Source organism: Chionomys nivalis (assembly GCF_950005125.1).
Source record: "Chionomys nivalis chromosome 23 unlocalized genomic scaffold, mChiNiv1.1 SUPER_23_unloc_1, whole genome shotgun sequence".
NCBI classification, from domain to species: Eukaryota; Metazoa; Chordata; class Mammalia; order Rodentia; family Cricetidae; genus Chionomys; species Chionomys nivalis.
This window is the reverse complement of record NW_026646869.1, coordinates 651,285-791,343: the sequence shown is the minus strand read 5'-3', so window position 1 is coordinate 791,343 and position 140,059 is coordinate 651,285. Positions and strand designations below refer to the sequence as shown.

At 46.5% G+C, this 140,059-nt stretch overlaps 8 protein-coding genes and 4 non-coding genes across 16 annotated transcripts in view; 11 read left to right on the top strand and 1 right to left on the bottom strand.

The window, feature by feature from the left end:
* The window catches only part of LOC130869009 (uncharacterized), a 6,293-nt gene extending 3,463 nt beyond the window's left edge, over positions 1-2,830 (top strand). Inside the window, exons 4-5 of one of the 2 annotated variants that reach the window (XM_057761112.1) lie at positions 2,355-2,486; positions 2,763-2,830. In XM_057761112.1, coding sequence (XP_057617095.1) covers positions 2,355-2,486; positions 2,763-2,830 — 200 coding nt within the window. The remainder of the gene's footprint in view (positions 1-2,354; positions 2,487-2,762) is intronic. The other variant, XM_057761113.1, reaches the window with a different exon arrangement.
* A 3,141-nt stretch (positions 2,831-5,971) lies between these two features.
* On the top strand, positions 5,972-11,579 carry LOC130868981 (Friend virus susceptibility protein 1-like). 4 transcript variants are annotated; one of them, XM_057761066.1, is made up of 6 exons: positions 6,029-6,112; positions 6,493-6,671; positions 7,487-7,527; positions 9,021-9,057; positions 9,548-9,577; positions 9,876-11,579. In XM_057761066.1, the coding sequence occupies exon 6, from the start codon at positions 9,933-9,935 to the stop codon at positions 10,785-10,787; it is 855 nt and encodes a 284-aa protein (XP_057617049.1). In that variant the 5' UTR covers positions 6,029-6,112; positions 6,493-6,671; positions 7,487-7,527; positions 9,021-9,057; positions 9,548-9,577; positions 9,876-9,932; the 3' UTR covers positions 10,788-11,579. The 4 variants fall into 4 exon arrangements, with proteins under 4 accessions (XP_057617050.1, XP_057617052.1, XP_057617049.1 ...); XM_057761068.1 differs by having other exon boundaries at positions 9,018-9,057; XM_057761067.1 differs by lacking the exon at positions 6,493-6,671 and having other exon boundaries at positions 5,972-6,112.
* On the top strand, positions 7,323-7,415 carry LOC130869034 (small nucleolar RNA SNORD88). The gene has a single exon (XR_009056605.1). It is a non-coding gene; the product is annotated as a small nucleolar RNA SNORD88 (small nucleolar RNA).
* Positions 8,856-8,945, top strand: LOC130869032 (small nucleolar RNA SNORD88). The gene has a single exon (XR_009056603.1). It is a non-coding gene; the product is annotated as a small nucleolar RNA SNORD88 (small nucleolar RNA).
* On the top strand, positions 9,370-9,459 carry LOC130869033 (small nucleolar RNA SNORD88). The gene has a single exon (XR_009056604.1). It is a non-coding gene; the product is annotated as a small nucleolar RNA SNORD88 (small nucleolar RNA).
* LOC130869036 (small nucleolar RNA SNORD88) lies at positions 9,711-9,803 on the top strand. The gene has a single exon (XR_009056606.1). It is a non-coding gene; the product is annotated as a small nucleolar RNA SNORD88 (small nucleolar RNA).
* An 818-nt stretch (positions 11,580-12,397) lies between the features above and the next one.
* On the bottom strand, positions 12,398-16,673 carry Acp4 (acid phosphatase 4). Its single transcript, XM_057761065.1, has 11 exons — positions 16,563-16,673; positions 16,379-16,483; positions 16,215-16,301; positions 15,056-15,202; positions 14,430-14,528; positions 14,261-14,356; positions 13,479-13,611; positions 13,312-13,394; positions 12,920-13,047; positions 12,658-12,836; positions 12,398-12,579 (listed from the first exon to the last, which is right to left on the bottom strand). Exons 1-11 carry the CDS (start codon positions 16,671-16,673, stop codon positions 12,467-12,469), a joined length of 1,281 nt encoding a protein of 426 aa, XP_057617048.1. The 3' UTR covers positions 12,398-12,466.
* A 3,477-nt stretch (positions 16,674-20,150) lies between these two features.
* On the top strand, positions 20,151-28,654 carry Smim47 (small integral membrane protein 47). Its single transcript, XM_057760890.1, has 6 exons — positions 20,151-20,171; positions 20,253-20,312; positions 20,428-20,435; positions 23,115-23,394; positions 26,601-26,790; positions 27,761-28,654. Exons 1-6 carry the CDS (start codon positions 20,151-20,153, stop codon positions 27,982-27,984), a joined length of 783 nt encoding a protein of 260 aa, XP_057616873.1. The 3' UTR covers positions 27,985-28,654.
* An 11,529-nt stretch (positions 28,655-40,183) lies between these two features.
* Positions 40,184-69,104, top strand: LOC130868902 (E3 ubiquitin-protein ligase HERC2-like). The gene is made up of 13 exons (XM_057760903.1): positions 40,184-40,331; positions 40,843-40,935; positions 54,628-54,742; positions 57,487-57,624; positions 58,646-58,707; positions 59,701-59,888; positions 60,665-60,857; positions 63,042-63,225; positions 66,175-66,356; positions 66,762-66,909; positions 66,982-67,178; positions 67,492-67,722; positions 68,919-69,104. The coding sequence occupies exons 7-13, from the start codon at positions 60,714-60,716 to the stop codon at positions 68,988-68,990; spliced, it is 1,158 nt and encodes a 385-aa protein (XP_057616886.1). The 5' UTR covers positions 40,184-40,331; positions 40,843-40,935; positions 54,628-54,742; positions 57,487-57,624; positions 58,646-58,707; positions 59,701-59,888; positions 60,665-60,713; the 3' UTR covers positions 68,991-69,104.
* A 1,164-nt stretch (positions 69,105-70,268) lies between these two features.
* On the top strand, positions 70,269-93,720 carry LOC130868886 (E3 ubiquitin-protein ligase HERC2-like). Its single transcript, XM_057760889.1, is given in 17 exon segments — positions 70,269-70,461; positions 71,444-71,580; positions 72,775-72,873; positions 73,106-73,235; positions 76,087-76,277; positions 77,144-77,188; positions 77,278-77,367; positions 81,803-81,978; positions 83,183-83,294; positions 86,921-87,002; positions 87,100-87,243; positions 88,316-88,406; positions 88,676-88,853; positions 89,038-89,119; positions 89,207-89,378; positions 89,994-90,138; positions 93,496-93,720. Coding segments are annotated over 17 exon segments (2,292 nt in total).
* Positions 93,498-127,889, top strand: LOC130868901 (BOS complex subunit NOMO1-like). The gene is made up of 15 exons (XM_057760902.1): positions 93,498-93,720; positions 97,721-97,892; positions 99,519-99,705; positions 100,103-100,243; positions 102,083-102,274; positions 107,341-107,494; positions 111,962-112,095; positions 113,086-113,192; positions 115,474-115,546; positions 117,852-118,004; positions 118,450-118,587; positions 119,448-119,537; positions 122,002-122,107; positions 122,270-122,420; positions 127,784-127,889. The coding sequence occupies exons 2-15, from the start codon at positions 97,882-97,884 to the stop codon at positions 127,875-127,877; spliced, it is 1,731 nt and encodes a 576-aa protein (XP_057616885.1). The 5' UTR covers positions 93,498-93,720; positions 97,721-97,881; the 3' UTR covers positions 127,878-127,889.
* Positions 127,890-127,936: 47 nt separating this feature from the next.
* On the top strand, positions 127,937-130,483 carry LOC130868885 (melanoma-associated antigen D1-like; the record flags this gene model as incomplete). Its single annotated transcript, XM_057760888.1, is given in 3 exon segments — positions 127,937-128,840; positions 128,843-129,102; positions 129,104-130,483. Coding segments are annotated over 3 exon segments (2,337 nt in total), but the record flags the coding sequence as incomplete, so codon positions are not given.
* Positions 130,484-140,059: the final 9,576 nt, after the last annotated feature.

Genomic DNA, 140,059 nt, shown 5'->3' with positions numbered 1-140,059 from the left:
TTCTCAGTCCGCACTCTAACCTACCAGACAACTCCCAGCTCCATCACCTTCTTCTACCCCACCCAAGGACATGGCCCACCGGGTCTCATCTAGCACAGCCTGGACTCCACCTCTACACGCAGCTCCGTGTGTGGTTCCGCCCGCCTTCCCAACAGCATTTCCTTCAAACTACTTCATCTCTCCCGGTCATACTTCTCTCATATCTTGAGTGGGGATACATTTTTCTTTTTCTTTTTTTAAACTGGGTCTCAAGTAGCTGAGGCTGACCTTGATCGACATACATGCGCATACATGCGCAGTCAAGTATGTCCGGTATGTCCATGAACTCCTCCTGTTCCTACCTCCCCGGCACTGGGATAACAGGTGTGTGCTGGCACACTAAGTTTATGTGGCTCTGGAGATGGAACCCGGAGCTTTGTGCATGCTAGGTGAGCACTCTACCAGCTGAGACACGTCTCAGCCCACTGAGGATAAAATTTTCTGTCATGTGATGACGTAGTGAGTATTCAATTAGAAAACATTAACTCCATTATCTTTGTCACCGCACTGAGTCCCAAGGTTGGTGTGTCTGATCTTACGAGCTGGGCAAGTGTCCCTTTCCTCCCTCACCCCTCATTGCCCCTGGTCAAGGTCATATAAATAACTGAAAATCCCCTGGTAAAACTCCAGACAAGTTTCTAGGACCCATCTGAGGCACACGGGTTAGTGACACATCTAAGTCTCCAGACACATGCAAATGGGGTGCTCTCCGTGGTTTCCTTTCCAGGTCTGACATGCCGGCATGCAGGAGCCCGAGATGTGAGGATGGTGAGAGAGATGGAGGGTCAGCACTGGAAGCTAGCTTATTCACCCTTCCCAAACACTTCAAAACTGACATGTTGGTTGGAACATCTGTTTCCACACATGTGCCCAGACTGTGAAAGGTTGAGGGTATTTCAATTTGGCGACAACTGATGCTGTCCACAACTTCCAGTCATGTCACAAAACATTTGTGGAGAGGAACAGCACTGCTGAGAACAGAGAACATGCAACTCCTGTCTGCTGGTCGCTAGCAGGTGTCTGCTTTGTGGGGTAGCATGTGCTAAATCATCAATGTGTCTGTTTCTAGCTGGGCTGCCCAGGAATCCCAGCCACCTACCTGCTTCAGTCTCTCCCTTGCTGGGATGAAGGCATCACACCTCCAATGGTCTAAATGTAACTGTTGAGACTGGAAATATAGCTGGTTAAGAGCACCCAGTGTTCTTGCAGAAGACCAGAGTGCTGTTCCCAGAAGCCACACGGCAGATCACAACCACCTGTAATGCCCCCTCTAGGAGGAGCTGATGTCCTCTTCTGGTCCCTGAGGGCACTGCATCCAGCTGTGAACAACCCCCTCCCTACAAACATACCTATAATTAAAAAAGAAAATAAATCTTAAATATAATTGTTTCAATATAAGCCACAGTAGGTAGAGAAACCTCAGTTTAAAACAAGGCATTTCAGTCAGATAATTCTTTCCCGTCCTTTAACTAAATATAGGGCACTTCTTACATTATTTTCAATAACACACACACACAAATGCCCCGGTTCTGTTAAATCTGAAAAAGTGTTTTTTTTCCCTTTTCACAAAGTATCTTCATTTCCTGTCAATTCAAATTACCCAAAATGATCGAATTTTCTCTCTGTGGCCCCAGAATCCCAACACTAAAGAGCCAGTAGTCATGAGAATCATCCCAGTCCTCGAGGTTTTTCATGGGTCAGGATATAACCGATAACCACACACCTTCACGATGGCCCTCACAGATGGGTCGGTGGTTATGCCCACTGCACAGATGAGAATACTGAGGCTCAGGTCCATTAGAGGCTGCTCTAAGGGAAGGAGCAGAGACAGAGGCAAACGGAGGGCTGGAGGTGTAGCTCAGCTGGTAGAGCACTTGCCTAGAGTGCACGAAGTTCATCCTGAACTGCACACACCGAGTGTGCCGACACACATCTGAGACAGGAAGAGGTCCAGGTCACCTTCAGCTGCACAGGGAGTTTAAAGAAACCAGCACCAGGGCTGGAGAGATGGCTCAGAGGTTAAGAGCATTGCCTGCTCTTCCAAAGGTTCTGAGTTCAATTCCCAGTAACCACATGGTGGCTCACAACCATCTGTAATGGGGTCTGGTGCCCTCTTCTGGCCTGCAGGCATACACACAAACAGAATATTGTATACATATTAAAAATAATAAATATTAAAAAAAAAAGAAACCAGCACCATAGTGAGAGAGCCACAGCCATGTGACTGAGCCCACGGGGGTTCACACGTGGTCCTGGCTCAGCCATGTGACTGAGCCCATGGGGGGCTCACATGTGGTCCTGTCTATGCCACACAGGGGTCAGCATCATTCTGGGGGTCCTCTTCTACCTGATGCAAGCCCGAAAGTTCTTACAGGAAGGCATGACCTACATGCTGGGGAGAAGCTTCTACCTGGCCTGGATCAACGTCTTCTTCTTCTTCATGATTGGTCTGACTGGCGCGGGGGGCGGGGGGGGGGGGTGGCCTCAGTGGTGCAGATGATGGGCATGGTTAGGAGTGGCTCAGGTTGCACACTGGGCCAGGAAGGGTGGGACTTGACTTGGAGCCAGGGCTGGGCATTCCTGTAGGCTTGGGGTGGGGTGGAGACAACATGAGGGTGGAGTTGACGGTGGGATTAGGGATGGGGCAGGGGCTGAGGTAGGATTGTGTGGGGTACAGTGAGGGCTAGCCTACTGACCTCTGGGTCTTCTCTGCTCTTTCTCAGGTCTCTTCTCCTATCTGAACTACATGAACTTCTGGTCCATCCTGGCAGTCCAGGCCATATGGTCTTAGGACAGGACACTGAAAGGATATCAATGATGTACTCTCATGGCTGCCAGCCAGCTGACAAGCTGCCTCCATCCCTAAACTCATGAGTTATGTAACTTCTCGCTCCCCTCAACCCAGAGTAATAACTTATATTTTAAAGAAAAATATTTTCTGCCCAGAATATTTCATTACTTGACTGTGTGTGCTGAAGTACAACTGTCATATTTCTCCGCCCTACCTCATCCACTGTGGGCTACTCTTAAGGAGGGGGACAGAAAAGGGACTCGGGTAAACTATCAAAGGCCAGCAAAAAGACTGGGGTGAGGGTCCTGGGCATACACACGCTGCTTTTTTGTTTGTTTTTTTCAAGACAGGGTTTCTCTGTGTATCGCTGGTTGTCCTGGAACTCACTCTATAGACCAGTCTGGCCTAGAACTCGCAGAGATCTGCCTGGCTCTTCCTCCCGAGTGCTGGGATTAAGGGTATGCACCACCGCCAGATCTCTGTGAGTTCCAGGCCAGCCTGGTCTACAGAGCAAGTTCCAGGGCAGGCTCCAAAGCTACAGAGCAACCCTGTCTGGTGTGTGTGTGGTAGGGGGAGGTGTGCGCCACCACATGGTGCTTAATGTTTATTTGCTTACCCCACGTCTTAACTTCAACCTTTAGTTCTTTTGATTTCTGTTGTGGTTTTGTTTTTGAGACAGGATCTTACTATGTTGACCAGGCTGGCCTGGAACTCATAGAGATGGGCCTGCCTCTGCCACTTGAATGCTAGGATTAAAGGCGTGTCTCACTGTTGCATAGCTCCAACTTGTAGTTTTATAATTAATAGCTCACCTTTTCCGAGAAAACCCTATTCAAGTCCTCAGGTCACATCCCATCCCTTCCTGAAGTTTCTCCCCTACCCTACTCTTCTTCCCAATGCCCTCAATACAAGCTGCTCAGGGGAGGGTTTTGGGAGGGAGTTGTGGAGCCAACAGTCATCTGCAGAACAAGGAAGGGTTGACATCGAGTAAAAAACCCACCACCTGCCCTCTGTAGAGAATGAGGCCCCCTTTTCTTATTCTCATAGGCCTAGACACCGTCACTTACTAGCTCTGACTCACAGCAAGGCTGACTTGGAACTCAATTTCCTTGTATGTAGAGTAGAGGCAACGATCTACCACACAGGTCCAACCTTCGGACATCAGCACAGGACATTATCTACAAAGTTCACATCCAAGAACTGCACAAGCAAAGGGTTGGAGAGATGGCTTAGTAGTTAAGTGTTTGCTTGCTTTCCCAGAAGTTCAGTTACCAGCATCCATGTAGGGTGGCTCACAACAGCCTGTAACTCCAGTTCTAGGGGAATCTGTTGCCTCTTTTGGCCTCTGCAGGTACTGAGCCCACATATACACATATACCTCCCCCCAACATATGGACGGACACACACACACAAATAAAAATATATTTTAAAAAAGAGGGCTGGAGAGAATGGCTCAGTGGTTAAGAGCATTGCCTGCTCTTCCAAAGGTCCTGAGTTCAGTTCCCGGCAACCACATGGTGGCTCACAACCATCTGTAATGAGGTCTGGTGCCCTCTTCTGACCTGCAGACATACACACAAATATTGTATACAAAATAAATAAATAAATATTTAAAAAAAAAAAAAAAGAACTGCACAATTGAGTTATCAAAAAGTCACAAAGAGCTGGACAGATGACTAAGCTGTGAAGAGCACTTGCTTTTGCAGAGGACCAGGACTTGATTCCCAAAACTCACGTAGCAGCTCACAACTGCCCTTAACTCCAGTTTCAAGACTCTTCTGACCTCTGAGGGTACTAGGCATACTTCTGGTACACAGACACACATATAAATCTAAAATAAATACATTTTAGTTTCAAAATAATATAAACACTTCCTCATGTATTCCAGGCTGGTTTGAATTCAGAACCTAAGTTCTGAATCTCAGGATAGCATTACAGGTGGGCACAATCATGCCTGGTTTACATACTGCTGGGGTAGAAATCAACACTTCTTACAAAGCTGAGCAGGCACTCTACCATCTGAGCCACATCCCCAGCAAAGGTGCCCATTTTTAAATAAAGACGAGCTGCAACTACATGCCTTACACTAGATCTACAAAAGTGGTCAAATAAACACAATCCAATCCTGTGCAGAGGAACGCAAAGTATGTGCCCACAAGGAAACAGATGGGAGGAGAGGGGATCCATGCTATGAGGAAAAAGAAAGGTCTTATTTTTCTGTTGTTATAATAAAACACCCTGATAAAAGCAACATAATGGAAGGGTTCACAGTTAAGGTACAGTCCATCACATGGTGTAGGGGTGGGCCAAGGAGGCAGGCAGGAGCTTGAGGAGGCAGCTGGTCAGGAAGCAGAGGGATGCGAACACTTGTGCACAGCTCTCTCCATTTATACAGCCCATGGTCCCCCATTATGGGTGGGCCTTCCCATCAATTAACCTAACCAAGATAATCCGCACACAGGCAGATTATCTGGAGTTGAGGCAATTTGAGAGTTCTTTGCTAAAACGACAGATGAGCAACGGTGATTGGGGAAGGAGTGTAATGAGTCTTTCTCTGTCCCGCCATTCAGCTCCCAAATAATGACAAAGAGACATTATTAATTATAAAAGCTTGGCCTGTCCTGCCACTTGGCATCACCTCTCTCACATTTTGCACCTCCCAGGACTCAGCCCTCCTCCCTCAGACCCAGCAGCCCAGTCCCAGCCACCCTGTTTCAGGCACAGAGAACGCCCGCCACTCAGTCCTAGCGTCCCTGTTCCCCACTCAGCACAGAACACAGCCGCCTACGCCTCTAACTGCACCACGCCCGTGCTTCCCTACAAATCCGTCAGTCTGTGCCTGGTCCCGCCTCCCGCGCTGCGGTGGCGACCACTACTGGGCCGCCCTTTCCTCCGCCCTCCGCCGCGCTGGCGAGCCCGTGGCTTCCGCGCCTGGCCCCGCCTACCCCTAGGGGGCCTTTCTCGTCCCGCCCTCTTCGGGGGCTGCCTCAGAACTGCCTGTCGAGAGTGACGGAAGAGCTGTCCAGATATGTCCTCCAACATATCTTAAGTCGTAATCAGTAATGCTCCAGCGGCCACGGACACGCGAGCTTTCTTCCACCAGCAACGCGTGAGCCGAGCAAAGACTCCATTGAAGGCTCCCTCGGGGCAGAGCCTGAGACGCTAGGGGCGGGGCCTTACGGGCGCGGTGGGCGGGACTGACAGGCGGCGCGCGCTATAAAGTGGGACTCGCGGCCCCAGCGCGCGCTTGCAGGGAGCGCGTGGGACGTGACCTCCGTCTCGGTGAGTCTTCCCGAGGTTGGCCTCGGCGCCACGCGGGCTACGGTGCAGCTTTGCACACTTCCAGCGCGTGGCCTGAGGTCTCCGTGGCCCGGTCGTGGGCGTGCCTGTCGCGTGGACGGGCTCAAGGGTGCTGCTTGGGGCCGCGGGGGCGCTCGGGTTGGGGCCGGGGTGTCGGGATGCGGACACTTTCGGGGACGGTGCTTTCCGCCAGGTGCGTGGAGCTGGGGCTGCCTTCCTTTGTCTGCGCCTTAGCCGGGCTACGCCATTTCTGCTGCTCACGTCGCGGGTCTTGTCCGCCATCTTACCCGTTTTAGGTGACAGGGAGGGGGTGTGTGTGACATAGAATTTTCCTCCCAGTGACAGCCCCGTGCTACCTGCAGGTTCTCTCCGTGGGAAATCTCTACCACTGCCCCTCCCCCGTGAGGGATTTTGACATTTTTGTGCAACCTAGAACACGTAAGGGCTGGAGGAGGATGGGGTGTAGGGGCGGATACAAGATACGGAGTTACCAAGGCGGAAGTGAGTGCACGTGGAGGCCTGGATTGCTTCGGAGCAGCAGGTAGGAGTAGACAGGAGAAAGGAAGTCAGGCCTTTTTTCACCTGCAAGAATACTAATACTATGTTGGTCCTGATGGTGCAAGCATGTCATCCCAGCTACTCGAATTTCGAAAGTAAACTATATATTTCACCCAAAATATTTTAACCACACGTTCACCTCTCAAACAGCCTTTTTCTGCCTGCTGGTCAGTGCCATTATCACTCTTGATTAGACTCTTTCCTCCTGGGATCCCGCTGTTCTCTTTGTGTTCATTGCGACGGCATCTGCCACGTGCCTTTCTTAGGGTGGTTCAAATCTGGCTGAGTAGGGTCCTTGTTTATATCATTTATATCTTTAAAGTGTTTTGTGTTGGTTTTGTGTGTGTGTGGTTGGGGTTTTTTTGTTTTTTGTTGTTGTTGTTTTCTCCTCCACAGAACAATCATTTCTCCTACCAGGTACTTTGGAGGGATTTGTGTCTTTACAGGTTTTGGTTTTCAATGTTACTAGCAGTTACAGTCAAGACAGGAGCATCAGAGTCCTCTTCATGGTGTGGGTCCATAGGGAATCTATGGCCCTCTGTCACTGGGAAAGTTGGAGCAGCTAGTGGATTTTATGTTTATAGCTTGGCCACCATCCCTGAAGGCAAGTAGCCTTGACATTACAGAAGGTCTGAGGCTCCCATGATGTTTAGCACTGGGCTCCGATCATCCTTGAGGACACAGTGCCCCTCCAGGATCTTTGACACCTGGAGGGTCTGAGGGGCTCTGGTTTTGATGTTCTGCACCTATGGCCTTTCCCAACACATATACCCTCACCAAGTCCTTCCTGTATTACAGGTGTATCTTGAAGCCGAGTAACCATCCACCATCATCTCGTGGTGAGAACCTTCACTTTTTGGTCTGTCTACACATAAAAGAGTATACCTTTTCTCTTAGGTGACTTTCCATAGTTTGGATCAGTGATTATGGGGGTATAACATACTAAAACTCTCAGGAGATCCGTCAGCTAGTTAGTTCATAACTCCATACTGGCCTACCGGTCAGTGAGCCATCTCACATAAACTTGGGTGTTTTAGGTGGAGCAGACACATCAAGGGCTGGGTAAGGTGCAGAAAGGACCCAATTTTCAAACTCGGTAGAGGGAGCAAAATGGCTGTCAGCATAATCATCTGCCCACTGGATTTTGGACTGGATACAGTGTACTTTTAAGCATCCTGTAAGTCCTAGCAAATCATGTGTATATAAAAAAGGATTATGCTTTTTAGAAAAAGAACCTTGAATTTACATAGGAGTCATTATTAAAATAATAATCAGAAGACAGGAATGTGTGTTAATCTGGAAAAGAACAAGTTCTCAGCTCCAGGAGAATTTCTTGTTTCATGTTCCACTAAGTCAGAATGGAGCCAGCAAGACAGATGTGCTGTTGTCCATCCCACAACCATATGGGGTTTAGAAGCATCTCAAATAGGAGTTGCTGGGCTGGATTTTTCATTCTTAATTATGTGGCTACATCTTTGGACAGCTCATTTCTACACAAAATTTAGACTCAGACTAAAACTGTGAGTACTTGAGGCCCAGCAGAGCAGGATGACCACGAGTTCACAGCCAGCCTGGGCTGTTGGGTGGAGGAGAAGGCCACAGTATTTGAAGAAACTGAGTTCCCCAAATCCCACCAGGATCCTAGCAATACGCAGGTGGCATTTCTCCTCCACAGAATACTCCGGCAGCAAAGTCATTGCTTCCCCAAGTTGCAGTATGGAACAGTGATGCTGGCCTCAAGATCAGGCAGGTTGAAAAGTTGGTTTGGGGGAAGTGGGCCTACAGGAAAGGCAGGAACCATTGAGGCACACGTTCACCACATCCTGGGAAATTCAGACAGGCCTGAAACTGAGCCATGAGACCAGGACCAGCCTCTGTCTCCTTTGTCCCACATCCCCAAGGACAGAGTGTCAGTCTTTTTGCAGCAGAGCAGCTAGAAGGCACCAAGTAGGGTCAGGGTAGACAGTGAGGGATACTTATGGCACCTGCTTATAATCTCAGCGTTCCAGGTGGCTGGGGCAGGAGGATCCTCAGTTCAAATCCAGTCTGGGTTACATACAAAAATAATTAAGATGGACTATCGTAGTGTGTATCTGGAACCCTCTGCTTTGGGAGGTAGAGGCTACACTGTCTCCTTGACATCAGAGAGGGAGTGTGCATATTACCAGGACCCCTGTGATGTCCAGCACTGGGCTCTGACCACCCTGAGGACATAGTGCCCCCAGGGACCTTTGACACCCAGGGGTCTGAGGGGTCCTGGCTACAAAGGGAGTGGATGGGGAGTTGTGCTTTCATGCTTCTCACCTGCCTCTTTCCCCTCTCCTGCCAGCAGACGGGCAGTTCCTCCAGACAGCCAGGCTTCCCTTCAGGTAAGCAGAAGGGTTGTCTGAGGCAGGGTAAAGGTCTTATGACAGCAGGTACCGACAGCTCAGGTCAGACTCCGCTCGTGCTTTCTTAGCGCTGGAGACATTGTGCTGTAAGAAATGCTGTCGGGCCGGGCGGTGGTGGCGCACACCTTTAATCCCAGCACTCTGGAGGCAGAGGCAGGTGGATCTCTGGGAGTTCGAGACCAGCCTGGTCTACAAGAGCTAGTTCCAGGACAGGCTCCAAAACTACAGAGAAACCCTGTCTCGAAAAACCAAAAAAAAAAAAAAAAAAATGCTGTCGGTGTCTATGCTCAGGAACCCCTGTGATGTCCAGCACTGGGCTCTGATCACCCTGAGGACATGGAGCTCCCCAGGACCTTTGACACCTGTGGGTCTGAGGGGTCCTGACTCCAAGGAGGAGTGAATGGGGGGGCCGGTATCATGGTCTTCCTGCACCTTACCAACTTCCTTCCCCTCTCCTTCCTGCCTACAGGTGGTTCCTGCAGACAGCCTGCTTCCCCAGGTAAGAACAGCAGGGCTGTCTGGAATTGGGGTAGGGGTCTTAATTCTAATCACATGAGCTCCATTCAGACAATAGGAATGGGTATAGAAACCTGACCAGGTTGCTATGAGGCATCCTGTCATACTGCTCTTGGAAACTCCCATGATGTACAGCACTGGGCTCTGACCACCCTGATGACGTGGTGCAAGCCTCCGGGACCTTTGACATCTTGGGGTCTGAGGGGTTTCTGTTTTAGGGGGATGCTAGGTGGGAACTTGACCCTTCGTCACCATGACCATGCCCTGTATCTTTTTTGCAGCTCTGCAGCAACATTGCTTCTAGCCCCTTGCTGTCCTAGCCTTGAGGCTGTAGGGCCATGGCGGAGAGAGTGCTTGTACCCACCCAGATAGGGCGGGGGGACCGCTACTACACATACACGGAGCTGCTGGCTATCTCACGGCGTTTCAAGCAAAACCCCAATGAGCTCATGGTCACCTGGATCCTGCGGGTGTATGACCAGGGAGGCCCTGCCCTGTCCCTGAATTCCGGGGAGCTGGGGTTGCTGGGTGACCTCACACATGATGCCATCTTTAACTACCGCTGCAAGGCCCTGCGAGGGAGTGGCTGCCAGACGCTGCTGAGCTGGCTGCTGCAGGCCTGGCGCCAGCGCTGGGAATCCTCCCTGCATTTTGAGGCCACTGAACTGCCCTTTAGGCCTTGGACCACCATGGAGGAAGGCATCCAGCTGGTGCGTGAGCTGGGTATGATTGAGTGGATCTACCTTGACCCGGAAGGGCCTGTGGACCTGGCCCCAGAGGATGTGGCCTTCACTCAGGGCCTGCAGCGGCGCCTGCTCACAGCAGCACCCTCTGAGCTGCGGCTCTCGCTGGTCAGTCTGCTGGTTCGTGGCATGACAGTACTAGAGGCTGTCATGGAGATCCAGACCATTGCTGACGTGGGCCTGCTTTGGCGCCAGAGCCAGCCAGGCCGCACCAAGCTCATGCTGGGGCCCAACCCAACTCGAAAGGACCTCCTAAGCTGGCTGCTCAGCCACGGCGTGCCCCGGGAGCAAGTGGACAGGCAGCCTACTAAGGTACTCCTGGAACTGTACATCAAAGAAGCCAAGCGCAGTCGTGGCCACCCCAGCTATGGGCTGGCTGAGGAACAGCCCCCACCACCTCCCTACTCCGACCAGGCCTGTGGGGAAGAGCCACCTGTGAGGCACGACTAGACCTGGACTGACTTCGAGAGCACACTTGCACCCTAGGGTTGAAGGTGGGAAGGTTAATTTCACAGAGGCAGCTTGCAACCTAGGCCACTAGGAAAGAAACAGCTTGGCACGCACCTTTCCCACGTCTGTCCCTCCAGCACTTAGTGCCAAGTTCAGTGGTCCCCAAAGAGGGGTGTGCATGTCCCCAGCCACATAGTCCATGTGGAAAGTGAGCCACAGGTGGCCATTTGCTGTGAATCTAGGGTGCTTATGGCCCTGAAGTTAAACAAACCCCTTGGGTTGGAACCTAAGGTCATGCTGAGGTGGATGGCCACTTCAGGGTCCCCACCCCTCTGCCTCCACATGAGCCCCAAAGCACTACATACAGGCCATCTTGAATTTTTTACTTTTTCAATGCAACACTTACATAATATTTTAGGTAGAGGCCACACTTCATGGACTTTACTGGGTGTTTGACACTTTAGGGCCAGTCTCCCTGTTTTAAAGGCTCAACATTGTAAACTTTTCTAATGCAGCATTTTTACTTTATATTTTATTTTGAGCTTATGTGACACTTTGGCTTTGGGGAGAGGAGAGCCCCCTTTTGTAAAGACTTTGCTTTGGGGACCCTGTCCCCGTTTTCTTTTAACCATGCCTTTCCCTTTTGAAGCACCTTCCAGCTGGGTCTGGTGTCCCTGGCTGCACACATGGCCCCTGGCCAATGTAGGTCTGGATTTAGTGGAGGGGCGAGGTAGGCAGCCCTGGAGCTTCTGCCTTCGTGAGTTCCTATTAAATGGCTGGTTCATGGCCCTCTGTGGGGTGTGTTGTTTGACTTGGTCCCGGCGCAGGTAGGATCGGGGTGACGGCCTGGGTCCCGGGCAGGTGAGGCACAGGCTTGCTTGCCCTCCTCTGGCCTGTTTCCAGAGGATGCTCCAGCGGTCTGCTGAGGAAAGGTGGGCTGGTGGGGGCCAGTCACTGGCTGGCCTTAGCCCTCCCTACCTCTCCCTACCTTGAAGCCTGCATTTGGTTTGAGTTTATGTTGGTTCTTGTGAACCAGACCCTCTAGCTCAGGCTGTCCTGGGATTCCAGGGTATGCTCCTTAGCTTCCTCAGGACTTTGGGTCTTGTGCCTCCCCCAGATAGAAGCCTGGCCTCCTCTCAAGATGAGGAATACCCTTTGACTTTCCCCATGTCAGTTGTGGCAGTGGGTATACAAGACAATGGGTGTGGGGCTCTAAGTGATGCCAATGGCATGGTTGCTAGGCAGTAGGGAATGGGGTATGGGTACAGTCTCATCAACAGGTCCTTGAGGAACTTAGCCACTTCAGGGAGAACTTAGGTTAGTGATGGGTGAGGCTTTCAGAAGACACTGGTTACCTTAGTCAATACCCTGGGAAACCCCTATGTCCATCTGATTCATAATTGGGGTACTGGGTGACCCTGAGACAGCCCCATCTGTTCTGCCACCAGCTGTAATTGCTGGGAGTAGAGGTGCTTAAGAGCATTCCAGTCCTATGTGTTCTCAGGCTGTAGGCTCTCACCTGCACCCATGCTTACTGCTTGCACAGGGCCTGGGGCCCACCCAGCCTTCATCCCCACACGCGCGAGCACAGTAAGTGACAAGTCAGAGAAGCAGGTGAGCACACGTGTTGGGATCCAGTGTCAGCTGAAGGGGTGCTTTTGTGTCTATCCATTCCCCCCTCATACAGCCCCTCCCAGAGCCCTCAGGCAGCTGGGCCTCCAGGCCAGCAGGCCCAGCCCCAGGCTCAGCACAGCCAACACAGCCACAGCTCCAGCCAGCAGGGGCACCGTGGCTGCAGGAAGAACATGGGGGTTGTGAATCCCAGGCCTTGGGAATTCCCCACTCCCACCCCTGTGCAGAGGGCTGTCACCTGGGGGGCTGGTAGGCTCATAGGAACCATGGCAGGGGGCCCCGTGAGCTGGAGGCCTGGCTGGAGCAGTCAGTTGCTGGAAGCGCCCAAGTGGACAGGGGGCTGGGCACCCAGGGACCCTGAGCGGCAGGGGCGGGCGGGAAGTGTCATTTCGGTAGATGAGAGAGACGGTGACATTCCTGGAGGTGGAGAGGTCAGTAGCGTCACCCATTCCCCCCTGAGAGTCCATCCCACCCATTGCCAAGCCATCACCCATCCTCACTCTCCATCCTCGTCCTCAGGGTCTCTGGAGCTCCCCCGGAATTCAAAGGCCATGCAGGCAGCATAAGGCGGGGTGTTCCCATCGTAGAGGCCTAAGGCCCCCTGGAGGGCCAGCAGGGTGCTGTCGTGCTGCAGGTAATTCCATTGAGGGGGATGGATTAGGACCCCAGAAATAATTCCAGAGCACTCCTATCCACACACCATGAGCATTCTGTAATGATTGTCTAGACATGCAGACTGTGCCTGGGCAGTTCTGGTCAACAGTCTTGTCCTTCTGACCCCTCCTCCATCTTTACTGTTTCTAGTGATGCAGTCCCCTAAGACTACATGGTCTTACCACCACCACCCCTGCCACCCATGTAGCCGCAATGCCTGTCCTTCCCAAGGACTCACAGCTGAGTACATGACCATCTTGAGGGGCAACCCCAGGCGCTGGGCCCGGGAGAAATTGCTGAGGATGGCATCCAGCAGAATCCCTGATGGACAGGAGCAGAGTGCTTATATGCCCCCTCCCCACCTGAAGACCAGGTCCCCCCAGCCCCATGGGCCCCACACCTCACCCCCTGTCAGCTGGGCCTTTTCAGCTGCCCTGGGTGGGCCCACATGTGCCCTGATGTCCAGAGCTGAAATCTGTGACAGAGTCCTCAGGACGTCTGGGGAGGCCCAGGATGGAAGGGTGAGGCCATGGGCACGCTGAGAAGAGAGAAGGAGAGGGCCTGGAGAGGAAGTCCCCAGTCACACACCCATTTGTTTTGTATGTGCTTGTGTGCGATGCATGTGTGTGCCCACATGTGCATGCCCACATGTGCATATGTATGTGTATAGATTAGAGGTTACCTGAGATGTTTCTCAGGACTGGTCAACTTAATTTGAGGGTCTCACTGGCCTGGAACTCAACAAGGAGGCAAGGCTGGCTAGCCACTGAGCCCCAGGGATCCTCCTGTCAAGGCCTCAGTACCAGGATTTAGCTGTGAGCTGCTACATCCAGATTTTTCGTGTAGGTGCGGGCAGTCCAAACTCAAGCGCTTTACTGACAGCCAGTCCTGCAGACCCTGACCCTCATTCAAACCCCTCAAAGGTCAGCTCACCACAGTGTGGGCCGGAGTAAGTACCAGACCAGAGTCCTTACCAAGAGATGCCTTGGAATCTGACATTTGGGATTCTAGATGGAGTCAGTAAAATGGTACCAGGAAAGGGGGTGTATTATACTATGCCACCGTCTTCCCAGCCTGTCACCATGCAGAAGGGGAAGCCAGGGTGCACAGGACTAAGTCACTTGTCATAATGAGCAGCCAGTCACGTGCAGACCTGAAGTCCCCGCTGGGAGAGGAAGAGGACTCACCTGACAGATGAGTGTGTCTAAAACTTTCCATGCCCTGCGGAGTGGTTCTCCAACCAGTGACAACCCCGTGAAGTTGCCCAGGCGGGTCAGGAAGTCCTGGATGGAGATGCGGAGTTGGGTGAGCCCTGACCAACCCTTGTTTGACACCCAAGCCCACCACAGCACTCACCGTCCAGCCCTCCAGGGCCTCCTGGTAGTCAGCTGCCTCTGTGGACTCCCGCAGCAGCTCATGGTATCGAGGACAGCTGCGCATGGGAAACCTCAGCAACTGGGGGAGACTGAGGCTCAGAGAAGACAGCGGGAGTCTGGGGTCTCACAGTTGGCCATGCCTCTCTCCCAGCTTCCCCTGTATCCAGCTAAGCTGACCAGGGGTGGCAGTTTACCCCTCTGGACCCACCAGGGACAGTCTTACTAATAGCTGTTCTAGGCTTGGAAGCCCAGAAGTGGGTCCAGCTGGCTGGAAGCTGCCTCTGGCCCTTTCCAGCTCAGTGTTATGTTTTGCTTTCATCCCTTTTTGTACATGTGTGGTGCTGGTTATGGACAAGCCAGGCAATCCCTCTACCTCTAAACCACAGCCCCAGCTCCTCACTGGGAGGTTCTAGATGGGTGCTTTACCACTGAGCCACACCCGAGTCCCTCCTCATTGGGGGGTTCTAAGAGGAGGGTTCTGCCACTGACCCACATCCCAAGTCCTCTTGTTAAACTTTTCATTTTGACCAAGTGTCTCTAAGGTTCCCAGAATGACCTTGAACTCAAGATCCTTCTGTTTCTCCCATCAGATCCAGCCCCCCTGACCTTGTCCTCAGACACGGGCACTGTGTGCACTGGAATGGGCTTCCAGTCAGCCTCGGGACTTCCAGGGGCAGCCTCGGGGAACAGCCCGGCCAGGTTGGCCTGTGCACTCTCCAGTGTGCGGTCAAAGTCTGTGCTGCGGATGTACACCTGGGGTGGATCGGGGCGGTAGAAAGGTGCAGGTCGAGGGTCAGCAGTGTCCCAAATCAAAAGCTTCAAATTCGCTCAGGCATTGAGGGTCAAAACTCAAGTATCTGCCCTTAAACTTTGGAAGTTGGGATCACGGGTCAGAGATGGGTGACATGTTAGATTGTATGGGTCTACCGAGGTGTGGAGAGTTAAGGAAGATCAAGGGGCTTGGAAGTGAAAGGTCAAGATGTGGGAACTGAATAACAGCCCTTAGAGGAGTCAGAGTCAGGCCAGAGGGCAGAGGTCAAAGGCTGGAGGTGGAACTGGGGGTGTTGCTCAGTGATGGAGGACTTGCCGGGTATTGTCAGCCCCTAACATCCTTATCCAAAAAAAGTCTGGAATGTTGGGTGGAAAGTTCCATTTCAGGCCCCTTTCCCTGGGAGTTGCCTCAGTCCAGGCTCCGCCTCCAAGAAAACCTGCCAAACGGTGACCAGTCCCCAGGGAGGGTCAAGACCACTCCCATGGGCTATTTAAACTGTCCCCCCCCCCCCCAGAACGAACACATGGTCTCCCAGGTTGTCCGTTCCCCTTCTCCGTGTTTTCCCAGAGGGCCACCCGGGAGCACTGGCATCCATTAAACCTGGGCTTCTAATTTGGTTTGATTTGGTCTGATTTGGATTATGCATTGGCAGATAGGCTTGTTGGGCCAGGAAAAAAAAAAAAAAAAACAAGTATATATAGGCCTAGAACCCTCCCAAGAAACCCCACCTCCTAAGAAACATCAGGAAGGCAAAACAAGGACCAAAGACTGAATCAGGTTCAAAGGTCAGAAGGTCAGGATGGAATCGTTGGGAATCAAGACAAAGGTTGAGGTCGGGTCAGTGGTCACACTGTGTCGTAGTTTGAGGTCAGAGGTCAGTGTAGATTCCTTACTGACTCAAAAGCCCATGGGAGTGCAAGTCAGGCTGATAGAAACCAAAGAAAAGAGGTGAAGGCCAAAGGGGGGCTTTGGGGCTAAAGGTCAGCAAAGTACCTCTTCACGCCGGAACTCTGGGCTCAGGAAGGCCTTGTAACGCCTCCTCAGGAATCGGCCAAGCTCCAGCTGCTGGCGGATCCCCTCCTGGGAACAGAGACAGTCTCAGCAGACCGGCATCACCTGTCTCCCAGCCCTCTTCCTCACCCTCTCTCCCTCCTCACCTTGGTCAGCTGGCCCAGGCCTCGAGGCCACAAGGTGGAGGCAGCTTCCTTGTGTGGGTCTGTGGGGTAGGAGGCCAGTGGGGCCCGGTCGCCATGACGGAACACCTGGGGGGATGTTGGAGAACCAGGTCAGGGTTGGTCTGGGAGGTAGAGAGTGAGTCAGGTGGGGTGGGAGGGTGCGCACCAGAGCCACAAACAGCAGGGGCCCCTCCAGCAGGGTCTGGGGTGGTAGCAGCAGCAGCAGCAGCAGCAGCAAGGGTCCAGCGGTGTGGCACTGAGACCCAGGCTCGGCCATTTCCACAGAGAGCAGACGCTGAGCTCAGCCTCCGTCTGTGCTGTGGCCTCACCTGCTCATTAGCCTCAGACTCAGCCCCCTGCCAGCAGTGCAGGCCCCAGCATGCTCCCCAGCTCTGCTCCAGGCTAGGGAGTCCTGGGATTAACCTGGTTCATCTTCACAGACCCCCCAGGAGGTGTCCATATGACCGCCAGCATCCCTGCTGTGCTGATGGGGAAATTGAGGCACAGCCTGAGGAACCATCTAGGAAGTGGCAAGGCTGAGAGGTAGTTACAGGGAACCCCACCCCCACCCCTGCTTCCCCACGTCTCCCCATTCCTTTTCTAAAATGTTAGGAGTCTCTGAGGCCTCCTTGGACTTCTTGAAGATTCCAATTTCTTCCCACACCACATAAAAGTAGTTAAAACCAGTTTGTTGCACAATACCCAAGCCAGAAGCAGACAGACCAGGTTCAAATCTCACCATCACCAAGTTACTTTGTTCTGTGTGCCTTCATCGCCCAGCGCAGATGGGATGAGATCAAAGCACTTCAGAGAACCTGTTTGAGAAAGAAACTGTTGAGAAGTTGTGTTTGCGACCACACAACAAATGACCCCAAAATTCAGCAATTTGTGTTCATGTGTGTGCAGGAGTACATGCGTGTGGAGGCCAGATGTCAGGTGCCTCTCACTTACCCTGGAGCTGCTGATTCACTCTAGACTGAGCTCCAGGAATCCTCCTGTCTCGACCTCACAAGCTCTGGGATTACAGTTACAAGCCACTGTGCCAAGATCTTTAACACGGGTACTGGGGAGTAGAACTCAGAACCTTGTGCTTGCGAGGCCAGTGAGTCACCTCCCTGGCCCCAAGCTCAGTATCTTAAGGCAATGAGTTGTTATTGCTCATGGGTTTTATGGGTCAAGGATTGGGAAGGTTTAGCATAGAGAGAGTCTAGCTGTTTAATTTTTGAGATTTTTTTTTTTTTTTTTTTTGAAGTGGTGATTTGAGACAGGGTCTCACTATGTAGTTCTGGCTGTCCTAAAACTCAGTATGTAGACCAAACTCACAAATCTCTGCCTCTCAAGTGCTGAGATTAAAAGTGTGTATCAATCACTACATCAGGCCATGATTTTACTTATTTTTATTTTATATGCCTATATGTATATGCATGCATGCCCACAGGGGCCAGAAGAGGGCACTGGATCCTCTGGAACTGGAATTACAGATGGTCCCAAGGCACCCTGTGAGTTCTGGAAACTGAACCCAGGTCCTCTTGTTTAATACAGCTATCGCTTGACACAGGCTGAGCCAGTGCTGAATCGCGGGACTACATCTCTATCCACAACACCTAACTCCTTTTTTAAATGTTGTAGACAGAATTGTACTGCATTGCCCAGGTTGGCCTTGAACTTACTCTGCAGCCTGGACTGGCTAGAACTCGCAACACTCCAACTTCAGCTTCCCAAGTGCTCAGATAACAGCCAGCCTCAGAGAACCCATGATGCCCACCTGCTCTGGAGGTCCCAGGTCCACAGTTTGTGAGACTGGAAATCGCGGCATCCTCAGGCCACGCATCCACCACCAGCTAGGAAGGAGGACCACTGAATTCCATAATCTGGTGCCTCCTGCTTCTCTCTCTTTTTGAGTACATATGTGTGTTTATTCTTTTTCTTCATTGAAATGTATTACACTTGTGGGGTGGGGGACCCGTATGGCATAGCACATACACAGAGGTTAGAGGAGAGCTCGTCAGTTCTGTCCTTCTGCCCTGTGAGTTCTGGGAGTTGAACTCAGGCCATCAGACTTGTCAGCAGGCTACCCACTGAGCTATCTCGACAGCCCTTAATTATTTTATGTATTGGCTTATTCACTTAGCAACAGGATCTCATGTATCTCCGGCACCCTTGGACTCTCTATGCACCATGTAGCTGAAGGTGACTTTGAACTCCAATCCAGACAGAAAGAGCAACAGTGACCCAAGAAATCACTCCGAGTCCAGCATGATGAACCAGTGGGGTCACTCAGAGGATTGAGACTCAGAAGCAGCTGAGGGATGATGCAGGGAAGCTGTGTCACTAGGGTCCTCTGTGCAGGCACCTTGCAGGCGGCTGCACTTAGGACTGTTTTCCCTCCGGCTCCCAGCTACTGCTTATGTGACTTGTGAGTCCGCAAAGACACCTTGAACTTCGTGAGCCTCTTGAGCCTTCTTCCCACCCTGGACTAGAGAAGCACCTGCACCACAAACAGAAGTTTCTTCTGTGTGTAGAGGCCAGAGGTCATTGCCAAACGTCTTCCTTAGTCGCCTTTCACCTATTCTGATGGCTGTTACTGAGCCTGGAGCTCACTGATTTGGCTAGCAAGCACCAGGGATCTCCTGTCTCCACCTCTGCAGTGCTAAGGTAACAGTGCCACACCTGGCTTTTTATAGGAGTGCTAGGGAATTGAACCTATGTGATAGGTGCTTTACCCACTGGGTACCTCCCTTGCCCCTTATGGAGGATATGTTTTCTTTATAATGCAAACAAAAAATGGCTCAGACATCTTTTTTTTTATTTTTTTTATTTTTGGTTTGTTTCTTTCAGACACGGTTTTTCTGTGTAACAGTTCTGGCTGTCCTGGAACTCACTTTGTAGGCCAGGCTGCCTTGAACTCACAAAGATCTGCCTGCCTCTGCCTCCCAAGTGGTGGGATTAAAAGCATGCGCCACCACCCAGCTAGGGTCAGACATCTTTAAATGAGTCACCCGAGGTCATCCCACTACAGAGCTGGGATTCAAGCCCACACAGGACGTTTCCCACCCTATCCTTCCCTCCTTAGTGTCCAGGCGCGGGCATCACTGCAAAGGCCTGGGCCCCTCTGTGCACAGCAAGCAATATTTGTGAAGGTGACGGCAGTTCAACACGTGTTCATCTGTCCGCTCCTTTGTCTCTCTAGTATCCTGGGGAGCCTTTCTAAAGGCACAGAGCGCTGCGTGGTCAGAGTCAAAGTGCCTGGCTGTCTGTGGTCCAGACGTCAGGATTTGCCACTATTACCACCACGCTTCACACTACCATGATGCTCCGCCATCCTTACAAACTGGAGACCAAAATCTGGTCTAACCCCTGACATGAGGACCCCATGTTTCCTAGACCATTGAGCCTGTTCTCCACACCTCAGGCAATCTACTGCCTCAAGATACCAGAGTCACTCTGTTCCTCCCCTGCTGACAGCTCTCCCATCCCCAGCACACTCCAGGGAAGAAAAGAGAACTCAGTTCTGGACTCTCCAGTCTCTTAGGTCCTGATGCTGGATTTGGGTACCACACGTGACAGTCCATGCCCACATTCCCTTCTCCCCAGGCCCCAGTGTGAATGTCTCTTCTACCCAAAATGCCCTTCCCTGGTCACCATGGTCACCATTCTGGTCTCCCGGACAACCCCCTCCCATTCTTGAGGCCTCTTTCCTGTCTGACTCAGAGGCCTGGGGGAGGGAGGTCAAGTCGCTGTGTGGTTAGGACCCATGGCTATGAACTTGCAGGAAGTGAGGACAGGTGAAGGGAAAGGGAGGGGTGGGGACAGGGAGGGGAGGGAGCTAACTTCTGGCCTCTTCCTCCTCTCCCAGAATGTGACCTTGGCCATGGCCGTGTTCACCATCCTAGCCTCCATCTACTTCTTCAACAAGGTGAGGGGAAGGCGGAGTGCAGGAGGGTCTGTGTCTCATGTCTGTGCATTTGCCCTTGTAGCTTTTCTGTACCAAGTTGCCACGTGTCTCCATCACGCTTCTGTCTCTGCTCTAGGCTCAGCAGTGAGAAGGCACGTCTCCCCAGCCCACCAACCTGGCCTTGCAGCAGTGAGAAGCCATGGCTCCCCAGCCCACCAACCTGGCCTTGCAGCAGTGAGAAGCCATGGCTCCCCAGCCCACCAACCTGGCCTCTACCTGTTCTACCATCGCTCTGGCCTCTGAGATCTAATAAATGTAACAGCATCAGATCAAGGCTCCCTACTTCCTAAATCCTACTCCCCACAGGTCCAGGGACTGCATAATCAGCCAAAACCTCAGTAGGAAGAAGAAAAGTAGAGACCTGGCCCCTAGATCTGAGGGACAAGGCTGGGCCCTGGACCTCTGAGTCCGAGGGAGGAGGCTGGGCCCTGGACCTCTGAGTCCGAGGGAGGAGGCTGGGCCCTGGACCTCTGAGTCCGAGGGAGGAGGCTGGGCCCTGGACCTCTGAGTCCGAGGGAGGAGGCTGGGCCCTGGACCTCTGAGTCCGAGGGAGGAGGCTGGGCCCTGGACCTCTGTGTCCGAGGGAGGAGGCTGGGCCCTGGACCTCTGAGTCCGAGGGAGGAGGCTGGGCCCTGGACCTCTGAGTCCGAGGGAGGAGGCTGGGCCCTGGACCTCTGAGTCCGAGGGAGGAGGCTGGGCCCTGGACCTCTGAGTCCGAGGGAGGAGGCTGGGCCCTGGACCTCTGAGTCCGAGGGAGGAGGCTGGGCCCTGGACCTCTGTGTCCGAGGGAGGAGGCTGGGCCCTGGACCTCTGAGTCCGAGGGAGGAGGCTGGGCCCTGGACCTCTGAGTCCGAGGGAGGAGGCTGGGCCCTGGACCTCTGAGTCCGAGGGAGGAGGCTGGGCCCTGGACCTCTGTGTCCGAGGGAGGAGGCTGGGCCCTGGACCTCTGAGTCCGAGGGAGGAGGCTGGGCCCTGGACCTCTGAGTCTGAGGGAGGAGGCTGGGCCCTGGACCTCTGAGTCTGAGGGAGGAGGCTGGAGCTTGGAACCCTGGGTCTGAAGGAATAGGGCTGGATCCTGGACCCCTGGGTCTAAAGAGGAAGTTCTGGAAACTGAGGCAGGAGTGACAATGACCTGTGCTCTCTAGTTGGAGGACAGGGTCCAGCATCTGATCTGGGTTTTGGGAACTGAGCAGGAGTCTTTAAGGGCACATGGGTATCTGGAGGGCTTTTCAGCTCTGAGGGTGAGAGCACAGAGAATTTCCAGGGTCCGATTCTCTACCTGGAACCAAACTTGTTCAGGACTTAAAACTTATCACTTCTCGGGCTGGAGAGATGGCTCAGAGGTTAAGAGCATTGCCTGCTCTTCCAAAGGTCCTGAGTTCAATTCCCAGCAACCACATGGTGGCTCACAACCATCTGTAATGGGGTCTGGTGCCCTCTCCCGGCCTGCAGGCATACACACAGACAGAATATTGTATACATAATAAATAAAAAAAAAAAAAAAAAAAACTTATCACTTCTCTTTGAGGACTCCTGCCAGCCAAAGGTGGAAATCTGTTTAACAAGATCATGCTAAGGAGTACTGACTCTTCTCCTCTTTTCTTAGCAAACTCCTATTCAATGGTTACCACCAGCCATCAAATCCCTTTCTTATATGAGTGTTCAGAACCCCAAACAGGGGATCTGTTAGCCCACAATCTCCTTCCTGCCAGCTTCTCCAACCTCTCCAAGTAAATGCCCCGAGGAACACACCTGTCCAAGCAAATTCATTTCCACCCAGTGTCCGAGGCAGTGGCTTCTGAACACGGTATTCACTGGGTTTCAGGATAAGGACTAGAAATTTCCAATCACAAACAGATTTGTGCTTCTAGTTAGCTCAGATCCGTGCAATTTTAGTGACTTTCAAGCTCTTGGGACCAAGCGGAACTGGCGATTGCGCCCTCTGCTGACTAGAGCCTGTAACAGCACTCTGTCCTCAAATACAGTGACTGCAGAATCAGAAATAGCCGCATGGTGGCGATGTCGGACTATCGTCCCAGATTCTAATTGGCCTCACGCCTGGGCTCTCTCCTGGGCTCTACCCAAACCTCCACTACCTCCTGTCGGGTGGCCTGTCTCCAGCCTAAGACCATCCAGCACCTCCCCCACCAGGCACCTCTGCTATATCCTTAGCCCCATAACTCAAAAATGGTTGAGCAGCTACACCCCGTGGCTTTTCACACGCCATGCCCCACACGGAGCCCTTCACAACATCTATCCTGCACATCCTTCTCTGAAAGCATTCCTTCCTGCCTCACCCCCTCACCTCAATCCCCAGGTGGGCTTGACTGCCAGTGGTTTTTCAACAGTGTAACCAAGTCAACCTTTACTTCCTCCATATCCCTCCTCCCCCCAGGGCTTGACCGTTTCTGAGGTTTCTGTGTCCTCGGGGAGCTATCAACTTAGCATTTTCTCAACCGCAGTCCGGTGGAGATGGATGCGTCTCAGGTTGGCTGGGTGAAGAGCCACAGAGAGCTTCTTCCCACCCCCAACCCCCAGGCCTTCTATACGGGCTGTCACTAGAGTGTGATTGCCAAGTTTAGGGTAGATTTGCCCACCTCAACAATCCAGTCAAGCACGCCCTCACAGGAGTGCCCAACAGCTTGGGTTTTAGTTGATTCCAGATGTGGTCAAGGTGACAACCAGGAGTTGCCATCACAAGGTGAGACGCTCTGGCCCTAACACCCCTCACCCTGCACTCACCCCCTCCTCTCTGGCCCTCAGGAGATATTTCAAGCGTGTGGTGCTGGCAGCGCGCACTAAACGAGGGCACCTGGTTCTGAAGAGCTTCAAGGATACCCCGCTGGAGGGCTTAGAGCAGCTGCTGCCGGAACTGAAGGTGCGCACGCCCATTCTGCAGCGCGCCATGCTCAACCTGATGCTGGTGGTCTCGGGAGTTGTGTTCTTCGTCAATGTGGGCATGGTGATACTGTCTGACCTCAAGATGGCCACCTCTCTGCTGCTACTGCTCTTTGCTGCCTTCATGGGCCTGAGGGCCTCCAAGGTGAGCACCCTTGGGTCCCTGCTGCTTGAACTGCCCGGCCAGGCCCCCCAGTACTTTCCGTTATTCCACAACCTGCTCCTGGTGCCCGGTGCCCTTACATCCTCCTTACTTCATTCACCAGCACCCTTCACCCCAGACAGGGCTCCTACCCCCTGTGCCTCAGTTTAAGAGCAGAGCAAAGGTGTGTACTTCGGAGTCTGCCTGACTGGATCTGGATGTGGCTGCTGTCCCGCAGCTGTGCGGTCTTCAGTCAGTCGCTTGACTTCTCTCTGCACAGTGAGAATGGTGCCAGGGCCTGCTGGCGAAGGGTGGACGGGTTGGCAGGGATGGACAGAGATGGCAGGAGTCAGTGTGAGCCTGCCACAGTTCAGGAAGTACTGTCCAGGGTCCCTGCTGAGGTGATTATGGGTCCTACAATGGGACTCTTGTTTCCCACGTTTCCTTCCTGGAGGGCTACTGTGATCAGTAAGAGAGCCCCAAAAGATGGGTTTGGAAACTCAGGGTCTGGGCCAGGAAGTTGCATATTTAATAACCTTCCTTGCTGAGCTGCAGCGTGGAGTTCAGGGCCTCCTCAGAGAGGCGTTGCTCAGGATCTAGGATTCAAGAACCCAACTTGGGGGCTGGAGAGATGGCTCAGAGGTTAAGAGCACTGACTCTTCCAGAGGTCCTGAGTTCAATTCCCAGCAACCACAACCAGTAATGAGATCTGGTGCCCTCTTCTGGCCTGAAGGCATACATGCAGGAAGAACCCTGTATACATAATTAATAAGTAAGTCTTAAAGAAAAAAAAAAAAGAACCCAACTTGGGTTCTCCTTGCCATTGCATGCCCTGTTGGCTGAGATGGGTGGGAAGGGTGGCGTTTCTCAGTTCTTCCGGGTTACAGTGCGCCAGGAGTGCAGCTTGCTGTGAGCTCGGCATTCCGTCATCTACCTGCCAGCTCCTTAGTTCTCAAGTTGCTGTCAAATGATGGCCAGACCATCTGGGCCACAAGGGGAAGCAGGGAGAGGGGTGTGCAGCAGGGTTTTAGACAAGGCCCAGCGTGGCCAGGGTGGCCCATGGGCACACATCTAGGCTTCTCATCACGTTCACAGGGGACACAGGTTAAAAGCAGGGAGGAGCCAGGCGGTGGTGGTGCACACCTTTAATCCCTGCACTCAGGAGGCAGAGGCAGGTGGATTTCTGTGAGTTCGAGGCCAGCCTGGTCTACAGATTCCAAAGCTACAGAGATCTCAACCCTGTCTCAAAAAACAAAAAACCCAAACAGAGTGGAGCTGCAATGGAGGGGGTGACTGAGAGCAGGGGTCAGCCCAGTGAGGGCATTCCAGTGTTGTGGGGAGAAGACACTGTCACTCCTCAGCGGGCCTTAAAGGAGCGGAAGGGCCCAGTTTATCCAGTTCTGGTACTCTGATTACCCGTTTATTCATACTCCACTGGGCCCCAGCCGTGGCCTCCCACCAGAACTCCCAGCCATCTATCTCTGTCCCTAATTATTCATTCCTTCTGGGCTTTAGTGTCCCCGTGTCTGCTGTACCACAGGCCCCTGTCCTGGTCCTTTCCTGTCTCTACCTCTGTGGAACCTTATGCTCTCTGCCTGGCTTCTCAGCTCCTGCCTTGGAGCAGGATACAGACCCTTTGTCTCCACCTTGAGTCTATGGCCATCTGGGCCTGAAGCAATGGTTCTCACTGGCTGCTATGGCCAACATCTCCGAAATCTGCTCTTTGCAGGGCTACCATTCCTTCTCACTGTCTAGTGAGCGTACTGTTCAGCGAACCTCATGGTTGGTTACAATCCTTCAACACTCTAACCTGCACCCCAGTTCCTTCTCTTTGTGTGTTTGTGACACCTGACCTCTCCTGCTTCCCAAACTCTGCACCTTGTGTGCCGTCCCCTCCGGCTAACTATTCTCTCTCACTGGGCTGGCCACCCCTGTGCATTCCTTGTCCCTTGCCCAGAGGCCATCAACCCCGATGGGTCTCTGGAACCCTACCCTATGCTGCCTTTGCTGTGCAGAGCAGGACAGGAGCAACCCGGAGGTTGCAGAGAAGTGTAGGTCCCTCCAGCGGGGTGCAGGCTGTAGAGACGGGTGGGTGCATGGGTTGTAGGAGTGTAGGTCTCTCCAGTGGGGTGCAGACTGTAGAGACGGGTGGGCGCATGGGCTGTAGGAGCCTGAGGATTTATCTGCTCTCTGGACAGTGTTTTCTAAGAACAGACTGTGCGGTACTGCTCATTTGAAGAGCCAGGCTCTGAGGGGACAAGGGGCATGTGGGCACAGCAGCGTACAGGGAAGCTCAGAGCTGAGCAGGGGATGTGGAGATGAAGCCAGGGAGGAGGCAAGGAGCAGGATGGGCCAGAGACAGCCAAACTGGCCAGGAGGGATGAGGATGGTGGTAGGGTGTGGCCTGTGACACAGAGAAGGTGGGGTTACCGGAACGGGGACTGAGTAGTTGGGGAGCATGTGTGGTGTGCTCCGTTAGCCATGAGAGCTCTGCACTTCAGTCTTGGCCGGTGATCACAGGAGACCCAGCTCTTCCTTGCATGGTGGCCCTTAGCACAGATTCCTGCCTCTGTGGCAATGGACTCCAAGGCAGGGGTAGACTCGTTGGTATGCGCTCTTAGGAAGTCCATCCACACAGCCATGTTGTGAGGCCCCCAGCTGTGTCAGTTCAGGCTGAACTCTAGGGACAGGTGGGTATAGTAGCTCTGTCCTTACGCTGTCTGTCCCGTGTACTGACTTCCTGGGTCCTTGCAGCACCAACCTTGTAGTCAGACAGTGCTCTCGGGACCACTCTCAGTCAAGGGCTTGAAGCTGGTCGGGGATGGCAGAGGCAACACAAAGGCCCAGGATTACCTTGAGCTCTTCCATCCTGGCTAATGTGGCAGAGGGCTGGGAGGGTGGAGGGTCCAGGCTGTACCCAGTGTTCTGATTGTATCACAACACCCCAGTCTCTGTACTGGGTCACTATAAAGCAAATCTTAGACATGTCATCTGGGCTATGGAAGAACACTTGACAAGGATGTACTGGTATTGGAATTGCCTAGGCTAGAACTCATGTTTAATATCTTTGCACAAACCCATTAACATGTTGCCAGATAGCAAAGCCGTGGACCACTGGCAGCGGGGTGCATTTTGGCCTCAGCCCCAACGCAGGCTCCAGGGCACTCTGGTTTTGAGGAAGCCCTGTCTCTAAGCCTGTGTCCCCACAGGTGTTTGGGCAGCGTAGAAGTGCGCAGGCGCTGGAGCTGGCGCACGTGCTGTACTACCGCAGCACATCCAACAACTCGGAACTGCTCAGTGCCCTGGCGCTGCGCGCACAGGAGGAGCACATCAAGGAGGCCCTGCTGGCTCGCAGCTTTCTAGCCCGCTGCCCAGGGGGCGCCCAAGGCCTCCCTGAAGGTAAGCCCTCCCTGAAGCCTAGGTCCTCCTGCCGTTGCTAGGCCTCCCTATTACCTCCCAGGCCCTCCCCGCTGTCCCGTATGCCAACCCTTCGGTCCCCAACTCCTCCTTGCTGTCCCTCAAGCCCTCCTTTCTGTCCCTAGGCTCTCCCTGCTACCCCTGGGCCCTCCCTGCCCAGGTTCTCCTTAATGTCTCCTATGCCAATGCTGCTGTCCCAGGCCCTCCCCACTGTCCCTAGACCCTCCCCACTGTCCCTAGACCCTCCCCACTGTCCCCAGACCCTCCCCACTGTCCCCAGACCCTCCCCACTGTCCCCAGACCCTCCCCACTGTCCCCAGACCCTCCCCACTGTCCCTAGACCCTCCCCACTGTCCCTAGACCCTCCCCACTGTCCCTAGACCCTCCCCACTGTCCCTAGACCCTCCCCACTGTCCCTAGACCCTCCCCACTGTCCCCAGACCCTCCCCACTGTCCCCAGACCCTCCCCACTGTCCCCAGACCCTCCCCACTGTCCCCAGACCCTCCCCACTGTCCCCAGACCCTCCCCACTGTCCCTAGACCCTCCCCACTGTCCCTAGACCCTCCCCACTGTCCCTAGACCCTCCCCACTGTCCCCAGGCCCTCCCCACTGTCCCCAGACCCTCCCCACTGTCCCCAGGCCCTCCACACTGTTCCCAGACCCTCCCCACTGTCCCCAGACCCTCCCCACTGTCCCCAGGCCCTCCCCACTGTCCCCAGACCCTCCCCACTGTCCCCAGACCCTCCCCACTGTCCCCAGACCCTCCCCACTGTCCCCAGACCCTCCCCGCTGTCCCCAGGTCAACCCAGCTGTCCCCAGGTCAACCCAGCTGTTTGATCTCCATGCCAACCTGCTGGTCTTCGGCTTTCCCTGCTGTTCTCTATGCCAGCCATGTGACCTTCAGGCCCAGGTCTTGTCTAGCTCCAGCTTGAACATAGTCTTTCCCCGCAGAGACCTCCAAGTGGCTACAGTCTGAAGTGGAGAGCTGGCTTCTAGCCCAGTCCGGCTGTGATGTGGCCTTCAATGGATCTCGGGCCCTAGCCCACCTACAAGCCCTGACTCCCAGCTTGGGCTTGATCCCACCACCTGAGTTGCCACAACTTGACCCACGGGTCCTAGACACTCCAGAGGCCCCGCAGGCTGCTGCGCCCGGTGGTAGCTACCCCTCATCCTGACCACTTAACCATGTCCGGTACTGGCAGGGTGCCAAGCTCTGCCTCCTCCATAGCAAGGTGTCAATCGCGGCAACTGTATCTCCTGCCCGGACTCTTGGCTATGCACTTAAAGAGTAGTCAGTCAGGGCTGCTGGCAGTTGCTAAGCAGCCTCCTGAGGCCAGCCAATCAAAGTCATGTATCTCAGCTTGTATTTTATTTCTCGGCCCCGCCCCTGACGGGAACCTCACCCAGGCCGGGAGGAGGGGGCGGAGTTTGGGGAGATTTGACACAGCTGCTGGATTGCAGCTGCTGGAGTTGGCACTGTGAGCCCGGCCGGGCTGTGAAAGCTGTGCCTGGAGGCCCTGCTTCATCTTCCGTTTAGTCTGCACAGGACTGGTTGCCACACGCACCTGGGCGGGGCCCACTGCAGCTGGCAAGCCGTTTGGTCCTGGGCACCTCAACCACGGGCAGCCAATCAGAATTCCTGGAGGAATTCTGCGAATCCATGTGAGATGAGCCATCTGTTCTGCAGCTGATCCGTGCTGGTTGAAGGCAATGGGAACTGCCTGGCCCAAAGAAGACGGTGGGCCTGCAGCATTCCACCTCAAGATCACTCCAGCTCAGGCCCAACCAGCCCTTGCTGCAGAAGCCGCTTTGGTATGGGTCTCCCTACTGTGCACTATTTATGACTTTACCTTCTTCCAGAGGAATAAATAATGTTTAATAAATCTGGTCAGTGTGGCTGCAGGTGAAAGGGGTGGTCAGAATGCTGGAAAGAGGGTGTGGCGGGGTCCCAGATGGGGGTCTCAGAAGGCACTGGTGCCAGAGGAAAGCTTTGTTTGCAAGAGTCTGGACCTCAAGAAGACCGGGCGCGGCAGTGCAGACTGTTAAGCACACAGTGGGACCCAGCCTGAAGCAGGTGAAATCCTGGGAGGCCCAGCGGTACCCACTGCCTGAGTAGAGGGGGTGTTACATTGACTCTACAGTGGCCTGTGTGGGTGTGGGAAGAGCTGGGTTCTGGGAGGGAGGGGAGAACAGTCTGCAGTAAGAGACAACTCTTTCAGTGGTTGGGGCAGAGACAAGATGTGGAAGAGATCACCAGCTCAGAAGTGCGAGCAGCCTGGGTCCCTGAGAGAGGCCACACAACTGGAGCAGGGAGAGGGCTCTGAGACAGTTCTAATGCGGTCTTCAGAGAGGAACGCGGTCATCCTGATCTTACCTAGGTCAACTGCCCTCAGGAGGCTGGCTCCAGCTGGTGTCCCAGGGCAGAGAACCTGGGAGTTGAGCTCTGACTGAGACTGGAGAGGAGGGCTGCTGTTAGCGAGGGAGGGAGGAAGGGAGCCGAGCTAGGACCGTGGTCAAACAGATTTTATTCTCTAGACACACAGCATTCATTCACGTTTCCGCAGGTGGATGTAGATGATACCGCTGACCAGGGCGAGGGGGAAAGCCACCCAGGCCAGGGCGAAGCAGTAGCCGAAGCTGCCCCCGCGTGGGTACTTTTCCAGGATCTCCTCAGGGTGGATGGCGTAGATCAGTGCCCCAGAGAACACCGCTGCACCTGGGGAACGGGAGCACAGTGTGAGGCTGGCAGGGCGGCTGCACTGCCCTGGGCCCTCTGCAGTACGCCAGACCTCCACAGGCACCCAGCTGCTGCAGCGTGGCTTTGGGTCCCCAAATGCCCATCTGTGAAATAGGCCGTGGCAACCATCCATCCATGGGATTCTTCTTGAGTTTTTCCATGAACCAAACATACAAACATGAGTAGGTAACATGGGCGGAGTTTCCCAGGGAACCCAGGAAGATGTGTCCCAAACCACCATGATTAACTCAGCCCTTTGCACCTAGAGCCAAAAAATTAACAAAAAAAGAGCTGTGTGTTCAAATCTCAGTGACCTCTTCTTCATCCCCAGAACCCTTCAAGCCTCAAATTATTTGACCTTTAAAAAAAAAGTGTGTGTATGTGTGAATGGGGGGGGGCGGAGAGATGGCTCAGCGGTTAAGAGCACTGGCTGCTCTTCCAGATGTTCTGAGTTCAATTCCCAGCAACCACATGGAGACTCACAACCATGTGTAATGAGATCTGGTGCCCTCTTCTGGTCTGCAGGCAAACATGCAGACAGAACATTTATACATAATAAATAAACAAATCTTTAAAAAAAGTGGACCTTGACTTGATGGCCCACACCTGCACTCTCAGCTACCCAGGGGGAGGCGGGGAAGGACAACTCAAGCCCAGCCAGGACGACTTAGTGAGCCCCTTTTCCAAACAGAAAGAGGGTTGAGAGTGCATGCCTAGAATCCACCAGTGTGGAGCTTGTCTGGCATGCCAGAGACCTTTGTTACATCCCCAATATTGAATGAAGAGAAAACGTGAACTCCCTGAACAAGAAACAGCAGTTGGCGGATAGGTTTCAGAGCTTTCCTTTCGTGGTATCTCTTCTGTGCCTCCATTCCTGGAACCCAAATCATTTACCAAAACCTACTTCTCTAAAGTCCCAAGGCCTCCACGGCACCTCTTGAGAACTGGGGTCACTGAGGCTGTCCTTGGGGGAGGGCCTGGCGAGGTGGACTCCCATCCCCTGATCTCGGGGAAGTGCTTACTGGTGCAAAGCTGGCAGAGGCCAGTGGCATAGAAGAGCCCTCCTCTTCGCATGGTGTAGAGCTGGAACATGAAGAGGATGAAGGACAGGCAGCAGAGGACCAGAGAGAGCACCATGAGCACCTGCACTGCCTTCAGCCAGCCTGTAGGGGGAGACGCAGTGTGGTCACAGCCCACCCCCACTTCCCCGCTTGCTGGTCTCTGCCAGGCAAGCTTCAGGGGTGTATGTATCACAGGGATCACAGACCACACAAACCCTCCCTGATGAGCTCCATCCCCACCCTCACCTGCCACCCTTAGACATTTGGGAGGAGACAACTCCATGCCTTTAGAACTCTGGCCTTTTCTGCTCTCCCCAGCTGCAGGGAACGGCTCTCACAGGCACAACACCGCTCCATTTCCTTACAACTTTGGAAAGCCTTACCTTCTCAGCATTTAGGGAGCTTTCTCCCCATTTCTTAAGCCTGTAGCATGTGGCCTCCACCCTTTCTGATCCATCAGGACAGAGGCAGTGGCCTTTCCATCCAGACAGGTTCTGGTCTACAGAGCGAGTTCCAGGGCAGGCTCCAAAGCTACAGAGAAACCCTGACTCAAAAAACCTGAAACCAAACCAAAACAAATCAAAAACTCCAAACCCAAAACCAACCAAACAAAAACAGAAAGCAAGCAAGCTGGGCATCTCTCAGACTTAGAGCCTGTTGCCCACAGGATGTAGTGGGAGTGCCACCCACCTTCTCTCCTGCATGGATCTTCAGGGACACACCCTGCACAGGCAGCGGCAGCTCTGGTCAATGTCTGAGCCCAAAGTTCCGGAACTCAATCTGTCCCCGCGTAGGCCAGAGAGGCCGGGCTGCACAGGTAGACAGCCTCCAGGGAGCCTGGGTCGGGGAACAGGTTGGACACAGGTCAGAGGAGTTGTCCTAAGCTCTTTATGGGGCGTCTGCCCCTCAGAGCCTCAGTTTCCCACATCCCACACTACACCTTCATTTGGAAATCACTCCAGGTCATTCGAGCAGCATCTTGTTGGTAGGACAAGGTCTCAGTATATAGCCCAGGCTAGCTTCTAACATGCTACCTAGCCAAGACTAGCATCTAACTTTGCTGTAACCCAGACTAGCCTCCAAATCTCTATTTAGGATATATATATACTCCAACTCTCTATGTATAGCCTCTCAGAATAGCCTCTAACTTGTTATGTAGCTCATGCTAGGTTCCTGCTTGCTTTATATAGCCAAGATTGGCTTCTAACTTACTATATAGCCCAGGCTAGCCCCAATCTGCTATGTAGCCCAGGATAACTTCAAATTTTCTATCCAGAATAGCTTCTCACTATGTAGCTCAGAGTAGCCTTAACTCACTACACAGACCAGGCAGGCTCCCACCTAGCAGCGATCTTCCTGCCTCAACTTCCTAAGAGCTGAGATTTAGTTGTGAGCTGTTGTGCCCAGCTTGACGCCACGTCATTGACCTCGCTGCTCCGTTCCTGTGGCATTGTGCCATGAGAACCCTGGTCTGTCCTCGGCACCCGCAGCTGTCCTGGCTTGTCGCTAGTTAAGAAATCACTCTACCACCATTGTTGGCCCGGGTGATGGCCTCGCCCTGTCCTATGCCCCATTGCAGGGCTGGAGCATGGCTGTCACTTTCACGTCACAAAGCTGAGGGAACGCCCTTCCTGCTGCTGCAGTGACCTGTCCTGCTACAGCAGGAGGCTTCAGACTCTCCACTCTCGCGGTCACCCTGGCTGTCACTGCCCACAGGGACGCTGCTTCCTGGTAGGAAGGGGCAGGCATCCTCCCTCTCGTCACCTCTTTGGGGATGTGGGTGTAGTCCTGCACGCGCTCCACCGCCACCATGCTGTTCTCCAGATCTGTCCAGCTGCGGACCACCCACTGCAGGGTCTGTGTCACCTGGTTTGAGAAGACACCTCAGCTGGGCTCCTCTGGGTCTCATCAGGTCTTCCTGGCCAAGTGCCAGGGAAGGCAAAGAAAGAGGGACTGTAGGCACAGGGAGGTTGAGGACCTGGGCCCTCAGGGGTGGGACTGGGCTCTGGCCTATAGGACAGACAATGGAGCATGCAGGGGGCAGCACTGTCCCAGACAGGACCAGAGAAGGTGCCTGGCCTCTCCAGGACTCACATAAGACCTGGGTCTGTGGGTTCCATTCAGGCAGCTTCTACAGAGGGGCCAGGCCTTCCCTGATGTCCATCCCACTGAGCCTCTAAGTGCTTTGCTGGGGCCGATGAGCAGTTCCGTAGCTGGCCCTGCTCTCATTCCTCTCCCTCTTCTGGCTCACAGGGACAGCCTGCCACATGCCCCCCATGGCCTCTCTTGCTGCTGCTGGTTCTGCCCAGAGCACTTACTCTGAAGGAGATGACCTGTAATTTACGAAGATGCTCTTAGAGTAACACCTTCAACTGCTGCTGCTGCGCAGATGAGACAGAGTGTATGTGCACGCATGTGTACAAGAGTGTGCAAGATACAGGGTAAGACGGTGTGTGTAAGGGGAGAATTGTGTATAAGAGTGTGCAAGATACAGTGTAAGATGATGTGTGTAAGGAGAGAATTGTATGTATGTGCAAGACACAGTGTAAGATGGTGTGTGTAAGGAGAGAATTGTGTATAAGAGTGTGCAAGATACAGGGTAAGACAGTGTGTGTAAGGAGAGAATTTTATGTATGTGCAAGATACAGTGTAAGATGGTGTGTATAAGAGGAGAGAATTGTGTGTAAGAGTGTGTGAGTGTGTAGAGACTATGTGTAAGAGTGTATATGTGTGTAAGAGTGTGTATGTGTGTGTTTGTGGACACAGGCATTCTAACCCAGCACTGCATACTGTCAAGCACTAACAATAAACACCCCACTGGACACCTCTCAACATTCTGCCTGTCTCTCCTAACCAGAAGAGGTAGAGTGCTGGACCATTACTTGGATGGGCACACAGAGGGTCTTGAGCCACTTGCTTGAGGTCAAACAAGGTTCCCTAGTGCTGGGCAGTGGAGAACACTCCAGCAGGGCCCGTGTTGTAATTTGAGCGGCGGGGCTGCGTCCCCGGCACCCGGCCGCCCGCATGGCTAGCTTATGCCCCAAAATAATTAAACGGAAACTGCATTCTTTTGAACACTGCCTGGCCCATTAGTTTCAGCCTCTTACTGGCTAGCTCTCATGTTGATCTAACCCATTTCTAATATTCTGTGTAGCACCATGAGCTGGCTTACCAGGAAAGATCTTAACCTGTGTCTGTCTGGAGTGGGAGAATCATGGCGACTCCCTGACTCGGCTTCTTTCTCCCAGCCTTCTGTTCTGTTTACTCCACCCACCTAAGGGTTGGCCTATTAAATGGGCCTAGGCAGTTTCTTTATTAATTAACCAATGAAAGCAACAGATTAGAAAGAAATCACTCCCACATCAGGCCCATCTGTCTCTGTTCTGCCCACCTCCAGCAGGGGTGGATGCAGGAGTACCTGGAGGGCAGTTGAGACTGAGAATCCCACGAGGCCGGCACTCAGGTGAGCCTTGCTCAGCACAGCACACAGAGTGGCCACGAACACCAGGCCATTCCCCAGGAGCTCCAGGTTGGCAGCCAACCACCTGTGGAGGAAAGCAGGGCTCAGCAGGACGAGCAGGACCCCCTTCTCTGGTCATGGTAGACGCTCAGCACCCACTGGGGGCCCCACAATGGGACCTAACTGCTTTGCCCAGTCACCCAGCCGAGGGCCTGGCACATGTTGGGAGTTCCACAGAGCTTCCTGTTTTGGAGACGTCCTCTCCCTGGTGGGTGTTTGGCTACATGTACACGTGTGTGTGCAAGTCAGAGGTCAGTCTCAACTGTCATTTGTTGTTTTATCTTCGGCACAGTGGCTGCGCCTTAATCTTCTGCTAGTTCAGCCAGTTATTGTGTCCGTGCAGTTATGACCTGCTTCCCGGCAGCGGCCCGGCCACTCAGGCTGAGGCTGGTGGGAATTCTGTTCCCGTAGGCACCGGCTCTGCCTCTGCTAAAGGTAGCATTAACTAAATCTCTATCATCCTATTTATAAATAAATCTTGAGCTTCAAAGGCTGGGGCGAAAACCTGCTAGCTCAGAGAGGCTGAGTAGCAACTAGCTGACCTTTTCCCCTTGCTGATGTCTCCCAAAGAGAGACACCTTCTGCTCTGCCAAACAAAAAGGCTGCACCACTCCAAATCCCTCCCATTCTGTTGCATCTATCTCTTCTCGGTGCCCTCTGACCCTCTACGATTGCTTTCTGTTAACTAGCTGCTAACTCGGCTTCCTGATCCAAGGTTAACTTTATTTAATTAACACAAATACAAACTCGGGGTTCACAATGTGATCAAATGTCCCCTAATAGTCATTCCTCAGGTGTCATCCATCTTGAGGTTTTTCTTTTTTTTCTTTTTTTTTTTTTTTTGGTGTTTTTCGAGACAGGGTTTCTCTGTGGTTTTGGAGCCTGTCCTGGAACTAGCTCTTGTAGACCAGGCTGGTCTCGAACTCACAGAGATCCGCCTGCCTCCGCCTCCCAAGTGCTGGGATTAAAGGCGTGCGCCACCACCGCCCGGCTTTCTTTTTTTTTTTTGTGGCTGTCCTGGAACTCACTCTGTTGAATTCAGAGATCCTCCTGCCCCTGCCCCCGAGTCCTGGGATTAAAGGCACACCCACCAGGATCCAGCTCTTCCTTCCTGTTTTAAGACAAGGTCCCTCATTGGCTTAGAACTCATCAAAAGAGTTAGCTGGCTGCCCAGTGAGCCTCAGGGACCCACGTGCCTCCAACCCAAGCCCTCTCTCCCAAGTGCTGGGATGACAGGCTCATGCCACTACACCTGAGTTATTGGTAAGGTGAGTTCGAATGTGGGCTTGAGCCCACACCCTCTTACTTCAAAGGCAAGCTTGTTACTCATGAGCCGTCCCAGCCCTGGCCTGCCCCCTCGTGAGGTCAGCTCCAGCACTCTCTCCTGGGAGCCTGCCCTGACTGTGTCTTTTCCTCTCACATCCACTGACCTCCTGTCCCTGCTTCTCTCACCAGACAAATCATTTGATTTCACAGCTGTTGTCGCCATTAGGAGTCTTGGGCTCCATGGGGACAGAGATCTTGTTTTCTCTGTCTCCAGATTCAGTCCATAGCTCAGCGCGAAGAATGTGCTCAACAGTACATTCTGAACGGGTAGATCCAGCACGCACCTCTCACTGGGCCCTGCTGGGCTGGCGAGAAGGCTCAGCAGAAGGACTCGCCGCCAAGGCTGATGCCTGGGCATACCAACTCTGGGATCTGTGTGGGAGAAGGAGAAAACCCACTCCTACGGGTGTGACCACACGTGTGCTGTGGTGTTCACGTGTCCGTGCACAAACTGAGAATAATAAACAAACAAGTGTTTTTTAAAAGTTCCTGAGAAGAAAGGAAGGAGGGAGGAAGAAGGAAAGAGGGAGGAATGGAGGGAAGGAGAAAGGAAGGGAAGAAGGAAGGAGGGAGGAAGGAAAGGAAGGAGGGAAGGAGGGAGGAGAGGAGGAAGGAGGGAGGGAGGGAAGGAAGGAGAGAGGGAGGAGGGAGGGAAGGAAAGAGGGAGGAAGGGAGGAAGGAAAAGAAAGAAAGAATGAAAAAGAAAGAGGAGAAAATGGGGCAGTGAAAGAGGCCAAAGAGAGTGCCCTGGGGAGGGGTTGTAGCCTGGGTTCAGTTGTGATGAATGTGGCTGTCTGGAGGTTTGGGGCGGGTGATTGAGGCCATTAGCTGGCTAACTTCAGAGATACCTTCTTGGTAGGGAAGAGCTGTCCTCAGGCTACATCAAGGACCTGGGATGGCTGCTCCTAGAATGTCCTGAGCAGACATCTAAGGACAGGAGTGGGTGGAGTGGGAGCAGAGCTTTGCTCACTGACATAGGGTACCTTGGAGACAGCCCAGGAGTCCAAAGACCCAGCCACGCAGGGCTGCATGCTTCTGCCGTCCGTCCACGACCGGGTCATCAGCCCAGAGGCTCAGCCAGTAGCCCTGGCAGAAGGACGCCACTTGCTGGCAGAAGAAGAGAAACAGGGTGTAGGTGCACAGGGGTGTGCCCACCGCCTTCAGGTAGCTCAGGTACGTGGTGGTCTTCACCTGTGAGACACACAGAGGAGAGAATGAGTTGGGCCTAGTTCAACTCAAGTTCCCAAAGGCATCATTAGCAAAGCCTCACTGGGCATCTTTCTACAGACTCCTGCCTCAGGACCCTTCTGCTGTAGATCCATGTGAGCCGTAGCTACCGGCTGATCTGGGTGGTGAAGGAAGGACAGGTGAGGGATGCACACATGGGTTAAGGATGGGCTGTGGAAAAAGGTAAGGTGGTTTGGGAGAAGAGAAATGATAGTATGTCTTTCAGATTTGGGCTTCCCTAGACTGGAGTGTTGTCATAGAGACAAGGACCAGCTCCTACATACACTGGATCCTTCATCTTTAAAATGAGGCTGGAGGTGGTGGTGTACACCTTTAAGCCCAGTACTCGGGAGGCAGAGGCAGGTGGATCTCTGTGAGTTCGAGACCAGCCTGGTCTACAAGAGCTAGTTCCAGGACAGGCTCCAAAACCACAGAGAAACCCTGTCTCAAAAAAACCAAAAAAATAAAAAATAAAACAAAACAAAACAAGAGACTATAGCTCAGAGGTGAAGCAGTTGCTCAGAATCTGCAAAACTTGATTTCAGCAGTGATTCCCAGTTCCCTAACCCAGGGGCTACTCCACATTTTCTAGGATGGGACAGAGAATAACTTTTGTAAAGTTTTTTTTTTTTTTTTTTAAGATTTTATTTATTTATTATGTATACAACATTCTGCCTACATGTATGCCCGCATGCCAGAAGAGGGCACCAGATCTCATTACAGATGGTTTTGAGCCACCATGTGGTTGCTGGGAATTGAACTCAGGACCTCTGGAAGATCAGCCAGTGCTCTTAACCACTGAGCCATCTCTCCAGCCCCAACTTTTGTAAAGTTTGAGGGCCATTTGATGTCTGCCCCAATTTCCTAGCTCTGAAGTAGTCATAGATCATAGGCAGTGAATAGATGACTATGTCCCAATAAAACTTTATTTACAAAAACAAATAGGGGGCCAGCACTTAGCACATAGTTTTCTGATTCTGTGTGTTCAATAGCTTCAGATGCCTGTGTCCTGTGTGGGGACCATCTCAGCTTAGATACTTTGGTGAGGCAAAGAAAGGGGAAACAATCTGGCTAACATTACTCAGCAGGGCATTCTGCTCTCCTTTTGTCTCTGTTTTAATTTTTAAAATCAATTTCTCCTTAATAACGGAGCAGCTGCTATGTGTTTGGCTTTGAGCTGGGGCCTCCTTCACAACACCCTTTCTGTCCCTATTGTCCCTCATCATACTATCCCCAGGTCAGGGAGGCATTTGGACCCAGGGGCTCTTCACCTGCTCCCCTATTGGGGTGTGGACTCCTGCAGGGAAGCTGGCCACATCAGACTCCAGAGCACAGGCTTCCAGAACTTTCTGCAACCAGGGCAGGTCCAGCTCCCGCTTGAAGCACACATTCTCCACCACTGAGGTATTCTGGACCCAGGCCTCCTGGGGCACATAGGCCACGGAACCCTGAAACACGCTTCACAGTTGGTAGCTCATATGAGAGTAGGGGATTGGGTGCTCAGAGGGCAGGAGGCTTACAGTGGTTGACAGGACCTGGCCTGTGAGGGAAGATTATGAGGGATCTCTGAGGATACATCTCAGTGGCCAGGGCAGGGAGGAACAGGGTGTCTTACCTCAATGCTCACAGACCCTTCTACCTTCAACAGCTCCCCGAGCAGGGCAGACAGCAGGGAGGACTTCCCAGCCCCCACTGGGCCCACAACAGCCAGCAGACAGCCCTGGGGCACGGTGAGGTTGATCCTGACAACCCAGGGGAAATATAGCTCTGAAAGGTCAGCTTGGGTGTGTACAGAAGCAGGGAACCCCAAACACACCCGCCCCATCCTGCTGTTCAGGCCTGGGGAGACCATTAAGAGGATACACAGGGCCGTTCCTCCCCGATCCTCGTCTGAGTATCTGAACCATCTTCCCTCTCACACCTGAGCACGTCACGTGTACACTGTGCCTGCCACACAAGCACTTACAGACATGCCACAAACATTGGTGTACAGAGTCACATGCACAGGCAGTACACAGATGTAAGCGCATGCGTGTGCCCATGTGTACTACTGTATGCCTACCCACGCACACGCGCACATGCACACACAGAGAGGACATGATGTGATTGCTTGGCTGTAGTAGCCTTGCTCAGGCCTCTGCCTCTGCCTTGCCTGCTCCTGTCCACCCCCTGCTGTCAGCTACCACAGGCTGGAGTTCCTCCGTGCTTAGTTCTGCTAAACACCCTACAAGGCCCAGGGCAGTCCACAATGAGGAATTCTCAGCCCTAAATAACAACAGCGCAAGACTGAGAACCTGGGCATGCTCCTGCCTCGGGGTCTTTGTTCTTGGCCTTTTCACTGCTCAAGAAGCCTTCCCCTGACCTCTGGACCCTCAGCTGGGATGCCAGCCTTTCCATACTGTGGGCTTTGTCGCTTCCTGGGCCTCCCTCTGTCCCCAGCATCCAGGATAGAGTACATGGCAGGTGCATGCCCAGTGGACACTCGTGGGTGTGTGGTCAGAGGCAGAGAGAGATGGCCAGGTTTCCTTTCTCTTTGTGGGGGACAACAACCTTGGAATTGACGCAAGAGGCATAAAAGGAGGTCACAGCTGATGAGGCTGGGCCTCAGGCCTCATGTTAGCCAGGCGGGGAGCAGAGCAGTATATCGTGCCTGATGGGGGAGGCTCAGGTACACTTTTTCCCTCTGTAGGGCTGTAGCATGCAAGAACCCTTGCCTCGGGCCGGAGAGATGGCTCAGAGGTTAAGAGCTTTGCCTGCTATTCCAAAGGTCCTGAATTCAATTCCCAGCAACCACATGGTGGCTCACAACCATCTGTAATGGGGTCTGGTGCCGTCTTCTGGCCTGCAGGCATTCACACAGACAGAATATTGTATACATAATAAATAAATAAATACATGTATTTTTAAAAAGAACCCTTGCCTCTCTGCACAGAAACCCAGCCTAGTCTAGCCTAGCCTCCAGCCCCAGGTAAGACACCATTTCTCGGACGTCAAGAGCATTTTTTTTTTTTTTAAATAGCACATGGGAATAGGTTTACATTGTTTGCAAAGAAATTCTTTTTTTTTTTTTTTTAGGAAGAGCAATTATTTATTCATTTATTTTTTAATTTTATTTATTTCTTTTTTAATTAAAATTTCTGCCTCCTCCCCGTTTCCTATATCTCTCCCCCCTCCTCCCACATATTGCCCCAATAGCTTTTTCTTAAATTTTGTCCCCTGCCCAGAGGCTCGAATTTCGAAGTGCAGCGCACAGAGCCTCTCGGGTGTCGTCGCCTTGGAGACGGTCAACTCCTTTCGGGTCCGTAGGAGAAAGGGGAGGGTGCGAGCCAGTGTGCGCGCGCAGGAGTCCCGCCTCCCGGCGTCTGCGGTTGGCTGTCGCCCAGCGAAGGAAGCGGAAATGGAGGGGAGGGAGGGGCGGGCCGGGCTCCGCCGCGAGCCCATTGGCCGCGGCCGTCCCGTCGCCTCGCGCTATTGGGCGGGCGCCGTCGTGCGTCAGCCTGCGCTTCGGGCCGCAGACCGGACCGCTGGCTCGCTAGCGCCGGCCGGTTCCCGCAGGGAGGGTTCCCGCAGCCGGCTGGCGGAGCGGGCGGCGCCGCGTCTGGCCGAGCGCGGGCCGGAGCAGGGCGGAGCGGCGACGACGGGCGGCGCCAGGTCTGGGAGATCCGGGCGCGCGGGGCCCGGGAGCGCGGCGGGCGGAAGGCGGGCGTTGGCGCGGACGACAGGGCCTGTGCGCTTTGGGGGGCCGCGACCGCCTGGCTCTGCCTTGAGTGGTCAGGCGATGGTTGTAGATCTCTCTGCAGACGGGACTTTTGTTGATTCCCCACACCCGTGACTGCTGTAGGTAAAGCGGCTGATGCACCGTGGTGTCATCAGTCGTGGCCATAGTGAGTTTTCCTGGCGTGTGTGCGCGCGCCCCTTTGGGATTTAAGGAGTGGGGTGACATTGTGCGGTGGTCGCCTGTGACCACTCCAGGGCTGGCGACTCCACCTCTAATGGAAGGGCTCCTCCCGTTCTTGGTCCAGCTTTCCCTCTCGAGCTCTTGTCCCCCGCCTTCCTGCTCTCCTTTCCCCCTTTTTACCTTCTCTGTTTGCCGCGTTAAACTGCAGAACGGTGTAATAGTTTCATAAGCTATGGGTCTCCAACGTTTCTGTTTGACTTGCAGGCCCGACCACCGGGAGGAAACATGCCTTCTGAGTCCTTCTGTTTGGCTGCCCAGTCTCGACTTGATTCCAAATGGTTGAAGACAGATATCCAGGTGGGGTTGGCGTGTTGTGGTGTTCTTTGTGTGTCCCCGTCTCTATAAAGTTTTTGGTTAAGTAGAACATGTGAGTGGCTAGCAACTAGATGTTGTCTGAGGAGGGTTGTTTCTCATAACTTACAGTGTAACGTTCATTATGACTGTTGAGGTAGATGGATCTGGTCTGAGGAGGGTTATTTCTTATAACTTACAATGTAATGTTTATTATGACTGTTGAGGTAGATGGATCTGGTCTGAGGAGGGTTATTTCTTATAACTTACGATGTAACGTTTATTATGACTGTTGAGGTAGATGGATCTGGTCTGAGGAGAGTTATTTCTTATAACTTACAATGTAACGTTTATTATGACTGTTGAGGTAGATGGATCTGGTCTGAGGAGGGTTATTTCTTATAACTTACGATGTAATGTTTATTATGACTGTTGAGGTAGATGCTATGTGGTTATGTTTTAATTAAAGTCATTTGTAAGTGCAAGAAACTTGAGAGCTAGTTATGCAATTTTTCAATTTTTATCGGGAGTCTTTTTTTTTCTTAAGATAGGGTTTCATATTCCCAGGCTGGCCTTGAACTCTCCATGTAGGTGAGGATGACCTGAAATCCAATCCTTTTGCCTCCACCTCTGGACTGATAGCGTTTCAGACATGTGCCACCTTGTTGGGTTTCTGTGGTGCAGTTAGGCAAGAGCTTGACCAGCTGAATGCCATCCCAGCTCTTGCCAACACTCTTAGTCAAGACGTGGCTGTTGTCAGTTTGATTTTTCCTCTCTTATTTTTAGACAGGGTCTTTCTATGCACCTTACCGTGGCTGGCTGTCCCCTGCCTCCTGAGTGCTGGGATTAAAGGCATGTGCCACCTTGCCCACCAGTGTTTGTTTCTTCCCGATACTTTTGAGAAGATTGTTAGCTGTGTGGGGAAGCAGTGAAGTGATGTGTAGTAAGTTATCATTTTCTGCGATTTTGTGTTTCTGCTTCTGGAGAGATGAAAGTTTGGTTGAGCTATTGGTTTTACATAGATTACAGCTGTAATGAAGAGGAATGTTCAGATTTTTGCACCAGGAATATGAGAAGCAGAATGCTGGCCTGTGTCTGTAATGTTTAGTAAAGGAATTACAAGTGTCAGGAGATTATGAGATAAATGATCACAGTAAGAATTTTGGGGCTGATTATGAGCTACTTGCTGTTTATACATAGTGTAGAGGGGTACTTTTGGACCTCCGTTACCACAGACATGAAAACGTGTCTGAGAGCCGGGCGGTGGTGGCGCATGCCTTTAATCCCAGCACTTGGGAGGCAGAGGCAGGCGGATCTCTGTGAGTTCGAGACCAGCCTGGTCTACAAGAGCTAGTTCCAGGACAGGCTCCAAAACCACAGAGAAACCCTGTCTCGAAAAACCAAAAAAAAAAAAAAAAAAAAAAAAAAAAAGTGTCTGTGTCCTTTCCTCTTCGGGGGCTAACCACATTAAATAATTGTCAGACAACTCATTTTTATAATAGTTTTGCTTAGAGTTGATTATGTAGCATTCGTGACTGTAAGGTAGTGTGAGCAGCCTTTGATCATGGAGTTTTGTAATCAAGTTTATTGCCTCTTATTGATTTCCTAGTCCCTTCAAACACTGAATGTCAGTAGATAAGAGGTGTTGAGGACTGTTGCAGATGACAGGTGTGTTGAGGACTTTTGGAGATGACTGATGGACTGATGTAGATGACAGGTGTGTTGAGGACTGTTGCAGATGACAGGTGTGTTGAGGACTGTTGGAGATGACTGATGTAGATGACAGGTGAGTTGAGGACTGTTGGAGATGACTGATGTAGATGACAGGTGTGTTGAGGACTATTGTAGGTGACTGTTGCATATCACAAGTGTGTTGAGGACTGTTGCACATGACTGATGTAGATGATAGGTGTGTTGAGGACTGTTGTAGATGACTGTTGCAGATGACAGATGTGTTGAAGACTGTTGTACATGACTGTTGCAGGTGACAGGTGTATTGGGGACTGGTGGAGATGACAGGTGTGTTGAGGACTTTTGCAGATGACTGTTGTAGATGACAGGTGTGTTGAGGACTGGTGAAGATGACTGTTGTAGATGACAGGTGTGTTGAGGACTGTTGCAGATGACAGGTGTGTTGAGGACTGTTGTAGATGACAGGTGTGTTGATGACTGTTGTACATATGTGTTGCAGATGACAGACGTGTTGAAGACTGTTGTACATGACTGTTGCAGGTGACAGGTGTGTTGAGGACTGTTGCAGGTGACAGGTGTGTTGAGGATTGTTGTAGATGACTGTTGCAGATGACAGGTGTGTTGGGGATTGTTGTAGATGACTGTTGTAGATGACAGCTGTGTTGAGGACTGTTGCAGGTGACAGGTGTGTTGAGGACTGTTGTGGATGAAAGGTGTGTTGAGGACTGTTGCAGATGACAGGTGTGTTGAGGACTGTTGTAGATGACTGTTGCAGATGACAGGTGTGTTGAGGACTATTGCAGATGACAGGTGTGTTATTCATGGTGTGAAGATAGATAAAATTGAGCTAAGGAGACTTAAGTGGTTTGTTACTTACCCTTTGTTTGTTGTTTAAATACCTCTTTTTTGTTTAACTATTTGTGTCTGCTTTCTTTTGTCTTTTATAAGCAGGTTAGATAGGTGAGAAATAAGTGATTTCTTATGAAATATTGAGAGTCAGACAAACTTTAAAAAACTTTTAAATTTTATTTTCTCCTGTGTGTATATGACAGGTGTCATTGTGCTCGTGTGCAAGGGTACACATGTGCCACCCACATGTGTAGAGGTTAGAGGACAACCTCTGTCGGTCCTGAACGTCGATGGTGTTTGAGGCAGGGTCACTCTCATTTGCTGCTCTGTGTGGTCCAGGCCAGCTGGCCCATGTGCTTCCACAGAAATTCTCTCTGCCTCCTGTCTTCCTGTAGTATTGGATACCGAGATTACACACATGCTCTGCTGAGCTTGGCTTTTTATATAAGTTCCACAGACCTAAACTCAGGTTGTCAGGCTTCTTAACAATTGCTTTTTCTTGCTCAACCAACTCCTCACCCCAATACAAATTTGCTTTTTGTGATTGGTATACTTTGAGACACTCGTTGAGGTCAAGAAAATGTTTTAAGGGCTGGGGGTTTATAGCTCCGTGGTAGAGTGGATTCCCAGTGTGTTCAAAGCCCTGGTTTAGATTGTTATCAATGCAGAAAAACCAAAAACCTGAAACCATACCCAAAAAACCCACATCAAACAAAAACAGAGAATCTACTCCCTTTACCTAATGGGGTTGTGTTTCCCGCCTTAGTAATCAAACTGAATAACTGCCAAATGTGAGTTTAGTATTTTGATTCAAAACTAGCTTAATAATGCACTGATTGTCTCTGAAGAGTCAGATATATATAAAATAAATCACTAGTCATTCTTAGAGTACATATCACTTTATTTATTCAGTGGCATACTAGTATTTGACCCTTCTTAGACATTAAAAAAATTTTTTTTAAAGTCTTCCCATATCTCCCAAGAACAAGTGACTAGGTTTTGGTTACATGTCAGAGGGAAATGTGTTTGGTGATACAGATATGTAAATGGCTTGTGCACTTTCTCTATCATTGCTTACTAAATATGAGGGATTCAGACTGGACAATGGTGGCACAAACCTTTAATCCTAGTACTCTGGGGTGGGGGGGCAGAGACAGGTGGATCTTTGTGTTCGAGGTTAGCCTGGTCTACAGAGCTCCAGGACAGCCAGAGCTACACAAAGAAACCCTGTTTTGAAGAAAAGAAATATAAGGAATAAGAACAATAATAATTGTTCTTCTCTAAGGCTTAGACTCAGTGTCCCTTTTTGGGATCCTGGCAAACCCACATTGCACATACTCATCTTACGCTGGCCGACTTTGCCTTTTGTGTGGGAGGTGGAGTATGTGTTGTCTTCCTGGATTGGGTATTTCCTTATTTCCTCTTAGGCTTTTGTATTGACATACAGTTAATAAATAGTATTTGTGAAAGATATACGTATGTATTTATACGTGTAAATTTTAGCCAGTTCATTTTTATAAGCTTGTTTTGTTTGAAATACCCAAGAAATGTTAATAACTTTAGAAAGGAAATGCTTTTGAAGTATGAAAAATTTAACATGTGTATAATAACATAGAATCTTGGCATAGATACATTATTTTGGATATTACAACCAGCAGTTTTTAATATAGTGTCCATTGTAGGCCAAGAGCTCACATGGCTTTCACATACACACACACACACACACACACACACATACACACACTTATAGCATTGTGGGCTGGGGAAGTGGCTCAGAAAAGTCAGAGAAGAGCTTGCTGGGCAATTGTGAGGACCCAGCTCTGATTTCCACCACACACGGTGGCTGTGATGACCCTTTTGTCATCTCAGTGCTGAAAGGCCAAGGCAGAGTTCCCAAGACAAGCTCAGTAACTGGACTAGCTCAATGACAGGCGCTGGGTTCAAGGGAGGCTTTCTGTGTCAGGAAACAGGGATCGCTGATCTCAGCTTCTGGCCTCCAGACACATTTGTATGTGCATTTGCACACATCAGTCCACCCATGCATGCATATACATGCCAAGAAACTCTCCACACTTGAATGTTTAGCACTCTTAATTTTTATGTAGATTTATTGGGGCATTTAGTGTTCATTACTCTCGAAAAGGCAATATAATAAAAGGGTGAAATGTATGACCTTATTACTGTTTATCTGAGCTGATGGTAGTTTTTCAGTGAGCCAAAAAGAAAATTACTTACAGGACATAGTAGTACGTTATACTTTCAGACTTTTGTTTCTTAAAACTTTTTTCTTTTGTCACTCTTGATGGAAGACTAAGGTTATGTCTTTGAGCATGAGACTAGATAGAAATTTGTTGCTCTTTCTTACATAAGCTACTTACATTTTCTATTTAAGGATTCTTTGAAATGGCACATGAAATTGGATATGCCTGAAGCACTTTTTTTAACCTTTTCATTTTGAAAATAGTGATAGACTCAGAAAGTTGCCAACAACATAGTAAGATCAGTGTGTTCCCTTTAACCAGATGCTCCCAGCGTTATATTTTGTTTCACTGTGGTATACTATCAAAATCAGTAGTTTGCATCCTTCCCGTTCATATGCACAGTTCTGTGCCCTTCTGCCTTAGTGTCAGTTCATGGAGCTGTCACCACCCGAGTGGTGTTCTTGGTGCTACCCCTCTGTGTCACTTCCCTCACAATCTGAGCTCCAGCACTGAGAATCAATCTGGTCTATCAAGTTATCTTTAGATTATCGTATGGTGCGTGGTTTTTCTGAGGTCAGCTTTGTTAACTTAGCATAATGCCTTTAGAGTTTTTGTGTTAACCTGTAGTTAAATTCTGGATCACTTATTTATCTGTATTTGGCACATAGTCATCAATTCAAAATGATTAAGCTCAAAAGTGCACTTAAGAATTGAAGGTTGAGGCTGGGCGGTGGTGGCGCACGCCTTTAATCCCAGCACTCGGGAGGCAGAGGCAGGTGGATCTTTGTGAGTTCGAGACCAGCCTGGTCTACAAGAGCTAGTTCCAGGACAGGCTCCAAAAACCACAGAGAAACCCTGTCTCGAAAAACCAAAAAAAAAAAAAAAAAAAAAAAAAAAAAAAAAAAAAAAAAAAAAAAAAAAGAATTGAGGGCTGGAGAGATGGCTCAGAGGTTAAGAGCATTGCCTGCTCTTCCAAAGGTCCTGAGTTCAATTCCCAGCAACCACATGGTGGTTCACAACCATCTGTAATGAGGTCTGTTGCTCTCTTCTGGCCTGCAGACATACACACAGACAGAATCTTGTATACATAATAAATAAATAAATAAATAAATAAATATTTAAAAACAAAGAATTGAAGGTTGACTATAAATGATGTCATATTATGCTTAGACATGTCAGTAGATCCAAAGGTGTATGCACATGGACATCTGATGAGTGCTGCTCCTAGGTTGTGACTAACTGGCTGGTTGCTGATATGCTGACATAAAAGAGTATGGTGAATGTAGGGAATCTGATGTCTTTGGGATTCTCTTTCCCTGTATCTAAGTATAATCGCCTCAATAGAATAGTATTGTTAATAGACCTCCATAATGAAAGTTAGGGTTTGCTGTTTTTGTGTATGACATTTTGTTGGGTTTGAAGCATTGAGCAGAGTTATTGACTTGGGTGTTCCTATGCTGTTATTAAAAAGAATCTTCAAATACAAACTTGGCTCTGCTGTTCCAGTTTAAGGAACACATGCAAAAGACAGGGCTTCACTATCTGGCTCTTAGACTTCACACCTCACACATCCACAGAGGAGTGCATCCTCTCTCTCTGCAGGACCAAGACTTGACATTCACAGCCTCCACAGAGGAGTGCATCCTCTCTCTCTGCAGGACATAGATGTCACACTGCGCACATCTACAGGGGAGTGCATCCTCTCACACACAGGACCTAGACTTCACACTCACAACTTCCACAGAGGAGTGCATCCTCTCACTGTGAAACCTAGACTTCACACTGCACACATCCACACAGGAGTGCATCCTCTCTCTCACACAGGACCTAGACTTCACACTGCACACATCCACACAGGAGTGCATCCTTTCTCTCTGCAGGACCTAGATGCAAACTTGTGCTCCTCTCTCCTGCAGTGAGTTCCTGTTAACTACCTCCAAATTCTTCAGTTTTATGCAGTGTAAAGTAGTTGATAGTGATTTGCTATAATAACTTTTATAGATAGTGTGGCTTTTTATTGATGCTTTTGATTATATGCACTTTGTAGATCTTGTTAGTCATTTTTAAATTAAACATATTTCTATTTTTATCTGTGTGTCCTAGTGAGCTTATGCCAGGAGTGTACGGGTTCTCCCAGAGTGCATTTGGTCCCCAGGCTGGAGTTAGAGGCCGTTGTGCACTATCTGACATGGGTGTAGGGAACCAAACTCAGGGAAAAAGGACACAAACTGGTGGGACAGGCTTATAGCCCCGGCTTCTTGGGAAGCTGAGGTAGCAGGGTTGAAGTTCAAGTCCTTTCCCTGGGCATCTCAGTAAGGCACTACCTCAGAAATATCCAAGCGCTGTGGGGAGAAAAGGAAAGGCTGGGAAGACTGGAGGTGGAGATCTCAGTGGTAGGGTGGAGTGCTTGCCTCACGTGAGATCTGCCTGGACTTGAGTGAGTACCTCAGGAAGGTTTCTCCTGGCTCCTGAGGAATGAGTAGAAAAACGAAGTTCTTTGATATCACATGACTATAGATCTGCATAGAAATAGTGGCATGGTGTGGTCATGGGAAGCTCTGCCTGGACTCCTGTGTGTTTAGGGGATAGGAGCAAAGACTGGGAGAGCATCATACAGATAAAGTTCACACTGCCGTATTTTACATCACTCTATCGGGTCTTTCTTCTGAGACAGGGTTTCTCTGTGACTTTGGAACCTGTCCTGGAACGCATTCTGTAGGCCAGACTGGCCTCGAACTCACAGAGATCTGCCTATTTCTGCCTCCCTAGTGCTGGGATTAAAGGCGTGTGGCATCATCATCATCTAGCCTACTTGGGTTCTTTCTATAGAACCTTTAATGCTTTTTTCTGCTGAATCAGTCACCGATACCAACCTCTTGAATGATTCTGTCATTTGCATCAATCAGTTACTCTGGCTATAGGTTGGTGTATTTTTGCTAAAATGTGATTAAATGTTGAGCATTATAAATGTTATGCTAGATTTTGTTTTACATCTTTTTTTTTTTTTTTTTTTTTTTGGTTTTTCGAGACAGGGTTTCTCTGTGGTTTTGGAGCCTGTCCTGGAACTAGCTCTTGTAGACCAGGCTGGTCTCGAACTCACAGAGATCCGCCTGCCTCTGCCTCCCAAGTGCTGGGATTAAAGGCGTGCGCCACCACCGCCCGGCCTTTGTTTTACATCTTTATTTTTGAGGTTAATTTTATGTTTCCTAAGTTGACTTTATAAATTTTTTTTTTAAATATTTATTTATTTATTATGTATACAGTATTCTTCCTATGTGTATGCATGAAGACCAGAAGAGGCCACCAGACCTCACTACAGATGGTTGTGAGCCACCATGTGGTTGCTGGGAATTGAACTCAGGACCTTTGGAAGAGCAGGCAATGCTCTTAACCGCTGAGCCATCTCTCCAGCCCCGACTTTATAAATTTTTGATCCAACTGCCTCAGCCTTCTGAATGTCTGGGACAACAGGCATCTATTATAGTACCTGGCTGTGGATTTAATTTTAGCTTAGATTTTTTGAAAAAGGGATAAACAAAGGTTGGGGAGAATGGGGTTATGGTTAATGTACAATATGTATGTGTATGAAAATAAAAAATCTGAATGAGTTTTGCTTAGGCATATATGTCATTTGCCTCAGATCAGTTTTGGTTCCAAGCTCTGTCTTAGTGCTTAGTTAGGTTGGTCCATATAGCCTTTACTCTTAGATAATTTGTCTGAACCATTGCGGCTGGGCCCTTCCTAAGACTAGTGATGCTTGGCTGGGGGATGCTCTCTGTTGCACTTGGGTTGTGCTGCTTGAGGCCATGCTTCATGTCTATCTGTTGGCTATCGGTTCCTTCACATTGTGTTCCTCAAGACATCCAGCCCATGCCTTCCAAGAAAAGATGACTTGCCACGTACGCAGCTTCTGTCCCTTGCTCTCCTGGGGCGATGCCAACACATTTCGATCACACACAGGGACCTGATGACAGAACAAAAAACTTCCTGCCAAAGTCCAACATGGGAGCTCTGGCTCTATAGATTGGGGCTGACTCAAAGGCTGCTGCGTCGCTGTAGGCCCATCTCCCCAGTGGGGACTCGTGGACACTCACCCTGGAGCCTGATAGATGTGCCCGTCCCCTCTCTTGGTGTCTGTGCACTATGTCTATAGTCTCGAGGAGGGTCCTTGTAAATCTCGGTAGTTTCAAGGACCTTCTGAGACTTGTAAGTTAATTACTTCTCAGTTTTCTGAGCTTCCCCTCTTCCTTTCTGGGTGGAAGATTTCAGTTCTGAAAAACTGCTGCATAATTGTGGTGGTGGTCTGAATGAGCGACGCCCTTCATAGGCGTACGTATTTGAACACTTACTTGGTCCGCAGTTGGTTGCACTGTGTGAGATGAAGCTTTGCTGGAGAAGCGCTGCGCTGTGGGTGGGCTTTGTGACGTTCAGCCTCATCCTACTTCAGCTCTGTCTTCCTGCTCAGCTTCCTGCTCCCATGGCTTGCTCTCATGCTTCTCCTGCCATTATAGACTTCCTCTTTTTTTAAAAAAAAAAATTATTTATTTTTATTTTATGTGCATTGGTGGTTTGCCTGAATGTATGTCTATTTGAGGGTGTAAGTTCCCTGGAACTGGAGTTGTGAGTCACCATGTGGGTGCTGGGAATCGAATTCAGGACCTCTGGAAGAGCAGTCAGTGCTCTTTAACTGCTGAACCATCTCTCCAGCCCCATTATAGACCTTCTTTCCCAAGGCATAATAAGCTCTTCTGTAAGTCACTTTTGGGTCGCAGCAACAGAAAAGTAACATAACGATCCTACACCACCCCGGTGATTAAAGAATGGATTTGTTCCCTCCCTCCCTTCCTCTCCTTCCCTCCCTCCCTCCATCTTTCCCTTCCTTCCTTCCTTCCTTCCTTCCTTCCTTCCTTCCTTCCTTCCTTCCTTCCTTCCTTCCTTCCTTCCTTCCTTCCTTCCTCTCTCCCTCTTTTCTTTCCTTCCTTTCTTCCTTGTGAATGTAGCATCTGCTCTGGCTTAGTCTTTAACTATTGAAATGTTTCATCTTTTTTTGCTGTTTTCTGTTTTTGAAGCTAGCCGTCAGCTTTCTGTGTAGCTGAGGTTGATCTTGAACTTCTGATGTCCTGGTCGTACCTTCTGAGCGCTGGAACTGCAGGCATGCATCACCATACCTGATTTATGCAGTGTTGGGGATTGAACCTAGGGCCTCTTAAATACTAAGCAAGTGTTCTCCTAGCCCACATTTTTACAAATTCACTTTTGAATGCCAGTGTCTCAACAATCTAGACTGTATTCTAGAGCACTGATAGGTGATAGACTGATAGCCAGTCTGTGGCCGTCCTAAAGTGCAGTTGGGGCTGAACATAGTGCCCACTGTCTCTATTGGGATGTTGGCATTTCCTGTATCTATCTGAGATTTCCAGATTTAGCCTTCTCTCCTGGAACACTCTGCTGAGATCTAGGTTTATATTCATGGCATATTAGTAGGGAGAGCCGTTGATGGTGAGTAATTTATTCATTGAGAAAAGGTTCATTTTGACTAGGAGCTTTGAAGATTCCACTTCATGGCTGATTGACTTGATTGTTAGCTTTGAAGATTCCACTTCATGGCTGATTGACTTGATTGTTTTTTCTGTACATCATAGGGTAGCGTGTATAGCAAATTTGATCATCATATCAGCCAAGAAGCAGAAGGCAGACACATAGTTTGGGTTCCACAGTTTCCTGAGTCACTAACCAGATGCCCCAAGTAGGATCACTGTCCTAGTCAGGGTTCCTTTTGCTGTGATGAAGCACCTGGAAAAGCAAACTGGGGAGGGAAGGGTTTATTTGGCTTTCACTTTCATGTTGCCGTTCATCAATGAAGGAAGTCAGGACATTAATTCAGACAGGGCAGACCTGGAGGCAGGAGCTGATGCAGAGGCCGTGGAGGAGAGCTGCTTCCCATGGCTTGCTTAGTTGCTTTCTCAGAGAACCCAGGACCACCAGCCAAGGGGTGTCATCACCTTTAATGGGCCTTCCCCGTCAATCATCAATAAAGGCTTGCCGGCCTGCATCCTGATCTTATGGAGGCATTTTCTCAATTGGGTTCCTTCCTCTCAGATGACTTCAGCCTAGGTCAGTTGAGTGTGAACAAACACTCTAGTCCCTTTCTGTAATAGTAGCCCTCTGAGGACCAAGCTGCAACTGAACTTTGCGGGACACTTACCTAAACCGTAGCATTTGCGTAAATCTCTACAGTTAAAAGTGAACCAATTTTCATTCCTGTTTTTATTGTCTGTCTTTCCTAACTTCTCACACCCGATCTGAACACTGATCTGAACTTTCCTTGTCGTGGTTGATTGGCTCTTGGCTCTGACTCTTTTACTTTATGTTTTCATAGTTTCTTCCTCTTTCTCCCCCTTTAGACATGGAGGCTTGAAAGGCTCCTGGGTTCCCTTGAGATCCGAGCATGAAGGTTGGATGTAACTCCTGTAACATAGCACACCACCTGAGCCTCAGTACCTGGCCTCTTTGCCTGTAACCATGTGTGTGCACACACTCACACACATTCCTAAATTTAGCCTGCTCAGTCTATATAATGTTACTTCTGTGTTGTTTTCAGGGCTGACCACTTGGTACTGGGTAACTAATTGGTGTGCTCTGCCTGAGGAAGACTGTGTTCCACCTCAGCACTCCTTAGTTCCTGTAGCTCTTGTACAGGGTCGATGTCCTGTGGGCTTTTCCTTCCATGTTAGCATGTTTGTTGTTTTTGTTTGGCTCAAAAGGTATTTTTAAAAAAATAAACCTGGGTTATTTTGCGTGTTTCCAGTTACAGGTTTTGTTTTTGTATATTGTAACTTGAATTAAAAATAAATGTTTATTTTATCTGTATGGGTGTTTTGGCTGCAAGTATATTTATGCATTAACAGCAAGCGTGTGAACCACCATGTGGGTGCTGGGAATCCAACCCAGGTCCTCTGGAAGAGCAGCCAGTGTTCCTAAGTGCTGAGCCAATTCTCCTGAAACAGTTTATGTTTCACACTTAGAAGGAACACTCACTGCTTTTTATATTCTTTGCTTCCTCCATGTTCCATGAGTGTCTCCTCATACATAATCACTATGTCTTATTTTTGATTTATCTCTTCAGAGCATGTGTATGCATGTATGCCCCTACTCCCCTTTTGCATGTCACATGAAATTTAGTATAGTGATTATCCAAAGCAGTCTTGAGGGAAAAGAGCAATTCTGGAAGTTTCAATACTTAGTTCAAGTTATACTATATAGTGATAGTAAGACAGACACCATGATAATGCCACAAAGCCTGGCTGTTAGAGTGCAGCAAGGAGCCACACAGGTAGACACATAGCTAGAGCCGTCAGGTTTCCAGAACGATGCTGAAAGCTGTGACTCTACGGGGAGAAGGCTGAAACTTGTCCTCTGCCTTTTATCCTGTGTGAAAACCAGTGAAATGGACAAAGGCCTTACTGTGACACCAGAAACTTTGAAACTGCTAGTGGGAAATAGTGTGGAAATACTTGAAAACACAGACATAGAGATTATTATTTAAAATAGTACCTCAGTGGGGCTGGAGAGATGGCTCAGTGGTTACCCATTCCTGTACATAAAACCTGCCATTGTGACACATTCCTGTAATCACACAGGAAGATTAGAGCTGGAGGCTGGACTAGGATGCCTAGTAAGAGCCTGTTTAAAAAAACCAAACAAAAACCCAGATCCACTAATGAAAGTCAACATGGTGTACAGTGACATAATGTGCTCTTTCACTGTCCTGTTTTTGTTCTTTGATCTTTGACATGTTACTTGGTTTTAAGTAAAGTAAATAGTCCATTGTTTTGTTATTGAATAATTGAATAAAATAAGGGGAACCAGGGTTTTTTCTCCCTCTATATATAATTCTTTAAGACCCTGTTGCTGAAGACACTATACATTTTGCACACAGAACTTGAAGAAATTGAGCTAGAACTGACTTGAAAGCCCCTCTGTGAGGACTTACTCTTATTGTATCTGAAGATATATTGTAAGCTTCCAAGGGACAAAAGGAATCAGTAGTCCTACCCAGCCATCAGACCTGCAAAACACAGCTATCGCAGGCCCACTAAGATATCCCCTGTGGTGCAACAGTTGAACTTTGATTTTGGAGTAGCTACCAGCTGCCCAATTGTATTTGCAACCAGCTTAGTAGGCCATTCGTGCCCAGTACTGTAAACCTACTCAACTACCTGTGCCTGGAGTAAACTGATGTAATTTTTAACTGTATTCCAGTGCTATCCCTGTATCTACAGGTGAGTGTAGTTCTCACCCCTTATCAAGGAAGTTTCTTTGGTAGCAGACAGAGGCAATTACAGAAATTCACATCTGGTCAGACTACAGAGAGAAATAACCGTGATTGACACAACATAACACCCTCACCTAAGGCTAAAGGAACATCATGGAAGAGGGGGTGGAAAGGTTGTAAGAGCCAGAGGACCAGGGGCCTCCTATGAGATAGTTCTCCTAGATACAGAAGGGATGTTGTATCCATAACAATGCAGCAGTGGTGTTCTCTAAACAAGTCTCTACACAGTGTTAGCACCAGTGGATATGACAGTGTGGATGGGGAGATTTCACAAGGCCCCACCCCACATCAAGAGCTATGGGTAATCAATGCCTGCTGAGAGAATCAGTTTTCTTCAGTGCTGAAACCCCTGATAGGTTATCCGCTCCCAAGGTCAGTTCTAAACACATGAGCAACATTAAATTGACTTAGTAAGTAGTGTATATTTTATATATGTGTATAGATATGTGCAATATATGATATATGTAGATAGCAATAATTGCAGAAGAGGAGGTCATGAATTGAGAGGGGCACATGAGTTGGAGTAGATTGAGTACTCATAACATTTTCAAAAACAAAAAAATTAAAATAAAAAAGATTTATATGGATCTCTCTTTAAGTTTATCTTTTTGTATTTGCCAGCTCGCATTCACAAGAGATGGACTCTGTGGTCTGTGGAATGAAATGGTTAAAGATGGAGAAATTGTGTACACTGGGACAGAGTTAACCCAGGATCAAGAACTCCCTTCTAGGAAGGGTAAAAGCTTTTAATGAATACTTTTTTATTTTGTAAATATCATTGTAATTGCATTTTAAAGTAATATTTTAAAAATGTGTTTGTGCCTGTGTGTGCGTGCGTGTGTGTGTCTGTGCGCATGTTTGTGTGTGTGCATAGGTGCTATGGTGTGCATGTCGGGACAACTTGGGAGTTGGTTTTCTCTGCTGTGTGAGTCTTGTGGATTGGACTCAGATCGTCTGGTTTGGTGGTAAGTGCCTTTACATGCTGGACTATTTCCCCCTCCCCCTTTAAAAATTGCACTTATTTATTTGTGTGTGTAAATTGCGTTTTCCAGAGACTGTAATATGCTAGAAAAAGCATTTGAACTTTGATCTTGATACTTTGTTCTCCTTTTGATGATTTTTGTCTAGATGTTAGTTAATATGCCAAGCTGTCTGGAGTTTTTGTTTGTATTAACTAGTGTATAGCTTGTAGGAAGTCATGAATAGCTTCTCCTTTAAATTTTGAAACAGATCTTCCTACTAACTATAGATGTTGATTATTGTGAGATTGGGTGCAAATTATTCATGAGTAAACCTTTGTCAGGGAGGAGTAATCCTGTTGAAGCCTCTAGTGCTCAAAATTCACCACGACTCATGTGTTCTTGCTGTGCCTGGCCATTGAAATCAGCACCAACACTGAAAAAGGACATGGATGCCAGCACTTACTCCAGATTGTCTATCTGAAAAGCCTGGGTTGAGGCTCACTGCAGAGTCTGTTGAGTGTCATTCCCAGTATAAAGGCATTGGTACTGTTAGAATGTATGACTTTTCTCCCTGTGGAATGAATTGGTTACAGCTGACTGGAAAGTGTAGGAGGAAAACTATTACTAGGTTATGTTTTTGGTTACATCATCTATTAGAGTGAGCTCTGTTTCTTGTGTTTATGTGGAAGTTTCCATATACATGCAGACTCTCCCAAATGTATATACAGTGAGTGGATGCAAATTCATCCCCACAGTCTTTGGCACTGTGCCTGTTCGCCGTTTTCTCTCATCTGCCTTCCTCACATGCTTCCTGCATATTGTTACCTTGAGTTTTTTAATTTAAAAGTTTTCCTTTATTAGTGTGTGTTTGTGTGTGTGTGTGTGTTTATATTTGCAAGCAGGTGCACATGAGGAGGTCAGAGAATAACTGCAGGAATCAATTCTTTCCTTTCATCTTGACTTTTGAGGTAGGGTCTTGTTTCTGCTTCTCTGTGGCCCCAGGTTAACTGGCCCCAAAGCTGAAAGAAACAAATACGAAGCAAAATTTACTTTTTGTATGAAGCCTAGGGATTTGAGCTTGCTAGCAAACACTGTGGTCATGCTGGGCAGACACTCTGGGCTGTGCTACACTAGCCTACAAAACTTGTTTTCAGTAATAAGGCCTCTTAGTATTTAGGATATGGAGCAGTTAGGGTTGATGTACAGAAAACGTTAGCAGAACAGCATTTGAAGTTCAGCACACAGGATTTTGCAGAACTCTTAATTTTGTTTTCTTTGAAATTGGTCAACTTACTCCTCTTGGGCCTTCTCTTTTGAATCATTGGCAACTGTCTAGGACCTAGGCTCAGTGGTTTGAACAGAGACGCCTTGGGTATATGGTACAAACGCCCTTCAACAAATTGGCGCCCATGTGGCCAACTAAAATCCACTTAAAACCTGAGAGGGCTTGCAAAGGAATTCTAGACACTTTAAAAAACAAAGTTTAGTTAACAGAAAATTTGTGATTTGGTTGGTGTGAAACACAAACATATACTCTAAGATATAGTATATATGTATATATATGTAATTTATGTGATTATTTTAGTTAGAGCCTTTTATGACAGGACTTGTTGACATTTTAGGGCTAAGATTCATCCCATCTTCTCTTCACAGCCATGTGTGGGGTTTCAAGGCATGTATTACTGTTTGAGGCTTTACAGTGGCTTAAGGTGGTAGTTTTTTCAGCTTTTCTTTTGTGCCTCAATGCTCCTGAATTATATTTCAATGATAATGGTCCTTCGAATGCACTTATTATTGGTGTGTGTGTGTGTGTGTGTGTGTGTGTGCTCGTGCCATGGCAGGTATGTGGACATCAGAGGACAGTTACCACTTTTGTGTGGTTCTGGAATGGAACTCACATTGTCATCTCAGTGGTAGTGGTCTTTATGGCAGTGGTTCTCAGCTGGCAGTGGAGGAGAACATCGGACAGTTACAAAATGATTTTAGAGTTATCTCCCTAGTTCTTCCTGTGGTCGTCCAGCAGTTTTGAGCCACTGCATTAAAGCAGTTAGTGTGAAATCCAAATAGATAAATGCTAAAGACATTGAAATCTAGTAAGACACTGAAAAATGTTAAAGAAAGAACTTCATGCTTTAAAGAATTTGAAAATCCCTTATATTGTATTCTTTCATTATTGAGTAAACTATACTGAATCATTTGCAGTTTTTTTAAAAAAATAAAATATCGAGTTACTGATGTATGCTGTAACTTCCCATGTTTGGGTAGAACGTTTGTAGAGATTGGCAAGAAATGCTCCCCTGGCCTCCTATCTCTTTCCTTCTCTCCTTCCCTTCCTTCCTCCTATCCTTGTTTTGAGTCAGGGCCTCTCTCTGTAGCCCAGGCTGGCCTGGAACTTACTGTGTGGCCCAAGATGGTCCTGAACTCATGTGCTGGGGTTTATAGGCATGAGCCACCATGCCCAGATTGACTGTTGCATTTTGAAAACCAATTATGGACATAAACATTTTTAATTCTCCAGATGATGGTGCTGATACTCAGAATGGAACCAAGAAAGAAGATCTTACTGACAAAGAGAAGAAGGAGGAGGACGAGATGCCTGCACCCGTGTATAAAGTCAAATCAATCCTGGAGAGTTGGGTGTGGGGCAAGCAACCAGGTATTATACTTTCTGACATAAGTGGATCAGGTTTTTGTTTGTTAATGGAATTTTCTAAAATTAAAACCCATATTACAGTAAAATAATGTCTGATATAAAGTATAAGAATAAAATGTATCTGATAAAAATATAACCATTATAACTAATTTTTAAGCACACAGTTCATATTCTGGTACAAAAGTATTACCACCCATATCCATTAAACTGTCCTCTAGCCCTCCAGGCAGCTACACTTCATTCTTCAATAGTACTCCATATAAATAGGCTTAGTCTTTATTCTTCTTATCTAGTTTATTTTGCTTAGTATGTATTTAAATTTATCTATGATGTAGCCTTTCTGGTTTTTCAAGACAGGATTTCTCTGTGTAGCCCTGGCTGTCCTGGAACTCATTCTGTAGATCAGGTTAGCTTTGAGGTCAGAGATCTGCCTGCCTCTACTTTCCGGGTGCATGTTGTGACCTTTTAAAATGTTAAATAATATTTCACTGTTTGTGTGCCTACTTTGATTATGTTCTGCACTAGTTGGTAGACTGTTGGGGTGCTTCTCTCCACCCCTTTTTTGGTAATAATAACCTTTATTTAAAATAACTTTAATCTAGGAAACTCATTGATCCAGACCCTTCTGGATTTTAGTCTTCATTGAGAAGTCAGATATTATTCTATTGGGTCTGCTTTTATATATTTCTTGGACTTTTTCTCTTACAGCTTTTAATGTCCTTTCTTTTTTGTATATGTTTAGTGTTTTGGTTATTATGTGTCAGGGCAGTCTGTTTTCTTGTCCATTCTCTTTGGTTTTCTATATGTTTATTGGACCTTGATAGGGATCACCGTCTTTAGGTTGGGAAAAGTTTCTTCTGTGATTTTGTTGAAAATATTTTCTCTGCCTTTGATCTGAGTTTCTTCTCTTTCTATTATGTTTATTCGTAGATTTTGTCTTTACATAGTGTTCCAGACTTTCTAGATATTTTGTGCCTGAATTTTTTTGAATTTAACTTTTTTCTTTCCTTTTTCTTTTTACCAGGGTATTTATTTCTTTTATCTTGTCTTCAATGCCTGAGATTCTATCTTTCATCCACTCTGTTGGTAAGGCTTACCTCTGAGGTTTTTGTGTGACTTCCTAAATTTTTTAAATTTTAGTTTTACTTTCTTTTGGGTTTTTGAGTTGCTGCCAAGTGTGGCCATTGGGAGTCCTGGGTAGAATCTGTTCCTTGGTATTGGGGTCTGATATGAATGCCTGGAGATGAGCTAAAAGAGGACTGAGTGGGTCCACAAGAAGGAAAAAAGCTGGGTCTACCGTGAGGTTTGACATAGAGTAGAGTTAGAAAGGGTGACCAGGCCCCTTCATGTGGTCTGCTACAGGCTGGGATGAGACTGACGAACTTGCCATGGGGGGAAAGTTAAGATCACCTACTGGGTTCCCAGGCAATGGCGGCCAGTGAGTTCCCAGGTGAGAGTGTCCTTGGGTATTGGAGGCTGACACAAAGGATGAGGCTGGGTGAGAAAGGCTGGGTCCTGCCAGCATCTGCAGAGTTCCCGGGGAATGGAGAGGGAGGAAAGACACTTGCAGATGGTTTCCTGCAGGGTTGGGGGTGAGACTCCAGTATAAGTTCTTTAAACTTAGTGCTGATCAGTTCTTCTTGATCTTTGTGCTGTGTGTGTGTGTGTGTGTGTGTGTCTGTCTGTCTATCATGTGTGTCTCTGTGTGTCAGGATCCTTCTGTGTAGAACAGTCTGCTTTGAGCTCATGATCCTCTTTAGTGCTAGGATGATATGATGTCACCACATTTTCTGGTGTGTCTGTAAAAACATAGCACATTGGACGCTGGGAAGATGGCTCTGCTGTTGAAGGAGTACTTCCCCTGATGCTGAGAACCCGAGTTTAGTTAGTTCCCAGCACCCGTGTTTGCTGCTCTACAACTGCCTGTAACTCCAGCTCTATGGCACCTGCTGCCACTGTACCCACATGTGCAAACCCACGCTCAGACATGCAACTTACACATAAGTGCAATTTTTAAAATAGTAAAAGTAGGACATTGCGGCTAATTACAGGCTCAGCTGTTGTTCGGCATTCTGACAGGTCCTACTTGTGACAGTGTTGAGGAGGACATGAGTGCTTCTGCCCGAGGAGCCTCTGCTTCAGTGTTGGAGGAAACAAGGAAGGAAACCGCTCCTGTTCAGCTCCCTGTTTCAGGGCCAGAACTGGCTGCTATGATGAAGATTTGAACCAGGGTCATGAGAGGCGTGGACTGGAAGTGGGGTGACCAGGTACTCAGAGCTTTCATTAACATCTTAGCACATCTAACACCAAACAGTGGAAGTTGGAATAGGTGGCTATCTGAACTCAGGACTTACAAGATTAATAGGTGACTTATTGATTTCTGAGCAATAAAATAGAGGCAAAAGACATGAGGACAATATTTTCCTTCCCGTGATGTCACATAGATTTTCTCAGACACACTGCTAAGCATGGGTTTGGTCTCCGTATTCTTAGAAATTAAATTGTCTGAGATCAGGTAATGGCACCCTGTCAATACCTTTCTCTCTTGGGATACTTGACAGAATATTGCTAAAAGGCCTAGTGATTGAGGTCATTGGAAAGGCCACTTTGATTGCTGGGACACTCACTATGCTTTGTTCAGAGAATTCCTTAGTTGACAGAATTCTTTTCTTTAATAAAGGAACATGAGCTTGTGATTTCATGGCATTTAAAAATGATATGATTGCCAGGCAGTTGTGGTGCATGCCTTTAATTCCAGCACTTGTGAGGGAGAGGCAGGCAAATCTCTGTGTTCAGGACCAGCTTGGTCTACAGAGTGAGTTCCAGGACAGCCAGGGCAGTTACATAGAGAAACCCTGTCTTAATCCTCCCACCCCACCCCACACAAAGTAAAAACAATGATAGAATCTATACATTTTTTTAGTTATATTTGGGTCAGGAGGAGGCTGAATGAAAATCTCTGTACAGAATCAATACAGGAACCATGGTGGGTCCAGAACAGGACAGTCACTTTCTTACCTGGTCTTTGGTTTTGCTGTTTCAGGATGGGCCTCCGCCAGGCTTAGGCCGTGTAATTGGTGAGCTGGGAGAGGATGGCTGGATCAGGGTCCAGTGGGACACGGGCAGCACTAACTCATACAGGATGGGTAAAGAAGGAAAGTATGACCTCAAGCTGGTGGAGTTGCCAGTGTCATCACAGCCCTCTGCAGAGGACTCAGACACAGAAGATGACTCAGGTGGGTGACTCACAGAATCCTTTAGGTCAGGGTAGCGTGGCAGATTGTTCATGAGTTGGGTGGCTGTCCTTTCCCTCTGCAGAGTTAGAAGTGGTCAGGATGCATTGGAAGACATTGCTCTGCTTGCCCCTTAAACACATGATTCTGGTATAGATGGGTAAAGGGGCTCGGTCCAGTAGCCTGGACAGACTGACGCATCTTCACCTTTATTTTGTGCTTCCTGACGCCCTTCCAGAGTGGGGTGGAAGATAGAGTGCAACATGCTTGTTAAATTGGATCTTAACGTCTTTTTATTTGTTTTTATATGTGTATTTGTGTGTCTTACCTGTATGTGATAAGTTAGGGGACAATTTGTTGGGGTCACTGGTGGCAGGTATCTCTGCCTGCTGAACCTTGAAACAGTAACTACAACAAACCTATTTATGTACTTATTTTGTTTGAGGACGCTTTGTTTCTTCCTCCACCAGCTTCAAGGTATGGCCCTGTTGTAAGGAGAGTGGGTCGCTTGTTTGTCCCGGCCACCTGGCTAGCTTAACCTGAAATAACCACACAGAAACCGTATTAATTTAAACATTGCTTGGCCGTTAGCTCTAACTTTTTATTGACTAACTCTTACATATTAGTTTAACCCATCTCCATTAATCTGTGTTTTGCCACATGACTGTGGCTTACTGGCAAGATTCTAACCAGCGTCCATCTCAAGCAGAGAATCCATGACTTCTCTCACTCTGCCCTTCTTCCCAGCATTCAGTTCTATCTTCTCCTCCTACCTAAGTTCTGCCCTATCAGGCCCAAAGCAGTTTCTTTATTCATTAACCAATGAAAGCAACACATGAACAGAAGAACCTCCTACACCATGGCCCCACCTGCTTCCTTTAAGTTCTTCCCTATTCCTTGATAGTTGGAGGGTGTGCTAAGAAGAGAGCTCCTGGCGTCGAATGTGAGAGAAGCTGTCCCATAAACTGCAGTGGGCTCGGAGCGTGCACATTTAGTCTAAGATGACAAGTGCTTATCTTGTGGGTGGGTGTTGGCTATACTGTCAGAGCATCTGAGCTATAGTGTGTGCCTCTTGTAGCCCCTTCTTCTTCCCAGCTGTATGGGAGTATTTGTCATTGTGGAGTGAGCCAGGGAAGAGGTGGCTGTGTGACAGAGCCGTGACCTCCTTGTCCCACAGCTGGACTGACTCGCCATGCACGTGGCTGCTCAGGGGATGCTGCTGCTTTGTCTTTGCTCCCATTGTAGTTCCTAGACATTTGATAACTTGTCGTTTTTGTTTGGTTGGTTTTGATTTTTTGAGACAGGCCTTCTCTGTGTAACAGCCTTGGCTGTCCTGGAACTTGCTCTGTAGACCTCGAACTCACAGAGATCCACCTGCCTCTGCCTCCCAAGTGCTGGGGTTAGAGGCGTGCGCCACCACTGCCTGGTGATAAGTTTTCTTTTTCAAGATACAAAACTTTGGAATCATTTTATTGCTTATATAGTAAGGTTGCTTAAGCACAATATTACTCTGAAATCTCATTTTCTAGGGTGGGGTAGATAGCTCACTTCGTAAAGTGATTATTCTTATGTAAATATGAGGACCTGAATTTGATCTCCAGCAAAAAGTTGGCATGGTAACATGCATGCTTGTAATCCCAACTCTGGTTGGTGTAGATCTATTGGCCAGACTTGTAAACTTAATCAGCAAGTCACAAGTTTCTGTGAAAGCCCTGTCTTTACAAACAAAATGGATGTTACCTGAAAAAAAGACACTGGAGGTTTTCCTCTAGCTTCCACACTCTCTCTGCACCTGCACCTCCTCCTCCTAAATCTCATTTTCTTTGAGGAAGATGGTAGCAAAAATGGTCAGGTAGCCAGTGGCAGTGGCAGGAGGCTTAGACAGGAGAATCTCTTGGACCCAGGGACTTGACTTAGACTGGGTAATATTGTGAGAGTCTCTTGGGGAAAAAAAGAAAGGAGAAAGAGAATAAATTTTAAGTTTCCTTTTTTATTGTGAAGGTCTGTTTCATTTTCTAGTATTAAAAAGAAGTTTGTTAGATCTCTGTATCTTCTTAATTTTTCTGTGAACCTAAAACTATTCTAAACTTTGTTCAGTTTTTGTAAAGAAAAACAGAGTGTGTTATTAAGTACCTTAAATGACACCCCCAGATGATTTTATTCAGGACGGCTGTTTCTTGTTTTCAGAAAGCTGAACCAGGAGACAGGAGCATCCACCCCACAGCGATGATGCTGACCAGCATTATTAACTTACTGCAGACTCTGTGTCTGTCCGTTGGTGTCCACACTGATGTCATGCAGAGCGAGGCCACCAAGACTTTGTGTGGACTGCTGAGAATGTTAGTGGAAAGTGGAACAACAGATAAGCTATGTATGACATGAATCAATATGAGCACAGAGCCTCAGTGTGGATGCGTGTGTGTGAACTTCTCATGTCTGTATGTCTGTGGGCCAGTCTGGGGGTGAGACTGTGAGTCAGGTGTGTGTAGTAAGGCCCCTGTGGCTGCTGGACCTCAGCATTATAGGCATGATGTAGCAAACAACAGAAAATTTCACTAGGGCTGCTTCCTTCTGAGGCTACCAGAGAGAATGTGTTCCAGGCTTCTCTAATACTGGTTTGCTTGACAGTTCTTGACTTGTAGGCATGTGAACATAGTCTTTGTCTTCTTGTTTACACTCTCCTCTGCATGTGTGTGTTTGTGTGCATGTGCTTCAGATTTCCTCTTTACAGGGGTACCAGTGAACCTCACCCGGTCTATTTACATCTTCCCCTTGTCAGATGCTAGAGTCAAAGCTAGCACTGAATGAGGGTGGGCATGGGATGGGGGAGGTGTATGTGTGACGACTACTCAGCCTCTAGTGCTGCTCCCTTAGAGCTCTGGAGACCAGGGATCTCACGGCAGGCTCTCAGCAGAGCCCTGCTCCTTCCCTTTGCCTTTTCTTTGGACATCTTGTGCTGCAGACTTCACTGCTGGTCTCCTTGTCTTCTGTGCACTCTGCACTACTTATGTCCTTCTCTTGTGGAAATCTTTATTTGCTTTGGGCCCAGCCCCTTCCTGCATGTTATCTCAGTCTTTAATATTAATCCTCAGAGACCTTATTTTCAACTAGGGTCAAATGCTGGTGTTCTGACTGAGTACCAGTGTAAAAACAGCAAATATCACTTGAACTTGGGTGAATGTTTCTGGTTGCCTGAAAGTGTGTATGACTGTCAAAGGAATTTGGAGCATGTGTAGCTGTTAGCATGCTTGTGAGTGTGAATGCACACAGATGTGTTTGGATACATTTCTGATGCGTGTGTTAGCTCTGTGTGAGTAAATGCTTGTGTGAGACAGAGTTTGTTTGCCACCGCTGAGCGTGTCAGTCAGAATTCTCTAGAGAAACAGAACTGACAAAATGAATCTATCAGTGTGAAAACAGGGTTATTAGAGTGGCCTACAGACTATGGTCCAGCTATTTCAACAGACAGACCAAGCATCTAGTGGTTGTTTGGTTCACAAGGCTGACTGTCTGTACTGGCCTTCAGTGTATGCCAGAACCACAAAGAAGTAGGGTCTAATGCCCATGAGGGCAAGAACTTCAGTGAGAGAGAGGAGCGTGAAAGAACAGACGCTTCCTCCTTCCATGTCCTGTAAGTAGGCTCCACACCAGAAGGTGTGTCCCAGATTTACGAAGTGTCTTCCGACTTCAGATAATTCCATCAAGAAAAATTCCTGCCGGGCGGTGGTGGCGCACGCCTTTAATCCCAGCACTCGGGAGGCAGAGGCAGGCGGATCTCTGTGAGTTCGAGACCAGCCTGGTCTACAAGAGCTAATTCCAGGACAGGCTCCAAAACCACAGAGAAACCCTGTCTCGAAAAACAAAAAAAAAAAAAAAGAAAAGAAAAGAAAAATTCCTCACAGCTGTACCTAGCATCTCTGCTTTTAGTTAATTCCAGGTCGTCGGTTAGCAACCAATAATAGAATCACACTGAATGAGTGATCTTGTGTTGGAAGCATGAAGTTATGTGTATTTGAGTGTTTCAGTGTGGTTGTGTGAGTATGTATGTACGGGAAGGTCTGTGGACAAGTAGCTGCGTCAGATGTAGTGGGAATGTGCTTGTGTGTGTCCCACTTGTGTGGTTGCAAGTGTGTGAGAGTGTCTGTTCCTGACTGTGAGTGCAAAACCAAGTATCGGGAATGAGCATGCATGAGTGTCCGTGCCAGTGAGAGTGAGGGCGTGTGGGTGTGGTCTGGGGGGTAAACATAGGCACAGATGGCTGTGATAATATGGGAGCAGGTGTTGAGTGTTAGCTGAGCACATGCATGCTATCAGTGTCGCTGTTGTGAACGAACATAGGAGAACAAAGGTCAGACTTTTGAATGTGTCACTGGGAGGAGGCTTGTTTGTTGATAGAGGGAGAAAGTGAGCACATATATGTGCATAGGTGGATGAGTGCAAATGGATGTGTATGCGTATTTTAGCATGAGTGATTGTCTAAGCATATGTCTTCTGTGTAAATAGGAGGGATGTGTGCAAAGTGTGTCCTTTGCTTCTGTATGCAGTGTATGATTGTGAGTCTACTAGTGATTGCAGTAGTAGTAAAGGTGAGAGCTTGTGTGAGTGACTGTGGCAGACAATATTTGAATATGTCTCAGAAATTTGGAGTTAGTGTCTAAGTATATATGTGAATGTTAGTATGTGAGCTTGTGTCTTAGCTAAGACATGGGTCTTAGTGAGCTCGGAGGGCAGGAATGCAGTATGGGCTGGGGGAAGGTGAGTTGCTGCTGCCGCTGCTGTTGCCATGGGAACTCAGACCACAGGCTTCACATCCTAACTTGAGAGAATAGAAAGGCGGACATGTTCTTTGGACACTGGGAAGTCAGGAGGAGTAGAAAGCCTCGTTCTCGTGGGCATATTAGAATGTCCCTCTAATCCAGTCACTGGAGAAGTAGAGGTAGGATCATGTGTTCTGGCTACATAAGAAAAAAACAAAGTAAACTTGGATTGGGCATTTTATGATGTCAGTCAAAATTGTGGGGACATTTAAGGCACATGAGATTAAGAAGTATAATAGCTGCACACTGTAAATTACTGCTGTTAGAAGTGTAGAAACAGGGTAAGTAGGTTAACTAGTCTGATTGCATGCATTTGAAAGGGTTAAAATGATGCCATGAAATGTTTTTTGAGCCAACTTAAAGCCTTTCTCCACTCCTGTCTGAGTCCCCTTGTAAGGCAGCTTATTGCCCAAAATGAATTGGTAGGTAATTTAACTGTGAGGGTTGTGCTCACGCTTGGTTTCTGGACTCTTGGTTCAAGCGTGCCCTGTCTCCTCTGGCAGCTCCTCCAGACAGACTGGTGTGCAGGGAGCAGCACCGGAGCTGGTGTACACTGGGCTTCGTCCGGAGCATCGCACTCACCCCGCAGGCCTGCGGGGCCCTCAGCTCCCCAAGGTGGATCACGCTGCTCATGAAGATTGTGGAGGGGCATGCGCCCTTCACTGCCGCCTCCCTGCAGAGGCAGGTAATGTGCTGCTAGCCAAACCCAGCTCACTGAGGGCAGTCCTGAGTGAAGCTAGACCTGGCAACCATGCTTCTTCATGGAGAAAATAGCCACAGGTGCAGCAGGAACCTCCTGGCCTTGGCTGCTGAGGGTCTTGATTACTGCAGTCCCTTCAGTTGCTAAATAAGCTTCTTCGTCTTTTCTCAGTTGTTCTCGTCCGCCCATGAAAACAGTAGCACAGTTGCCAGGAGTTAAGTTTAAAGAACAGTTTCACTTCAATTCATGCATTTTGAATTCCTGGTAGTCTTTCCTGTTAACCGTCTGATTAATCATGAATGTCAAAGTTGCAGATGGTTAATTTCATTAAGGGATAAAGAAAAGAGAAGGTAACGCTGTCTGATATCATTTTGTGTTGTGTTTGAGCAGATCTTAGCTGTCCATTTACTACAAGCAGTTCTTCCGTCATGGGACAAGACGGAAAGGGCACGGGACATGAAGTGTCTGGTGGAAAAGCTGTTTGGCTTCCTGGGCAGCTTGCTCACTACTTGTTCTTCTGATGTCCCATTCCTTAGAGGTGAGTGGCGGTGCGTGTCCTTGGTGCCCTGTTTAGTGAGTGCCGTGCAACTTGCTTTTCTCTCTGCTTCAGAATCCACATTGAGGAAGCGGAGGGCACGACCGCAGGCTTCCTTGACTGCCACTCACAGCAGCACTCTGGCTGAGGAGGTGGTGGGGCTGCTCCGCACTCTGCACTCGCTCACCCAGTGGACCGGCCTCATCAACAAATACATTAACTCCCAGCTCTGCTCCGTCACACACAGCTGCTCTGGGAAGACTCCAGAAAGGGTGTGTTCCAGGTTTCCAGCAGTGTGCTGGGATCCTAGCGGTCAAGTTATCTTTAAACACGAAGCATTTTTATTTCATGTTTACTTAAGGGCATTTTGATGGAAATAACTATTAAAGAAATTAACAATTCAGATAGGCATGGTGTATGCCTGTAGTCCCAGCTGCTTGAAAGGTTGAGGCAGATGGTTTGCCTGAGCTCACAAGTCTGGGACAATGTAGTGATGCTCTTGTTTCCTAAAGTGAATTTATACATAGTGAATGAGATAAAGGACTTGAGTTTAGCTACACTTCACACTCGCTGTCTCCCTTCTAGGCCCTGCTGGAGGACTACTTCCCAGACTCTGAGAACCTGGAAGTGGGGGGCCTCAGGGCAGTGCTGGCTGTGATTGGAGGGATCGATGGCCGACTGCGCCTGGGAAGCCAGGTCATGCATGATGAGTTTGGAGAGGGCACAGTGACTCGCATCACCCCGAAGGGCAGAATCACTGTGCAGTTCTGTGACATGCGCATGTGCCGAGTTTGCCCGTTGAATCAGCTCAAACCGGTATGTAGCTTGGTGGAGCTCTCGAGTGTTAGGGGTGGCACTGAAACTGGTGTGTAATGTCAGAACCTGTACTTTATGTTGTCTTCTAGGAAGCTGTCTGTGTGAGTCAGGAGTTCACGTAGCTTTCCTTCTGCGCTAGCTTGTGCTTCTAGGAAAGGCCCGTCTCAGGGAGCATACAGCCAGGGACTTTTAGACATAAAAAGAGATTGACATTCTATAAGGTAATTTTAAGTATTTAAAATAAGAGTTTCTAAAATGTATTTTTATTGAATAATTTGGCTTCTAAAAATGATTTTTTAAAATAATAATCTTTAGTTAGAAAAATGCTTTTAATCTTGATTTTAATCGTGGGGAATGCCATAGCTTAGCTAGCTGCTGTAACCCAAGTGCCCGTGCCCTAGCACAGTAGAGAAGGTTATATAATTCTGTGTAACCCAAGTGCCCATGCCTTAGGACAGTAGAGAAGGTTATATAATTCTATGTAACCCAAGTGCCCGTGCCCTAGCACAGTAGAGAAGGTTATATAATTCTGTGTAACCCAAGTGCCCATGCCTTAGGACAGTAGAGAAGGTTATATAATTCTATGTAACCCAAGTGCCCGTGCCCTAGCACAGTAGAGAAGGTTATATAATTCTACGTAACCCAAGTGCCCATGCCTTAGGACAGTAGAGAAGGTTATATAATTCTATGTAACCCAAGTGCAATTTGACTATGTATTTTTTAATAAAATATTTTTGATTATAATAGGAATAAGAACACGTAGTAAATTTGGAACGTACAGAAAAAGTCTTAGATTATAACTACCACCCTGATAGGTTAGTGTTGACGAACTGGTAAAGAAAACCTTCATATAGAGTATATCTGTTGTATGTGTACTTTTATCTTTCTGGAGTATCTTTCAGAATTATCCTCAGGCAGGACATGACTTGGAGTATGCATATTTAAATTCAGGTCTCATGCTTTAATAAATTTCAGACTTTGTTAATCTCATCAGCAACTCTTTTTTTTTTTTTTTTGGTTATTCGAGACAGGGTTTCTCTGTGGTTTTTTGGAGCCTGTCCTGGAACTAGCTCTTGTAGACCAGGCTGGTATCGAACTCACAGAGATCCGCCTGCCTCTGCCTCCCGAGTGCTGGGATTAAAGGCGTGCGCCACCACCGCCCGGCTAAAGATTTTTTTTTTTTTTGGTTTTTCAAGACAGGGTTTCTTCATCAGCAACTCTTTGAAGGATTTTGTGCCCTTTCTTCAGCTCCCTGCTGTGGCCTTTAGCCTAAACAACCTGCCTTTCACGGAGCCTATGCTTTCTGTCTGGGCTGAGTTGGTGAACCTTGCTGGAAGCAAATTGGAAAAGCACAAAACAAAGAAATCAGCAAAACAGGCCTTTGCAGGTCAGTGCATAGTGTTCCACGGTAAAATAATCTGAACTGGCATTGCTTGTCGTTTTATCAGAGTGGGGTTGTGTGACTGTTGGAGCCTTGGAGTTCACGTAGCACTTGTGGGCTATAGTTAGGAAAATAAAGTACCTTTTAGGTTTGCCGTTGACTTCAGATGTGGAACCCCATCACTTTGAACTGCCAGCACCTATTCTTAGCAGACTTTTAGGATATCGGGTTTGTTTCTCTGCTCATGACATTCTCAGGGTCAGCCCTAAAGAACTTTGTCTTTGGATTCTCTTGACTTTGTCTCTAACTGTGGTGGGCAGCTAGCTTCCTTAAAACCTTTCCTCCCTTTGGGTCTGGGTGACCACTCTTGGGATTTTCCTCTTCCTGCCCTTTGGTTATGCTCGGAGTTTGTTTCTGTTTCTCTTGCTCTTTATACCATTGAAATCTTATGGTTTCCCTCGTAACCCCATCTCATTCTGTCTCCTCTTTGAACATACTCTCCCTGTTTACTCACCGTATTTGTTGTTGCTCCAACGTCTGTGATGGTAAACACCTTTAATTTTGAGTCTGCAGTTCACAGCTCTGAGTGGACGGCCTGTGAATATAGCAGCCCTTTGCCTCAAATTCAGTCTGTGTTCTCCCAATTGTCTCCGTTTTTGTTCATCATAGTGAACAAACTGGTCTGCCCGCTGGTCCAAGTTTAGTGCTCAAGGACTCATCTAATTTCATTTTCTCAACCTACACTTGCCGTGCTGTCCCTAAGGCCTCCTACATCCCCTGCTTAGGAATGTTGCTTCTCTCCTGCATAGGCTATTTTGTGGTCCTTGGTCTGCTGTCAGACACATGTGGCACGGCTTCCTATCACTGCATCAGAGAGCTCATCCTAGGGAAATGACTTCAGTTAAAGTAGATGCTTTTGACAAAATTCCTCCTAGGAATATTGCAAGAAAATATGAAAATGTTTTATTTGTGTCTGGTTGAAATTTCAGTAATTTGGGAAACATTTAATGATAGCAGGAAATGCTTACATGGTTCTAGCCTTCAGTTCAATGCATTAAGATAGATACCTAGGGCGCCGAAGGAAGGAGACCTAGGGGTCAGAGGTCACAGTTGTTGGTAATCAGTTCATTCCTGAAAGCCACACCATTGCTTTCCCATTGTAGCGATGGCACGCATGGTGAACATGAGCTGGATATCTGGTTCTGACTGGTTCTTTTGTTCCATAGGACAAGTAGACTTGGACCTGCTGCGCAGCCAGCAGCCGAAGCTGTACATCCTGAAAGCAGGGCGGGCGCTGCTTTCCCACCAAGACAAACTAAGACAGTATCTACTGTCTCAGCCCGGGACTCTACATGCAGGTATCTTCTTAACAGGGAGTTTTACGTAGATGTGACAGAAAGATACTCTAGTGGAAACATGTACAAGGAGCATGAATTAGCAGTTGATAAAAGGAGAGCGCATGCCTGGTGTGTGGGCTGGCTGCGCTGCAGATGCAGTTGTCAGCTATGAGACCTGTGTGTCTGAGGACTGATGCCTGGCTGTGTACAGTGCAGGCGGGCCAGCACACTACCTTCAGTAGAGGTGGGTTGGCTGTTGAGAAGTAGGATATACAGATTTTGTTTTCAAATTCAGATGATGGAGCAGCTGCATCCCCTGACCTCGGGGACATGTCACCTGAAGGGCCACAGCCTCCGATGATCCTCCTGCAGCAGTTATTGTCCTCAGCCACCCAGCCATCTCCTGTGATAGCCATATTTGATAAACAGGAACTTGAGGTACACTTGTCTAACCTTGATAGCTGTAACTCAGTGTGGTTAACTGTGAATGACTGACTGACTAGCTCTAACTGAAGCAGTCCCCTTCCCTAACGTGCTTTATTAATTCATTTTGAGATGCACTCGTAAATCTGTGCTCTGCAGTGCAGCTCATGGAAGATGCTCAGATGGTCGAGGCCTTCTCCTAACCTTCCTTGTTTGCCTAGGCTGCTGCCTTGGCCCTCTGTCCGTGCTTGGCTGTGGAACCCACACCCCCTTCCAGTGCAGGCTGTGAAGACTGCATCTCCAGTGAGGCCAGCACCCCAGTCTCTGCACAGCACATCCATCTTGCCAGGGCGAAAAAGCGCAGGCCGTCGCCAGCGCCTGCTCTGCCTATTGTGTGCAGCTCATGGAGATGGGATTTCCTAGGAAGAACATAGAGTTTGCTCTGAAGTCGCTCTCCGGCACATCTGGGAATGCATCTGGTTTGCCTGGTATAATTTTTTCCTGTATATGCTTGCTTGTTTTTTGGGTTTGAAGTACAGTGCTATTGGTCTTGAAGGTAGCTGAGTGTTTTTGCTCTTAGGTGTGGAAGCCTTGGTTGGGTGGCTACTAGACCACTCTGATGTCCAGGTTACAGAGTTCTCGGATGCGGACACAGTATCTGACGAGTATTCAGACGAGGAGGTGGTGGAAGATGTGGACGATACCCCATACCCTGTGGTCAGTGGTTCCACGTACCCTACCAGTCTTACACGATGATTCTGTGTTACTTTTCTCCATCCCTCAAAAGAGCCAGTGCATGCCCTGTGGCCAGTTGTGCAAGCTTTACCCACAGCTCTGCTATATAGAGAACAAAGTTGTCTTTTGCCGCTGAGATAATGATTGGTTTTCCTCTATTAAATTCCTCTTAGTTTTAGAAGCCAATGAGAACAATTGAGTGCTGTTGGGTAGAAGACACTGGACAGCCGTGTCTGTTGTGGTCACAGTTACTCTGCAGACTGAAAGAAGGAGGATTGATTGAGCTGAGAGTTCAAAGCTGTTCCTGGCAGCATCATTAGACATTGTCTGGCTAAAATACAAATAAATATGCTGAACCCTCCATAGTAAGAGGATCATGAGTTCAAGGATGGTTTTAGACTAGCCTTGGAAGTATACCAATACTCTGTTTTTAAAAGTCAAAAATACGTGCCATAGTGCTGCATGCTTGTAATACTACTTTGGAAACTGAGGCAGAAGGATCAGGAGTCAGAAACTAGCCTGGGATGCATACTGACAGCCCGTGTAAAGACAACCATTTAAATACGCAATCATATTTTGTGTGATATAGTGATTTTTTTATTTGAAACAATTGTTTTATAAAATTCATTTTTAAAAGCTCTGGAAAGTTTTGTTTATTGCAAACTGTTAAGATTCATTTTGCCTAGAATTATGGCTAAGAGGTTAAAAGCACTTGTTGCTTTTACAGAAGACCTGTGTTCAATTCTCAGCACCCACATGATGGCCTACAACCATCTGTAACTTCATCTGTCCTCTGTGATGCCAGGCATGCTTGTAGTGTACATACATCTATGCAGCCAAAACACTAATATATTTAAAATTTTTTACAAAACTTTATTTTACATACTGTGCTATTGCTGATAAGGTAGGAAAATTTTTATAATGAAAGTACAGTATTGTCTACTGCATTTGTTTATATTATGGATTTCAGTACTTTTGTTTGTTTTTGTTTTTGTCAATAGGGTCTCATTGTGTAACTAACTGGCCTGGAATTTACTATGTAGGCCAGAATGACCTCAAATTTCTAGAGATCCATCTGTCTCTGCCTCCTGGGATTAAAGGTGTGTGCCACCATGCCCAGCTGACAGTCTTTCTTATGTGTCTTTTTCAATTTGTTTATGTGTTTATGTCACTTAGGCTGCTGGTGCTGTTGTGACTGAGAGCCAGACTTACAAGAAGCGTGCTGACTTCCTGAGTAACGATGACTACGCTGTGTATGTGAGAGAGAACGTTCAGGTGGGCCTTGTTCGTCTTTCATCTGCTTGAGCACCGCCCATATGCTGGCGCACAGGCCAGCCTGATGGAGGCAGCTCCTCAACGTTCTGTCTTCTTTGGTGACTCTAATTTGTGTCAAGTTGACAAACTAACCAGCGCAATATTTTTAGCTTATTTCTGGGTCCTAAATAAAATCTTTACATTGTATCTTCTGTCTAGGTGTACTTTACTGCACTTTGCATTTCAATTTCAGGTGGGAATGATGGTTCGATGCTGTCGAGCATATGAAGAAGTGTGTGAAGGTGATGTGGGCAAAGTCATCAAGCTGGACAGAGATGGATTGCATGACCTCAATGTGCAGTGTGATTGGCAGCAGAAAGGGGGTACTTAGTGGGTTAGCTATATTCACGTTGAACTCATAGGTGAGCACACTCCTTTTTAACACATTTTATTTCTTAGAGACACGGTTCCCAGAAAGTTAGCACTAATCATAGTGTGTTTGCCAATGAACTCCTTAGGTTATCCCCCACCGAGTTCTTCTTCTCACATCAAGATTGGTGATAAAGTACGGGTCAAAGCTTCCGTAACCACACCAAAATACAAGTGGGGATCCATTACTCATCAAAGTGTGGGGCTCGTGAAAGGTAACAGCCAACAGAATGCTTTGTTACAGACTATAGTTTCCCTTATTACTGTGTGCATTAACATTTCTTTTTACCATGCTATAAAAGTTTGATTAATATGTCTGAGAAATACAGTAAAGGCCAGGAATAAACAGACATAAAAATAGCCAGGTTAAACAGACGAGTGCCACCATTACTTTATGTTTCAGCACTTGGATTCTGGAATATTGTTGCTTTCCCAGGGCTTGGCCATCGTTAGAACTTCCCAGGTCGCGCAAGAACAAATGACTTCTTTTATATTTTAATTTTTATTATAAGTATTTTTCTTTACTTAAAGGATTATTTAGTCAGGCGGTGGTGGCGCACGCCTTTAATCCCAGCACTTGGGAGGCAGAGGCAGGCAGATCTCTGTGAGTTCGAGGCCAACCTGGTCAACAAGAACAGGTTCCAAAGCTACAGAGAAACCCTATCAGTTTTTTTTGTTTTGTTTTGTTTTGTTTGTTTTTTTTTGAGACAGGGTTTCTCTGTAGCTTTGGAGCCTGTCCTGGAACTAGCTCTTGTAGACCAGGCTGGCTTTGAACTCATAGAAATCCACCTTCCTCTGCCTCCCAAGTGTTGGGATTAAAGACATACACCACCACTGCCCAGCTGCTTAAAAGATTCTTGTGTATCAAAACAAAAATATGTTTAAAAAAGCATTTATGGCTGCTAAATCAGTGTTTTGACAGAAGATTGTTCTTAAAGGATGGAAAGTTTTAGCATTGTTAATGTGGTTTATTTCCTAATATATGAAGGGACTAAGTTCAGTTTTTGACCTTTATAATTAAAAACTCGTTAGTATGGAGATTATAAGCACAAATAGAAGATACGAGCATCTGTACCTTCTCATCGGTGCAGCCACAGAGAACTCACTCTTGCTCTGCTGGAGCTGGCTGATGACTAAGTGCCGTCTCATTGCTAAGGAGCGTTCTTTAAGGAATGGGAATGCCTACAGCACTTACCACAGAGCTGCAGTGTTGAGCTTAGGTTTATGTTGACTGTAAAGTTGTCTCAGGTAGTTTCTGTCCTGTGCTAGCTGTCTCTACTATGTATTTCCAAAACCATCTGTCCATCCAAACAGACATTAGCATTTAACTCCCTCATCTTGTCTTTCCTATTCCTGCTGCCTTAGCTAGGCTTCCTGTGGCTGTGATAAAACACCATGATCAAAGAAGTTTAGGGAAGAAAGGGTTTATTTAATTTTGCAGTTTACAGATTTATAAACTGAGCAGGAACCTGAAGGCAGAAACTAAATCAGAGGCCATAGAAGAGTGCTGTCTGTTTGCTTGCTCCCATCCCAAGACACAAACAGATGCTTGCCCACCCATGTTAATGGCTGCATCATTCACAATAGCCAACATGGAAAACAAATCTTAAATGGCCATGAATAAATACACAGATAAAAACACTTGATATACATATTCAGTGGAAAGTTGTGACTATCAACTGTGTAAGACACATTCTGATGAAACATTACAGCACAGAAGAACCCTGAAGACAGTGGGGTAAACTGAGCCTTTAATCAGCAGGGTTGGTTTGTCAGATGTTAGTGATCAATTCCTATTTGAGCTCACTTTTATCAACTGTCATTGACATAGGTGTATGTTGAGCTGTAATCTAGTGAACAGAGGACAGAGACACCTCCCAAATGTGACGTCACTTCATAGTTCACTCTTGTCTGTACTTCCTGCTGGGATTTCAAATGCAGCTCGGCTCCTGGAGCTGCTCACAACCCTCCTGGGCCTTTCTGATAGCAATAAAGGGAGCTGTCAGATCCAGGCCGCGTCTCCTCTGCACACTTCCATTTATCCCTAGCCTTCTTTAGTTGCTGGCCTTAATTCTTTTCTATTTCATTATTTCGGTACTTTCAAACAGAGGTTTGTTTACTTTTTTTTCTTTTGTCTTATTTTTTTTTTTTTTTTTTTTGGTTTTTCGAGACAGGGTTTCTCTGTGGTTTTGGAGCCTGTCCTGGAACTAGCTCTTGTAGACCAGGCTGGTCTCGAACTCACAGAGATCCGCCTGCCTCTGCCTCCCAAGTGCTGGGATTAAAGGCGCTTTTGTCTTATTCTTTTAGTTGGGAAAGGCTAACTGAATTTCAGAATTCACCATTAATGGATGTGTAAATACAAAGTTGATCTTTAGCGCTGCATTTATAAAAGTATTATTATTATTCTTATTTTTGTAGTCAAAAGACTGATTCTGGGGCATCCTGTATACCACACACACCTTCTCCCACTGAACTACTCTCTCAGATCCTAAAAGTCATTCTAATAATATTTTTTTGTGAACTGACACAGGTTGTTTGGAAATACATTGCCCTGTTATTATCTGAGAAGATTTATGTGGAATGAATTACAGCATTATACAGACCTCATTTCTCAAATTGATACAAAGTAATATTGGATAGCTTTTTGAAAGCCATTTTTGGTATTAACTAACGGCTCTTTTTAAATTTAAAGATATTTGAAACTAGCATAGTTAGAAGCACTTTGCTGTGTAGTCCTCTGGTTTCTCAGACATGGGGGCTCTGTCCAGTCCCATAGTGTCTGTCCTCTGTCTGACCATGCAATAGGGCAGTCTGCAGTCTTCTGTGGCCGTTCCGGAAAGCAGCTGAAGCTCTGTCACAGCAGTCAGCCTGGAATGCTGCTAGACAGCTGGTCGCGGATGGTGAAGAGTCTGAATGTGTCGTCCTCTGTGAACCAGGCCTCTCGTCTCATTGATGGCAGTGAGCCCTGTTGGCAATCATCTGGATCCCAAGGGAAGGTAATGTTTGTGGGATGTGTCAGGAAACACTCTGATTTAGAAGGTGGATTTTAGACCTTTGCATTGAACTGAGAACTTTTAGCTTTGCAAATACCCTCTCAGCGCTCATTTTAAATTTCAGGTCATTAAATAATTTTAAACATACAGACTAGTATATTGTGTATTATTGTTAGATTTTTAAACACTGTGAATACAGATTTTATTAAGTGACCAGTTGAGTAACCAATTATTTTATATATTTTCATATGTAAAATGTTAATTACTATTATACTCCAGGTTACAAGTTTTTCTGGCATACAGATGAGTTTTGGGGATTTCACTAACACTGTTTGTACCTTGTGTGCCAGCAGGGCAGATGTGATGGGAAGGGAAACGTTTTCTGTGACCCAGTCTAGATCCTGGTCAGAAGTCTGTAAATGTACCATTTATGTGACTTGGAGTGAGACTGCTCAAATCAGCAAGTGGTGGGAAGGGATGTTCTTTCTTCCAGAGTAGGGGTGAATCGTCACACTACATTTTACATTTAAAACTCAGGTTCAGGCTTCAGTGATATTGTTTTATATTACTTTGTTTATTGGTGTGTGTGTGCGTGTGTGTGTGTGTACGCACGTGGAGGTCAGAGCTCGTGGTTTTCTACCATGTAGGTTCCTTGGGGTTGAACGCAGATCATCAGGCTTAGCAGCAAGAGCCTTTTTCTTTCAGAGCCATCATGCTAGCGCCTAGTGAAGACTCTTTAGCAGCTAAATATAACTTAAATTTCGGTAACTGAGCATCTATTTTTTTTTTCTTCCCCCTTTAAAAAAAGCATTGGATTCGTTTGGAGATTTTCCCAGATGTTCTTGTTCATAGATTAAAAATGATAGTAGATCCTGCAGACAGTAGCTACATGCCATCCCTGGTCGTGGTGTCAGGTAATTGAATTCGTTTCCTCTAAAAGAAGCCTCTCCTAACGTTTAATAAAGATTGCTTGTTTGATTTCTTTACCTTTCTTTCCCCCCAGGTGGAAGTTCCTTATAACCTAATTGAACTAAAGACTATTAATATCAACCAAACTGACACCACCGTGCCCCTGCTGAATGACTGTGCCGAGGTGAGTTGAGTTGTAGTGACCTATTTCTTTCTGTGTGATTGTGTGTAGCCCATGGATGGCAGCTATGTGTTCGCACTTAGATGAGTTTTTTTCTTCTTAAATGATTTACGTTCCTTAATACCTTATTTTATACAATTACCTCTGGGAAAGAAACAAAACCAACTTCACTTTTCCCTATTTTTGGTAATAAGCATATGTTCATATTCTTAGTGCTCTCTAAAAAAAGCTTTGATTGGAGTTTTTCTTTCTTTTTCCCTCCCTCCCTCCCTCCCTCCCTCCCTCCCTCCCTCCTTTCTTTTCTCTCTCCCTTCCTTCCTCTCTCTCTCTCTCTCTCTCTCTCTCTCTCTCTCTCTCTCTCTCTCTCTTTTCTTCTTTTTGGTTTTGGATTGGTTTTGGTTTTTCTAGACAGGGTTCTCTGTATAGCCCTGGTTGTCCTAAAACTGGATCTGTAGACCAGGCTGACCTCAAACATACAGAGATCTACCTGCCTGCCTCTGCCTCCAGAGTGCTGGAATTAAAGGCATGTGTGACCACCGTCCCTGGCTGAAGTTGCTCTTTACATCCATACATATTTGTCAACACCTAATATCTTTTCCTTAAGGTAGATTTTCTGACAATATTTGTGATATTGAAATTGCTTCTTTGTTGATGTGCCTTTGCTTCAACTGCTGAACCTGTGAAGTAATAATAAAATATCTTGCAGAAAGAATCTGGGTTTGTTGTGTCTCTTGAAAAGTCCGTCTGACAGATTTTCTGTACACATGTAGGACGGTTGTGCCCTCTGCACATGGTCTCTTTGCTGTGCAGAGACTTCAGCTGGCTGTGCCCTCTGCACATGGTCTCTTTGCTGTGTGAGACTTTAGCTTCTAGTCATTCTGCTTCTTAGCTCTGGGGCTCTTAGCTCTACTGTTGGTGTTCTGTGTAGAAAGTTCTCATGTATAGCTATACCAAGTGTTTTCTGTGCATTTCCCTTTAGCCATTTCAGTGTTTCCAGTTGCTCTCCTGTTCACTTTAAGTTGCGTGTAGGGTGAGAGATAAAGATCTCATTCTTCTACAGGTGGGCATATAGCTGTGTCAATCCTCTGTTTACTAAGTTTTTTTTTCGGTGTTTGTTTTTGACATCATTTCTTGAAAAATAGCGGTGTGCATTTATTTCTGAGTTCTCCATTCTGTTCTGTTTGTCAGCGTGTTTGTTTTTGTACCAGGACCATGTGGCTTTTGTCACTGTAGCGTTCAGTAGAATAATTTGAGGTTGTATATTATGATGCATCTGGCAGTGTTCTTTCTGCATAGAATTACTTTGACTACCCAGTTTGTTTTTATATTTCCATATGAGTTTAAGATTTATTTCTACTTCAGTTAATACATCATTGCAGTTTTGAAAAAGCTTATATTGAACCTGTTAATTATTCTTGGTGACAGAGCTGTCTTTATGACATTAGCTCTGCCAAGACAGGAGCCTGGGCGTGTTTTAGTCACCTAGTGTTGTCTTCAGCGTTTGTATACTTACCTTCTGCTGAGAGTTCATTCCTAGATTCTCTTCCTCTTTTAAGAAAATATGGTATACAGGATTTTTTCTTTTGAGTTCCTTTCTCAGCAAGTTTACTATTGTTGTATAAATAAAAGCTATTACTATTTGTGTTATCATTTTGTATACTGCATTTACCAGGTCTTCTAGTTTCCTATTAGACTCACTGTGTCTTAAGTATAGAGTCTTGCCATCTGCACACTAATATTTCCAGTTTTTAATCCCTTTTTATTTCTATCTTGTTGCTATAGCTGAGATGATGAACATCATATTTTATAAGAATGGAGGAAGCAGGTTCTCTTGTCTTGTTCCAATTGTAGAGGAGATGTCAGTTTTCCCCATTTAGTACGGTGTTGACTCTAAGTTTGCCGTATCTAATAGCCAATATTACTATATTGGGGTCTGTTCCATTTATTCCTAATTTCTTCAGGGACTTTTATCTTTAGTTCAACTCTGTAAATTGCCTTCTCTGTATTTATTGAGATGACGATGTGGTTTCTGTTTTTAAGTCTATTAATATGTTATATTATGTTGATTGATTTGCATATATTGAACCAACCTTTCATCTCTGGAAGGAAACCACTTTGATCAAGGCATATAATCTTATTAATGTGATTTCGACTTTAGTTTACAAAGGCGTTTTTATATCTGTTGATAAATAAATTAATCATGGTTCCTTTGGTTTGATATCAAGGTGATAGTGATTTAGTAAGATAAAATTGATACTATACCTTCCCCTTTTGTTTTGTGAAATGTTCATAAATGCTGATGGGTGTCAGATTTCCTTTACATATTTGCTATTATTCATCAGTAATCTTATCCAGTTCTGGGCTTTTCATTGTGAATTTTAAAGTTATGAATTTGTTTATATTGTTAACATCCTGTAGATTTAATTCCTGTAGGTCATATGTACTTAGAAATTTTATCTCTTGATTTTCAAACTTGGAACACACATTTTCAAAGTATTCTCTAATGATCTTGTGGGCTTCATTGGTGCCTGTTTTAGTAATTTCTTTTTCAGGTTATCCCATGGGTGATGGAACATTGTACACTTGTTGTAGGAGCTTGAAATTTTCCTTCCCCATTTCTTCAGTGAGTCACTGTTCATTTAAAATGTATTGTTTAGTCTTAAAGTATTTGTGTGTTTTCTAAGGGTCACTGTGGGGTGGGTTTTTCCCATCGCATTCAGGGATTATTTCTGCTCTCTGTCTGCCTGTAACATCAATTTTTAGAGAATGGCAGGATACCTGTTAAATCCACTTTCTCAGTATTTTATAGAATTTGGAGCCCAAAATTCTGGGTATTAAATACTTACCTATAAATTTTTACTTAAAAAAATTAAATAATTGTGTCCTCTTGAATTGTTCTCTTTATTAGCATATAGTGACCCTCTGTGCTTTATCACACCTATCCTATCATCTATCTATCTATCTATCTATCTATCTATCTATCTATCTATCTATCTATCTATCCATCGTGTGTGTGGGTTTGGGTTTGGGTTGATAGATTTCTCACTTTTATTTCATATGAATTCAGCCATGTGGGTTGTCTTCACTTGGGTTTATATTCAGGGGGAAACTGGCTGCAGTAACATTTCTGATGTTTGGACAGTAGTACTAGTATTAGCTGCAGGAGTGAGTTCTGTGTCCCTTACTTGTCCCTATAAGATTTGGAGACAGGGACACTAGCCTCGTGGTTGGAGAGAATGTTGCAAACTCACAGGGATTAAGAGTATCAGTATTTTAAGTAGTCAGTGAAGGAACTGTGGAGAAAAATAGAGTAAGAAGGAAAGTATGTGGGTTAGAGGTTTAAAAAAAGCAGTAGAAAACAATGTATATTAGATTTAGAGAAATGAGACATGGATCTAAGAGCCTTTTCCAACATGATATAAACCACAGCATATTAATCGACTACTTAAGGTACAAAAGTATGAATATGGAAGAATTAAATTCTTAAAATGAAAAAAGATGTATGTGTATAAAATAGGTTGCTAAAATCAAAAGATTACTGATAAAAAGCCATACTGGATAAAAGAGAAGAGGTACTGTGTTCTCAGGAGTGCTTCTGGACCCTGGGAGGGGAGAGTCTGTCCCTGTGTTGTGTGCATCAGGGTCTGCCACCAACTCCATGGAGCCCCTGTACCTCCTCCTTGCTGTGACCTGGCTGGGGCTGTCACAGATCTTAGCTTTGTATCCGCGCCTGTGCTTCTGCCCCTCTACACCGTCTAGCTTGGCATTTGGTGCTTCTGGCCAGATGCTGTACCATGCTCCGGGTTTTACAGCCCCTTCCCTGGGTCTGATTCACTTGTGTGTGATCCACAATCCCTACTCTTCTTTTCTGGTCAGGCACAGATTTGGCTCAGTCTCTGGCATTCTTTACACTTCTCCACTGCCTGGCTGTGAGATTACCTGTTACTTCTCCAGGCAGTGGTGGGGAAGGAGGATTTTAAGTATTGGAAGCGTTCAGTTTCAGGTTCTTCCACCTCTTTCTAGGGTGTAATTTCCCGAGGTCTAGTTAGCTTGATGTTCTGACTCCAGTTTGAATTTCCAGCAGCTCACACTTGTCTGTCCTGGCAGCTCTCATGCTTTCCCTGGGAGCTAGGAGTCCCTTCAGGGCACTTGCTGGCAAGATTCAGCCCTGACCATGCTCCTTGGTGTGGTCAGATGAACTAACTGGCTTCTTTGGGGGCAGGAAATGAAATCCCACTCTGTCTTCTTCCTGTTTTCTGTAGTTCTTTATGTTATTTCTCCATTTTATTCTTTGATTTCTCCTTTTATCTTGGCCTTCTTCTACCCAGACTGGTGAAATCACAGATGTAGTTTGTAACCTGCAATCTTCCCAGAATGTCAATGTCAGTGTCTGTCTTCTGAGTCTGAGGCGTCTGTAACTTGTCATTTTCTCATCCAGTATCACAGGTACATTGAGATCGCAATAAAGCAGTGCAGGGGCTCAGGGATCGATTGCAAAATTCACGGTCTCATCCTGCTGGGACGCATCCGGGCTGAGGAGGAGGATTTGGCAGCGGTTCCTTTTCTGGCTTCAGATAACGGGGAGGAGGAGGATGACAAAGGCAGCACTGGGAGGTGAGAGCTTCTTCCTCTGGGACTGGCTGCCTTCTGTCCCATCCCCAGTTTGTGAATCGTGCCTACTAGGATGCTTAGTCGAGTTGTCAAAAATAATATCTTGCAAGAAAATAAAACATAAAAAATGCACATTAAAAAAAAAAAGACCATTAGAGAGAAGATTGGGGAAAAAAAGCTTACTTTTGTTTTTAATCTGAAACGTTCTGTTCCTGTTTTGGTTTAAATCCCTGTAGCTTCCTTTTGTTTTCTGTGCTAGATCATGATTTTCTGTAGACACGGTACGGCACATTCTATTGCTAGCTATTTTACTGTTAACTTAAATGTTTTAGCTTTTCTTTATTATGGTAAAATACACTAAGCCTGATTTTTCACTTCTGCAGTTTTAAGCTTACAGTTGGGTGGCATTAAGGACATGGACGTTGTTACACTGCTGACTCTGGGCTGTCTCGAGGCTCTTGTGTATAATTCTTGTGCAATCCTAGGACTTCTTGTTACCTGACTCTGTAGGTGGGGATGCCTGCTGCTGTGGCTGTCATTCTGTACGTGTGTGTGCAGCAGCTTCTGTGGGTCCGTCCTGCGGTGGACGGTGACACTGGACAGACTCCCCTGCATCAGCGTGGTGTTGGAGCTGGGAAGAAAGGGGTTGTGTGGGACTGCAGTGGAACATTGCCCCGGACAGGAAAGCTCAGTGTTATGAAACAGGGTGTGTCAGGGGTGACAAAGATTCTTCCATTGTGTGTTAATTCCATGACGTGTGTAACAAGGACTACTTTAGGCTTCCTTTGGAGTCCTGACAGAAACATTGTGCTGATCACTTTCCTCACAGTTGAGCTTTTGTAGATGGGTTAGTGCGTGTGGGGTTGTTCAGACAAACGTGCAAAACACATTTCAGTGTCTCCAACACTGCTCCTGCCATGCTGGCTTCCTAGTAGGGCCAGAGCCTTCCATAGGCGGTGGACACAACTCAGGTGACCAAACGCATTTTGCTGTAAGTGACTTTCAGTGATGTAAGGAGACAGAGAGCAGCTCCATCTGTACTGCTGCTCAACACATGCTCTTGTCATCTGTGCCACAGCTCTGGAGCATTTGCTTGTATACAGACTGGTGGTTTCATGTGCTAAAGCAAGTCTTTGAGATGGACTCCTTACTTGGAGGAGCTCTTTATGTTTTAAATGCTTTGTTTCTACCTTTGTTTCCTGTCTAGTCTCATTAGAAAGAAGACTGCTGGGTTGGAGTCAACAGCTACAATAAGAACCAAAGTGTTTGTGTGGGGCCTGAATGACAAGGACCAGCTGGGTGGGCTCAAAGGCTCTAAGGTACCTACCCCGTTCCCTGTGCCTGATGGCAGTGCTTGTGGCTTCTGCCTGAGGCTCAGCTAGGCAGGCTCTTTAACCCTCTTTCTAGATGTGGGTTCTGAGTTCAGACTTTGTGAGCTGCTTCTCTCCTTTATATACAGTTGTATGGAGAGAATGCTTTGTGAGCACAGAGAAATGGGACAGTAGATCTGTGCATACTTGTCATTGTGGAGTGGCTGTGGGTAGAGACCCCCTCCCCCCTCCACTCATTGACACACTCATTTTTTTAAAAATGATTTATTTATTTATTATGTATACAGTATTCTTAGTATTCTGCATGTATGCCTGCAGGCCAGAAGAGGGCACCAGATCTCACTACAGATGGCTGTGAGCCACCATGTGGTTGCTGGGAATTGAACTCAGGACCTTTGGAAGAGCAAGCAGCGCTCTTAACCACTGAGCCATCTCTCCAGCCCTCACTCATTCATTTTTGTATCCTGATCATGGTTTCCCCTTCTTCCCCCTTTTACCCATTCATTCATTCACTTATTCATTCATTTATTCATTCATTCACTTATCATTCATTCATTCATTTTTACCTCCTGATCATGGTTTCCCCTCACTCCTCTCCACCCAGTCCTTCCTTTCACTGTTGATTCATCCTGAGACTGCTGGGCAGTGGTGCTACACGCCTTTAATCCCAGCACTCAGGAGGTGGAGGCAGGTGAATCTCCGTGAGTTCCAGACCAGCCTGGTCTACAGAGCGAGTTCCAGGACAGGCTCCAAAGGTTTTCTGTGTCTTGAAAAACCAAACATTTGCTTCTATGCTTATACTTGATTTCACAAATAATTGAGTTAAAGGCTAATTTTTGAAGTGCTTACTCACAAAAAAGGTGACATTTTCCAAATAAAAAAATAGAGTAACTCTAACAAATAATGCATCTGAATTAGGACTGAATTAATTGTACATTGTATCTTGTTTGATGAGGTCCAAAAAACCCAACTTACTCTAATTTTTAGTATTGGGGGACAACTTCACCTGATGAGATCTGTTCTTTTTAGTCTCTGTGGTGACAACATCAGTCATGTGCCTCTGTCACCGGTATTACTAGGAAGCAGAGACTGCTGGAACTCACTTACTTGAACTAATTTATATTGTTATTTAGGCAGCCTTAAATGACATTTATGTCCTGAGGTCACAGATCCCCATTTTGCAGTGGTTAGGTATAGGTATAGGTATATTGATGGTTAGGTATAGGTCAGGTATAGGTATATTGATGGTTAGGTATAGGTCAGGTATAGGTATATTGATGGTTAGGTATAGGTCAGGTATAGGTATATTGATGGTTAGGTATAGGTCAGGTATAGGTATATTGATGGTTAGGTATAGGTCAGGTATAGGTATGTTGATGGTTAGGTATAGGTCAGGTATAGGTATATTGATGGTTATGTATAGGTCAGGTATAGGTATATTGATGGTTATGTATAGGTCAGGTATAGGTATATTGATGGTTATGTATAGGTCAGGTATAGGTTATATTGATGGTTAGGTATAGGTCAGGTATAGGTATATTGATGGTTAGGTATAGGTCAGGTATAGGTATATTGATGGTTATGTATAGGTCAGGTATAGGTATATTGATGGTTAGGTATAGGTCAGGTATAGGTATATTGATGGTTATGTATAGGTCAGGTATAGGTATATTGATGGTTAGGTATAGGTCAGGTATAGGTATATTGATGGTTAGGTATAGGTCAGGTATAGGTATGTTGATGGTTAGGTATAGGTCTTATCTGGACCAGAGCCTTTTTTACCTCACACTTCCAGGTTATAGTCCAGTCCATTCATAATGCAAAACAAATCACCATATAATAATACAGGGTTTCTTAGGCAGGATTTTTAATTTTAACCACATCTATCACAGTGAAAAGCAGAAACATGTAATTTCCTTCCTTCCTTCCTTCCTTCCTTCCTTCCTTCCTTCCTTCCTTCCTTCCTTCCTTCCTTCCTTCCTGCCTGCCTGCCTGCCTGCCTGCCTGCCTGCCTGCCTGCCTGCCTTCCTTCCTTCCTTCCTTCTTTCCTTCCTTCCTTCCTTCCTTCCTTCCTTCCTTCCTTCCTTCCTTCCTTCCTTCCTTCCTTCCTTCCTTCCTTATTTCCCTTCCCTCCCTCCCTCCCTCCCTCCCTCCCTCCCTCCCTCCCTCCCTCCCTCCCTCCCTCCCTCCCTTCATGCCCTGGATGGCCTGGCACTAAGCCTGCAGTCTGGGCTGCCCTATACTCACAGAGATCCTCATCTGCCTCTGCTTACCAGACTTTGAGATAAAGGATGTGCCACACCATGCCCAGTTAGCACAGTTTCTTATGTATGTGAGTCACAGTCAGAGTGAGCAAGGCTGTGACAGAACACCTCAAAGAAGCACTCCCATGAAGACAGGTGTGCTTCGGTCCACATTTCGAGAGGAACACAATCTGTCATGGTGGCAGCAGCTTACTTACTGCATCTGAGCAGATCAGGAAACAGAGAGAAGACTACAAGCAGTCTGTGGTGCTGTAACCCTCCAGGCCAACCCCCAAGTATCTCATTTCTTCCACCTAACTCCCCCTTGTTGTAGTCTCCAGTTCTCCAGAATAGTACTACGACTGGAGAGTAAATGTTCAAACACATGAACTGGTGGGGCATGTTGTCCTCAGGTCACGGCATGCTTATTTCTTCTTAGACCTTTCAGTACAAAAATGTTCACAGGTACCAAGGTAGACAGGTTTAGAGTTGTGACTTCTCTTGTCCTCATTTCAGACTCCAAGTGTTGTCCACAACTGGCTGCTCTTTGTATGTTTTCATGCATATGGCAGTTCCTTAGGCACCATATGCTTTCATTAGTCCCAAACTTATTGCTTAGGCTAGGTTGGCTGACCAGCAAACTCCAAAGGATCTAGCTACCTTTCTTTCCCAACAATGAGTAAGCACAGGACAGCTGCCTTTCTTCTCCAGCATTGAGAGTATAAGCACCGAACAGCACCACAACTGGAGGTTTCTCTCCTGCCTGCCAGTTCAAGGCTTAATATTAATTATAAAAGTTCGACCAATGGCTTAGGCTTTTACTAGCTAGCTCTTACATTTATATTAACCATTTCCATTGATCTGTGTATCTCCACGTGCCCCATGGCTTACTGGTAATGCTCTGGCATCTTACTCTTCCAGACTCTGCCTTCCCGCCTATTCAGTTTGGCTATCCCGTCTATCTGTATTCTTCCCTGCCATAGGCCAAAGCAGCTTTATTCATCAACCAATAAAGGCAACATATATTCGCAGCATACAGAAGGACATTCCGCATCACACCACACTTGATTCTTTTATTGAACTCTGGATTGGACTCAAATCCTCATCCTTGCATGGCGAACCCTTGACTGAGTCTTCTCCCCAGCCCCTGATCTAATTGTGTTTCTGTACTGTAGACCCACTATAAGTAAATCTAATTGTATTCTTTCATCTCTAAAACACTTTAGTTTGTACTTCTAAGAGCTAAGGACTCTTGTGGTTAAGGTAATCACAGACTGACAGCAATTCTGTATATCATCTGTTAAGATCACTTAGGGGTGAAAAAGTATAAACATTCTCTTTTTCTTCCTTTGCTTTAAAAAATCCTTCCAGATCAAGGTTCCTTCATTCTCTGAGACTCTGTCTGCTCTGAATGTGGTTCAGGTGGCTGGTGGATCTAAGAGTTTGTTTGCAGGTATGATGATTTTAGTATTGGTAAATTATGTTGAACACACATTAAACAGTGTGGCCTTTATGTTGTGAGAGCTGAGACTTCTGACTGCTCCTTGCAGTGACTGTGGAAGGGAAGGTGTACTCCTGTGGAGAAGCCACAAACGGCCGGCTGGGGCTGGCTATGTCCAGCGGGACGGTCCCTATTCCTCGGCAGATCACAGCCCTCAGCAGCTACGTGGTCAAAAAGGTAGCGGTCCACTCAGGTACGAGCCCAGCACCAGTGCACAGGGGCCTGATGTGCCTCTTGCTTTGCAAGTGTTTCAAGCCCTTCAGGAACTCTCTGAAGTATCCTTGTGTTCTTTTTTAAGTTTTAGTTAACTAGTCTGAAGAAAGAGGTAGATGATGTGACTCAGTCTAAGATTAGTTATTAAAGCTTAATAAAGCTTTTTGGAAGCCATCATTGTTGGCATTTCAGGTGTGTGTTGTGCCTCTCAGAGGATTTGTGCTCAGTCCTGGAGCGCTTGTGTCTGTCAGACCCTGCACTTTTTAGCTATGAAACTGTAAAGTTCTGTCACTTAAATAGGGTATCTTACTATGAAAACTCAGTGGCTCCCATGAGATTCCCCAGAGCACCAATGAATTCTCAGTGTGAGAAAAGTGGTTTTCAAGCAAGTTCACTGCTGCCCCTCAGCTTCCGCTTTGGCATTACTGAAATGTTCTGAACACCGTGCCAGGTCCCGAGGGATGGAGCCGACTCTGGATACTAAACTCAATTCACACTTGTACTGGTTAGGATTCCAGAGGACCTATGTGCGAAACAAGGACTTACTCTTCTCCCCTGTTAAGCTCCTGGTAGGGTCTGAGCCCATCTGTAAGGCATCTGCCTGTGAAGAGCACTGGCCCTTCTGGCCTGTTGCTGGGGAAGGTGGCTGTAATACTCTAGCCTGTGCAGCCCTTCTCTAGAGCTGGACTTGTTGTTGCCCCTGATAGTATATGGAGTTGTCTGTTGCTGAGTCCCTGCTGCCGGGAGCCCCGTCTGCTCTGCCTTGGAGCTCAGTGGTTTGTAGATCCTTCCCTGACTATGCAGCCAGAGCTCACGCCTGTAACGTGAGGCAGAGCGCTGGGATGGGAGAGTGTCGGGGAATAAAAGTTCATTTATTTTACATATATGTCACCCAGAAAGCTTTCTGTGATAACTGTGGTGATGGTTCTGTTATTCATTTAGCTAACACATACACATCGAGCACGTGCCTCCATATGCCAGGCAGAGTAGGTAGCACACGGTGAACTCTTTAGACATTACGTGTTGACAACCTTCCCCTGTGTACGTTGCAGGTGGCCGGCATGCTACAGCCTTAACAGTGGATGGGAAAGTGTTCTCGCGGGGTGAAGGTGATGATGGGAAACTTGGACACTTCAGTAGAATGTAAGACTCTTCCTCAATCTTGCTCATTCCTAAGAAACTGTTAGCTAGTAATAATAGGGTATTTTCACAGTTGTTTACAGAAAATTATTGATAGAAGTTATTTATTGATATAAATATTAATATTTAAAACCGTAGATAGATACACTGTAGTTTGATTCACTCTCTTTTTTAAGGTTTGACAATTAGGGTGACGTATATTTTTTGTTGATCAAAGATGGGCCGTCTCTGAAAAACAGCTTGGTAAAAAGTGTACTTTACTCTTGCCCTAGGAACTGTGACAAGCCAAGGCGGATTGAGGCCCCGAAAACCAAGCGCATCAGGGACATAGCCTGGGGCAGTTCTCACAGTGCAGCCCTGACGTCCAGCGGGGAGCTGTACACCTGGGGCCTGGGCGAGTATGTCCGCTTGGGACACGGTGATAATACCACACAGCTGAAGCCCAAAATGGTGATTATACACATTTTCATTGCTTATAAAAGCTTTTTCACTTTGTTTTTTTCAAGTGAAGATAAGCCTCAAGTCTGGGTTTTTAAAGACACGAACAATATACTGACTTTCAGTCTGTGGAAAAATTCCCATTGCTTTCCCAGTTCCCGTGCTTCATTCTGTTTTTGTGTTTGTAATCGAGTAGGTGAAAGTCCTTCTTGGTCACAGAGTAATCCAGGTTGCGTGTGGAAGCCGAGATGCACAGACACTGGCTCTCACTGATGAAGGTAGGAGCTGGTTGTGATGCTGAGTGTCCTCTGGGTAGGGATGTAAATACTAAGAATTTACCTGAGGTGTTTGCTTTTTAAACCTAGGTTTGGTGTTTTCCTGGGGTGATGGTGATTTTGGAAAATTGGGCTGAGGGGGAAGTGAAGGCTGTAACATTCCCCAGAACATCGAGAGACTAAATGGCCAGGGTGTGTGCCAGATTGAGTGCGGAGCTCAGTTTTCCTTGGCACTCACCAAGTCAGGAGTGGTGTGGACATGGTATGTAAGCTTCCTCAGTGTCATTGCCAAAGGCAGACTGTTTGGAGAGCCCTGGCTTTGCCCTGTGCCCAGCCTCGGCTGCTAGTAAAACTGTTACTTTCTTACTCATTTGGCATCTTTTTGTGAAAAAAAAAATCTATGTTGAATTGAGATTACTGATAAAATTATGAAAAAGGAATATCTTACAGTTCATTTTGTAAAGAAATCTATAGACAGTTTCACCCAGTTTGTGTGAGGTTTATATAGCTTTAAAAAAATTGTAAATTACATTATACTGGAAGCTACATGAAATAAGACAACGAAACAGACTTCTAACTTCCTTATGTCATGTCAGGCAATTATCAAGTTGAAAAGACATTCCAGATAGCGCTTGGGAGGGGGGTTGGCGGTGTGCTCTATTCCGTCTCTTTATAATCCATAGTAACTGAGTTCTTATGTGACACATGACACCACGAGAGGTCTTTCCCGCCAAGTTAGTCTGCGCTAATTTGGATGTGGTATATATTCTGTGTGATGTTATCACTCCACTCTAGAAGGTGCGGTCGTGAAAGTGTTCCTGTAGCATTGCCAGACTGTAACCATGTAGTGATCCCGGAACTGCTGCTTTGTCCCCAGGGGGAAAGGGGACTACTCCAGACTGGGCCACGGCTCAGATGTGCACGTGCGGAAGCCACAAGTGGTGGAGGGACTGAGAGGGAAGAAGATCGTGCATGTGGCGGTCGGAGCCCTGCACTGCCTGGCGGTCACAGACTCGGGACAGGTGAGGCTCAGTGACCTGTGGTAAGGGCTCTAGCAGTGCTCGGCGGGTTTAGTGCTTGTCTTGTCCAGACTGGAGGACGCGCTAACACCCAGCCTTCGGAAGTCTGGAGCCGGAGAATAGCTAGTTGCAGGCCAGCCTACGTTACATAGTGAGTTCTGGTGGGCCAGCCTGGGTCACATTTTCAGCATGCCACACCAAGAAAATAAAAACAACAAATATCCCTTAGACTCCTGAAATGCTTAGGTGAGTTTAATATTAGGTTAGTGCAAAAATAATCACGGTTTTTGTGTTGAAATTTGCCATTTGATACTGAAATATATTCTAAATAAGTTTATTATGTTTATTATACATAATTCTTACTTTTTTATAATCATTTTATCTGTGGGTGTTTATGTCTGTCTGTCTATCTGTGTGCACACATGTATAAGTCAGAGGGCAACTTTCTAGAGTTGGTTCTCTCACCATGTGAGTGTTGGAGATTGAGCTCAGGTTGTCAGTCTTGTCCACAAGGACTTAATGCTGAGCCTCTCAACGATCCCTATCATGCATCATTTTACCTCTCTCTCTCTCTCTCTCTCTCTCTCTCTCTCTCCATACACATATACATATATGTATATGTGTGTATATATATATGATGACTTACACTTGTCATTTATTTTATACTATTGAAATGATACTAGACAAAACCAAGTTTTAGTGATTTTCTTACTCATTTCATTTGCAAAAATGTGTCTTTTGGCTGTAATGGTTTCCATTTTGATTAATAAATACTTGTTTTGAACCTGTTTACAGTAATTTAAAATTCATGCTTCAAAACTGTAATCTGTTTTGCGCCAACCTGATATTGGAGAGCTGTTAAGGTGGAGCAGAGTTCATCTTGTTTCCTGGTGTATTGCTTAAGTGTTAGCACAGGTTGGGGGGGGGTCTTGGCAAACCATCCTTTACATTGTGAAGTCCATGCTAGAATATAAAAATTATTGAAAATACTCCCACCCCTAAGCTATTAGCAGCTTTTACTTTGCGGGGGGGGACATCTGATGCTTGATAGAAGCTATACCTATATAAGAGAGGCTGAGGCTGTACATAGATGATAGAGGCTATACCTACATAATAGAGACTGTACTTATGATAGAGGCAATAGCTACATAAGAGAGGCTGTACTTACATGTTTGAGGCTACACCTACATAATAGAGGCTGTACTTATATGATAGAGGCTGTAGCTACATGATAAAGACTGTGCTTACATAATAGAGACTATACCTACATAATAGAGACTGTACCTATATGATAGAGGCTATAGATACATAATAGATGCTGTGCTTATATGATAGGCTACACCTACATAAGATGTGGCGGCGCAAATGAATGCAGACAGATTATATAGATATATACAGCTTTAATAAGGAAATAGACTTACAGGACCACAGGTTCCCACGGAGCACAGGAAAAGCGGAGCAAAAGAAAGGGGCTCCTGGGATCACGCCCGGCAGATTTATCCGTAAACATTAGCCCGAGGCAAACACACCCCCAATGGGTGGGGCTATATCCCTACATCTCCCCCTTTTGTCTAAATAAGATAGAACTAAACCAAATACAACTATATACAATAATAACAAATAATAAATATAACAAACAATATTGAGAACAAAACTTTTGTTAAACATTTTATCTCAAGGAGTCTAAATAACATAGAGAGTAACTACAATTATATAATCTTTAACTCCGTTAAAGATCTGAGAAGGGAATAAATATTACTTAACAATTGAGAGATATCCAAAATGTGCAACAATTGACAGAGACAACTGACTATCTGGGCAATCACCCAAAGTCTCGTTTGTAATGCTGAGTCAACCAACTTTGGCTAAGGCCTAACATAACTGGCATACCATTATTAAAGGCAAGGAACTTTTTTAGGACTATCCTACCCTGTCTTGGCAAGATAAGACAATCCTGTTTTATCCACTTAGGGATATTTTGTATCTTTGTTAGAAGTTGAGGTATGGGCTTTTCTTAACCCAAAGACCAGTTCTGCCAAGAAGAGAAGCTCCCAGTGGAGTGTCTTTGGTGCTCAACGTTTTCTCGGGAGTAGAGTGGTGTTGTCAGGAGTAATTGTGTCTCGTTGGCACAGAAATTTTAGGTTAGATTAAAGGCCATTTTTTACAGCTCTTCGAAGAGGCTGAAGATCATACTATCTATACTAAATATAATCTCTATGTAACTAAAAGACCTGATTAACTTAAAAATAAATATGACAAACATATAATTCTCAATACCTATCTAACTTTGAAGACTAAAAGAATAAACAACTGTGCAATATATGAAGACAATGATCTTCAACTGTAAACAATGTCATAGTATCAGAAGTAGAAATGTACAATGTAATATGGTAGATGTATCAATACAATATAGACAAAGTTATAAGCATACTCATACAAAAATAGAGGTAGGAACACTCACATTCAATATTTAACATATCAATATACAAGAAACAGTACCAATACAATTTTCTATAAACAGTAATTCACAGATACCAATCATCCCAAAAAACCAGTTAATCCCGCTTCTTCTTCCTCTTCTTCTTTTTTTTTTTTTTGCTATATCCCTACAATAAGAGAGACTGTAGTTACGTAATAGAGGCTGTACCTACATAATAGAGACTGTACTTACATGATAGAGGCTGTACCTATACAACATAGGCTGTACTTAGATGATATAGGCTATACCTATGCAACATAGGCTGTACTTACATGATACAGGCTATATCTATGTAAGAGAGGCTGGACTTACATGATAGAGGCTATACCTATACAACAGAGGCTGTATTTACATGATAGAGGCTACACATACTTTACTTTGGAAATACAGGATTTCGTAGATATTATTGATTTTGTTGTTTTAAGAAGAGTATGCCATGACTAGCCCATGGAGCCATATTTTAAGTTTGGTTTATGAAAACAAAATTAACATTGTTTTGTTCAAAGTGAATTATGCTTTATAACTGTAAAACCTAAGAGCAAATTACTTGAAAAATGAGCATGCTGTTTTTCTTTTTCGTTACCCTTTATAGTATAGTGGATTTACTGTACTTAGCCAAAGCAGTACATCCTCTGTCTTCCACCCAAAGAAGGACGAATTAATTAGAATAATATTAAATAGCATTTATAGTTGTTAAACATTTTCATGGTTGACTTTTTTCCCTCAGAACTGAATGTACGCATGCTCTTTTGTTATATTGTGAAATACATTTTATCTTTAAGAGTGCAGTTCTTTCAAGGACCATGACATGTTTTATGCATTTTCAAGTGTTTTTAGAAATAATGTGAAGTTGAAAAATATAATTTTTTCCCTTTTAACAGGTGTATGCTTGGGGGGACAATGACCATGGCCAACAGGGCAATGGCACGACCACAGTTAACAGAAAGCCCACCCTGGTGCAGGGCCTGGAGGGCCAGAAGATCACTCGAGTGGCTTGTGGGTCCTCACATAGTGTAGCCTGGACGACAGTGGACGTAGCCACGCCCTCTGTCCACGAACCTGTCCTCTTCCAGACGGAAGAGACCCGCCGGGTGCTTCCTACTTAGGTAATGTTCTCCTGTAGACTGCATGGCCACCTAGGTGCGTGTGGTCCTGCTGACAAAGGTTGTGCTCTGCTGGCCTGCAGGCTGGCTCTCGCATCTCTTGAATGCGCAACTTCTGTCCTGTCTTACTTGTGCAGATTTTCCTGTGCATTGCTTTGTCTACTTAGATGGCTGTTTGTGTCAAGAGTGGACGCCTTTTTGTTCCTGAATACTGTTTCGTGCTTTATTCAGTCATTGAAGGACATTTAAGTTCTTTGTGATTTTTGGTTGTTACAAATTAATGTTTTGTTTTGTTTTGTTTTTGGGTGAGTGGAAGCAAGTTTTGATTCTTTGGTATGATGCCCAAGAATGTCTTTCCAAGTGCATGCCATGAGAAACTGTCAGATTGTTTTTATAATAACTGGACTCTTTTGTATTCTTGTTAGCAATAGATGAATAATCTGATTTTCCCCTATCATTTCCTACTGTGTTCTCTGTTCCTCTTCACCCTCAGTTCCTCCCCTTAACTCCTTCCAGATTTGCCCTTTCCCTGTCTCCTCCCATTCTTACCTTCTTTTTTTTTAAAGTTTAATAATCCACAGACTCCAGTGTGTGCTATGTCTACGTAACTTCTGGGTGTGGGGCTATAAGAGGAACATTGACTCCTTCTCCAGCTGTCGATAGATCCTCCCTTAGGAACGGGGGCTCTTGAGCCCTTTTCCACTCCATGGCAGAATATTGACCCAGTATCGATCTTGGACAGGTCTTCTGCAGGCAGCCACACACAGCTACCAAGCTACTAAGTCCCAAAGGACTGTTTATTAACTTATTTACATGGCTGCTGTGTTTACATCACTTCACTCCCCTCTTCAACTGTCCCCACCCCCACTCCAGTTATGACTCCTCCTTCTTTAGTTGTTATTACACACACACACACACACACACACACACTACTGCATCCATTTAGTGTTGCCCCTATTTACTTGTGCTTAGGGCTGACCACTTGAGATTGGATAACCTATCAGGTACTGGTCCCTGGAGAAGACTGAATCATATTCTCCCCCCGCCTTGCCTAGCAGCCATTAGTTGACTGTAGCTTTACTTCATTGATCTGTGTGGCCTTGTGAGATTTCTCCCATTCACGTTGGTGTGCCAGCTGGTGGTGTTGTCATGTTGGTGCTGTGTAGGTGACCATACTTTAGACTCATGACGATAATATCGTATAGCACATGCCCTGGTCTCTGACATTGCCGTCTCTATTTCCCAGTGTTCCCTGAACTCTGGTTTTGCCCTGTGATGGGCGTGTGACGGCCTCTTACTGTGGGCTGACTCACGTTAAGTACCTTTGGGTGTGCTTCCTTACTGTGGTGGCTTGATTGGGAAGTGTCCCTCACAGGCTTGGCATTTGAGTACTTGTCCCCAGTGGGTTGCACTGTTCAGGGAGGTTATGAGGAGCCGCAGCCTTCCTGGAGGAGGGAAGCCATGAGAGTGAATTTTGAGAGCCAGTAGCCTCTCCCCACTTCAGTTCTCTCTCTTCCTTTTGTTGACTGTTGCTTTTAAACCTGTGGAGGGCAGAGGCCAACTTGTGGGAATCGTCAGGCTTGGCAGCAAGTGTCTTCACCTGCTGAGCCATCTCCCCAGCCCTGGGAAGTCGTCTTATTGAGCAGCCTGCTCCTGAGGGTTCAGTTTCTAAAAACACTCAGAAAAAGAAAGCAAACAGTTGTATCAGTAACTCAAAAAGAGGTAACTTGTATTTAACACTGGAACTTATATTTGGTAGCGTATGATATCTGGGAAAAGCATTATCTCCCAGTTCAAGGCAACTCCACTTAAATCCCTTTCATAGATGCTTATGTATATGTCTGTATTTTAGGAAGCTGCTACAGAGTAAGTTTCCTTGTGAGTTTGTCAAAGATCTCTAGTGCTACTTAGCTCTGCCTGTGTTTCTACCTCTACCCTACCCCATCTCATTTAACCCTGCTTGTTCACCCTTCTTACCACCTACATTCTGTCCTTCCCTTGGCATCCGCCCTCCACATTGCCCCTTCCGACGTTCCTTTCTTCTGTGGGTACTCAAACTTAAACACACTTATCTACAGATTGAAGGCTAAGGTCCACATGAAAGAGAACATGGCTTCCTGCAGTGCCCCGTCTGCTGCACAAAATGCATATTTAATGCTTCTCATCCTGAGAGGGCTGTCTCTCATCCCGGGACTGTGGAATGTCAGGCTTCCTAACTAGGTCTTCTCTGTTTTCAGACTCCCAGAGTAGTTCTGTGTTAAGCAGAAGATTTCCTCTCAAAATGGCACCTAGCTAACAACCTCCTAAGTTATATGGAGTGACAACATGGGATTCCTGTCCACTGCTGATGCCTGTCCAATTCTTCTGTGGGCGTGGGCCTGTCCTCTGATCAGGATGTCAGCTCACTGTGTCCAGGGCTGCCTGGCTCACCTCCCGCTCGGCCAGGAGCTCTGTGGCTGGAGTCTCTGGCCTTGTCTGCTTCCTGTGGCATCACCTGTTGTTTTGTCTGCACTTTTGGTGTCCTGTCACACTGCCTTTGTGACTTTCCAAAGCTTGGCCATGTTCTCTCTCCTTCTCCCTCCCTCGCTCCCTCTCTGTTCCTGTCCTAACTTCTCCTTGACCTAGTCATACGGGCAGTTTCTCGTCACCGCCTTACCCGGAGGTTTCCTTCCCCAGATGTTGGCTGTTCTCATATTGTCATGTTTCTGTCTGCTTTTTGGACTAGATAAGTGTTTTCTTTACTAGTTATAATCTCTCTGTCAACTTCCGGTTGATTTCATTGGCTGATTTATACTTCTTCTTGTGATTTATGTATTGTGTTATATTGCATTCTGCCTGCCCTGTAATTTTTGGCTACGTACCATACACCAGTGCATTTTACCTTGCACTGTTCTGGGTATAATGTAGTTACATTATTTTACAAGAGTAGTTCTTTTCATTCTCTTTCATAAGAAATTTTCAGGAACTTTTACTACAGCTTTTATGTACTATAGTAAAACACAGCATTTTATGACTGTGTTGGTCAGTTTTATCAGTTTGACACAAGGTAGTGTTATTTGTGAAGAGGACTCTTGAGCAAATTACATCCTTCAGATCACATGTAGACAAGAGTGTAGAATATTCCCTTGATTAATGATTGACGTAAGTGGGTGCAGCTCACTGTGGGTGGTGTCAACCTGGGCAGGTGGTCCTAGAGTGTATAAGAGTCTGAAAAAGCCATGAAGAACAAGCCATCGAGCAGTGTTCCATCATGGGCTCTGCATCAGTTCCTGCTTTCATGTTCTTGCCTTGAATTCCTACCCTGACTTTCTTCAGTGATGGTCTGTGATGTGGAAGTATAAGCAAAATGAACCCTTTCCTCCACAACTTGTTTTTCGTTGTAGCGTTTTATTCCAGAGCACTCGAGAGGGAGAGAGAGGCAGGTGAATCTCTGTGAGTTAGAGGTCAGCCTCTTGTGTATTAGTTTGTAAATCCTGCCTTGATGTGAACTTTGTGTAGTGAGTTTTAGGACAGCCAGAGCTATGTGCTGAGACCCTGTCTAAAAGCAAACAAACAAAAACCAAACCAACAAAATAAAAAAAAAATTCATGCATGTCTATAATGTTTAGATTAAATCCAGGACCCCATTCTGTCCCCTCCAATTTCTCTTCTGTCCCCCCATCACCCCCCTCCCTCAGTACTTACTGAGTTAATTTAGTGTTGCCTGTATGTGCTTGGTCTGCTAGAGCATGGGTCCCCTCTCAGGGCAATCTTCTCTGAAGAAAACTGACTTCTTTTCCAGCAGCCATCATTTGGTAATGGTTGCCCCTCCCTATCCATGCGAGGAAGGAGGGTTGTGAATCATAGGGTCTGCCAGTCTGACTGATGTCTGCAGGTACTGCTGCACAAAAAGCAAAATGCAGACTGTGGTTTGTTTTCAAGAAAGCCTAAGTGGTCAAACCACATAGAGAACGAGCAATCTGTGATCTTAAAAACAGCTTTGGTTTTTGTTTCCCCTTCTTAGGTGTGCCTTCAGATGCTGATTCTTCTTCTGCCAGCAATAAGATAAATGGTGCAAATAACTGTAAGCCCAATCGCCCTTCTCTTGCCAAGATCCTCCTGTCGCTGGAAGGAAACCTGGCTAAGCAGCAGGCCTTATCACACATTCTTACCGCACTGCAGATCATGTATGCCAGGTAGGCTGTGTGTTGGTTTATAAATCCTGCCTCACTGTGAACTTTATAGTTTGTAGTATTGCGATTGAGCAGATGGTTATGAAAATGTTGTTATTAGTCGTCAGCCCTACTAGTTGTACAGTTACGAGTCACACACCCATGCTGATGATTGATGGGTTCTTGGTGCCTTACAGACAAAACCCAGCTCATTATTGAAATGTGAATCAGAACATCAGGCTTGAAGATGTTTTCTTTTTTATTGATAATTCTATATCTGTATCAGGTAAGAGGAAGAATGAATTGATGCTAATTTAAGGTCTTGTTTAAAAGGATTATTCTTGCTGGGCAGTGTGGTATACGCCTTTAATCCCAGCATTCGGAAGGCCAGCCTGGTCTACAGAGTGATTTCTAGGACAGCAAGGGCTACAGAGAAACCCTATCTCAAAAAAAAAAAAAAAAAAAAAAAGATTGCTCCTTTCATCCACGTGATAAGGTGGTTCTCACTGTCCTAACATACTCCTTTCCTGCTCTTGTTAGAGCCTGTTGCAGTCAGCTTCCCAACATTTAAGAAAACACCAGAGACACTCAGCTTAGAAAGAGGGAGATTTTATTTGGTCCATAGTGGCTAGCCCCAGGTTTGGGCCTCTGGTAAACATGTCATAATGGGAGCCAGAAGCAGAGCAAAACCTGCCCACCTCATGGTCAAAAGTTGAGAAAGAAGGAAGCCATGTTCCAGTCCCCTCAGTGACATGCTCTCCTGACCCCAGGACTCCCCTAGACCCTGTCCCACCAGCTCCCAGCAGTGAAGCCTGGGCAGCAGTGCTCAACCACAGGGTGTGTTTCCTGGCTGGGGTCTGAGAGTCGTGCTTACAGACCTAGGAGCGGAGCCCAAGCAGTCGTCAGGGGACAGTGAATCTGCTCTCACCATATCTAGTTTTCATTAACATCAACCGTCTATTCCTAAGCTTCAGCAGCAGCTCAGCAGGTTTTCCTAGACTGAGCTAGAGGCTTACTCTGCTCTGGTTTTACCAGTGGTTCTCAGCTTCCTAATGCAGTGACCCTTTGATAAAGTTCCTCATGTTGTGGTGACCCCAACCAGAAAATTATTTCCTTGCTACTTCATAACTGTAATTTTTCTGCTGTTATGAATTATAACATAAATAACAGAGATGGAGGATATATGATATGTAATCCCTGTGAAAGGATTGTTCAGACCCCAAAAGGGATCATGACCCACAGGTTGGGCATCCCTTGTTGTTACTTGTGTCTGCTAAAATACAACCATGTGTTGTTTAATATAACAATGAGGTTACATTCTGAAAAATGCATTATATTAATGTTGTAAGAACTTTCTTATATACATGTAAATTAAATTCACTGGGACCTTTCTAGTTGATATAGTCATATAAAATCACAGTTGTGGACTGAAATGTTGCTATGTGTCTTAGACCTATAAATAAGATTAGGATATACATCTTACCCTAGAACTGTGGGCTAAAAATGCACAGTAGTTTTTAAAAACTCATTTATACATAGTCTGTAAAAATGAGGACATAGTGTTAGTGAGCACTTGACCCTTCCTGCTGCTTCTTGTGCTACCCAGATGACAGGGTGGCTTACCACAGTCCTGGCCTTCTGTCCCGACAGAGATGCGGTGGTTGGAGCCCTGTTGCCAGCCGGCATGCTCGCCCCAGTGGAATGCCCCTCCTTCTCCTCCTCAGCACCTGCTTCTGATGCATCGGCAATGGCCAGCCCCATGAACATAGAGGAAGGCATGCTGGCTGCTGATCTTGAGGACAGACTGAGTCCAAATCTATGGCAAGAAAAGAGAGGGGTAAAGGGGCAGCTTCAGGCTGTGTTGAATTTGAAGGGGAAGGAATTCTCCTCATTCTGTCACTTAAGTTTTGTGTCTGCAATTTGGTTTGAGTTTGACTTGGTAAAATTATTCTATTTAAAGAATTTCTTAGTGTTAAAATGAAAATCGATGTATGCTGTTAAAAAGTCACTAAATAGAATTGTGAAATGTTAGGAATCAGAAAGTTGAAAACCGTTAGTTTGTTTGGGAAAAGACTCCTTAGAGATGCGTGAGCTGGGGCAGAGTGGTTTGTGCGCCTGCTCGCCTGCTGTTTCTAGGGCTGCTTTGGCTCACTAGGGTGATAGCTGGGAATGTGGTATAAGTGCAGGGTCATCCCAGAAAGCGACAGGTGTTTTCCTTGTTCCTCTCCAATTAGATTGTCTCCTCTAAGGATGCTGTGACCCCCTCTGCGGTGACACCATCTGCTCCCTCGGCCTCATCTCGGCCATTTATCCCAGTGACAGATGACCCAGGAGCTGCCAGCATCATTGCAGAAACCATGACCAAAACCAAAGAGGTCAGGAGATCTTCTTTGACTTGAAATATAAAATTACCTTAATCGTACTCAAAAGTTCAGGAGTCATATTTAAAGCTAGAACATGCTGTACTTCAAGGTTTATCAGTCACAGCTTTTTCCTCCCAAGCTGTTTTAAGGCCACAGACTGTTCCTCTATGAGATACTCCTTCCCATTCTCACTCTTCTCCTTTGCCAGCTGTCCTACCCTTGCTTCCCTGTGAAATACTGACAGACTTCAAAGAAAATGGCTCCAAAGCAAGTGGCACTGTTAGGAGGTGTGGCCTTGCTGGAGGAAGTATGTCACTGTGGGGGTGGGCTTTGAGGTCTCTTTTGCTCAAGCTTCCCTCAGTGCAGTTACCTTCCTGTTGCCTGCAAGATATAGACCTCAGCTCCAGCACGTCTACTGACGAGAATGGACGGACCCTCTGAAACTGTAAGCAAGCCACCTCGATTAAATGTATGCTTTAAGAATTATTGTGGTCATGGTAAAACCCAAACTAAGGCATTTAACTAAAAGATACATCTATAAACTGTAGTTTCTCCAAGTAACATACACTAGTGCCACTCTCTCTGAAATTTATGGGAGAGCTCTGTGACTGATAAACCTTGAAGTATAGCATGTATCTCATAGAGGGACATCTCCTAGAGGGACAGTCTTAAAACATCTTGGGAGGAAAAAGCTGTTGTCCTAGTTAGGGTTCCTGTCGCTGTGAAGAGACACCATGACCACGGCAACGTATACAGGAAACATTCAATGGGTGGTTTACAGTGTCAGAGGGTCAGTCCATCGTCATCGTGGGGGACGTGAAGTGTGGGGTGCTTTACAGTGTCAGAGGGTCAGTCCATCGTCATCGTGGGGGACGTGGAGTGTGGGGTGCTTTACAGTGTCAGAGGGTCAGTCCATCGTCATCGTGGGGGATGTGGCAGTGTGCAGACTTGGTGCTGAAGTTGAGAGTCCTACACCTTGATTGACAAGCAGCAGGAAGCGTCTGTCTCATTGAGAGTGGTTTGAGCATTGAGACCTCAAAGCCTGCTTCCACAGTGACACACTTCCTCCACCAAGGCCACATCTACTCCAACAAGGCCGGCCATACCTCCTATGTGCCATTCCCTTTGAGGGCCCATTTTATTTCAAACCACAGCCATGGTGGACATTTTCTGCACATACTGCAGCATCCATGCTTGGGCCAGAAGGGAAGGCTTTGCCATTGCCATCTGAGTCTAATGTCTCTCCCCCACCCCCACCCCCATCCGTGGTATGTTCTCATTTTCCAGTGTGTGTGAGGCTAAGGGCCTTGGTATGACTGCACCCATGACAGCAGCACACATTCACCCAGGGATTCTTCCACTTCATGTAGAAAAATAGTAAAAACATTTAAAAGTGTTATCTAAAAATGTTTAAAAAATGGCTTTTCTGAGGAAGCCAAGGGGAGTTGATAGTATGAATGATGTGATATACACACAGGATTAATTTTAAATAAGATTCTGTGGAAGACTTAAGGAGGAGATCTAGAGGAAAGTTATAAAATCTGATAAGTAGCGGTAGGTTGCATGTGCCGTGGCCTCCTTCCAGTCTCATGCTGTGTCACCTACCTGTGCTGCCTAAGTGGGCACAGCAGCAAACTGCATTTCTTTATAGTGAAGGCATTATTCTTCGATGGATGCTCTTGTAGTTCTGTAAAATAGTTCCTTGCTTTTCAGTGGAGACTTTGGGGTCATCATGTCTTGATCTGGTTTTTGATGTCCCTTCCCCATTGCTGACATGTCCTGACTCAGCTGGTCAGTTTCATCTCTCCATATTCCATTCTCTCTTTAACTGTTCATTTTCAATTGGTTTAGGATGTTGAAAGCCAAAGTAAAACATCAGGTCCAGAGCCCCAGTCTTTGGATGAGTTCACCAGTCTGCTGATCGCTGATGACACCCGGGTGGCCGTGGACCTGCTCAAGCTGTCAGTCTGCAGCAGGGCTGGAGACAGCGGCAGGGACGTGCTCTCGGCTGTGCTGTCGGGCATGGACACCGCCTACCCACAGGTGAGTCCTGGGGCCAGTGTTCTCTGCAGCACCCAGTATCTTCACGCGTGGTGTCACCGAGGTTGAGGAGTAGTCCTTTACGACAACATCTGACACTGTTCTCCCAGTGACATCTTCTATCCAGCCTAGAACTAATGTGTATATCTGTTTTTAAACATTTGTTTATTTATTTACCTGTTCGTTTGTTCGTTCATTCCTTCGTTTGTTTGTTCATTTAAATTGTGTATTAGTATTTGTGCATACCACATTCACACATGGTACCTGCAGAGGCCAGAAGAGGGGATAGGATCCCCTTGAATTGGATTTACAGATGGTTGTAAGTCACTGTGTAGGTGGCAGTAACCAAACCTAGGTTGTTTGAAGAGCAGCAAGTACTCCTAACCACTGAGCCATCTAACTCTTGTTTTTTAAAAAACAAAATTGTTATTGCTGGGCAGTGGTAGCACATACCTTTAATCCTAGCACTCAGGAGGCAGAGGCAGGTGGATCTTTGTGAGTTCGAGGCTAGCCTGGTCTAAGGAGCTAGTTCCAGGACAGACAGGGCTACACAGAAAAACAAGAACAACAAAATCCACATTATTTTATTTTTATTTCATTTTTTAGCTTGTGTTAGTTATGTGTGTGTGGACACGTTTAGGAATTGGTTTCTTTCTCCTTCCACCATTATATGTTCCAGGGATTGAACTCAGGTCATCAGGTGTGGTGGCAAGTACCCTGAGTGGTCTTGGTAGCCCTGTGTACCTTATTCTTACTAAGTAACTCCTTCTGTATGCTTTACAGTTTGCCACTAGTTTTTCTTTTTTTTTTTTTAATTTATTTATTATGTATACAATGTTTTGTCTATGTATATGCCTGAAGGCCAGAAGAGGGCACCAGATCTCATTACAGATGGTTGTGAGCCACCATGTGGTTGCTGGGAATTGAACTCAGGACCTCTGGAAGAGCAGTCAGTGCTCTTAACCTCTGAGCCATCTCTCCAGCCCCCCCCACTAGTTTTTCTTTAGATATTAGACTGATATTGTTTGCCCTGCAGGAATTCTCACTTTTTAAAATTGCTTTTATTGAGCTACGCATTTTCTTCCACTCCCTCTGTCCTTCCCTCCCTCCCCTTCCCCCTTTTACCCTCCCCTATGACCCCAGTGCTCCCAATTTGGTCAGGAGACCTTGTCTTTTTCACCTTCCTATGCAGACTCATGTATATCTCTCTTAGGGTCCTCTTTGTTGTCTAGTTTTCCTGGGGTTGTGGCCTGTAAGCTGGTTTTTCTTTGCTTTATGTCAAAAAGCCACTTATGAGTGAATACATATTCTATTTGTCTTTCTGGGTCTGGCTTATCTCACTCAATATGTATTTTTCCAGATCCATCCATTTGTCTGCAAAATTTGAAGATCTCATTATTTTTCTTAACTCCATTGTACTACATTTTTATTTTCATTATCCATTCTTAGGTTGAGGAGCATCTAGATTGCTTTCAGATTCTGGCTATGACAAACAATGCTGCTATGAACATAGTTGAACACATGTCCTTGTGATATGATTGAGCATCATTTTTGTATATTCCCAAAAGTGGTATTGCTGGGTCTTGAGGTACAGTGTTTCCTAATTATCTGAGAAATTGCCACACTGATTTCCAAAGGGGTTGTACAAGTTTGTACTCCCACCAGCAATGCAGGAGTGTTCCCTTTACCCCACATCCTCTCCAGCATAAGTTGTCATCAGTTTTTTGTTTTGTTTTGATCTGCCATTCTTACAGGTATAGAATGGAATCTCAGCTATTTTAGGTTCATCTGTTGAGAGTTCTCTGTTTAGGTCTGTACCCCATTTTTTTTATATTCTTTTGATGTTAAGTTTCTTGAGTTTTTTATATATTTTGGAGATGAGCCCTCTGTCCAATGTGGAGTTGGTAAAGATCTTTTCCCATTCTGTAGGCTGCCACTTTGTCTTGTTGACTGTGTCCTTTGCTTTACAGAAGTTTCTCAGTTTCAGGAGGTCCCATTTATTGTTTCTTTCAGTGTCTGTACTACTGGAGTTATATTTAGGACATGGTCTCCTGTGCCAATGTGTTCAAGTGTCCTTCCCACTTTCTCTTCTATGTGGCTGGCTTTATGATGATTTTCTGGATTTCCTCTAAGTCTGTTTCATTTCTGATTTTGATAATTTGGTTATTCTCTCAAACCTTTGGTTAGTTTGGATGAAGGTTTGTCTATTTTGTTGATTTTCTTGAAAGACCAACTTTCTCTCATTGATTCTATGTATTGTTTTCTTTGTTACTATATAGTTTATTTCGGCTCTCAATTTGATTATTTCCTGCCATCTAGTCCTCCTGGATGAGTTTGCTTCTTTTTGTTCTAACGTTTTCAAATGTTCTGTTAATTCACTAGTGTGGAATTTTTCCAGCTTCTGTATGTAAGCGTTTAGTGCTGTGAACTTTACTCTTAACACTGCTTTCATTATTTCCCTTAAGTTTGGATATGTTGTGTGGTAATTTTCATTAAATATTAGAAAGTCTTTAATTTCTTTATTTCTTCCTTGATCCATTGGTGATTCAGCTGAACACTGTTCAATTTCCATGTGTTTGTGGGATTTCTGAAATTAGTGTTGCTGTTGAATTCTAATTTTAAACCATGTTGATCCAATAAGATGCATGGGGTTATTCAAATTTTTTTTTTTTTTATATCTGTTGAGGTTTGCTTTGTTATTGAGTATGTGATCAAGTTTTGAGAAGGTTCCATGGTATATTCTTTTATGTTTGTATGGAATGTTCAATAAATGTCTGTTATGCCCATCTGTTAGTTCCCTTATTTCTCTGTTAAGTTTCTGTCTGGCAGACCTGTCCAGTGGTAAAAGTAGGATGTTGAAGTCTCCCAATATTAGTGTGTGGGGCTTTATGTGTGATTTAAGCTTTAGTAATGTCTCTTTTACATATGAGGATGCCCTTGTATTTGGGGCATAGATGTTCAGTATTGAGATTTCCTCTTGATGGATTTTTCCTTTGACAAATATGAAATATCTCTCTTTGTCTCTTTTAATTGATTTTAGTTTGAAGTCTTGTTGAAGGATGTCGCTAGTTAGTTTCCGGCAGCTCAGTCTCGAAATAATCACATAGAAACTGTATTAATTAAATCACTGCTTGGGCCATTAGCTCTAGCTTCTTATTGACTAACTCTTACATCTTAATTTAACCCTTTTCTATTGATCTCTGTATTGCCACGAGGCTGTGGCTTATGGGTAAAGTTCCGGTGTCTGTCTCCAGTGGCTCCATGGCTTCTCTCTGACTCTACCTTCTTTCTCCCAGCATTCCATTTAGTTTTTCCCACCTAGCTTTGTTCCCCTATAGCTCTGCTATAGGCCCAAAGCAGTTCCTTTATTAACCAATGATATTCACAGCATACAGAAGGGAATTCCACATCAAAGTCTATTTTGTTAGATATTAGGATAGCTACACCAGGTTGTTGGAAATTTTTTTCTCAACCCTTTATTCTGAGGTGATGTCTACCTTTGAGGTTCAGGTGTATTTCTTGTATGCAGTCGAAGGATAGATTATGTTTTCTTATCCAGTCTGTTCCTGTGTCTTATTATAGGTGAGTTGACTCCATTTATATTAAGGGATATTGATGAGCAGTGACTGCTAGTTCCTGTCATTTTAGTTTTTGTTGTTGGTGATGTTATTGTGTATATTTTTTCCTTCTTTGGGGTGTATTACTGTGAGATCATTTATTGCCTGTGTTTTTGTGGGTGTAGCTGACTTCCTTGTGTTGGAGTTTTCCCTCTAGTATTTTCTGTAGTGCTGGATTTGTGGCTAGGTATTGGTTAAATCTGGTTCTATTATGGAATATCTTGTTTTCTCCATTGGTAGTGATTGAAAGCTTTGCTGAGTATAGTAGTCTGGGCTGGCATCCGTGGTCTCTTAGTGTCTGCATAAGACTTGACCAGGACCTTCTGGCTTTCGTTGTTTCCTTTGAGAAGTCAGGTGTAATTCTAGTAGGTCTGCCTTTATATGTTACTTGGCCTTTTTCCTTCGCAGGTCTTAATATTCTTTCTTTATTCTGTATGTTTAGTATTTTGATTATTATGTAGCATGGGGACTTGTTTTTTTGTCCCAATCTATTTGGTGTTCTGTAAGCTTCTTGTACCTTCCTAGGGATATTCTTCTTTAGATTGGGAAAGTTTTCTTCTATGATTTTGTTGAATATATTTTCTGTGCCTTTTAGTTGGAGTTCTTCTATCCCTATTATTCTTAGGTTTGGTCTTTCATGTTGTGTCATATCTCTTGGATGTTTTATGTTAAGCTTTTGTTTAATATTTTCACCAACAAATCTATTTCCTTTATTGTATTTTCAACAACTGGGATTCTTTCTTTCATCTCTTGTATTCTGCTGTTTATGCTTGCATTTCTGGTTCCTGATTATTTATCCAGAATTTCCTTGGTTTGTGAATTTTTTTTTGTTGTCTCTATTTTGGTTTTCAAGTCTTGAATCATTTTTTCATGTTTGATGGCTTTTTTCTCTGATGTGTGCATGTATAGGTGTGTGTGTGTGTGTGTGTGTGTGTGTGTTTTAACCTGAAGTCAATGTCAGGTATCTTCATCCATTACTCTTTTTTTTTTTTTTTTTTTTGAGACAAGGTTTCTTTGTAGATTTGATGCCTGTCCTGGAGACCAGGCTGACCTTGAACTCACAGAGATCTACTTGCCCCATCCTCCCTGGGATTAAAGGCATGCACCACCACCACCCTCATCCATTACTCTTATACTTTGTTTTTTTGAGATGCCATCTGTCACTGGTCCCAGAGCACAGTGATTGGCTAGAAAGACAGGACAGCCTGTCTTTACTTCCTAGGCACAATAAATGCAGGTGTGCATTGCCATAACCTGGCTTTGTACATGGAATCGAGGGATCTAATCTCAGGTCTGCATGCTTACATACCATTGAGCCATTTTCCCAGCCCCTTAACTCTGTATGAACTCCAAGTCTTCCACCCTGCCACCCTGTCCCTGTAGAAAGCAGAGAGCAGGATGAGCGTGCATGACCCAGGGGCAGCGTCAAGTCATTTCTTGGTTCTTTCCTAGGTGGCAGACATGTTGTTGGAGCTCTGTGTAACTGAGTTAGAAGATGTGGCTACAGATTCACAGAGTGGCCGTCTTTCCTCCCAGCCTGTAGTGGTAGAGAGTAGCCATCCCTATACAGATGACACTTCCACCAATGGCACGGTGAAGATACCAGGTATGTGAACCAACCCTGGGAAGGCTGTGAGGGCCCCTGTCTGTGGAAGGCTTGTTTTACAGCTTCCTCCACAGGGGCAACCATTTCCCTCTTGTGAAAATAAGAAATAGGATCATCTCAGATCTTTTCCTGAAATCTTTGTCAAATAAAATGTAACACAGAAGCTGCACTATATTAGTTTTCTTTTTGTTGCTGTGATAAACACTGTTACCAAAAGTAGCTTGAGATTAAAAAAAGAGAGAGAGCTTATTTGACTTTTACCTCCGGGTTCCAGTCTGTGTTGAGTGGGAGCAGAATCCATGGAGCGATGGCGCTCACTGTGTTGCTCACTAGCTCATACTCAGCTAGCTTTCTCACGCAGCCAGACATGGCTGCTGTCTTGTCATTGTTTCTAGGCATTTTCAGTGGATACAGCGTACAGCAGCTGACTCTGGTGCACACACTGACACTTGGCTACAGTGGGGAAGTGCAAGGCTTCTACCCACAGCTCTTTTGAGCTCTCTGCAGTAGGCTGGGCCTCTCGCGTCAACTATCAGCCAGGCCAATCTGACCTGGCAGGTCCTCTGCTGACTCCAGGCTGTGCCAGGTTGATAGCTGCAGCTGACTAGAACATGCACCTAATAAATTTCATCTTGTCAGCTGTTAGATGAATGCCCTTTCCCTAAGACCTACGTTTGAAGTCTGCTGACCAGCTCTTTAGAAGCAATGCTCACATCCTGTGACATGAGTCGTCCTGGTGTCTAGCACTGCTGATGTACAATTCCAACAGGCTCTGTTCCTCGATAGTACACTTTCAGTTTCTCCTCCCCTTCCACTCCTCCCTTTCACCTGCTACATGACTTCTCTGGTGAGGCTTCAGGGGGCTGAACTTACCTTCCTTAGACCAACTCTGTTTTTGTAAACTCCCACAGTTCAGCATGTTCCTCAGCCTGGCCCTTCTGATTCAGGATTCAACAAGCTTTCTTGTTGGTTTCTACCAGCCTCATTAATGCACCTGTATCTGCACATCTCAGAGCATCAGTCATGCACCTGTATCTGCACATCTGAGTGTCAGTAATGCACCTGTATGTGCACATCTCAGAGTGTCAGTAATGCACCTGTATCTACACATCTCAGAGCGTCAGTAATGCACCTGTATCTGCACATCTCAGAGTGTCAGTAATGCACCTGTATCTGTACATCTGAGTGTCAGTAATGCAACTGTATCTGCACATCTCAGAGTGTCAGTAATGCACCTGTATCTGCACATCTCAGAGTGTCAGTAATGCACCTGTATCTGCACATCTGAGTGTCAGTAATGCACCTGTATCTGCACATCTCAGAGTGTCAGTAATGCACCTGTATCTGTACATCTGAGTGTCAGTAATGCACCTGTATCTGCACATCTCAGAGTGTCAGTAATGCACCTGTATCTGCACATCTCAGAGTGTCAGTAATGCACCTGTATCTGCACATCTCAGAGTGTCAGTAATGCACCTGTATCTGCACATCTCAGAGGGTCAGTAATGCACCTGTATCTCTACATCTTAGAGTGTCAGTCATGCACCTGTATCTGCACATCTTAGTCAGTAATGCACCTGTATCTGCACATCTCAGAGCGTCAGTAATGCACCTGTATCTGTACATCTCAGAGCGTCAGTAATGCACCTGTATCTGTACATCTCAGAGCGTCAGTAATGCACCTGTATCTGCACATCTTAATCAGTAATGCACCTGTATCTGTACATCTCAGAGCGTCAGTAATGCACCTGTATCTGTACATCTGAGTGTCAGTAATGCACCTGTATCTGTACATCTCAGAGCGTCAGTAATGCACCTGTATCTGCACATCTGAGTGTCAGTAATGCACCTGTATCTGCACATCTCAGAGCGTCAGTAATGCACCTGTATCTGCACATCACAGAGTGTCAGTAATGCACCTGTATCTGCACATCTCAGAGTGTCAGTAATGCACCTGTATCTGCACATCTCAGAGTGTCAGTAATGCACCTGTATCTGCACATCTCAGAGTGTCAGTAATGCACCTGTATCTGCACATCTTAAAGCGTCAGTAATGCACCTGTATCTGCACATCTTAGAGCGTCAGTAACGCACCTGTATCTGCACATCTGAGTGTCAGTAATGCACCTGTATCTGCACATCTCAGAGTGTCAGTAATGCACCTGTATCTGCACATCTTAGAGCGTCAGTAATGCACCTGTATCTGCACATCTCAGAGTGTCAGTAATGCACCTGTATCTGTATATCTTGGAGTGTCAGTAATGCACCTGTATCTGCACATCTTAGTCAGTAATGCACCTGTATCTGCACATCGCAGAGTGTCAGTAATGCACCTGTATCTGCACATCTCAGAGTGTCAGTAATGCACCTGTATCTGCACATCTCAGAGTGTCAGTAATGCACCTGTATCTGCACATCAGAGTGTCAGTAATGCACCTGTATCTGCACATCTCAGAGTGTCAGTAATGCACCTGTATCTGCACATCTCAGAGTGTCAGTAATGCACCTGTATCTGCACATCTCAGAGTGTCAGTAATGCACCTGTATCTGCACATCTTAGTCAGTAATGCACCTGTATCTGCACATCTTAAAGCGTCAGTAATGCACCTGTATCTGCACATCTGAGTGTCAGTAATGCACCTGTATCTGCACATCTCAGAGGGTCAGTAATGCACCTGTATCTGCACATCTCAGAGTGTCAGTAATGCACCTGTATCTGCACATCTTAGTCAGTAATGCACCTGTATCTGCACATCTGAGTGTCAGTAATGCACCTGTATCTGCACATCTCAGAGGGTCAGTAATGCACCTGTATCTGCACATCTCAGAGTGTCAGTAATGCACCTGTATCTGCACATCTTAGTCAGTAATGCACCTGTATCTGCACATCGCAGAGTGTCAGTAATGCACCTGTATCTGCACATCTCAGAGTGTCAGTAATGCACCTGTATCTGCACATCTCAGAGTGTCAGTAATGCACCTGTATCTGCACATCAGAGTGTCAGTAATGCACCTGTATCTGCACATCTCAGAGTGTCAGTAATGCACCTGTATCTGCACATCTCAGAGTGTCAGTAATGCACCTGTATCTGCACATCTCAGAGTGTCAGTAATGCACCTGTATCTGCACATCTTAGTCAGTAATGCACCTGTATCTGCACATCTTAAAGCGTCAGTAATGCACCTGTATCTGCACATCTGAGTGTCAGTAATGCACCTGTATCTGCACATCTCAGAGGGTCAGTAATGCACCTGTATCTGCACATCTCAGAGTGTCAGTAATGCACCTGTATCTGCACATCTCAGAGTGTCAGTAATGCACCTGTATCTGCACATCTCAGAGTGTCAGTAATGCACCTGTATCTGCACATCTTAGTCAGTAATGCACCTGTATCTGCACATCTTAAAGCGTCAGTAATGCACCTGTATCTGCACATCTGAGTGTCAGTAATGCACCTGTATCTGCACATCTCAGAGGGTCAGTAATGCACCTGTATCTGCACATCTCAGAGTGTCAGTAATGCACCTGTATCTGCACATCTTAGTCAGTAATGCACCTGTATCTGCACATCTTAGTCAGTAATGCACCTGTATCTGCACATCTCAGAGTGTCAGTAATGCACCTGTATCTGCACATCTCAGAGTGTCAGTAATGCACCTGTATCTGCGCATCTGAGTGTCAGTAATGCACCTGTATCTGCACATCTCAGAGGGTCAGTAATGCACCTGTATCTGCACATCTCAGAGTGTCAGTAATGCACCTGTATCTGCACATCTCAGAGTGTCAGTAATGCACCTGTATCTGCACATCTTAGTCAGTAATGCACCTGTATCTGCACATCTTAAAGCGTCAGTAATGCACCTGTATCTGCACATCTGAGTGTCAGTAATGCACCTGTATCTGCACATCTGAGTGTCAGTAATGCACCTGTATCTGCACATCTCAGAGGGTCAGTAATGCACCTGTATCTGCACATCTCAGAGTGTCAGTAATGCACCTGTATCTGCACATCTCAGAGCGTCAGTAATGCACCTGTATCTACACATCTCAGAGTGTCAGTAATGCACCTGTATCTGTATATCTTAGAGTGTCAGTAATGCACCTGTATCTGCACATCTTAGAGCGTCAGTAATGCACCTGTATCTGCACATCTCAGAGGGTCAGTAATGCACCTGTATCTGCACATCTTAAAGCGTCAGTAATGCACCTGTGTCTGCACATCTGAGTGCCAGTAATGCACCTGTATCTGCACATCTCAGAGTGTCAGTAATGCACCTGTATCTGCACATCTCAGAGTGTCAGTAATGCACCTGTATCTGCACATCTTAGAGCGTCAGCTGCTGTTGCTGCTCAGCACCAAGGTTATTGCTCCATTGGAGGTTGTGAAGTAGTACTGTTGGCTGAACTGCTTCCTTCTTACTTATCAACTTGAGTACTTTAGAAAGGTGTTTTCCCTCACTTTTTAGTTTGCTATCTAGGGAAACTGTCTACGAGAAAGGCAGGATACAGTGTGGAGCTGCACGTGGATGATGTGAGCGACATCTGCACGAAGGGCGGGGACGTCAACTTTGTGTTCACTGGCTTCTCTGTGAATGGAAAGGTTTGGCTCCAGGCTCTGTCTGCTCTTCTCTACATTGCTCTGTTGTGTGCCACCTCCTGTCACCCTTACAGAAGTGGGGCTCTTGCGCTTCTAGGTCACCCACAGTGAGCTCCAGGGGTCTGTGCTTTGTGGTAACCTGGGGTCTGCTTGATTGTGGGGCATGGCCTGTGGTGGGGTGCAGAAAGGGAAGGGCAAATGCCCAGGACCGGAGTCGTTGCGCTTGCTGTGTGAGAGCGAGGTGCACTTCCTCCGGGGAAGCTCCTTCCACCCCTTCTCTCGGAGCTGCTCTGGGGAGCTGCTGGCGCCCTGGGCAGTGAGTGCTGCTTCGTGTGTGTGTGTGTGTGTGTGTGTGTGTGTGTGTGTCTGCTCCCAGCTCCATTCTCAGTGGAGCCCTCGTTCTTCCTCCCGCCGACCCCCAAGTAGAGATGAGGGCTCTGCTGGCGAGGGTCCAGTGTGTAGACCTAGAAGTGCTCTTTTGTGCTGGAAGTGAGGCCCTCAAATGTCTCCTGTGGGTTTCTTACTGCAAGAGGGGATCTTGGGTATTTTTCTTTCTTAGAGATTTGTAAAATAATGATACATTTTAAAAAAGATTTTTAATTATGTGTGGATATGTATGTTTGAATGTGGGTGTCCTTGGAGGCCAGAGGCATTGGATCACCCTAGACCTGGAGTTAAAACAGTTCCAAACTGCCTGATGTGGGTGCTGGGAACTTAACTCCAGGCCCCTGCAAGAGCAGTGCTCACTGTTAAGCAACCACTGAGCAGCCTGCAGCCCCACTGTGGTACACATGCTGTCTTACATTCAGTGATGCAGCATTTTACTGTCCTTGTCCCCTCTTCACCAGTCCTGACTACATCCTCCTCAGAGAGGCCCTTGACACAAAGAAAAATGTTTTAGGTGCCACTTTGTGCGCAGGAGCATGAAACAGGGGCCTTGACTCCTTGGCTGGCTGAGCTGCCCATTGGGTCCTGATGTCCTCCTTCTCATAGGTCCTCAGCAAAGGGCAGCCCCGGGGGCCTGCAGGAGTTCAGGTGTCCCTGAGAAGCACAGGCACTGATGCAAAGGTCCAGTTCACAGTCACACAGCCTGGCGGAAAGTGAGTGGCGTCCTGGAGTCTAGTGTGGTTGCTTGGGTTGAGGGGGTGGGTGGGCTCAGACCCTGATCTGGCTCTTAAGCAAGTTCATGCTTTTGGAACACCACATTCCCTGAAGTGGGAGTCATCTGACCCACTGTGCAGGTGGGTGATTAATTACCAGCCACTGTCTGTAAAGGCTGTGCCCCAGCCTGGGTTTGAATGGGCTCCTCCATTTGCCTTTGGCTTGGGACAGCCACTTTACCCCACTGCTTTGCTTTTCTAATTTACGGATGAAGGTAAAGAGAGGTTCCTGGGAAGACAAGTGTGATTGTTTCAGATTGGCCAGGTGGTGCTAATGAGCGTGTGCTGACCACAGACTAACACAGTTAGGGTTCAGAGACAGCGTTTTATCATTTACATGGAAACCATTTTGTAGTTGGATCTGGTGGCTGCTTAGTTAACCTGGCGGAATGAAACGTAAAGAGCTGTTTACTGAGCTGTGCAGTGGGGGAGCACGGCTGTAGCTGTGAGCAGATGTGCTGGATTAACACCAGAGTAATCGGAGCTGATACTTATGCAAACGTTTAGAGCATTGCTACTTCAGCCTGCAAACCCAACCAACGTGGTAACTGCAGCTAATAGTCAGCTTCTAGTGTGTTATCCAACGTCAAAGTCGCCATTGATCGGCTGTCCCTGATCAGTGCCTGGTCTTGGTCTAGAGTAGCACCCAGCTGTTCTTCTTCCTGGCCCAGCCTAGACTGAGTGTCCTTCAGCCAGGTTCTTGGAACCAGAAGGGCCTCGGTTTTCCAGAATTTGAAATGTTTTTCATACATACAATGTTTTGTTTCTCAGTGCTAATAATCACAGCTGACAGGAGGGAGGCTCTATCTGACTCATGGTTTCAGACCATGGGCATTTAGCTTTCATGTTTCTGGGCCCCCTGCCCCAGTGACACACTTCCTGCACCGAGGCCCCACCCCCTACCTAGTGACACTCCTGTAGTGACAGCTTCTTCTCTGAGGCCTGTCCCTCTGTGTTCCCCACCACCTCCAATGGTTCATCCTGTCCCGAATCCGTCAACGGCTGCTCTGTTGGTTAGGCAAACCCTCTAACCCTGTACTGGGAACCGAGACCACAGCACACGTGCCTTCAGGGACATGTGAACATGGACTTCATTTCGTCTGTGCGTGTCTTAAGCATGCAGGCTGAAGTTCCCATCCAGAATTTTAAATAATTACTACAGTACACAATTCAGTGGTGTAGAATTTTCTACTTTTGTGGTATCGTATTGGTACTCAAAAAGTTCTGGATCTTGGATTTCTGATGTTCAAATGAAGGATGCCCCAGCTGTAGTTTGTTGCAGACCTGACCAGGAGGTGTCTTAAGCTCCTTTGCCCTGAACTGTCTTAAGCAGTGCTCAGAGCGCATGTTGGGACCTGGGGAGTAGAAAGGCTAAATTAACAGTGCCAGAAAACAGTGGCCTCTTCAGCTTTATTGTAGCAAAGTAATTCTCAAGCCCTGTCCGGACGGCGGCGTTTCATAGACCACGGGAGAGTGCAATTACTGCCTGTAGTAAGTTCCTTGTGGCAAAATTAGCTTCTGATTGGCAGGTGCCTTGTTCAGATGGAGCCTGGTATGGCTCTGGCTGTAGCCTTTGCAGTCCCGTCTCAACTGGCCGTGGCCTTAGCTCATCTGGAGTTTCTAGAAGTCCGCTTATTGGCCGATGGCTTCGTCACAGTTGTCTGTGAGAGAGGTCACTGACCTTGTTCAGAAGAGGGCATTGCATCCTCTGGACCTGGGGTCACCTGCACTCAGAACCAAACCTGGGTCCTCTGGAAGAGCAGCCAGTGCTCTTAGCCATGAGACAGCTCTCTGGCGCCTACCTTGAATTTTCAGCTTTCCTGCCTCGGCCTCCTGAATAAAGGAATTACAGGTGCATGTCACTATGCCTGGCTTTAGGGCCTCTCTGTATTAGCTATCTGCCCCAGCCTGGGGCACAGCTCCTCCCTTCCCACTCCTTAGCTTTTAGCTATTTTTTTCTCCTCCCCATCCCTGTTCACGTCAATCAAGCCTGCTGATTATTGTGAGCTTACGCCAGGACTCCTGGAGCCGCGGGGAGTGTTGGCTCACTGTGTGCTAGCAGTGTGCAGAGTGGCTTTCCTTGCTTCCTGGCACACGGGGAGTGTTCAGTGAGTGAGTTTGGACAGAACTGGATTGAGTAGCTCTTGGAAGCCTACAGTAATTCCCGCATAGTCCCTGTCTAAAACCTGGGTTAAGTGATGTGCTGTTCTGTGTTTCTCAGGTTTGCATTTTTTAAAGTTCTTCCTGGAGATTATGAAATCCTTGCAACCCATCCGACCTGGGCTCTGAAGGAGGTGAGCTTCGTCCCGTGTCTGTGGGTGCGCTATTTGGAAGCAATTGTGGGGATGAGTTTGGGATATGAAATAAGTCATAGTGTTCTCCAGATACCTTGAAAGAACCGGGTGCTGAAGATGTAGGTGTTACGAGAGAAAACTCCCCTGCCACAGTGGGTGCCTCTGCTTTTGGCTTCTTCTTTAGGTGACAGTTGTGACATTCTCTGCCATCCACTGTCACTGTATTGAGCTAAGTCAACACCAGAAATTCCCAGTGAAGTTTGTTCTTTTTCTGTCTAAAACAGAAATCGATAATATGCTAATATTCTAGAGGCCTATTGTCCACGTTCCCGGGGAGAGGGAGATCTCAAACAGCCTATGATTGTTCAGGGAGAATGGGTTGCGTGTCGTCCTATCTGAGTGTCAGTGTCTTGTGAGTGGCAGCGTCATGTCTGAGTGTCAGCAGCAGCAGTGAGCGTGCAAGCCAGAGAAAACTTCTTGTTTCAAGGAAAGAAACAACAGTGCTTTCCTTTTTGGTTGAAATTTTCAACTTTATTCTGCTTGGTATTGAAAATTTAATCAGACATGACTGAGTAGTAGCAGTGTTCATTGAAAGAGTGTCTAAGCAAGGTGTGATAGCTTGTGCCTGTAATTCTAGTACCTGGGATACTGAAGCAGAAGGATCACAATGAGCTTTGTAGTCTGGGCTCCAATGTGAATTTTAGATCAGCCTTGGCTATAGAGTGAGACCTTAACTCAAAAAAAAAAAAAAAAAAAAACACCCCAAAGACTATCTAAAAGATTATAAGTGCTTGAAATGTCATATAAAGGCTGATTCTATCATCTTATAGTTATTGAATGTTTTTGAATACAAATAAATAATAAAGCAAAGCATGATATGATAAGTTCGGCTAACAGTTACTTGGCAGGGTCAGTGCTTCTGGCCCTGGTTCTGTTTTGTCAACATGGGGTGTTGGCTACCCTGAGGGAGCAGGGGCTCTGGCCCTGGGTTTGTCTCTGTCAGATTTTGGTTAGCAGGGGCATTGCACGGTGTCTGGGGATTGCATTCTGTCCGTATGAAGCCGCTCTGCAACAGAAAGGGAAAACCAGCCTGCTCATTAAAACACAAATTGGAGGGGTTCGAGAGATGGCTCAGGGTAAAGGTACATGCTGCCAGGCCTAAAAGCCTGGGACCCACATGGTGAAAGGAGAGATTCCTAGTTGCCCTCCAACTTCCCATGTGTGCTATGGCATGGCCCCACCCCCCAACATATAAATATTTCTATATTAAGAAGTGTGGGGTGATGGTGGCACACGCCTTTCATCCCAGTACACCAGAGGCGGAGGCAGGTGGATCTCTGTGAGTTCCAGGACAGCCAAGGTGCTTACAGAGAGATACCCTGTCTCAAAAAACAAACAACAAGAAGTTGGACTGTGACAGGGACGTGAAGGAAGGAGGGGTCCGTCAGTGTGGGGTCACCACCCACATGGGTGGGTGCCCCATCTCACACTTCCTTTCATCACTTCACATAGAAAAGAAGAAATTGCAGGGCTCAGTGGGTAGTGCTCGCCATGCAGACATGACAGCTTGAGTTTCGGTCTCAAAACCCATGTGAAAGATTGTCTGCAATCCCAGTGCTCCTTGGGGAGATGGGAGGAGAATCCCTTAGCTCCCGGGCCTCCCAGACTGGTGCACACAGCTGAAACCACAAGCAGCTCTGCCTCAAGCGAGGTGGAAGGAAGGCTGGGACTGCCACCTCAGGTTGTCCTCTGACCCCCACATGCACTCCATGACATGCGCATCTGCAGTCAACACATGAACACACAGTGGCTGTGTTGTTTTCGGCAGCCAGCCCTCCTTGGCTGAGGGTTAAATATTCATTGCTTCAGCCAGTCTCAGATTCAACCAGCTATGGATTGGATATACGTAGGCATTTTTCTTATTCTTGATTCTCAAATGGTAAATACTGCTTGTTTGTTGGATATGGAAACTAATGGAGGTTTAGTATTGGGGAGATGTGTATAGCCTCTGTACATGCAGTATGCTGTTTTAAAAGGACTGGGTACCTGAGGCTGTCTGAGTTTGGGATGCCCGTGTCTGTAATTTTATTATGAATTCTGTGTTCATACTGCCTTTTTAGTTAAAAATTTAAACATGTCCTTCTGTTGCTGAGTGTTCTGGAAGGACTTATTATTTTTGTCTGTTTCCTTTTGAGACTGTCACATTGTATCCCAGGGTGTCCTCAAATTCACAGTCTTCTTCCTACTCCTGTGTTGGGCTGTCAGGGTTTAGCACTGTTGAACTAAGAACTCCTCCTTCTTCTAGGCAAGTACCACGGTGAGGGTGACGAACTCCAATGCTCATGCAGCCGGCCCCCTTTTAGTGGCTGGCTATAATGTGTCTGGCTCTGTCCGCAGTGACGGGGAGCCCATGAAAGGGGTGAAGTTTCTTCTCTTTTCTTCTTTAGTAAACAAAGAGGTAAGCATAGATCGGGGGTGGGGAGTGGCAGGTTGGGACTTGCTGTTGACCATACCAGTAGTGGTTGGTTTGTGACCTGGATGTTTAAGAACACCATATCTCCATGGACTGTCTGCACCGCGAGGCCGTGGAGCTGGGAGATGCTTGGGTTCTGGCCAGGCTCACACAGTGTCAGGTTCTACCACCTGTTGCTCTGTGGCATCTTGGGTGTGTCACTTTTCTTCCTTGGCCAGTTTTCTTATTGTTGGGGAGATGCCTCACCAGTTTTCCTAAGAAGACTGCCCATTTTTAACTTCTGAGGCCGGGTGTAGAGATTTGTGTTCCATTTGCCTGCTTAAATTAACCTCTTGTAAGAAACCCATGCATTGACCTCTAGAAGCTGGCCTGGTCTTGTTTGTGGCTGTTGGGTAATCGGAACATGGGAATTTCTTCTTCTCTGACATAGGATGTCCTGGGCTGCAATGTGTCCCCGGTGTCCGGGTTCCAGCATCCAGATGAGAGCCTGGTTTATCTGTGCCATGCGGTCTCCAAAGAAGACTGCTCGTTTTCTTTCTATTCCTTGCCGAGTGGGGGCTGCACTGTGGTGAGTGAGTGGGTTTCTCTGTACAGGACACTGTGGCGTGAGACGAGCCCTGCCCTTTGGGCGTTCTGTGAGTCAGCTTTCTGTATGACGACACCCCTGAGCTGAGCCAACCGAAAGGACTAAAGGTTTATCTTGGATCATGGTTTCAGTTTCTGGCTGATTACCCTCTTGCTTTTGGGACTGAGGTGAGGCAGTAGGGTGTGGTTGAAGTCTGTGGTAGAGGAAATCTATTCAGTTCCTTCAGGCCCTGCTTCCTACAGGTGCTGCCACGTCCCAGCCCAGGAGCGGCCTTTTCACGTGGCAGCACGGCCCTCCTGCCGCCACATCCACAGTTATCCTGGGACACGTGTGGCACATGGACTGCGTGTTGGATGTGCCTGCTAGTGCATAGGATTTGGGGGCATTTCAGATCCAAATCAGTAGTAGATATTGAATAGTCAAATAAATGGTGAGCCTGTATCCATGAGCAATCAGCCAAGCAAGGATAGATTGACTGTCCCTAAAGCTAAAATCCCATATCTAAAACACTCTAAAATCTGAGTACACTATTGAGTTTGCCATCAGGTTTTGTCTCTTTGTCTGTACTATGTGTGTGGAATGCAGTGGATCTCAAGTTCAGACTTGGACTTGCCCACAAGATGTCTTATCATGCACTGCAGGCAGTCCTGCATCTGAGCAGCTCAGTGGGGATACCCTGGGGATCACAGCCCGAACTGACATGAGACATGGAGCACAGGGCTCCACTAGACCAGCAGCTGGGATTCACATTCCTCTGGGTGTGTTGGCTGCTAGGCCCAGGTGAATACTGACTGTGGAATTGTGCGGTGCATTCTTCATAATCACCAGACCCCTCCTTCTAGGTGCCCTTCTACAGAGGAGAGAGGATCACCTTCGATGTGGCACCTTCCAGGCTTGACTTCACTGTGGAGCACGACAGCCTGAGACTCGAGGTGAAGCTGCGTCGTGCCCTGGAGGCAGGCGTTTGGGATCCTAGCTCTGGGCGCAGATGTTGCAAACTTGTCCACATCAGCATCCTGCCCAGGATGACTGTTGGAGGACGTGGACTCTGTGCCCTAGCCTGGGGTACACTAGATATCCCACCTGTCTTACACAGTGTCTTCATCTCGCAGAGCTAGCTGGAGTCTGGTCAGCGCTGCTCTTTCAGTGAGGTTGCCCACTGAGTGCCTGGCTTGTGCTTTGGGTTCTGTTCTGTATTGGCCATGCAGTGTGGGCTTAAGTGGCCAATGGTTTTTCTGGAAGTTGCATTTTGTGACGGGAAGAGCCAGTGCCTGTTTAGATAAGCAAGTTAGTCAGTGTGCTAGAGGAAGCACACACTGTCTGGACAGAAGAAGGGCTGTGCAGCTCAGGATGAGGACGCAGGGCTGCATGTGCCATCAAGAGTCCCCTCTGAAAGTGACACCGGGCTACCGCCTAAAGGGGAGTTATCCCTAAAATGTGTGGTGAGTGCAAAGGTCTCAAGGCAGGAGTGCTCCTGAGGAGGTCAGGGGAGCTGTAGTGGAGGGGAGGACGGAGCTTGGAGAGTTGATGGTGTAGACCTTGGTTGGCCACTTCTCTCCAATGCTGCTGGGACTTGGGTATTGCTGAGGAGAGGTGATGAGGAAAGCTGGCCTGGGCAGTAACCATGTGAGCTCAGGAGAGCATGGCCCTCAGGGGATGGTGAGATGTTCAGAAGACATGGTAAGTGTGTTTTCATTGTTCTTCTGTGTCTTTGCTTACAGACATGGAAGTGGTCCCTGCTGGCAGCTTGCAACACAGAGGAAGCGCCCTAAGGGGGGTACTTGGCAGTTGTGCTAGTGAAAAGTTATTCTCGGATTGTTTTATGATGCACTGAGAAGCAGCCCTCTAAAATAGCAGTCAAGGGAGCTGGCCCCGCCGTCTAAGGTTGCATTAGGACACCTAAGTCCAGGAGGCCAGGAGGATGAACACGGAGCCTTATTGCCAGCATTGGCCTTGCAGGAAGGGTGTGACAGGTCCTTGGGCAAAGTACCAGACAGTGGTCAGATGCAGGCTTTAACCCGCAGTGTGTAGAGTTTCAAGTGAGGGCCTAAAATGTTCCATCAGGCCAGGGAAGCTTCCCCATTTCATCTGTGTGCTTCAAGCACCTGGCACGTAGTAAGCGTTGAAAACATCTGTTGGACTTGTGAGTTGATAAGTGGATAAATAGCCAGCTCAGATCTTACCTTCAGAAGATTATCCCTGAATCAAATGGAAGCCATTTTCTTACTCCTCCTCTCCCCTCTGCACACTCTTCCTGTTTTTGGTTTGAGACAGAACCATTATGATCCTCCTGATTAGCCAGTTGAGTACTGAGATCACAGGCAGGTGCCGCCTGGGTGCCGAGTGCCACCGTGCCCTGCAGTTATACCTGGTGCTTGCAGTCCAAGGGCGTTTTGATGTGCCAGGCTAAAGTTTTGCCTCTTTGCAGCTCTCTCTCAAATAATGCATACTTCGTAGCATGGGGCTGAGGCAGGACGGGCTCCACTGAGCCTAACCAGAGGGAAATGAGATGTAGGGAATCAGTCGGGCCTTTTAGATGCTGAGGAGTTTGAAGATAGAAAATTGGGTTGGTGATATCTCACCCAGATAGCTCACCTGAGAAATCAAAGGTGGGGGCTTGGAGCTCAGTGCTACCCAGGAGAGCCCAGTCTTGGTGCTTGGACCAAACAGGGCACACACCGACAAGGCATGGGGCTGTGTGTTGAGAGACTTTGCAGATGAAGTATGGACTGAAGGAACCTGGCCTGGGATCTTAGCTGTGGGCTCTTGGACTTTGAAAGGGGAGGGTAGGTCACTGATCTTAGATAATATTGGTGGAGTAGGTTGGGGTTTCAGGTGATGCTGAAGGGACATGCTATGGGTGAAGGGAAGGGCTGTGGGTCACAAGTAATGTTGGGGGTGACAGGTTGGTGGTCTAGGGAGATGCTGGGGTCCCAGGAGATGCTAGGGGACAAGCTAGGGTCCCCGGGGACACCAGGGGACAGATAGGCAGGAGTTTCAGGAGATTCTGGGGGAGGGGTTGGGGTCCCAGGAGATTCTGGGGGACAGGCTGGGTCCCAGGAGATGCTCTGGGACAAGGTGGCTTGTATTTGAGAGGCTGGAGACAGGTGAGATTCACCAAAGTGGGGACATGTGGATGGGGCTGCGGAGGGAGCAGGAGAGGGCAAAGCTGGGGAAACCCACAATCCGGAAGCAGCAACCTGGCTTGGGGAGCGAGCCTGGCGGCTGTTTTTATTCCACTCTGGTGACCGTTCACCATCTGAGAGGATAGATGCTGTGAGGGAGAGGGGCCTGGCTGGAACTAGAGCTGCAAGGGCCAACACGTGGAGCCGTGGTGCTGGCCAGGATGGGGTCTTGGTGACTTGGGCATGTGAACACCTGTTCTTCACTTTGCAGCCCGTGTTCCATGTCATGGGCTTCTCTGTCACTGGGCGGGTCTTGAACGGACCTGAAGGAGAAGGTGTTCCAGAGGCTGTGGTCACCCTGAACAACCAGATTAAAGGTTAGTCACCCTGAACAACAGGTTAGAGGTGGGCAGGCATGGTGGTCCTCAGTGTGCTCAAAGGCTCCGCTTGAATCCTGGAACGATAGAGACACAAGGGACAGAATCTCCATGGGACACAAGCTTGGGCTTCTCTTTGATTCACGCACTTTGGTTTCACAGTCAGAACAAAAGCTGACGGCTCCTTCCGCCTAGAGAACATAACGACAGGGACGTACACCATCCATGCTCAGAAGGAGCATCTCTACTTTGAGATGGTCACCATCAAAATTGCACCCAACACTCCGCAGCTGGCAGACCTCATTGCTACTGGGTAAGTGTGCTGTCTGGTCAGGGTGACTACTGACCATGACCAAAAGCAACTTGAGGAGGGAAGGGTTTATCTGGCTAACACTTCCATATCACAGTCCATCACTGAGTGAAGTCAGGTAGGGATCTGGAGGCAGGAACTGAAGCAGAGGCCATGGATGGCTGACATCTGGCTTGCTCAGCCTCCTTTTTTATATATGCAGACCACCTGCCCAAGAGTGGCACCATCCTCGGTGAGCCGGGCTCTCCCACATCAGTTATCAGTCCAGAAAATGAACCACAGGCTTGCCTACAGGCCCATCTGGTGGGACCATTTTCTCAGTTGGGATTCCCTCTTCCCAAATGCTTCCAGCGTGTGTGAAGTGACATAAACTAGCCAACCACGGCTGTGTGCAGTCTTGGGAGCCTCCCAGCTCCTCTCTTAGCAGTGGTGGAGAAGAAAATGAGCCTTGACCTGACTGTATTTCTGCCCAGGATTCCCTCAGTTCCAGTAGCTCTCGAGAGTCTGCTGGCTTTCTTTTGGAAAGATGAGAGCTGAGTCTTAATAACTGAAGACACTTGCGTGTTGGACACTAAGGATTGATTTCTTTTGCTTTTAAGTTAAAATGTGTTTGTTAAAGTGGAAAAAAAAGGTGAAGGCGAATGTGCCTCCTGCCACACCTAACAACTTGAATCTGATCCCTGGGAGCCACGTGGTAGAAGAAGGGAATAGGCTTGTATAAGTTGTCCTTGACCTCCACATGTATACAAACACAATAAATAATCATATTTCTACTTCTGTCTGTCTGTCTTAGAAAAATCTCTCTGAAGTGAGCACTTTCCTTGTCTGATCCCAGAGGGCTTTGTTGGCTTTTCTGATGGTGGTGGGTGTGGAGGTGTTCTTGGAGATGTTTCCGGTTGTTGGTAGAGTTAACCATGTAGTCACTGATTACATGCATGTCAAGGACGGAATGGAAAGATATTTAGGGGTTTGCAGCCTAGAGAGGTGTTGCTGAGACAGGTGATGAGGGTTCAGGTTTGGTGCCACATGGCCACTAGGTGGCACACCCTCCTGCATCCTGATGATTGGCCTCCTAGGCTGGTCAGCTGGAGGTGGAATACCACCAGCATTGCAGGGGCTGGGGAGCCTGAATAGCTGAGGTCACAGGAACTAAGAAAGGAAGTGTTAGGGACAAGGACAAGGTGGTTGCTGACACCAAAGCTAGGAGCCTAGTCACCAAGGAAGCATTGCAACCCTTCAACTTTGAAGAAAGTCAGTTACCCTTAGAAAATAATTCTTGGGTTCAAGTCCTGTTGCTCTCCCCTCTGCTTTTGTGTTGGAGCATCCATGCTAGGTTTCAGCTGCAAGCTCCGTGAATGCTCCTGTGCGGCTGCTTTTGGTGTAGCCCTGTGCTGGGCTGCACATGTGACAGGGAGCTGAGCCCGAGTGGTAGGGATAGGTTGTCAGCGCCCAGCTCCCAAAGAGAGATGCTTCAATTTTGAATTGTGCCAGAAAGAGATTGGAGCGCTCTGAGAAGACATTGGGTAGATTGGGGTGGGGGTGGTAGCTCTGAGGCCTTAGGAGAACCAAGGGAAGAAGGTGCCGGGGTCCAGGCAGGAAGGCAGCATGTTCAGAGGGGAGGGAACTGGGTGGAAGGGGCTGAACCAGTGAGGCCAGAGGCTGGTGATGGGAAGCCTTTGACCACGTTCCTGAGGTACAGGGACAGCCTTGCCCACGGAGACCATGGGGTCAGCAAGGGCATTACAGAGATGGACTTTCTGCCTGCTGGGTGGGTAGGAACTGCTGGGAAGTCAGTGTTGGCAGATGGTGCAGATAGGAGCCGGTGGCAATCATCTGGAGGAGATGGGGCTGGGGTGCCTTTGCCCTGGGCGCTGGCAGGAGAGGAGAGGAGAAGCTGGCACCGCTGCAGAGTCAGTCGACATACTGCCAGGCCCCAGTTTATATCTGACCAACTGGTGTTTGTGTAATCTGATAATTAAGGTTACTTGTATTTGTTTTGTATGTGTGAGTGTGTCTACATGTATGTCTGTACACCATGTCTGTTCTATGCTCTTTGGAGGACAGAAGAGGGCGTCAGATCCCCTGGAACTGGAGTTGCAAACAGCTGTAAACTGTTGCATGGGTGCGGGGAATCAAACCCAGGTCTGTAAGAGTAGCTAGTGCTCTTAGCTGCTGAGTCCTCTCCCCAGCCTCAATTTTATTTTTTTAAATCTTATTACGCTTATTTATTTATTTATGAGTCAGTCATGTCGTGTCGTGCCCCCGCCCCTGTGTGTCCGTATATGTGCCGAGGCACTCATATGGAGACAGGTCTCTCCACAACATGGGTCTTGGGATTGAGCTCAGGTCATCAGGCTTGGCCGCAAGTGCCTTTCTACTCACTGGACCTTCTTGCTGACCCAAGGTTTATTTTCCTTTTAAATTAAGTTTTATTTTTGGTGTCTCCGTGTGTGCACATATGTAAATGGGTGTCTGGGGCCAGAAGATTGTCTCAGATCTGGAGCGGAATGAAAATGAGGACATGGCCGCTCCTAGGTGTGGGTAAGGAGAAGGTTTCTTGTAGATATGAGGGAAAGAACAGCCAGAGGCACCTGGAAGGGTCTGGACAGAGCATGGCGGTAGAATAGACCAGGCCACAAGTGGACAGAGAGCACAGTGGGGTAGGGGAGAGACTGAGAGTATGAGCAAAGAGTTGGAGGGGCCATGAGAGCACATGAGAAGGATGAGCTGGAGAAGCTGGGGAAGGGAACAAAGCTCGGGGCACAGGTGAGAAGTGCTGAGAGGAGCCAGGACTCTGGAACTGCCTGGAGGAGCCTGTCTGGAGAGCCTGAGGCCAGCACCTACTTTGATACGTTACTAGGCACCTCAGCCATTTGTCCTGAATTTCTTTGGGCCCTAACAGGAATTTCAGGGGGTTGTGGACCCCTGAGGTGGGTGCTGAGAATGCAGGTCCTGATTGTGTGCTCTTAACCACTGAGCATCTCCCCAGTTCTCATCTTTTTTTCCTTCTTTTTTTTTGTTCCTGTTTTTTTTTATTCTTTTTTAATTAAAATTTCCAACTGCTCCCCGTTTCCCATTTCCCTCCCCCTCCTCCCACATATTGCCCCCTCCCCCCGCTCCCCTCCCCCCTATCCCCACTCCACTTCTCCTCCCCCTAGTCCACTCCCCCTCCCTCTCGATACTGAAGAGCAGTCCAAATTCCCTGCTCTACAGGAAGACCAAGGTCCTCCCACTTCTATCTAGGTCCAGGAAGGTGAGCATCCAAACAGGCTACGCTCCCACAAAGCCAGTTCATGTATTAGGATCGAAACCTAGTGCCATTGTCCTTGGCTTCTCATCAGCCTTCATTGTCCGCCTTGTTCAGAGAGTCCAGTTTCAACCCATGCTTACTCAGTCCCAGTCCAGCTGGCCTTGGAGAGCTCCCAATAGATCAGTTCCATTGTCACAGTGGGTGGGTGCACGCCTCGTGGTCCTGATTTCCTTGCTTATGTTCTCCCTCCTTCTGCTCCTCATTTGGACCTTAAGAGCTCAGACGGTTGCTCCAAATTGGGTCTCTGTCTCTCTCTCGATCCATCGCCAGATGAAAGTTCCTGTGCCATTCTCCTTGGCCTCTCGTCAGCTCTCATTGTCCACCACATTCAGAGAGTCCGGTTTTATCCCATGTTTTTTTCAGTAGCAGTCCAGCTGGCCTTGGTGAGCTCCCAATAGATCGGCCCCCCTGTCTCAGTGGTTGGGTGCACCCCTCATGGTCCTGACTTCCTTGTTCATGTTCTCTCTCCTTCTGCGCCTCATTATAACCTTGGGAGCTCAGTCCGGTGCTCCAGTGTGGGTCTCTGTCTCTATCTCCATCCATCGCTAGATGAAGGTTCTATGGCGATATGCAAGATATTCATCAGTATGATTATAGGATAGGTTCATTTCAGGTTCCCTATCCTCAGGTGCCCCAATGAACTAACTGGGGACATTGCCCTGGGCATCTGGTAGCCATTCCAGGTTCAAGTCTCTTGCCAACCCTTAGGTGGCTCCCTTAACTAAGGTATGAGTTTCCCTGCTCCCCAATCCAACCTTCCTTTAACCCCAATCACCCCGATTCCCCCAGTTCCCCTCATTCTCTCCTTCACACTTTTCTCTCCCCATCACCCCTCATCCCCATCCCACCCCACCCCCCAAGATTCCAATTTTTTGCCCATCAATCTTGTCTATTTCCCATAGCTGGGAGGATATCTATATGTTTTTCCTTGGGTTTACCCTCTTGTTTAGCTTCTTTAGGATCACAAATTATAGACTCAGTGGCCCCTATCCATGGCTAGAAACCAATTATGAGTGAGTACATCCCATGATCTTCTTTTTGGGTCTGGGTTACCTCACTCAGGATCGTATTTTCTATTTCCATCCATTTGCATGCAAAATTTGAGAAGTCATTGTTTTTTACCGCAGAGTAGTACTCTAATGTATATATATTCCATACTTTCTTCATCCATTCTTCTATTGAAGGGCATCTAGGTTGCTTCCAGGTTCTGGCTATTACAAATAATGCTGCTTTTGTCATATGATAGGGCATCTCTTGGGTATATTCCCAAGAGTGGTATTGCTGGGTCCAGGGGTAGGTTAATCCCAATTTTTCTGAGAAACCGCCACACTGATTTCCAAAGTGGTTGCACAAGTTTGCAGTCCCACCAACAATGGATGAGGGTACCCCTTTCTCCACAACCTCTCCAGCAAATGCTATCCTTGGTGTTTTTGATTTTAGCCATTCTGACAGGTGTAAGATGATATCTCAAAGTTGTTTTGATTTGCATTTCTCTGATCGCTAAGGAGGTTGAGCATGACCTTAAGTATCTTTTGGCCATTTTAACTTCTTCTAATGAGAATTCTCTGTTCAGTTCAGTGCCCCATTTTTTAATTGGATTAATTATCCTTTTAAAGTCTAGTTTCTTGAGTTCTTTATATATTTTGGAGATCAGACCTTTGTCTGTAGTGGGGTTGGTGAAGATCTTCTCCCAGTCAGTAGGCTGCCTTTTTGTCTTAATGACAGTGTCCTTTGCTTTACAGAAGCTTCTCAGTTTCAGGAGGTCCCATTTATTCAATGTTGCCCTTAATGTCTGTGCTGCTGGGGTTATACATAGGAAGCGATCTCCTGTGCCCATATGTTGTAGGGTACTTCCCATTTTCTCTTCTATCAGGTTCAGTGCGTTGAGATTGATATTGAGGTCTTTGATCCATTTGGACTTGAGTTTTGTGCATGGTGATAGATGTGGATCTATTTTCATTCTTCTATATGTTGACATCCAGTTATACCAGCACCATTTGTTAAAGATCATTTCTTTCTTCCATTGTATAATTTTAGCTCCTTTGTTGAAAATCAGGTGTTCGGCTGCCGCGCTGGCATTTTCTCCTGGACACGGAGAGAGTGCGGAGTGCGGCTGCCAAGAGCGGAGCCCAGCAGTCCTGATTCTCTGAGTCGTGAAGAAGGAAGGCAGCAAGGGGGCTGGGGTTAGAGCCTGAGGCAAGGCTCTGCTCTTGCCACCGAGACAAGACCGGTGGCTCAGAAACCGGACGGCGGTGCAGGCCTCCACGGCTTCCAGGCTGAGGCCCCTGTTGAAGACCGCGCCTTACATGTGCAGACCTTGATGGAAGCCATCCAGATCTCCGAGGCTCCACCCACCAACCAGGCCATGGCAGCTGCCAGTGGGCAGAATGCTAGTCCCCAGAGTTCACAGCCCCCAACTGCCAATGAGGTGGCTGATACTGAGGTTTCAACAGCTGCTGCTAGGCCTAAGACAGGCTTTAAAGCTCAGAATACCAAGGGTCCAAATGATTTCTCTCAGGCACGTAATGCCAAGGAAATGCCCAAGAACCAGTCTAAGGCAGCCTTTACGTCACAGAATGGCACCGCTAAAGGCCCAAATGCTGCCTCTGAGTTTTCCCAGGCAGCAAGCGCAGGCAAATCAGCAGCTAAAAAGTCTGAAATGGCCTTTAAGGCCCAGAATACTAAGGCAGGCCCCAGTGCCACATACAATTTCTCTCAGTCTCCCAGTGCCAATGAGATGGCCAACAACCAGCCTAAGACAGCTACTAAGGCTTGGAATGATACCACTAAGGTCTCTGCAGCTGATGCCCAGATCCGGAATGTAAACCAGGCCAAGATGGCTGACTTAGGGACCAGCCCAGGTATCTCTGAAACTGATGGCGCAGCTGCACAGACCTCAGCAGATGGCTCCCAGGCTCAGAATGTGGAGTCCCGGACTATAATTCAGGGCAAGAAGACCGGCAAGATTAACAACTTGAATGTGGAGGAGAACAGCAGTGCGGATCAAAGACGGGCCTCACTGGCTTCAGGGAACTGGAGGTCTGCTCCAGTTCCAGTGACCACTCAGAACCCACCTGGCACACCCCAGAATGTGCTGTGGCAGACCCCACTGGCTTGCAGAACCTGTCAGGCTGGCAAAACCAGAAAACCAAGCAGACCCCACCAGCACGTCAGAGTCCCCCAGCTAGGCAGACAGCATCAGCTTGGCAGAACCCAGTTGCATGGCAGAATCCAGTGATCTGGCCTAACCCAGTGATCTGGCAGAATCCAGTGATATGGCCAAATGCCATTGTCTGGCCCGGTCCAATTGTCTGGCTAAACCCAATGGTCTGGCAGAATACAACTGGATGGCAGTCCCCACCCACCTGGCAGGCTCCCACCCAGCTGGCAGAACCCTCAAGATTGGCAAGGCCCTCCAGATTGGCAGTTACCCCATGACTGGTCACTGTCTCCTGACTGGGCAGTTCCCACTGATTGGCCTTATCCACCTGACTGGATCCCTGCCGACTGGCCAATTCCACCTGACTGGCAGAATTTACGACCCTCGCCCAATCTGAGATCCTCCCCCAACTCTCGTGCCTCACAGAACCAGGGTGCACCACAGCCCCGAGATGTGGCCCTTCTTCAGGAAAGAGCAAATAAGTTGGTCAAGTACCTGATGCTTAAAGACTACACGAAGGTGCTCATCAAGCGCTCAGAAATACTGAGGGATATCATCCGAGAATACACTGATGTTTATCCAGAAATCATCGAACGCGCCTGCTTTGTCCTGGAGAAGAAGTTTGGAATTCAGCTGAAGGAAATTGACAAAGAAGAGCACCTGTATATTCCCATCAGTACTCCTGAGTCCCTGGCTGGCATACTGGGAACGACCAAAGATACACCCAAGCTTGGTCTCCTCTTGGTGATTCTGGGCATTATCTTCATGAATGGCAACCGTGCAAGTGAGGCTGTCCTTTGGGATGCACTGCGCAAGGTGGGACTGCGTCCTGGGGTCAGACACCCCCTCCTTGGTGATCCAAGAAAACTTCTTACTTACGAGTTCGTGAAGCAAAAATACCTGGACTACAGACAAGTGCCCAACCTCAACCCTCCTGAGTATGAGTTCCTCTGGGGCCTCCGTTCCTACCATGAGACTAGCAAGATGAAAGTGCTGAGATTCATTGCAGAGGTTCAGAAGAGAGACCCTCGTGACTGGACCGCACAGTTCATGGAAGCTGCAGATGAAGCATTGGATGCTCTGGATGCTGCTGCTGCTGAGGCAGAGGCCTGCGCTGAAGCATGAACCCGCATGGGAATTGGAGATGAGGCTGTGTCTGGGCCCTGGAGCTGGGATGACATTGAGTTTGAGCTGCTGACCTGGGATGAGGAAGGAGATTTTGGAGATCCTTGGTCCAGAATCCCCTTTACCTTCTGGGCCCGATACCACCAGAATGCCCGCTCCAGATTTCCTCAGGCCTTTACTGGCCACATTATCATCCCCAGTGGTACAGCTACTGCCAACTTCGCCGCCAAATTCAGTGCCATTGGCTTCTTCTGGGTTGAGTAAAATGTCCAATCCTGCTCATCATTTGCAATAGTTTTCCCTCTGAGTAAGGCTGAAGCCTCAGATTCCTTCAGAACCCAGCTATCTAGAGAGCCACATCCTCTTGACTGAGTGGTATGCAAGATAAATTTATTTGCTATTCTATTACTTTTTTTTTCTTGTGTGTTGCCAAGTTTTGGTATCAGAAATAAATGTTGAAATTGCAAAGTGAAAAAAAAATCAGGTGTTCATAGGTTTGTGGGTTAATATCCAGGTCTTCAATTCAATTCCATTGGTCAACATCTCTGTTTTTATGCCAATACCAAGCTGTTTTCATTAATGTTGCTCTATAATAGAGTGTGAAGTCATGGATGGTAATGCCTCCAGAAGTTCCTTTATTGTATAAGATTGTTTTGGCTATCCTGGGTTTTTTGTTTTTCCATATAAAGTTGATTGTTGTTCTCTCAAGGTCTGTGAAGAATTTTGTTGGGATTTTGATGGGGATTGCATTTTTACTATGTTGATCCTCCCAATCCAAGAGCATAGGAGATCCTTCCATTTTTTGATATCCTCTTCAATTTTTTCTTCGAAGACTTAAAGTTCTTGTCAAATAGATCTTCACTTCCTTGGTTAGCATTACCCCAAGATACTTTATGCTATTTGTGGCTATTGTGAAAGGTCTTGCTTCTCTGATTTCCCTCTTTGCTTCTTTATCCTTTGTGTATAGTAGGGGACTGATTTTTTGGAGTTGATCGTGTATCCTGCCACATTACTAAAGGTGCTTATCATCTGTAGGCGTGTTTTGGTAGAGTTTTTGGGATCGCTCATGTAAACTATCATATTATCTGCAAATAATTAAAGTTTGACTTCTTCCTTTCCAATATTAATCCCCGTTCTCTTATGTTGTCGTATTGCTATTGCTAGAACTTCAAGCACTATATTGAAGAGGTATGGAGAGAGTGGATAGCTTTGCCTTGTTCCTGATTTTAGTAGAATGGCTTTGAGTTTCTCTCAATTTAATTTGATGTTAGCTGTTGGCTTGCTGTATATAGCTTTTATTATATTTAGGTATGATCCTTGTATACCCAATCTCTCCAAGACCTTTATTATAAAGGGGTGTTGAATTTTGTAAAATGCTTTTTCAGCATCTAATGAATTGATCATTTTTTCTTCCAGTTTATTTATATGATGGATTACATTGATATATTTGCATGTGTTGAACCAGCCCTTCCTCTCTTGGATGAAGCCTACTTAATCATAATGTATAATTTTTTCGATGTGTACTTGGGTTCAGTTTGCCAGTATTTTATTGAGAATTTTTTTTGCATCAATGTTCATGAGTAAGATAGGTCTGTAATTCTCTTTCTTGGTTAAGTCTTTGTGTAGTTTTAGTACCAGGGTAACTGTAGCTTCGTAAAAAGGAGTTTGGCAATGACTCTTCTCTATTTTGTGAAATATATTAAGGAGTATAGGTATTGGCTTTTTAAGGAAGTTCTGATAGAATTCTGCATTAAAACCATCTGGTCCTGGGATTTTTTTTTTTTTTTTTTTGGAGGGAGGTTTTTGATGACATCTTCTGATTCGTTGCTACTTACAGGTCTATTTAAATAGTTCACCTGGTCTTGATTTAATTTTGGTATATGGTACCTATCTAAAAAGTGTCCATTTCTTTACCATTTTCCAATTTTGTGGCATACATGCTTTTGCAGTAAGATCTAATGATTCTCTGAATTTCCTCTATGTCTGTGGTTATGTCCCCCTTTTCATTTCTGATCTTATCAATTTGCCCGTTCTCTCTCTGCCGTTTGATTAGTTTGGATAGGGGTATTTCAATATTGTTGATTTTCTCTAAGAACCAGCTTTTTATTTTATTGATTCTTTGAATTGTTTTCTTTGTTTCTATTTTGTTGATTTTGGCCCTTAGTTTGATTATTTGCAGTCTTCTACTCCTTCTGGGTGAGTCTGCTTCTTTTTTTTTTTTCTAGAGATTTCAGGTGTGCTGTTAAGCCTCTAATGTATGCTTTCTCTGTTTTCTCTATGTGGGCACTTAGTGCTATGAACTTTCCTCTTAGCACTGCTTTCATAGTGTCCCATAGATTGGTTTTGTTGTGTCTTTATTTTCATTGAATTCAAGGAAGACTTTAATTTCTTTCTTTATTTCTTCCTTGACCCAGGGGTGGTTCATTAGTTGACTGTTCAGTTTCCATGAGTTTGTAGGCTTTCTGGGGGTAGAATTATTGTTGAATTCTAACTTTATTCCATGGTGATATGATAGTACACAGGTGGTTACTACAATTTCTTTGTATCTATGGATGTTTGCTTTGTTAGCAATTATGTGATCAATTTTTGAGAAAGTTCCATGAGATGCTGAGAAGAAGGTGTATTCTTTTCTGTTTGGGTGTAATGTTCTATAGATGTCTGTTAAGTCCATTTGGTTCATTACATCTGTTAGTTCTCTTATTTTTCTGTTAAGTTTCTTTCTGCTTGACCTGTCCATTGGTGAGAAAGGAGTGTTGAAATCTGCTACTATTAGAGTGTGGAGTTTGATGTATGCTTTGAGTTCTAGTAATGTTTCTTTTATATATGTGGGTGCTTTTATACTAGGGGCATAGATATTCAGGATTGAGACTTCCTCCTGATGAATTGTTCCAGTTCTAAGAATAAAGTGGTCTTTTCCATCTCTTCTGATTGATTTTAGTTTGAAATAAATTTTGTTAGATGTTAGTATAGGGACACCCACTTGTTTCTTTGTTTCATTTGATTGGAAAACCTTTTCTCAACTATTTACTCTGAGGTAGTGTCTGTCTTTAAGTTTGAGGTGAGTTTCTTGTAAAAAGCAGAATGTTGGATCCTGTTTTCGTATCCTTTCTATTAACCTGTGCCTTTTTATAGGTGAATTGAGTTCATTGATATTAAGTGATATTAATGACCAGTGGTTGTTAACTCCAGTTATTTTTTGTGGTGGTAGTGTTTGTTTGTTTCCTTTCTTTGAGTTGTGCTGGTGGAGGGTTGTTAGTTCCTTGTGTTATTATGGGTGTTGTTAGCTTCCTTGGTTTTTGGTTTTCCTTCTAGTATCTTCTGTAAGGCTGGGTTTGTGGCTATGTATTGTTTAAATCTGTTTTTGTCCTGGAATTTTTTTTCTCCATCTATGGTGAATGTAAGCTTTGATGGATATAGTAGTCTGGGCTTGCATCCATGGTCTCTTAGTGCCTGCAGCCCATCTATCCAAGACCTTCTGACTTTCATGGTTTCCATTGAGAAATCAGGTATAATTCTGATAGGTTTCCCTTTATATGATACTTGACCTTTTTCCCTTGCAGCTCCTAATACTCATTCTTTGTTCTGTATGTTCTGTGTTTTGATTATTATATGGCGAGGGAATGCTTTTTTTTTTTTTCTTTTGATCCAGTCTATTTGGTGTTCTATATGCTTCTTGTACCTTCATAGGAATATCCTTCTTTAGGTTTGGGAAAGTTTTCTTTTATAATTTTTTTGAATATATTTTCTGGGCCTTTGAGCTGTAATTCTTCTCCTTCTTCTACCCCTAATATTCTTAGGTTTGGTCTTTTCATGGTGTCCCAGATTTCCTGGATGTTCTGTGTTAAGAATTTTTTGGATTTGTTATTTTCTTTAATCAATAAGTTTATTTCCTCTATAGTATCTTCGGTGTCTGAGATTCTTTCTTCTATCTCTTGTATTCTGTTGGTTATGTTTGTCTCTGCATTTCCTGTTCATTTACCCAGATTTTTCATATCCAGTCTTTCCTCGGTTTGTGTTTTCTTCATTTCCTCCATTTCATTTTTAAAGTCTTGATTGTTTCCATTACCTGTTTGATTGCTTTATTTTGTTTTCCTTGGGTGTTTTTGAGAAATTTACTCATTTCTTCTACCTTTTTGTTTGTCTTCTCCATTTCATTACAGCAATTTTTCACATCTGGTTTAAGGTCCTCTATTATTTTCATAATGTTATGTTTAAAGTTGATTTTTACTACTTCTTCTGGAATAGGGTGTTCAAGTCTTCTTGTTGCATGATCCCTGGAATCTGGTTTTGTCATGTTGCCTTTCAGGTTGTTGGAGGAATTCTTGCACTGAAGCCTGTCCATCTCTTCCTTCAAATGCAGCCAGGAGAGTCATGGCTTCTTGATCCAATCTACACTGTGACTGACTCTGGGAGGATCTCCTTAGTGCAGGAGCAGGAACTGTTCCTGGGCCAAGGACCAGTCTGAATTGTTGTCCTCAGCACAGGGACATGGACCCTTGGAGGTCCAAGGACCCCACAGACAAAAGGGTGAACTTGGGGGAGGGGGAAGGTCGTGTGGAACTAAGAAGTTCCTGCAGCAGGAGCTGGAGGTGCCCTGCACTCCCCTCTGGCCAGGCAGGTGCTCACTCACCCCTCTGGGTGGATAGCCTCAGTGCCGGGGTAGAAACTTTTCCTTGGCCAAGGACCTCACAGACAATAGGACAGGCTTGGGGGAGGCAGGGTCATGTGGAACAAAGAAGCCCCGGCAGCAGGAGTTGAAAGGACTTGTGCTTCTTTCCTGGAAGTTCTGCCCTGCCCCAGGATGGCACCCAGGGAGTTTAATCTTAGATTATGTGTTTGGGGTCTATGAAAGCCACACACATAAATCCCACCAACAATACTGCCTACACCTGAGATGAAGAAGAAAAAGAGCAATAGACATGACAATGTGGCCTGGTTGATGGGTGGAGCAGTGAATGCTGGATGTCTCATCCCTACAGAAAAACCTGTAGGCAACTTGGGAATGCTCAATTCAAGAGCCATTGTCTTCCTGGGGAAGTGTTAACTGATTGTTCAGTATCAAATGGTCAGTCCTGAAAACATAAACATATGTACAAATAACATCCAATGTTGTTTGAATTTATTTCTTAGGAACACACGTGGGCACACACACACACACACACACACACACACACGGCACCACCACCACCACCACAACCAGCAGCAACAGCAGTAATAAAAACTGATGTAAAAAGAAGCACAGAATTTGAAAGCCAGAAAGGAGGGGTATATGAGAGGGTTTGGAGGGAGAAAAAGGAAGGAAGATATGATGTTGTTATATTGCAATCGCTTTAAAAAAGAAATAATATTAAAATGTTTTCATTTTTTCCCTATCATGATGATGATCATTTTAACTATGGATATGAACTTTTCACCTTGATAATATTTACAATGGGATAAATCCATAACCATTGCTTTTTACTATGAAAATTATTAACCAAACAAGATGAACCTGACTGAGCCCATGCATATCTAAAGCAAATCGGCCAACTTAGGTCTGAGAGGCTCTGGTTTGTATATTGCATACAACCCCACCAACTGGCCACTCAAGTGAGGCAACAATCACTACAACTGATTTTTCTAGTTAACCTTTACAGCTGTCATTTCCTTTACAGACCAGTAGGAAGCAGGTGGCTAGAACAGCACAGCACAGTAACAAAGGTGGTGCAGGAAACATCAGAGGTAACTGGACAGAAGCAAAGAGCAATCTCACTCAGATAATTAAGGACATCTGATAAAAGATGAATTTACCAGTAAATACAGAGAGGCCATGAGTGATGATAGTAAAATCTCAGAGAGGCTTGTTCAGCCTCAAATTTACAGACATAAAAATAGCAAACAAACAATAAACATCACTCAGACATAGCTCTGCCCTCTGCCCAGCTCCCTGCTCCACTTCCCTAGTGGTTTCTCATCTGGGTTGGATTCACAGCTTCCTTTCTTTGTTCTGTCCTCATTTCCCACCAGCACTTCTTCCAGTGACTTCCGTTTTTTATACCAAGGGGCTCATATCAGAAAAATTTAGATGTAATTTTTGAGAACTTCTATTGCACCTCTTTAAATATGACTAACCACTTTTCTTTCTACTTCCAAGGGTTTTATTGCTATGGTTTTTCTGTAATTTCTATATAATTAATTTTACTTTTGACACTAAAGAATAATTTCACATTTTCTACATCCCTCAACCACTCGCATTCACCCCATGCTCTCTTTTAAATCATGGTCTCATTTTCTTTCATAAAATTGGAATTGTTTGTTATACATAAATACAAACAGTGCATTCTATAATACACTTTTTACTTCTCTGTATATTCTTTTCAGATCTGACTGCTTGCTATTGGGTAGTCAACTGGGGCTTTTTCCTGGCGAAGTCTATTTCTCCTGCTCTCAGCATTTCTTAGGAGCCTGTAGTTCTTTGTAAGAACGTGGGACTCCATAATTATTCCCCTTCTCATGTAAGGATGTGTGTTGGTGTTTATGTTCAGGAAACTCTGTTGATAAGATTTCCTTTTGCAGTTCCTTCTGACATTCCTAGGAGACATAATCTCAGAGGAAGCTTCATGGCCTCTGACTCTTATAGTCTTTCCTCCCCTTATTCCTCTATGACCCCTGAGCCTTATGTATGGGAGCTGTGTAGTACATGTGTCCCTTATATCAGTACATGGGTCGGGCTAATGATTGCTTCCCTCCCTTGGAAGTTTGCACAGTATCTCCTGGTACCATATAAGCTAGTCTGGAGGGAGAGAGCTTTCAGGTCAAATTCAGCTTGTATCTTCCAGGTTCTGTATGGGAAGGACAGAACATGGTGTCTTCATCAATAGGGACTTTTAGCCTATAACCTTTTGAGAATGTCTTGAACAACCTTGACCAACAACTCAAGAGGATTTTCATGCTCGGTGTTAGAGGTGTGATTGATGGTCTATCAGTCTTGAAGGGAGCGTTGCCAGCCAAGGTGAGAAATTTTAATATATGTGGATATTTATATTCACACTCATGTGTAAGGCAGATTTACACTGATATGATCCTTTATGACACTTTTAGACATCCTTACTATACTTGTATTCTCCTCCCTCTTTTTTTCTGTATTGATTTTTTCCTCTCCGTAATTAAAGACCTCCAGTTTTCCAATTTCCCTCTGCCCCACACTATTGATGCCCTCCATAGTCCCTTTTGACTTCCCTGTTTTCTGTGTCTATTCACATAAAAAGATTTGGATCTAGGAAAGACATATGAGAAAGAACTTATAATGTTTCTTATTCTGGGTCTTGGTTTTCTCACTCAGCAAAGTATTTTCTAGACCCTTCCATTTACCTATAAATTTCAATATTTATTTTCTTTTATAGCTAAGTACTATTCCTCAGTGTGTATGTACCACAATTTCATTATCTGTTTATCAATTGAAGGATGACATTTATGCTGTTTCCATTTCATTTTGTGAAAAGAACAGAAATTAACATAGCAGGGCAAATATCTGTGGAGAATGATATTGACCCAGTAATATTGCTATAGGCATACTTTTATCCACATATCCAAATTTCCAAGAGAATCTTTTCTTGGATTTCTGGCCCTTCACTGTACCCTTGTTGACTTTTCAGGGGCCATGCTCATAGAGAAAACGAACTCCCCTTCCCCCTCCAGATACCAACAGCAGCATCTGGCTAGTGGTGGGATTAATGGCCAGGTCCCCTTTCCATGTTAGAATTTTGTCGGGCTTCAACTTTCCCATGTCTTGTGTGTATTGCCACAACTGCTATGAGTTCAAAGGTGCACCTACCTGCTGTGTCCAGAAGGCACATTCTTTGTAGTCATTCACAGCTTTGATATTTTTCACCCTTTCTACTCTCTCTTCTGCAATGATCCCCGAGCCTTGGGGAGGAGCGTGTTTGGTATAGATGTTTATTTAGTAATGAGCCTTCTGCTCTCACTTATTCTCCACACTGTGGGCAGCTGCGAGTTCTCTGTGTTAATTGTCATCTACTGTAATAGAAGCTTCTATGATGATGGTGCAGATATGCATATATAGGTATAACATCAAGCAATTAGGAGTTTATCTAATACTATTTCCCATTAGGAGAACAACAGTAATGTGGTCTCCCCTACCATCTATGACTTGTATAGTCATATGTTTTAGCTTAATAATCATGCCAGGTATGGTATGGGTTTCAACTTCTGGAGTGTTACTTAAATTCAAGTAGAAAATTGTTGATTATTCTTAGGGTTTCTGTTGTGATGCTAAAATTCCATGACAAACCAATTTGAAAAGGCAAGAGTTTATTTCATTTACACATCAACATCACATCCCCTCATTTAAGAAATTCATGGCAGGAGCTCAAGGCAGGAACCTGAGAGAAGGAACTGAAGCAGAAGCCATGGCAGAAGCCTGTTTACTGGCTTGTTCTCCATGACTTGTTCAGCCTGCATATTTATACAACATAGAACCACTTATGTAGGAATGGCAGTGCCCACAGTAACCTGGGCCCTCCCACATCAGTTATTAATCATAAAATGCCCCTACGTGCTTGACTACTGATGGAGGAGGGTCACATGTCTATTGATTAATAAAGAAAACTGCTTGGCCTTTGATAGGACAGAAAATTAGGTAGGCAGAGAAAACAGAACAGAATGCTGGGAGAAAGAAGCTGAGTCAGGCAGTCACCATGATTCTCCTCTCTGAGATGGATGCCCGTTAGATTCGTCCCAGTAAGCCACACTCAAGTGGCAATACGGATATTAGAAATGGGTTAGATCAATATGTAAGAGCTAGCCAATAAGAGGTTATAACTAATGGGCAGGCAGTGTTTAAGAGAATACAGGTTCCGTGTAATTATTTCAGGTGTAAAGCTAGCCGGGTGGTGGGAAGCGGCCCGCCGCTCCTTACAAGTCCACAGACAATCTCCTTGTAGCATTTTCTCAGTTGAGGTTCTTACTTCCAAAATAAATTTAATTTGTAACAAGTTGACATAAAATCAACAGCACAATGGCACAGATATACTATAGTTTCATAACATTTTTCTTGCATTTACACAAGGAAAAGTTAATTTTTGAACGCTTTGTCTCAGACAACAAATCCTACAGATACTGGGACCTACTTATCATGCTATCCAGGGAAGAAGGTAGTGATCTTCAAATATTCAGTCTACCATCTCTCTCTCTCCATCATATACAATTCTCTAATCTCATCCCAGCTATACACACCTGTTATATCCATAGTACACCTGTTCTATTACCTCCATTACACCTGTTATATCTCATCCCAGCTATACACACCTGTTATATCCATAGTACACCTGTTCTATTACCTCCATTACACCTGTTATATCTCATCCCAGTTATACACACCTGTTATATCCATAGTACACCTGTTCTATTACCTCCATTACACCTGTAACACCTCATCCCAACTATACACACCTGTTATATCCATAGTACACCTGTTCTATTACCTTCATTACACCTGTAACACCTCATCCCAACTATACACACCTGTTATATCCATAGTACACCTGTTCTATTACCTTCATTACACCTGTTATACATCATTCCAGCTATACACACCTGCTATATCCATAGTACACCTGTTATATTACCTTCATTACACCTGTTATATCTCATTCTAGCTATACACATCCATTATATCCATAACACACCTGTTCTATTACCTTCATTACACCTGCTATATCTCATTCCAGCTATACACACCTGTTATATCCATATTACACCTGATCTATTACCTTCATTACACCTGTTATATCTCATCCCAGCTATACACACCTGGATATCCATAGTACACCTGTTATATTTCCTTCATTACACCTGCTATATCTCATCCCAAACAGAAGACTGTTGGAAGCAAAGACCTGTATTTTGAGATCTGTATTTTGTTTATGCCATCCCAAGTTCACAAGTAAGATATTCAACTTTGTAGGGCAAGGACTAAGAAATTAGCCTAGTGAGACCTGTAGGCCCCAGGCTTTAGAAGTAATTAGCATTTCCTTTGTTAGTTAATAA

Bases quoted from the DNA above. Each gene is read 5' to 3' on its own strand.
- Smim47 (XM_057760890.1), top strand. From the start codon at position 20,151: ATGGCTATGAACTTGCAGGAA. The intron at 20,172-20,252 runs GTGAGGACAGGT...CTCCTCTCCCAG, and splicing joins TGGCTATGAACTTGCAGGAA to AATGTGACCTTGGCCATGGC. The intron at 23,395-26,600 runs GTGAGCACCCTT...GTGTCCCCACAG, and splicing joins TGGGCCTGAGGGCCTCCAAG to GTGTTTGGGCAGCGTAGAAG.
- LOC130868902 (XM_057760903.1), top strand. From the start codon at position 60,714: ATGGCTGGATCAGGGTCCAGTGGGACACGGGCAGCACTAACTCATACA. The intron at 67,179-67,491 runs GTGTGTTCCAGG...TCTCCCTTCTAG, and splicing joins CTGGGAAGACTCCAGAAAGG to GCCCTGCTGGAGGACTACTT. The intron at 67,723-68,918 runs GTATGTAGCTTG...TGGTTTTTCAAG, and splicing joins CGTTGAATCAGCTCAAACCG to ACAGGGTTTCTTCATCAGCA.
- Acp4 (XM_057761065.1), bottom strand. From the start codon at position 16,673: ATGGCCGAGCCTGGGTCTCAGTGCCACACCGCTGGACCCTTGCTGCTG. The intron at 16,302-16,378 runs GTGAGGAGGGAG...CTCTGTTCCCAG, and splicing joins GCCTGGGCCAGCTGACCAAG to GAGGGGATCCGCCAGCAGCT. The intron at 13,048-13,311 runs GTGAGTCCTTGG...AATTACCTGCAG, and splicing joins AGATGGTCATGTACTCAGCT to CACGACAGCACCCTGCTGGC.
- LOC130868901 (XM_057760902.1), top strand. The intron at 99,706-100,102 runs GTAAAGGGGCAG...CTCTCCAATTAG, and splicing joins TATGGCAAGAAAAGAGAGGG to ATTGTCTCCTCTAAGGATGC. The intron at 122,108-122,269 runs GTTAGTCACCCT...TTGGTTTCACAG, and splicing joins CCTGAACAACCAGATTAAAG to TCAGAACAAAAGCTGACGGC.
- LOC130868981 (XM_057761067.1), top strand. From the start codon at position 9,933: ATGGCGGAGAGAGTGCTTGTACCCACCCAGATAGGGCGGGGGGACCGC.